Source organism: Mus caroli, unplaced genomic scaffold (genome assembly GCF_978045245.1).
Source record: "Mus caroli unplaced genomic scaffold, Mus_caroli_1 scaffold_5, whole genome shotgun sequence".
Lineage (NCBI taxonomy): Eukaryota > Metazoa > Chordata > Mammalia > Rodentia > Muridae > Mus > Mus caroli.
This window is the reverse complement of record NW_028227260.1, coordinates 152,426,202-152,570,380: the sequence shown is the minus strand read 5'-3', so window position 1 is coordinate 152,570,380 and position 144,179 is coordinate 152,426,202. Positions and strand designations below refer to the sequence as shown.

At 40.6% G+C, this 144,179-nt stretch overlaps 2 protein-coding genes, 1 long non-coding RNA gene and 1 pseudogene across 7 annotated transcripts; 2 read left to right on the top strand and 2 right to left on the bottom strand.

Annotated features, from left to right (window-relative positions):
- Positions 1-30,362: 30,362 nt before the first annotated feature.
- On the top strand, positions 30,363-142,365 carry LOC115030072 (uncharacterized). Of its 3 annotated transcripts, XR_015047203.1 has the most exons (10): positions 96,604-96,728; positions 97,712-97,840; positions 100,182-100,277; positions 109,646-109,907; positions 111,338-111,463; positions 119,553-119,748; positions 138,619-138,842; positions 139,751-139,853; positions 140,304-140,411; positions 140,864-142,365. It is a non-coding gene; the product is annotated as an uncharacterized LOC115030072 (long non-coding RNA). The 3 variants fall into 3 exon arrangements; XR_003835671.2 differs by lacking the exons at positions 96,604-96,728; positions 97,712-97,840; positions 109,646-109,907 and adding an exon at positions 30,363-30,691; XR_015047204.1 differs by lacking the exons at positions 96,604-96,728; positions 97,712-97,840; positions 109,646-109,907; positions 138,619-138,842 and adding an exon at positions 30,363-30,691.
- Ezhip (EZH inhibitory protein) lies at positions 39,389-41,137 on the top strand. Of its 2 annotated transcripts, XM_021154026.2 has the most exons (2): positions 39,389-39,560; positions 39,933-41,137. In XM_021154026.2, exons 1-2 carry the CDS (start codon positions 39,389-39,391, stop codon positions 41,135-41,137), a joined length of 1,377 nt encoding a protein of 458 aa, XP_021009685.1. The 2 variants fall into 2 exon arrangements, with proteins under 2 accessions (XP_021009685.1, XP_021009684.1); XM_021154025.2 differs by having other exon boundaries at positions 39,389-41,137.
- LOC110287203 (large ribosomal subunit protein eL19 pseudogene) lies at positions 49,710-50,346 on the bottom strand (annotated as a pseudogene).
- Nudt11 (nudix hydrolase 11) lies at positions 61,396-68,436 on the bottom strand. Of its 2 annotated transcripts, XM_021153742.3 has the most exons (2): positions 67,758-68,436; positions 61,396-63,106 (listed from the first exon to the last, which is right to left on the bottom strand). In XM_021153742.3, coding segments are annotated over exons 1-2 (495 nt in total). In that variant the 5' UTR covers positions 68,252-68,436; the 3' UTR covers positions 61,396-63,105. The 2 variants fall into 2 exon arrangements, with proteins under 2 accessions (XP_021009401.2, XP_085694430.1); XM_085838304.1 differs by lacking the exon at positions 61,396-63,106 and having other exon boundaries at positions 67,757-68,436.
- Positions 142,366-144,179: the final 1,814 nt, after the last annotated feature.

Sequence of the window (144,179 nt, the reverse complement as noted above, 5' to 3'; positions counted from 1 at the left end):
AATAGGTTACTTTATTCTTTGGAAATAAATCTAAATTTCCTAAAATTCTATGTCTAGAAAAATTATCTTTCAAAGGGGGTGTAATACATGTATTTTAATGTGAATAAAAACTGAGGGAACTAGTTATCTGTTATGTTCAGAATAGAATTGGTAATGGTTGGGGGGGGGGTTGTTTCAAGACAGGGTTTCTCTGTGTAGCCAGGAATGTCCTGGAACTCACTCTGTAGACCAGGCTGACCTCAAACTCATAGAGATCTGCTTGTGTCTGCATCCCAAGCTGATAGTCAAGACATGTGCCACCTATGCCTGGTGATAAGTAGAATTTCTAAATAGAGAAAAAAATAATGTATCTCAGAAATTTGGATTGCATAAAAAAGATTGTAACTATAGACAGGAAATCAAATTAGGATTTTTATCTTTCTTAAGCTTAAGTGTTCTAATAGGCAACTTTGTTTAAGGTAATAACAATACATTGATTTATTATAATAGTTATTATGAAATGAAGGACTAAAGTGCCATAAAAGGATAAAAGGACAAATTGGTGGTATTCTCAGATACCTGTACTAATCCATAAAGTTGGAAAGATTATGTGAAAATATATTTATATTAGCTGTAAAAATAGCAGTACTAGGAAAGCCATGAGAAAAACATTTTAAAAGAAATACATTTCATATGGGAGAAAAGAAAAAAATATGATTATGTATAATCGAACAAGTACGGTGGGTGGGAAAACATTTGTAAATGATATGCACCAAAGAAGCATATCAATAATCTTTTAAAATGTGTCATTGTATATTAAAATAAACTTAGGAAATCATTAACTTCCAGCATGACAGCATGAGAAAAAATGCAGACCTGCTTACAAAGGAAACTGGTAAACATTAAAAAAACAACAACAAACACCTGTACATAAGAACAGCACTCAATGGTCTCAGAAAAGGAGAGAGAGAGAGAGAGAGAGAGAGAGAGAGAGAGAGAGAGAGAGAGAGAGAGAGAGTAAAGCAATAATAATTAGAGAAGAAGAGGTCATGAACTTGAGATTTGAGATTTGAGAGGAAGTGGGGAGGATGCAGGATGAGTTGGAGGGAATAGAGGAAGGGGTGGAAATGATGTAAACACAGTCTTTATGTGAGTGGGTAGAGGAGCAATCTCATAGAAGCAAAGGGGAGGGGAAGAGGGAGGATGAGATGGAGGGGTTGAGGTAACCAGGAAAGGGGATATCATAAAACATTTAAAAATAAAAATTAAAAAAACTCTCTAAGAATGTCCCTAGAGTCATACATAAAATGATGGGAAATTTTTATTGAAAGATATATGAAAATTCAGTAATGAAAGGCAGAGTCTGTGGTGTTTGAACTAAGATGGCTCCTTCCATGGCCACTACTTAGGTAAAGCCTTAAAGAGCTCCTAGCCCCAAGTTGGAGGGCACTTTTATTTCTTTTTAAATTTATTTTTATTTTTTATTAGATATTTTCTTCATTTACATTTCAAATGCTATTCACAAAGCCCTCTATACCCTCCCCCCACCCTGCTCCCCAACTCACCCACTCCCGCTTCCTGGCCCTGGCATTCCCCTATACTGGGGCATATGATCTTTGCAATACTAAGGGCCTCTCCTTCCATTGATGACTGACTAGACCATCCTCTGCTACATATGCAGCTAGAGACACGAGGTTTGGGGGTACTGTTTAGTTCGTATCGTTGTTCCTCCTATAGGGTTGCAGACCCCTTTAGGTCCTTGGGTACTCTCTCTAGCTCCTCATTAGGGGCCCTGTGTTCCATCCAATAGATGACTGTGGGCATCCACTTCTATATTGGCTAGGAATTGGCATAGACTCACAAGAGAGAGCTATGTCAGGGTCCTGTCAGAAAAATCTAATGAGCAACAAATATTGGCAACTTTTCTTCCCACCCATCAACTGTTCCTGAAGTTAAAGTTCACAGCAATTACAATTTTGCGGAAAGAATCCATTTTCTTTCTGAGCATCATTGACTTGGGCAATGGAGGCTGTTCTTGAAGTACAGGAGTGGAGATCTCACTCTAATTAGCACTTGAGCCTAAGTCAGTTCTTCTCTGCTCATGAAAACTTTTGCAGCGGTATGGAAAAAGCAGCACTGGATAAAGCCTCCTTATCCCCTTTCTATACTACACTTACATATTATATACTGATTGTTGCAGGGTATACGGATCCAGATCCAGGAACAGTAACATTAAAATACCAAGAGAGGTAAGAAAGGAAACTAGATACAATTTAAAAAGGTTATAGTCAATCATCCCCACTCTATTGAACACATCTAAAAAGCTGAACTATTTTCAAATAGAATAAACACACACACACACACACACACACACACACAAGACATAGTAAAGATATAGAAAGCCACAGAGAAAGAGTAATTCTTGAAAGCAGCAGGAGAAAAAAATCTGACTTGTTATTTCTACACACAGCTTAGTAAGATTTACTCTTGACTTTCCAGAAGTAACAATGAAAGCAATCAACCAACCAACCAACCAACCAACCAACCAATAGGCTGACATATTCAAAGTACTCAGTCCAAAATTAAAGAAAAAACATTCTTTGAAACTAGAATCATGTGCAAATCAAAGCAACATTTTTAATTTTTTTTATTCCTTACATTCATTACATCCAGACTGCTGGTTCTCCTCCCTCCTTTTTTCTTGCTCCCTCCCTCCCTCCATGTCCTCTTTTCCCTAGATCCACTCCTCCTTTTCCCTTCAGAAAAAGGCAGGCCACCCAGGGATACCAACCAAACACAGCATAACATGCTACAATAAGACTACACACACCCTCATATTAAGGCTGGATAAGGCAACCCAGTAGGAAAAAAGACCGCCAAGTGCAGGGTAAAGAGTCAGAGATACCACCCACTCCCATCCCACAAGAACACCAAGTGACACAACCATAACACATATGCAGAGGACCTAGCTCAGACCCTTACAGGGTTCATGATTATCATCAAAGCAACATTTTTAGTGATATCAAAATAAAAACCATTAACAGATCAACACAAACTGAGAACTTTGTACTAGAAAAATTAAAAAGTAGATCTCAAAATGAAACCATATGATCATTCAAATCTATTAGAATAAACAAGGTGCATCTGGATGGTGTCTAAGTTAATGTGCCAAACTGACTGGCATATTAAGTGCCTAGATAAAGGTTGTTTCCGGGTGTGTCTGTAAGAATATTTCTAGCTGATCTTAGTACTCAAACTGACAGAGAATTCAACAGCTTTCCCTCCTCCCTGTGAGCTGGTATTATCAGGTATGTCCAGAGACTGAACAAAAACTGATGGATAATTTATTTTCTTTGCCTGTCTGCTGAACTAGTTCACTTGCTGTTTACTGGTGCCTACACCCCTGACCTTTCAGTTTTCAGAACACCAGTTTCCATGGGGCACCTGCTTACAGAGGGCAGATGGTGGAATGTCTTGTCCTTCATAATACCATGAGCCAATTCCTCTTAATAACTTACAAATATCTTCTGTGTGCTCCACTTCTCTGGATAAACCTAAAAAATAAAGATCTGAGGACAAATTGTGGTTCTAGACAAACAATGCTAAAGGCAAGTTTTCTGAATTAGTGTGCAGGTACTCATAATCTTATGTTGGGAGCACAGAATGAAGGTTCTTGTGACTCCAGGCGTCCAGAGAAACCAGGAGTGTTAATCACATAGGGTTGTCCCCTTAAAGGAATGGTGGTAAAACCCGTTCTTTTATCCAAAAGGCTAGAAAGTAGAGTTGATAAATAGCATGGTGGTTTGTATTATCCTTGGGGCCATGACATATCAAGCTCCTACAACCAGGACCAGAGGCAGTAGTAATGTAGGTGACCCTTATACTCAGTGGCTCCTCAAGATCCCACAACCAGGGATATATATATATATATATATATATATATATATATATATATGTGTGTGTGTGTGTGTGTATAATCACACTTACATTATCTGTATAGCTAGAGGCTCCCCCAAGCTGTACCAGGACCAGAGGTGGATAATAAGATAATAGTGCCAATTAACTTTATACTATCTGTATGAACCAGACCCGGCTAGATCCTTCCCGAGGCCCTTAAGCAATTGCAGACAGCCTACCTCTAGAACCCATCTGCATAGAAGAAATGACATGTGCCCTTTGAATTTCGATGAAAGTGTGCTTTCTGTGCACCTGGAATTGTACTTTACTGGTAAACTTTCCCCCCAAAACTTTACTGTGTTTGAATTTTTTGGGAATAAACCATAGTGCATCAGATCTTCCACCATAGTGCATCAGATCCTCCAAAGTCTTGATCCAGTTCAACAAGTTCAACAAAGTCAGCCTGAACTGAGTTTTCATTCTCACCTCTTCACAATTTGTTTCACTGCTGGCCCCAGCTACCTGCAAGGCCCCCCTAATTATGAAATTTAAACATTTAAACATTAAAAATTTAAACTCTAGACTGTGGGAATGACAATACTCCTGGTTCATGGCATAACTTGACAAAAGAAATTATATTTGTTTACTTTTTGTTGTTGTGATAAAAAAAAATGACCAAAAGCAACTTCATGTGGTGGTGGTGGTGGGGAAGAATGTAGTTTTGGCTTATGGTTCTGGAAGAGTCCCTCATGACTGGGGAAGCATGATAGGAGAAGGCTGAAACAGAAAGCTAAAATTGCATACCATCAACAGCAAACACAGAGCAGAGAGAGCAAACCCGAGGTAGGGAGAGGTTACAAACTCCCAAAGATCACCTCCAGTGACATATTTCCTCCAGCAAGTCTATAATCCTGAAAATCCCATAAGGTCTTCTAACAGTGCCACCTACAGTGGGTCAAGTGCTCAAATATCTGAGCCTATGTGGGAGATTTCTCACCCAAACTACTACATTCTACTTCTTGGCTCACATGGGCTCATAGCCATCTCAGATGTAGTTAGTCAACTCCAAAAGACTACATAGCCTGTCACAGTCTCAGCATTGTTGAGAAGTCCAGTCTCTTCTGAGACTCAAGGTAATCTCTAACTCTAAGCCCCTGTAAAATCAAAAGCAAACTTTATACTATCACTATGAAATGGCACAAAATGTACACCCCATTCCAAACCAGAGGAATGAAAACAGACTGAGGAAATACTGGAACAGAGAAGACAAATATCAAATATTGGATCTAGCAGGGCAAATATCAAATCTTGCGGCTCCATAACTGGTGTCTGCAACTTCAGTTCCCAAAGGCTTTAATGGCTCAGTGTCTTCATCTCTGTTGCCTGTAATATACAATGTTTTCTTGAACTGATTCCACTCCCTGTATCAAGTTCCCCTTGGTAGATGTTTCATAGGTCTTACATCTTTAAATATCTTGGCTCTACATCCAACTCAAGTTACACACATAAACCTCTGTGCTATGAACTCTCAGGGTCCGTGGCCTCTATGTCCCTTCTCATAGTGACACTGTTGCAAGCTGCTGGGGCTTCAGCATCTCTCTGAAGCCACACAGGAAGAATGTATAACCCCTTCACTCTTATTCTTTTGTGTCTCCAAATCCAATGCCACATGAACAATACTGCCAAGTTCATCTGCCAGCTTAGGATGGACTCTGATTGTATTGAACCATATTAGTTGCAGCTTTTGTATGTTGAAACAATCGCTTTCTTGGAGTAATAGATCCCTTGGATATGTTAGAAGTTTGGGTGGAAGCTTGCCCTGGTGGCACCCTTTTCATTGTTCCAGTGCAAAGAAGGAAGCCTCTCATTTAAGCCTCTAACTTCCTGAACAGTTAAAGCCTCTCTTTTTTTCATATGCCTCATCTGTAACATTAAGCTTCTTAATGCTTGTCTTCTCTCTAGACTGTACATTCTGTATTTATTTCTGCTCTTTTTCACTATAGACCTGCATAAGTATGAATAATAACCATGCCACAGACTCAACATTATGCAATCTTGAAATTTCCATCAGCTGTGGGGAGAATTGTGAAAAAAGATATCAACAGTGGGGTATTGCAGGAAATATTTTTTAAAAAATGAACCTGCCAACTCTCAGCGGGACAAGGCCACGCTCCCGTGCTCCTGCTGCCGCCTACAACTCTCCCCTGCGCCAGGTGATCTCACTGGCTCAGTCTTTCGCCCGACAACTTGCCAGTCCTGCGAGGCCACATAGCTCCCATCGGGCCATCTCTTGGACGTTCCTGAGTTCCTCTCACTTTCATGCAACTTCCCACACACCCCTGGTTAGCCATCTCAACACCTAATTACCCAGCAGAATCATGACTCTTAATGCTTAGCCAATCAGATTTATGTATCAATAATAACGCACTTTACAAGATGCCAATACAATAATTTCAGAGCCAAATGATAATGATAAAGCTTTAACCCAATTATTCTAACCTTTTGATAACACCTTGTCAGCCTCCATTCTGGGTCTCCTTCTCCTCCTCAGACCTCTCTCCCTGTCTCCTCAACTCCTTGCTCTGCCTCCCTTCTGTCCAATCACAAGCCTCCCACTGCCCTAATGTGATTGGACAGGGAAAATCCTGCAACAGTGGAGGACGAACAAGGAAGGCATGGTCATGCCTGCACACAATCTTAGCACTCAGAAGCCCAGGGAATGATTGTGAATTCAAACCAGCCTGTGCTGTATAGAAAAGCTAGATCTCAATAATGCACCACCACAACAAACAAGAGTGAGGGAAAATGGTGACAAATACAAATGTCTGGATCACATGAATTTAGGGACACACACTCAGGTGGTACAGGTATTGCATTTAATGTAGACTTAGTAGGGTAAGGGGTCTCACTGTTTACTTGCTTGTCTGGAACAGGGATCAAAAAGTGGCTTACAAGAAAACTGGGAACAACGGGCCTGTCTTGGATCATTATAGAGAAAAAGATAGAAAGACATAGGGAAGTTGATGTATAAATGTCATTTCTTACCTAGCCACGTGTACTGGGATGGTCAGAAAACATACTTTCTCTAAAACTGTGAGAATTTGTGAGAAACCCCAAGGTATTCGCATTAGTTACCTTGGTATGGCTGAGAGGGAATACCTGACAGAAACATCCCATTTCAGCTTACACTTTAAGAGGCTCTGAGTTTACCATGGTAGACAAGGTGTGCTGGAGCAGCTCAGTTCATAACTGTGGACATTTCACATGGTGGCAGACAAGGAAGCAAGATGGGGCTAGAACCAGCTATAGCTTTCTGAGGCCTGCCCCTAATGGCCTATTTCCAGACGTTAGGCCCCTCCTTCTAAAGGTTCCTTGCTCAAAATAGACATGCTTGCTAAGGAAAAACATTCAGAACATGATCCTCTGAAGAATGATCAGATACTAATTGTAATAGAATCCTTAAAGAACACTAATATCTTTCTTGTTTTCTATAAGCCAGATATTACAGTGGAAACTGCAGCTAGTCAATTAGAAAATATAAATAGATGAAGGTCATGGGGTCTCCGAATAGGAGCTTCAGGGAAACGTACTCAGCTTTCAAAAATATATGGTAAGTGTGATGGTGTTTATATACTTGGCCCAGGGACTGGCACTTTTAGAAGATGTGGCCCTGTTGGAGTAGGTATGGCCTTGTTGGAGTAGATGTGGCACTGTGGTGTGGGCTTTAAGACCCTAATCCTAGCTGCCTGGAAGCCAGTATTTTCCTAGCAACCTTCAGATGCAGAACTCTCAGTTCCTCCTGCACCATGCCTGCCTGGATGCTGCCATGCTTCCTGCCTTGATGATAATGGACTGAACCTGTGAACCTGTAAGCCAGCCCCTAATTAAATGTTGTCCTTATAAGAGTTGCCTTGGTCATGGTGTCTCTTCACAGCAGTATATCCCTAAGACAGTAAGCAAGGCCACTGTAATGGACAGCAGAATCAAAGCAGCAATTACAATGGTTAAATGTACACAAAGTTCGATGTTGGCTATATCACCTGGCATTTTTAATATTATTTGATTTTGGAATCTAATTACTATGAGGTCTGGTAAGCACTTGGATAAAAGAGCACCTTTTAATATCAGGTGCTGACATCTTTCACAGAAACATCTGTACATGAATGCTCATAGAAGCAATGTATACAATAGGGGAAATATAGAAACAGCCAATATGTTTACTGACCGATGAATACATGAACTAAATGTGATATATCCATAGAACAGGATGGTATTTTAAAATAAAAAGAGAGTTTCAAAGTCCTTCATTATCTACACATTGTTCAGTTGTGGGTCTCTGTGTTTCCATCTACCACAAGAGGAAGTTTCTCTGATTACGGCTGAGTGAGGCAGTGATCTATGATTATAGCAGAATGTCCTCAGGACTCATTTTTACTGCTATGTTCTACTATCAGAAAAGTAGTATTTTGTTTTCTTCTGGGCCCACAGGCTGTCTAGTCTTAGGTTCTTGACTTCCTGAGCAATGTCAGACATGGGTTCCATCTCATGGAGTGAGCCTTGAATCCAACCACAGAGTGGTTGCTTACTCCCTTGACTTTTGTGCCACTATTGTGCCAGTGCATCACGAATGCAGGTTAGCATGGTTTATCATAGGTGAGTTGGTGGTTACTCTTTTCCTTTGGAAGTGTGCAGAGTATCTTCCCATACCACAAATACTAGTCAGAAGGAGTAAAGGCTCAGTCTTAAATGAGATGTCTTTATCGTCAAACCTCTCCACTCAGGGTTCAGGGAACTATGCAGAAGAGGAAAAATGCAAGAACCAGGGCAAGTATATGACACCAAAGAAGCAGTGTCTTACAGACACAAGAAGACTGGTATATACATGAACTCATAGAAATTGTGGTAGCATACTCAAGCCTAAGCCAGATAGGGTCCCAGTGCTGATAGAAGTATACCCAAGGTTCCATCCCTATCCTAGAAGCTATCTCCAATTCACAACTGTTCTCAAAAGAAAGATTAACTTTCTCCAATATAGTCTCTTAGTATACAAATCACACTTAAGGGAATTCCCCAAACCTAGCAGTAGAAGGACAATACAAAAATGAACTCAACAGTATTGGGGGTGGCAGTCTCATAATGTTTTGTCTGGGTTTATTTTATTTTATTTTTGCCTTACATATTATATATTGTTTTCTGATTTCATGTTTTTATGGATGTTTTGTGTTTCTCTGTCCATCCGTCTAGCTGTCTGAGAATGTGTGTGTATGAATGTTTTTCTTGTCCTTTTTAAAACATTCGAGTTTGTTTACCTGTTTGAGAGAGAGAGAAAGAGAGAGAGAGAGAGAGAGAGAGAGAGAGAGAGAGAGAGAGAGAGAGAGAGAGAGAGAGAGAGAGAGAGAGAGAGAAATAAGGCATGGAGATGGGTGAGTGGGAAGAACCTGGAAGAAGCTGGAGGTTGAGAAACTGAAATGAGAAAATATTGCTTGAAAAAGTCTTATTTTCAGTTAAAAATAAATGAAATAAAATGGACCACTGATATGTGCAATAACACAGACTTTGAGACATTATACAAAGTGAAAGAAGCTAGCTACTAATGGCAACATTTTGAATGATTCCATTCACATAAATGGACTAAAATACATATAAAATTAGAGCTTTTAAGCAGCTAAGTAATTATGGATGATTGTCAGGATGACAGATAACTGGGATGTATATAGAACTTCTTTTACAGAATATGTAAGTGTTCTAAGTTAATTACAGTGATGAAAGTAAACACCTGGGCTGGAGAGATGGCTCAGTGGGTAAGAGCACCCGACTGCTCTTCCAAAGGTCCGGAGTTCAAATCCCAGCAACCACATGGTGGCTCACAACCATCCGTAACGAGATCTGACTCCCTTTTCTGGATTGTGTGAAGACAACTACAGTGTACTTACATATAATAAATAAATAAACCTTTAAAAAAAAGAGAAAGTAAACACCTATTAGAATGGTAAGAGCATCTATACACCTCAAATGGATGGGATGATGATAAGTTCTTTTAAAAGATAATTTTATATTGTGTTCTATAAATCTATCTACAATTTAAAGGGTGTGGGTAGGTTAAAAACAAAGTGATAGAAATATTAACCAATGGGACAGGATGGATAACCCAGAAATAGGAGTGCAGCTAAATAACTAAAATTCTCCAAGAAAAATTTCCATATAGACACACCAATTTGTGCAACTAGCTGTTTGCACACAAACTGTTGTTCACTAGCTGTTGTTCACAAAGGCTAGGCAAACCAAGTAATATGCTTGGTTTAGCATCCTAACAGGAAGATACACAGAAGGCAAGAAGGAAGGAGTTGGCAATAGCAGCCCCTCGGTTAGTTGGGGAGAGAAAAGGAATTAAGTTCAGGCCTTAGAACTGAAAAACAGCATCAGATCCCCAATGTTGTAATCCACTGGCAAACAGAGCCTGTAACTTATGCCTCCAACCTGTACCTACAGACTGAGCATCTAGAACTGCACTAACTATTCAGACAAGTGACTGGCTCTATGAACCTTCAGCAAAAGAACAGGGAGTATGACTCCACCTGCTTGAGATCCAGTCCCAGGCAAAATCCAAAAGCCCCAGGTGTAGAGACAAGAACACACAGAGGGAGTTTCTAGACCTGTTTGGTATTAGAGTAGACTCAAGTTTTGGCTGCTTTATTTCTAGTTCTGGAGTGAGTGAGAAACTCAACTACTCTCCATATTGTCTAGGTTCCTATGGCCATGAGATTAAACTTTAACCCCATGTATTACTGGTCTTGATCTCCAAAAAATTGCTTCCATTATTCATCCACAACCCTCTGGCAGTATAACTCTCCTTAGTCTAGTGCTTAGAGGAATCTCCAGCCTGTCTCAGCACCAGGCAGAATCCTGTGGAGCACTATTCAAGGCCTTGATTCTATGAAGTGCTAATTTGGTCTCAGCATGCTAAAGGGTGATGTAGCACAGCAGCAGAGTTCATGCCTTCCATGCAAAATTCCTGAGTTTAGTTCCCAGTGGGAAAGTGAGATGGAAAGTGAGTGGGAAAGTAAGAAGAAAGAGAATGGAAAATAAATTCAAAGAACTTTAAGGGAGCCACACCCCTCACTTAATGATAAAAATAAGGTGCTGTTATACACTGAGGCAAGAATAGGCAGTATGTGAGCCACCCACCAGGCAGCATACATGAGCTGGTCTGAGGCTTCCAAGACATGTACAGCAGAGGACTGCTTTGTTTTGGCCTCAGTGAGAGAAGATGCACTTGACCCTCAAGAGACTTGAGTCCCCAGGGAGGCCTGGTGAGGAGGGCCACATCTTCTTGGAGATAAGGGGAGAAGAAAAGGGATGAGGAACTATGAGAGGGTGGACCAGGGGGGGCAATGACTGGACTGTAAAAAAATATTAATATATATTATATACATACACACATAATAGCCACTATGGATGAACTCTTACATGGAGTTTTCTGGGGCTCACTGACTACCATGCTTAGTAAATCCCAGGCCAGTGAGAGACTGTGTGTGGAAAAACAACTTGTGGATAGTTTCTAAGGAACAAGACCCAAAGTTGATTTCTGGCTTTTACTTACACATGCACTTGTACACACACACACACACACACACACACACACACACACACACACACACCAAATGAAAAGTTAGAGAAATCTAAAACCTTGTGTATTTCTAGTGGAAATATCAAATGGTGAAGCTACTATAGAAAATAGCAAGGTGAAGAATTAACTGGAGATTAGTCAGTGGAGCTCTATGTAAGTGTATTTTCCTAACATATATGACAAGCAGTAGTATAAATATTGTTGAGGAGAGAGCTAGGAAAGATAGAAAAGATAAATTCAAAAAGTACAATGTTGCAGTTATACAGAATGAGTAAGTGTAAAAATTCAATGCTCACCCTGGTAACCATAACTAGTCATGTGGCATTGTATGATGGATATTTATTGAGAGTAGATATTTGGTACTCCTTTTAAATTATTTTTTAGAAAGGTAAGTTTTTAAAAGTTTTATTCATTTATTATGTACACAGTGTACTGCCTGCATATATGCCAGAACAGGTGCCACATCTCATTTCAGATGGTTGTGAGCCACCATGTAGTTGCTAGGAGTTGAATTCAAGTTCTCTGGAAGAGCAGTTAGTGCTCTCAGTCTCTGAGAGAGAGAGAGAGAGAGAGAGAGAGAGAGAGAGAGAGAGAGAGAGAGAAAGACAGAGAGAGACAGAGAGACAGAGAGAGAGACACACACAGAGAGAGACAGACAGAGACAGACAGAGAGACAAAGAAGAAAGAGAGAGAAGGGAAGAAAGGAAGGATGGGAGAATGGAAAGAAGGAAGAGATGGATGAAGGGAGGGAGGGAGAAAGGAAGAGAGGAAAAGAGAAAGGGAGGAAAGGAAGGAGGGGAAAAGGGAGGGAAGAAGGAACTCAGGCAGGCACACAGGTAGACCTACTGTATTGTATTCTTACTAAAAATAAAAAAAATAAATCAGGTTTTAGAAAAGTGTTTTTACATCTATGTTCATAGAACCATTACAGTAGCCATGAGATGGAAGCAAACCAAGGTGCCTTTTGATATAGGAACAGATAAATAAAAGTAATTGTATAGATAACAATTAGGAATTATTCAACCTCTATCGGGATAGAAACCTTGACACATGTTACAACTCAGATAAATTCTTGTGATCCATCTTCCCAAGGAAATGAACCAATCACAGAAAAATAGATCGTATGTAACTCCACTTATATGAGCTACCTATATTAGTCAAGTTTATAGAAACAAAATAGAATGGTATTTTTCAGAGGCTTGGTGTCAGAGGGCATGGAGTATCAACAGATATATAAAGTTTTAATTTGCAAGATAAAAAAGAGCTGGCTGCATAGCAATGAAAACACAATTAATACTCCTGAATACTTAAAAATGTTTAAATTGGAGATCTCAGGGATAGACTATTTGTTAAATATATAGAAGCCAAAATATAAGCAAATAAAATAAAAAGAATGTGAGAAAGAGGAAAGATGTTTAAGATGGCATTTTAACATTACATTTATTTTATCAATATTTAAAACAAGGTGGAATTTGTAATGATTAGATATTTCTGGCTCTTGTATCAGACTCAATGTTTAAACCTAGATGATCATATTATCAGGCAGAAATCCAATTACTATTAAGAAAACTGTAATTCCATATATTATCTGAAGCAATAACATTTATTATTTTATATTTTCTAGCAAATAACAAATGTAAAGAATTATAAATATGTTGGTTGACAAAATGTGTATCTGAACTATGATAATAGCTAATGTTCAAAATATGTCTGATTGAAGTAGTAACTAATCTTTACTGAAAGTAGTGTCAAGCAAGTTGACAGATTTGCCTGGAAACACATCATTTTAGATCTGGTTTATGCCATAAAATGGATGACAAAGGCTGTATTAGCAAAGTATTGGGGCTGGAGAGATGGCTCAGTGGTTTATAACATTGGCTATGCTTCCAAAGCATTCAAGTTTTATTTCCAGTGGTGGTTCATAACTGTATTTACCTTCAGTTCTAGGTGACTGGGCACACTCTGCCAGCCTCCACATGTACTGGGTATACAAGTGGTACATGGACATACATGCAAGCAAAACACACAAAATAAAAGCAAAACATTATGTTAGTTCAGAGGATGGCACCAGAATAGGCCAGACGATATGCACCATGAATGTTGTGGAACCCTGTGGTGAAGGAGGCATTTCAATGCTACAGCCATTCTATATTCAGCAGCTACGTTCTGCAGGGAAGATGGAGCAACGTGGAAAGTCTATGTCCCCTGAATTCAGAGAGGTGAAAAGAAACTGATTTACAGGAGCCTCTTTCAAAATGGTATTGTAGCAGCATCTCAAAGAGCATACTGTCTTACCATGTTTTTGGAGGAATACATGGCATTCCTACATTTTGCGGGGCAAACTGGTTGAACCTTGCTTATATAGTGCATATACAACTTTGTCAGTGTTCCAGAGCAGAGGAGATATACTGGATGCTGGGAATGAGCTGATTTTGACATGTTCACTGGAGTCTTATTTCATTATGTTTTAATTACCCAGTTGTTTTTGCTTCAAGTCCCAGATTGCTACCAGGCAGTTAAAAATACAGCGGACTCCTCAAGAGTCCACTCCTTTTACCCTACACAATATTGTCTTGTACAGGGGTAAATGTACTGTCATTGCAACTGAACAATATTATTTAAATAGAGAGATCAAAATTTAAACTTGCTTTTCACTGGTAGTTCCAATTTCAATGTGAAATAAAGTAGGAACTCATTTTAATAAGTTAACGCATCCATAGGAGATTCCTTTTACACTTAACACACTGCATACTTAATGGAGTTTAATCATCTTTAATGACAAACTTTCACAAAATTTCTTTAACATAAGAAGTTTTTTCTTATTAATAGCACATATGGGAGAATTACTATATAACTTGATAATGTTGATGAGATTTCTTATTTCTAAGAGAGAGAAAAACTGAGACAGGTGAGAGACTGCTAGAGAAAATAAGATTTTCCATTGTAAACAGAGTAACAGAATATCTTTCAAAAGTGGCTGTGGATATAGCTAGAATTTGGGACTCTTTTGGTAAGTGAAAAGGTGGCTATTTGAACTAGTCTGTGAAGAGTTCAATACACCTGTACCCTCAAAACTCACTTAATCCTAGTAAGGTTTTCAGAGGCTATCAGGATTAGATCATCAAGTGTGTTAGGCCATTCAGAAGTGACGAGGACTAGTCATTATGGCAGAGCTCCCATTATTGGATCCTATGACCATGTAAGGAAAAAGGCCAGAAGACATTTCCATTCTCTTAGTCTCAATTTCCTTCAGTCCCCCTCTCCTCCCTCCCTCTCTCCATCCCTCTCCTTCTCTCTAGTCTCATTTATACAATGCCCCATGTTTCCTTAGGACTATATCAGCAAAAGAAAGAGCCAGCTCAACTTATATCTCCAAAATTAAGTCAAAACCAATTTTTCTTCCTTAATAATTTACTCAGTCTATAGACTTGTGTTATTAGCAACATAAACCAGATTGCGTACTCTCAAAATCTATGACTTCTCATTTCTAAAATTGTAGAAAATAATGCTATTTACTTTGGGGGTTAAATTTTATATATTTGTCTATATGTGTGGGAACATTTAGTGATTGGTATATCATAAATGCTCAGTAAATCAAAGTATTTCTGGACCACAGGTTTTTTTATGTCTTATTTTTATTAAAATTACCCCAAACTGTATCAGCAGCATAGGAACTGCTAAGCTATGCCTCCTAGGTGCCTAGATCATCACCTCGTCCTGAGAGTTAAATGTCACGTTAACTTCAGGAAAACAGAACATTTCAAAAAGCTCTTTATGTTGGTTAGGGACTAAATTAATCTAATATGACTAATGACCTTATAAGAAGAGGAGATTCTGAATACTCACTGATAAGTGGATATAGGCCAAAAAGTACAGAATACCTAGGATACAACTTACAGACTGACAGTAAGAGGTGTAACAAGTAGAAAGGCCTCAGTCCCACTTAGAAGGGAGAAGAAAATAATCACAGGAGGCAGAGGGAGGAAGAGATCTGGGTGAGAGAGGGAAGGGGAAGAGGAAAGGGGAACAGAATCAAAGTATATGGGGGACTTGAGAGAAACCCAGAGGGCCAAGAGAATGAATGGAAATAAGCAACCCCGGGGGATGGGAGTGGGGCGACTCCCTAGAAAGTACCAGAGATCTGGAATCTCAGGACTCATTGGGGGTGACCTTAGCCAAAATGCTTAACATTAGGGGGAGGAAACTTAAAGGGTCCATCTCCAGTGGATAGACAGGGCCTCAAAGGAGGGACAGGGTTACTAACCCACAGTCAAAATTTCTGACCCAGAATTGTTCCTGTCTAAAAGAACTGTAGGGACAAAAATGGAGAAGAGACAAAGGAAAGGCAGTCCAATGACTAGCCCAATGACTAACCTCCATCTCATAGAGGGGGCACCAAAGCTTGACACTATTACTGATGCTATGATGTGCTTACAGACAGGACATGGCATGGCTGTCTTCTGAGAAGCCCTACCAGCAGCTGACAGAGGCAGACGCAGATACTTACACCCACCTATTGGATTGAAGTCAGGGACCCCTATGGTTGAATTAGGGGAAAAACTTAAGAAGTTGAAATGAAGAGTGACCCTATGGGAAGACCAGCAGACTCAACTAACCCAGACCCCAGGGAGCTCCTAGAGACTGAGCCACCAGCCAGAGCATACAAGAGCCAGTCTGGGGCCCCTGGCACATACAGAGAAGAGGTCTGTCTGGTCTGGCCTTAGAGGGAGCAGATGCTCTTAATCCTTGAGAGACTTGATGCCACAGGGAAGGGGGAGGCCTGATGGGGGAAGCACTCTTTCAGAGGCAAGGAGGAATGTGGGAGAGGGGACTAAGGGCAGGCAACTGTTGAAATGTAAATAAATAATAAAAAAACTCAAAGTATATTACACAAAGAAAAAGAGAGATACCAAAGATGGTTCATGCCCATAGGAAAAGTGAGAATACAGAAGAGTACCTAAAACTCAAGCAGAGAGTCCACAGAAAAATTCAATCCTGCCAATACCTCAATTTTGGAATTTCATATTCTACAATCTCTGAGCCGTTAAATTTCTGATGTTTATGTAACCTGTTTGTAATGTTTTGTTATGGTAGTGCTAGCTCACACACTGTATTTCTGTCTTTCTAGAATGACAGCAGAGAATATGCCCAACTCATCAAACTTCAAGGTACATAGTCTAGTCTGTAGTAGGTTTATAATCAATATGGATTCACTATACCAATGAAATAGAGTTGGAGAAGGGCTACCCTTTATTGACATCTGCATTTGGCAGAAAACTAGATGATGGGGGTTGTGAGCTAAGAGAAAGGGGATGTGGATTCAGATGACATGAATTTGATTTAGACACAGCTTCATTGCAAAGGGTCCTAGCCTTTTCTTTGGAGTGAGCTGACTCACTGAGCAGCCTGGGATCAGACTGCCTGATTCATATCAGTTTCATTATTAGCTTCCACTGTGACCATGGAAACAGCTTTTCATAGCTTTCTCATGATTCATTCTCTTTACCTACCACTGAAATAATGATGGCTGTCCCATCTTAGAGCATGTAAAATTAAGTGAGACAACGCGAACAAGGCTCATCTGAACTCACAGAGACTAACACAGCATGCACAGGGCCTGCATGAGTTTGCACTACAGTCCTTTGTGCTTATATTTTGGCTTCCGAGTTAGTGTTTCTATGGGATTCCTGAGTATGTGAACAAGTGTGTCTCTGATTCTTGTGCCTTGTCTTGGGCTCTGTGTCTTATTAAACTTCATTGTGATCACTTTTGTTTTACTTTTATATTTTACTTTGTTATGTTTTTTAAATTGAATGAATGAGTAAATGAATGAATAAATGAATGAAAACCTAGACACTAGGGTAAAGGTTAATAGCTGAACTGTCACTTAGGACTGCTAGGAGAGGCAAACTCAATTTTCTCAAATGGTGTGACACTGTATATCATTCACTCTAAGGTAAGACCAACATATAATGGACTCCACAGTTTTTGTTTGTAGTTACAGTCTGATGGTGTTCTGTTTTGTTTTGTTTTGTTTTCCTGTTTGGGTGTTGTTTTATTTTGTTTATTTTGGGGGATTTTGTATTGGGATCTTCTAAAAGAAAGAACCTAAAGTTGGATAGGTAGGAAAGGTAGAAGGTCTGGAAGGACTTGAGGGGGAGGAAGAATATGATCAAAATATATTTAAAACTTAGATAACAAACAATAGTTAGGTAAAACAATAACACATTTAAATACTTACAGATGTACGTGGCCCAGAAAAAAAAAAAACAGTCCACAAAATGTTAACACTTAGAAGATATCTCAGTATTACTGAATGAAGTATAGAAACTAAAATCTTTGGTGATTATTATTAACCTATGGCCAATTGTGGCATGTAAATTAATATATTCATTATAGAAATCAGTGTAGATAGTCTTCAAAAGATTAGAAGTAGAACCATCATATGACTCAGCAACTTTATTGAGTATATATACAAAGGAATTTAAATAAGTATATTAAAGAGACATCTGCACTTATATGCTTATTTTAATAGTATTTACAGTAGTTGAAATATGGTCTCCAGCAAGACACAAATGAATGAATGGATGGATTTTAAAATGTGGAATACATATATATATATATATATATATATATATATATATATATTCAATGTATATGCAATATTATGCCACTAAGAGTGGAGTCACCTCATTTGCAGCAACATGTATGGAGCTAGAAGACACTATGTTAAGTGAAATTAAGCAAGCATAAGAAACAATTTATGTTGTTAGAATAGTTGATCACAGGGGCTGAGGAGGCTCTTCTGTTGGTGAAGTCCTTTTATTACAAGTATGAAGACCTGAATTTGATCTCCAGAACCACATAAAAGAGTCTGGTGTGGTGTCACACTCCTGTAATCCCAGAAATGGGGAAGTGGAGATAGACAGAGCCTTGGGGCAAAGATAGCCATGTTCAGACATCTTAATGGCCTCCTGTGTGAACATCAGGCCAATGTATCAACAAAAGCTGGATAGAACAACACCCAAAGTTCTCTTCTGACCTACACACATGGATACATATGCCCATGTACGCAAACATGATGGCGAAGTAGAGAGTAGAAGTGTAGATATTAGAGGCTATGAAGTACAATGCCCCTTCCTAGTGGGATGGATACACAGAACTCAGATAATGCAGAGCTAAATACAGAGGTTGGGAAGTGGTTCTAATGTTCCACAGCATAGAGACTTAACAGTAGTCTATAACAATTAATTATTCATTTCAATAAAACTAGAAAATCTATAGACTGTCAACACATAGACTAATTTTAATACCATGATTTGATTGTGATATGTTGTATAATTTCCAAATTATAATTCCATAACTTATAAATAAGTACAAATATTATCAATTAAAAACTAAAAGTTGTAGCTGGAGATGTAGCTCAGTTGTTAGGGTATGCATGTGGAATATGATGTGCTTACAGACAGGAACCTGGCATGGCTGTCTTCTGAGAAGCCCTACCAGCAGCTGACTGAGGCAATATTCTGCCATGCAGGAAGCCCGAGATTCAGTCCTCAGCACCACATAAACCAGGCTTGGTGGTACACACTTATAGTCCTAGAACTAGGGAGTATAAAAGTATAAAATACACTTGTAGTCATTGCACAAAATGAAATAATATAATAATAAATAATATAATGATCACAGGACTGTCCCATATCTCTGTAACTAATCAAATGTATAGATTGTGAGTCATTACAATTTAGCTTCCTGGCTCCATATAAAAGGAAGCACCTTAGAATTTAAAGTCAATTTAGCATTTTGTGTTAATTTTTATAGATAAACCTCTGAAAGTGGCTGAATTTTCCTAATGTGTGTGTGTGTGTGTGTGTGTGTGTATGTGTGGTGGGTGAATATGTAAACAGGTGTGCGAGATATAAGTGGAGACTTGAGGAGGATGTTGTATATCCTTCATGATCACTCAGTTCATCTTATCATCTTGCTCCCTTGAGACATGTTCTGTCACTGAAGCTGGATCTTACTGTTTTGGGGCTAGATTGGTAGTCAGCAAGCCCCAGAGGCTCCTCTGTCTCTTTGCTGACCCAGTACAGTGGTTGTAGGCATGTGTGACCTCATCTAGCTTGGGATCTGAATGGAGGTCTTCATGCTTTCTCAGCAAGTGCTCTTTCCCACTGAGCCATCTCTTCAGTCCCCAAATTTCCTTCTTTTAAAATTATCCTGGAGTGCCTCATGTTTGCCTTGCATGTATCCCATCTCAAAACACTACATTGCCTCTGGATTTCTTTCTGGCTCTGAGAGGTGTAACTACTGATATAAGAATGCCTGTAGCATTTCACAATCTATGAAATGCAAATACTAGGATGAGTAATTGCAAAGAGTTTGATGATATCTCTCATTTGAAGAATAATTCAATTGTGGGGTAATATGAAATTTCTCATTTTGTTTTGCTGTTAATCAAAAGCCAAAATCTACTAAATAAAAGCATTTAGCATTCTGAAAACTAAAGTTTTCTAAAGACAAATATCTCATAGTTCTGCATAATATGTAGTCTTTATAATTTCAAAGTTCTCTGTATCTTCTTTGGCTGGGAATGAGAAAAATCATTCCTATTATCCAAGCTTTCATTTTTGCCCATTTTTCTTATTTATGAATCATAAAGGTGCTAAAGAATGCATGATTATACAGAGTCCTATAGAGTCATTCATATCATATGAAGTAAACTGGCAAAGTCTATCTGAATCTATGTACTTTAGAGGCTAGAGGTCTTAATGAAGAGGAGAGGAATAACAAGAGACAAAATATGTCTCACACACACACACACACACACACACACACACGGACGGACGCACAAACGTGTCCATATCCTCCAGTACCCACCCCATGGGATCAAGTGTCCTTCTGAAAGGCAGAACAGGAAGAACTATCATGCCACTCAGAATGGCTGGGCAGAACATGCCAAAGTTTTCTTCTGACCTGCACATACACACATACAGACACATGAACACACATACAGAAAGTTAATCACAAAATGGGGAGTATATTAGAGGCTATGAAGTGCCCCTTCATAGTGGATAGATTGAACTCTGTCCACCTTTACAAGATTAATTTCATCTTAGTGCCTGGAAAGACCAAAACAATACTAATTAACAGTCCTGTAGGTAGATATCAGATATCTAAATGAATCCATGGGGCTCAGTTCTTTTCAGAGATTTTAGGAGAGACTCTCCCATTTTTTTGAAAAATTTAGCTTCTAGAGATTTTGCAAATTCTTCACCTTCAAAGCAACCTCTTCTTTTAATTGTTATACTTCCTTTTTATCACTGACCTATGTGCAATACTTTAATAAGACACTTCTGATTATATTATGCCTATCTGGATAACAGAAGACAGTGCTGCCATGTTAAGATAATTGATTTAATCACATATGCAAAGTTCCTTTGAAAATATTCCCACTGGGTCAGGTAGTGAAAGTACATGTCTTTAGTCCCAGAAGGCAGAAGGCAGAGGCAGGCAGATCTCTATGAGTTTGTGGCCAGTCTGGTCTACAGAGCAAATTCCTGGATAGCCAGAGTAACACAGAGAAAGCCTGTCTTCCGTGTTCCCATTAAGTCTCAGGCAGGCTGAGATCAGGCTTCTCTTGATTTCATCTACTTACAAACAAAACATGATTTGTGGGACTGGTGTACAATGTGGAAAAGGGAGATTACTTAAATGTGATGGGAGAGCGGATCAGTCTGGATTGCATCTGAATGAAGTGGGCCATTCCTATCCATATATTTAAAAATCCTGCCCTGCCCATAAGCAGACTACAAAGGAACAAAATCTCAGAGATTCTCCCTTATGGGTGTGAAGTCCTACTATCTCCTTTCTAGGTATCCACCCCCCCCCCATTTTAAATAGTCTTACTCATCACATCTAGGTTAGACATGATATCTTCTAGGAAAGCTTTGCTACACCCCAACCCAAGTCCTGGCTCAATGGCCTACTCATTGTTCTAACAAAAGCCTCTCTTTCCCTTGTCATACTCCTAATTTCTGCTTCTTAAATCTTAAAAGCATTGCAAAATTATGGTATTTCAGCACATTTATATAATCTTACATTATCTACTTACTTTTTTTTTTTACCAGATAATTTTTTTTAACTCTCTCCAAATGTTGACCATTTCCTCTGTGGTAAAATAATAGTCAAATATCAATTCAGTTTTTAATTTTTGCTGAGCCACTTAGAGTCAATTCCCATGTTTTAATTTGGACACCCACCCCCAATCCCTGTGAATGAACTAAAGGCTCTATGTTAAAAGCTTGGTACTCAATTGGTGACTATAATAAATGGTGATTGAATCATGAGGAGGGTGCTAACTCTATCGATGGATTAATGCATTGATGAATTGAAAGCTAAATATACTACTAGGAGGCAGGCCCTGGTTGAAGGGTATTGCTCACTGGAGGTATATGCACTTGAAATGCTGGACACCAGACACTTAACCTATCTGCTTCTACTTCCTGGACCCCAGTTGGCTAAGCATTTCTGTTCCACTATGCTCTTTCCACCAAGATGCTATGCTACCAATTTCCAGATACTTTTTTTTTTCCGTTCTTTTTCTTATTAGGTATTTTCTTCATTTACATTAAAAATGCTATCCCTTTTCCTAGTTTCCTCTCCGAAAATCCCCTATACCCTTCCTTCCCCCTCCCCCTGTTCCCCAACCTACCCACTCCTGCTTCCTGGTCCTGGCATTCCCCAATACTGGGGCATAGAATCTTCGCAAGACCAAGGACCTCTGTTCCCATTGATGGCCAACTGGGCCATTCTCTGCTACATATGTAGCTAGAGACACGAGCTCTGGGGAGTACTGATTAGTTCATATTGTTGTTCCACCTATAGGGCTGCAGATCTCTTCAGCTCTAGCTCCTTCATTGGGGACCCTGTGTTCCATTCAATAGATGACTGTGAGCATCCACTTCTGTATTTGCCAGGCACTGGCATAGCCTCACAGAAGACAGCTATATCAGGGTCCTGTCAGCAAAATCTTGTTGGCATATGCAATAGTTTCTGGGTGGACTCCAGACAACCAAATAACTCTATTAAAAATGGGGTACAGAGCTAAACAAAGAATTCTCAACTGAGGAATACTGAATGGCTGAGAAGCACCTGAAAAAATGTTCAACATCCTTAATCATCATGGAAATGCAAATCAAAACAACCCTGAGATTCCATCTCACACCAGTTAGAATAGCTAAGATCAAAAATTCGGGTGGCAGCAGATGTTGGTGAGGATGTGGAGAAAGAGAAACACTCCTCCATTGCTGGTGGGATTGAAAGCTGGTAAAACCACTCTGGATATCAGTTTATCGGTTCCTCAGAAAATTGGACATAGTACTACTAGAAGATCCAGCAATACCTCTCTTGGGCATATACCCAGAAGATGTTCCAACTTGTAATAAGGACACATGCTCCACTATATTCATAGCAGCCTTATTTATAATAACCAGAAGCTGGAAAGAAACCAGATGTCCCTCAACAGAGGAATGGATACAGAAAATGTGGTACTTTTACACAATGGAGTACTAATCAGCAATTAAAAACAATGAATTTATGAAATTCTTAGGCAAATGGATGTATCTGAAGGATATCACCCTGTGTGCGGTAACCCAATCACATAAGAACTCACACAGTATGTACGCATTGATAAGTGGATATTAGCCCAGAAACTTAGAATACCGAAGATACAATTTGCAAAACACATGAAATTCAAGAAGAAGGAAGACCAATGTGTGGATACTTTGATCCTTCTTAGAATGGGGAGCAAAATATCCATGGAAGGAGTTATAGAGACAATGTTCGGAGCAGAGCCTGAAATTTATACAATTCATAACCATACAAGAAACAAAATCAACCAAAGGTTAAGAGAAACCAAAAATCAGTAACCTTAAGTTTCTGCTTTCAGAAAACTAAAGGAAGAATAAAAATAAACCTAGACAATGAAATTTAAAACAAGCAATGCTGGAAAAGTGAAAATTGTTAAAGTTCACAAAACATTCAGTAAAACTGATAAATCCCTAATGAAGCCAAAAGATAAAAAAATAAACAAAATAATAAAACCCACGAAAATAGATGCCAATTACTAATTTCAGAAACTAAGCATGGGCTATCACTAATCCAGAGGGTGTGGCATTGTTAAAAATAGAGCATTAGATAAGAAACAAATATAGTCAGCTGATCTTTCACACACAAAAATCAAGGTATCTAAGTAAAGAAAGCACAGGATTAAAAAAAATTTGAGCTGAACCAATTCAACATTTACACTAAAAAAGAATCTATACACATAGCCTAAAAACTTTTCCCGAAGTAATTGAAAATATATCAGAATTAAATGTATACTAAACTAATATAAAATTTCTGGTAGTATCATTGTCATATAATAAGAGTAGACTTCACTTTATAAGAAACTAGAAGCAATGCCAAGATTCCTCTGTTGAACACCTTTTAATGCTGTTTATACCTTTTAGCAAGCTAAGATAAACTATATGACACTAAATATTCTAGCAGCAGGATATGGGATAATAGAGATCTGCTCTAAAATGTTCACAGTCTAATTATCAGAAGCTTTTCACCTTATTTTTTAAGGCAGATACCATACAGAACAACAAAAGAATTTAGCAGAGTCATCCACACCATGCTTGTTTTGCAGCTACCAAAGATGCAAGATTTAAAGGGTTACAGATGGAGTCTTGCATCCATTTCTGGGCAACATGACACAGAGTACAAGTTCCTGAAAAGAGGCCATAAGAGGCCACCTTGAGATTGGGAAGGTGAAGGCTATGTTGTAAAGAAGATCCCAGGATATTGGAGGTGTCAGGGCAATGGGACATCCATTTAGTAAAGCTGCAGGCATAAAGTGAAGTCTACTCAAGAGGCTATGTGTGCCACAGGTGGCAGAAGAGGGGAAGTGGGTCCACACAAACCTTTTGGAATACAGACAATTCTATTATGATCCTGAGCCACCAGACATGGATCTGAAAAATCTAGCATTTGCTCTATTCCTTATTATGCCCCCAATCCCTCCCTTTGGGGATAGAAATGTTTATTCTGTTCTATTGTATGACAGGGACATATAACTTGCTTTTTCATTCTTGTAAGAGTTAAAGAGCTCACCTTGAATCTCAGTTGAGAATTGGTGAGACTTGAACTTCTTTCTTTTATAAATTTTATGACATTTTTTGTGCATGTGTATATGTCCACATGCCAAAGTATGTGAGTTAAGGTCAAAGAACAGCTCGTGGGAGTGACTTCTCTCCTTCTGTTCTGTGGGTCCTGGGGTTCAAATTCAGCTTTTCAGGCTTGGAAACAGGTGTCTTTCGCCACTAATCCATCTCATCAGCCCCAGGCTTTAGACTTAATAAATGTTAGAGGTATTAAAAACTATGGAGATTTTGGAAGTTGAACTGAATGCATTTTGTAGCATGAGATGGCCATGAGTCTATAGGGACAAGGGTGGAAGTTTATGGCTATAAAGTAATGGTTTGAGTGTCAAGTTGGCAAAGAGTTGAGTATGATTGTTAATAATAGTCATCAACTTGAAAGAATATACAATCACAAGTCTCTATGAATGCCTGTGACACATTATCAAAATTAGTTTTGCCTCTGGCCATGCCTATGAGGGATTTTTTTTTTTTTGATTAGGTTAACTGAGGTGGGAAGACTTGAGTACTGTGGGGATACCAATCCATGGGCTAGGGTCTGAGACTGAAAAAATCAAGAGAAAGGGAGCTGATCACGGGCAGTCATCTGGCTCTGCTTACTGACTGCTGATTCAATGAAACCAGCTGCCTGAAACTCTTGCTGCCATTATGTCCCAGTCATGACCTATCCTGGGTCGATGAGCACAAAGAACATTCCTTTACATTGCTTTTGTCAGGGTACAAAAGACAAGTAATAGAAGGTTTGAAAGGTAGGCGAAATCCCTGCTGGCATGCCACATGACATTGTATACTTAACACAGCACTCAAGGCAACTTATAGTAACATCTCTCACATCATTTTTCTCATTGATTTTTCAATTTGAAACGCTGTATATTGGTATTTCCTTTTCTATCATATACTCTTACTTGGAAGTTCTGAGCCACTGTTCAAAATTTCTTTTTTGTCTGAACTACCTCCCCAATCCTTTCCTATATATATCTTCTATTTATGCATTAACAGATAGCTGGAGGAGCAACATTCACCACACTATAATACAATTTTTCCTGGGTGTGTTTGTGTCTACCACTCTATTGTGTGGATTTAGAGTGCAAGAGCTTTATTTCTGATGTTTTCTCTAGTTCATTGTGTGGTAGGTGTTTAATAAATATCTGCTCAATGTACAGTGTCAGTGAGGTGTAACCAGAGAGTGTGAGTACAAGTGGGGGGAAAGGAACGACAAGTTAAAATTAAAGTGATTTTCTTTTTTTAATTACAAAATATAGCAAAACAAAATATAGTAAGAAACAACCCAAAACTATTACATCAAAGTTGGATAGGACATACCAACAAAAGAAAAGCAGCCCAAGAGAAGGCACAAGAATCAGAGACCCACTAATTCATAAACTCAGGAATCCCATAAAAACACTAAACTGGAAGCCTCAACATACACACAGAGGACCTGTTCCAGACCCCAGAGGTCCTGTGTATGTTGTCTCCACATGAGCTTTGCTCATATTGATTTAGAGGACTTTGCTTTCTTGGTCCTCCACTCTTTCTGGCTCTTATACTTTTAAATCAAGGCAATTGTCAATCCACACATTCTTTGATTTGAGTCTGTACTACCAGCTTCATAGCTTAGGGTCCTGGATAAAAACCTTTCTGAGCCTCTCCACACACCATGTACCAAGTTGTTTCACAGGGTCAGACAGCCTGGTTCACATAAACTTCATAACTAACCTTCAGTGTATCCATGGCAAATGCCTGACCCTTTTGTACTTCGATGTCCTCATATGGAAGATAAGTTTAGTAGTAATTCTTCCCTGACATAAAATTTTGTTATGATTAAATGGGGTAAAATTTAAGGCTATATATGAAAAACCTAAACCAGGGGAAATCTGAATGTAATTCCTCTAAAGTAGGGAATAAGATTAGTTATCCAGTCTTTCTAATTGTGGGGTTTTGTTTTTTGTTTTTTGGTTTTTGGTTTTTGGTTTTGTTTTGTTTTGTTTTGTTTTTTTTTGACAGAGTTTCTCTGTATAATCTTGGGTGTCCTGGAATTTGCTCTGTAAACCAGGTTGGCCTAGAACTCAAAAAAAAAAGAAGAGTTTAAAACAAAGTACAAAGAAATTGAACATGATGCTAGAAGGTGGAAGATTTTCCAATGTGCCAGAGGATAGTCTATTTAATTCATATTGCTTGAAAAACTTGATATGCACATTTAGAAGAAACTAAGTACCTGACCTTCAGCCTATACAAAAGTCAATTTAATATACATGAAAACTCTTAATGTAAGGCCAATAACTTTGAAACTACTGTTGGAAAACATTGGAAATCCTTCAAAAGATTCGAATTGGCAAAGACTTTATGACTAGTTTTCTAATGGCTCAGGAAAATACCAATAATTAATTAATTAATTAAGACATTTCATTTATACATCAAATTAAAAAGCTTTCACACATTCCTAGAATGAGAAATGTCCATTGGAGTTGTTGATCAAGGTAGTTCAAGAGACTCCCCAAACTTTTATAGGTTATTGTTTTTGCCCTTGGTTGCTTCCCAAAGGTTGAAGGTGAGTCTCTACTGCCAAAGAGCTCAAACTTTGGACACCAAACTCAGACGAATAGAGTTAGATCTAACTTGAAAGCTCTCTTTTTGTGGCATAACTATCATAGTACTAGAAGATACTATGCAAGATGCCAAGAAAAAGAAGCAGTCAGTAGCCCCATCCATTTGTGATGTCCATGAACCACAACAATGACCAACATGGCAAGATATCTCTAAAGGTGCAATATTGGTATGATTAGTGTTAAGACACATTTTACAGGAGGAAAATCATGCCTAGTACTATAAACCTAGCCAACTACTCAAAGCTGTGAAGTTATGGATCATATTTAACACACACATACACACATACACACACACACACACACACACACACATCAAACTACTCCCACTATTTTACTAGACAAACATAATTCCTAACTTCATTCTGAAACGTATCCTTATACCAACCAATAGTGTAATTCTCACCTTCACATCAAAACTTCTTTTTGCAGCAAAAAGAAAACCATTACAGAAAACCACAACTATTCATACTGTGAGACCAGAGGAAGCCTGCCCCTCCCCCAGATACATCTACAACACAACACAACACAACATTTGTACCTAAGGCCCACATAGTAACATAGCAGAAAAGGGAAATGGAAATATCCTAAGAGCCACAGACCAAAAACCAAAAACCAAAAACCAAAAACCAAAAACCAAAAACCAAAAACCAAAAACCAAAAACCAAAAACCAAAACCCTTCTGTGAGACTGAGTTGTCTAGAAATGACAGGAAAGCTATACCATGCTAGCTGAACAGATGGCTGCCTGAATGATGACAATACCAATACACATGCTGACAAGGAAGGGCGAAATTTCAAGGGGTCCCACTCCTAGACAAAATCTACACGTAAATAATGATTGCTAAGAGAATGAGAATTAGTTTCTCGCAGGGATGAGCTCCCTAATTGGTTATCCAGCACAAAGTACTGAAATGAAGCAACACCACAGAAGCAACACCACATAGAATTAGCAGGTTGTATGTATGTGTGTATTTATGTATGCATGCAAGTATGTAAAACAAGAAAAAGAGGGAATGAATTTGAGAGGGCGGGGAGCATAGGAGATGTTGGAGGGAGGGGAACATGGAAGACCTTGCAGGGAGTAAAAGAATGGAAGAAGTGATGTAATTAGATTCTAATTAAAATTAAACAAATGTGAATATAAAAAACACTCAATATTTAATGCCTTGCGTAAAAATAAATAAGTACACTTGTTTAAAAATACCTTTTCACAGATAAGGAAATAACTGAATGAAAAGGTATTTTATAGAATGGGAGAAAAATTTTGTCAGCTGTTCAAGGGATAAGGGATTAATATCTGGAATATATTAAAAACTATAAAAACAAATAAACAAAAATCTCTAAAGAAATGAATGACACAATGGAAAAATGGACAGATGAACTCTATACAAATAAAACATATTTATGTATATGTATATGCATAAAACTATGTGAACCAGCTATCTTACAATAGAAGCATCTGCCTATCCATGCTTTCTATACAATTATTCATATGGGTCAAGTTATGGAACCAGTCTAGGTGGTCACCGATGAATGAATGGACAAAACATGACTTATAGTGCCTTACTATTTAGCCATATAGAAAATGAATTCATATCTTTGCAGGAAAATGGATGGTATTTTAGATAATCATATTCAGTGGTATAAGCCACACTCAGAAATAGTTTCTCCCAATTACAGAACCTATATTAAAAAGAAAAGGCGTGACAGTAGAACGGGGTTTATTTGGAAAGAAGTCAGCCAATGTGAGAAGGCAGAAAATATGAGAGGATTACAGGGAATGCATATCATTAAAATATGTTATATCACACATAAATCTCACAATAAAATCATATTTTATATAATTAATACATTCTAAAATGTGTTTGGAAGAAGAAAACCAACATTGTTATCATTAAATGTTGAAATGACAGAATTAAAAATGTAAACCTCAAAACTGAAATTCTTGGTTACAAAGAAGTCTCCACACTAACAAGGAATCAGTTCTCTAGGGTCTTTCGGCTTTGTTTTTTCTTTGTTTGATTTGTTTTGCGGTCTATACCTACTCTATCCTAGCCTGAAGTCTTTTGGAGGTGTGGAAGGTGCATCTACTTTGCATTTGCACTAGACTAATTAAATTTAAATTTTTCACCTTAACTGAGGGGAAACATTTGAGGAAAAGATTCTACTTAAGTTAGCTTTTCTTCACCCAGCATCCAGAACATTTCGTAAATTTTAGCATATAAGAAAACTAAAAGTAAATCCAAATAAAATGTTTTAAGATTACCAAACCTTAGTGAAAGTATTTCAGAATACATGAAATAAATCCAGTTCCTTTTGTATTAAATATTTTAAATATATTTTCGTATTTATTCTCTACTATATTGAAATAGAATAGTATTTTTCTCCTTTTCCATATTTATTTATATACAATCATATACATATACAATTATTCAGAACTAAAGGCACAGGTTTTCGATACCAACACAAAAGTTTATCAGGACTAAAATTTAGAAAAGGGGGGGGGGGTGGCTGCAGATACACTGCACCAACACGTCGCACTAGCCAGTGTCACTTTAACAGTAAGTAAAGCACCTTGGCCTCTTTTGCAACAAGTGACTGGTCTTTGCACTTCGAAGAAGCAAAGAAGTAAGCTAGTAAGTTGTTAAGACTTGAGCTTCCCATTCTTTCTCCCCTCAACAGGGTCAAGACTCTTAACTTTGGCTTTTATGGCCAGAGGGGTTGCGGGTGGGGGTGGGGACAAGAGTGAGGCAGAATAAAGAACACAGCCACAACCACAACCAAAACCAAACCGCACAGCCAAGGAAGAATCGCTGCTCTCTCCCCGCCCCCTACCCCCAGCTACCTTGAATCTGGCCCCACAAGAGCACAGCAACCTGGGGTCCATGGTGAGGTCTGGAGTCTTTTGGAAGCTGCTGAGGCAAAGCCCTTTTGCAGAGGAAAAAAAAAAAAAAAAAAAAAAAGGCCAGGGGCGCGAATGCACAGCTCCTTGCGCCGCCTGCCTTTACCAATGACCTAGCCCGTGCACTCAGCGCAAGCGCTGGGAGGCGCTCGGGCAGCGCGGGGCCTAGGCCCTAAAGGCTCCTAAACCAAGCTCCTGCGGAAAGCTCCATGTCCAGGGTTGTAGAGGGGCGCTGCGACTGAGGCGCGGCGCAGGGTTGGGGGCTGTGCCCCTGCAGCCTCCCCAGTGCAGGATTACAGCTGCGGATTCTGCAGGAAGGGGCAGCGCCTGCGCCTGCACTTCGCAGCCTCCGCCCTCCTTGCTCCACTTGGTGAGGGGAGCATCACCGCTCACAAGCTAGATTCCGCAGCAGGTGCACTGGGTCTGATTCCCTTTACTGCTCTGCTCTGCCTGGACCACAAGACATTTTCCTGAAGGTAAAGTCCACGGACAAGTGGCCTCACTCTCCCGCTCATCCACTTTTGTTTTGCGATTCTGCACATTCAATATTTGTATGGTCAATGTTTTGTCTTTTGAAGTGGTTTACCCTTGCAAACTCAGTTCTTTGATGCGGTTTTTTTTGTTTGTTTTTGTTTTTAAAAAGCTGTTTGTCACGTTTGTCCGTCGTCTCCTAAGAAGGCAGCGCTTGTGTGCTTGCGTGCGCGTGCGTAGATTTTCAACTTCTTTACTCGAAGGAGCTGAAATCAGAAGTGGCCATTTTTATAGTATGGTACACTCAGTATAAGTCTGTGATTTAAAATACATAATAAAGAGCTGAGAAACAGGGTGTGAGGGGTTTAAAGGAGTTGCAGAGATTGTGAGAAGGTTGTAAATTTAGAAGCAAATGATTTTTATTTAAACATTCTTGCTCCTCTTTAGTTTTTAAAATCATGTAAGTAATTTTGAAAAAGTATTGCGATTTCAGTAGAAATAATCTGTAAAAGTTTCACACAGGAAATATGTACAAATAATAATATCATGGGCAGGTTATGTCAGAAACATAAAGTGAAATTTTTCCTTTCTATAAAGTCAAAGTTTGATGGATAACAATTAAACTTACAACTATGTCAACTTCATTGGGTTTGGTTTACTAAGTACTTATGATTTCAATCTATAGTTGTGGGCATATTCTCAGATCACATGATACAATTCACACAATGAAATTGTGCATGTATATGTATATCTACATACATAAATGTGTGTCTATGTGTTAACAGGATGGTTAAGAAAAGGTTAAAGAGCTTACAGAGTCCAAAAGAGGCAATATTGAAGGTATACACAGTGAGCTTTATTAATAAAAGGTATGGAAAAGTGTCTTTAGGTGCCAGGTACAAAATTTTAGGAACAAATGACATGATAGTGTATTGTTGTAGGCACAGAATTGTCAGATTCCAGTGACAGGCCTGTTTGAATGTCAATTTCAGGAGAAACTGAGCTTCAGCTAGAGGCTTGGTCCTTTGTTATGGCAGTTTTCCTGGCTGGAACCCATGGCCAGTGACCAAGTGATAGGTCAGTGTATGTGCCATAATCTTGCCTTGGGATGCTCCTTCTCCCATAGACAAGGTGAATGAATTACATTATTTGTCGGTCATGTGTGTTTGATAAGGTCTGTAGCCTGGTGTTGTTCATATGGTTTTGCGATACCTGTCTGTCCATGTTTCCATGATTTGATTTAATAAGTTCACAGGTGGTTGTAGCTTACTTGTGTACAAATAAGTTATTTATCAGACTGTACCTTATAATTTGTAAATATTGTTTACTTGCATAAAGGAGAAAAAGAGTCATCCTGCTTTGACATTTGAACTCAAAGTTGAGGAAACGATTGTGTTATAAAGTAAAATGCCCCAGGGCAAGGTACAGCTTGGAAGTTATTGTTCAATACAATTGGGAGTGACTTAGCCCAGGGTACCACTGCTTTCCACAACTCAGGGTACTCTTTAAACAATTAAATACGTGTTTCAATATATGTAGTTAACGCCTTTCATTTGCTGATGTTAATCAGTATTTGGAAGTCGATCTTTACTCTAATCTCATCATATTTGCACGTTAATTGACTTAGTAATGTGGAAATTGTGTCTTGCTAAATTTGGAGAAAACAATGCAAAGGAATGAACTGCACTACTTTTCCCAAGGGGGGGGGGAACAGGGCTGAAAAGACTGTTACTTGCTGAAAGTCAGGTGTTAAGAGTTAGAATTAAGAGTCTTCTAAGCCCATCTGATTGAGCTCTAAATTATGCACTCTCTACTTGTCTCCCACTGCATGTTTTTAGGTAGCCACATCTTTATCAGAAAATGGTGTTACTGTTTCACTAAGATTAGAAATCTAAACTACTGGTGATAATTCAAGGAGAATTGAATACAATCATCCACATCTTTTAGGAGAATCATTCATGCACTCCTAAATGAGTAAAATAATGATTTGGAAATTAGAAGTGGAAATTTAAATTTCCAAATTTATGTAATAATTAGTCTAAACAATCAATCTTTTCAGTTCATACACACACTTGTGCACACACACACACACACACACACACACACACAGAGAGAGAGAGAGAGAGAGAGAGAGAGAGAGACAGAGATCTCCATGGATTAATCTGATTTATTAACATGGGTTTTCTGTTTTGTAAAACTGAGTGAAATTCAACAGTAGGTATAACTCTGTCATATCCTAGTCTTTTTCTACTCATGCGAACATAGTATAATATTAGGAAATATATTAATTTATTCATTGTAGCTATAATTTGAAGGGGAGCATATGATTAATATTTAATGGATTTAACCAGATTGTTAAATTTTCTGAATTAGTAGTTCTCGTATTCTTGGTCTGTCTTTTACCACCATAATACACAATTTTGTGTCTGAAATTCTCAGGAGCGAATGTTTCAAAAACTTTATTCTGTGTTAATCATGTAAGATCCACAACAAAGTCAGAAATGATACTTCTGAATCTAACAAAACAGTAATTCTGCGATGAAACATAACTATCATTTTAATATAGATTCATGACAATTGAGGTCAAGGTTTATGTAGAAATGATTCATGAAATGTTTGCTTTTCAAAGCATCTTTGATTTTAGATGTGCCTAGTATTAGGTTCCAAGTCAAGTATATTTTTGTCAATTCTTCTTTTCTTTCATAGTTTATTTTTATTTTTCTGGTACCTTTTTGCGTTCATTTAAGGATAACGTTCAAATAGGGGCATGTATAATTATAAGGCTCAAGTTAATGACATTTTACAAAACTGAATATATGCATGTAATAACCACCTAAGCAATGATTTAAGACACTTTTGACAACTCAGGAAACCATGTTATTTCTTTATTAGCTATTACTCATAAAAGTGAACATCTATTATGACCTATGTTAGTATAAATTTGTTTTGGCTGTTTTTGTACTATAGACAATTTTTTTGTAACTTATGAATAATTTTATGTGTGGTTTAATTTGCTCACTACTAATGTTTTGAAATCTGTCCATTTTGTTACATGTAAAGATATTTTATACCACAGTTTGTGCATTAAATTATTGATGGATATTTGAATTGCCACTTGTGACTATTTCCAACAATGCCACTGTGAAGACTATACATGTCTGTCATATATAGACTTTGTGTGGTGAGCAGAATTCTACAACTGTCCTGTGTGACCCTTGTCTTTGTTGTCATCTCCTACTGAGCACAATCTTTGTATAGGCTAAGAGGTCTCTCTTGTGATTATGTTAGGCTTATGGTGAAAAAGGGAGATTTTGTAAATGTAAATAAAGTCACAAACCAGTTGCCTTTACAGGAAGGATATAATTTGAGTGGGGGCAGAACTAATCAAGTGAAATCTTAACCTAGCCAGTGCAGGCACTTAAAAAGGTGGTCAAAGCTTTAGAACTAGGCTGGAGAAAAGGCTGGAGGCTTTTATGGAGATAATAGAGAAAGCCTAAATCATCTCGGAAAATCCCTTAATTGTCTTGGGCAGAAAGTTGACATTAGCTTTGTATTTTTGAGCTCCTTCCTGCCCTCCCATTCATTCTCATATTAAACCACAATTCTTATAGATAATATGTCATTGTTGTGTGCTATAATATTAGGCAAGGTAACCTATCATTTTAGTTTCACTCATGCACAATTCATGAAGCTCTATATTCCAGAAGTTGTACTGGATGGATGATAAGCAGGACTCAGATATGTGTGGTGCAATTGGGATGAGTTTTGGAATAGAAGTGACAGTGTAAGAGAATGTTGGATGGTGTAAACAGCTTTTATATGTGAAACAACCTGGATTCTGGGATCCTGAAGACAGATTGATAGGGAGAATTCCAAGATGGCCCCTAAGGATCTTGTGCCACCCTCTCTTGTCAAATAAGAAGAGTCTGTGATATATAATATGATGAGAAGTTTTATGTGTGAGAAAGGAGATTTTCCACAAATATATCTAGGTTCCATCAGTGGTCATTCATTTAAGGAGGTTATTCTGAGTAGACCAGGACTAAGAAGGTGAGATTTTAAATTGAACTGTGCTCATCATGAAAGACTGTATCTATAGGAAGAAATATGGAGAGGAGGTGTTGTGGGAAGGAACTGCATGAGGTCTCTAGGATATATGACTAGAACCAAATTCTGTCCCCAAACTCATTAAACTTAGAAATGTGTTCCTTCTCATAGAAGTGACACTTGGGTGACTGATTCCACCCTGTCACTGCATAGACCACCCATCATGGCCAGTATAGATCTTTGAACTTTCAGTACTGCGAACTAATAAGTGGCCACTGTATTAAGTCATTCCATTTGTGGCTGTTACATAAAAGAACAAACACACATTGAATCACTGGGTTATAGAAAATGCATAAGTTCTACTTAAATACATACTGCCAAACAGTTTTTCAAGTTGAGGTACCAGCTTACATCCTCAAAAGTTCTTTATAGCCTCTTTCACTCTTGAGGATGGAAGATTTTTTGTTTTCCAATTTGTAGCAAAAGTTTGGAGCAGAATTTTATTTATAAGTCCACTGAACGTCGTATCTTGTGAATTACCTATTGAAATTATTGTGGTAATGTTTAATTGCATTCTTCTTGATTTGTTGTTTATGGTGTGTGCTTAGTCAATGGTTTCCTTAATTATTAATGATTTTGTGTCCTATATAATGTTTCAGATATAAGCTTTATATTGTGGAATTGATTTTTCGTGTATGACTCTTGTTAGATAACACATTTATGTCTATGGCTTCATGACCAATTAGTCCAGCCCTGATTACATTCATTTTTGCCTGCCGTTCCATCCTAGGCATTGCTCTGCTGGTTTTGCTGTGGGTTGATCCCTTAGGTGTTACTTGTTTGTGAATTCTTTATTCTTTGTTGCTCAATCTGTTTTTGTGTGAATAAAGATATCCATATCTTTATTCCTATAAAAATAAACTATTTGTATACACAAATAAGAGTAAAAGTCACTCAAATTTCTTATTCTGAATGACTTCGCCTGATATTGAATTTCTGTTAAAAATGTATATTTTATAATCAGTTCCCCAATTTCCACTGATAAATAATCCCTTGCCATTTTCATTGTGTGTCATTCCGTTGTGCTTTGTATATAATTCTGGTGAGAATTTTGCTTTGAATTATATAATATCATTTTACTTATTATCAGCTAATTAAACTGTGGATGATGGGCAGCTCCATATTGAGTTGTTTAACTGAATTGTGGGGGGTCTGGAAAATTTTGGCAGCATAGAGTACTCCACATTAACAAAAAATTCAATATCAAATGCATAATGAGTGTGATAGGGGTTTGGGACAGAGTTCACCTGCCTCAAACTGCATTTTGGACTTGGTTCAAAACACAGCAGGTATGTACTTTTGCATCACATAGTGGTCTTACTGGTACCTGGAACACATCAGCTCAGATTGGTGCTCATTATGGATTACAATACTCTAATGACACAAAGATTTTTTTTTTGCTCTTACAGAATCATTACAGTTTAATTATTTAAAAGGTTAAACGTTTAATATTTTTATAATTATGTCTCAGTGTATCTAATATTAGCTTCTCTTTAGATTATTTAGTTAGAATGTTTGATTTTTTAAATTACCTTTGAGTTTCATAAAATGTACTTGGCTTATTTAGTTTAGAATGTTTGATTTTTAAAATTACCTTTTGAGTTCTGGCTTGAGTTTCATAAGATGTACTTAGAACTTCATAAAATATACTTGTATGATTTAGTTATGACGTTTGAATTTTAAAATTATCTTTTGAGTTTCTGACTTGAAATTCATAAAATGTACTTGGAATTTGCTTAGAATTGCAACAGAATTTCTAATAATTTCTCAAATAGCTCTAAACCTACTCCAAACATTTTCAATTATCACAAATTTATGCTTCATTTTTATATAAAGCAGCATTCTAGTCATTGACAATTAGAAAGTATTGATAAACTCTGAAAATATTTGAAGATGTTCTATGTTCCGAAATATCAAATATTCAGTGAAGATTTGATTCTTTATGCAAAAATAAATAGGGCTATCCATCCTGTTAGTATGAAAGTTTACAATCATCATTAGTAAGTGACATGATTTTATGTAACTAGAGAACTATTTAAAAATAAATTTATGATTTATTATTAGCGGGAACCATGAACAGAAAAAGTTTGCAGAAGCTCTGTTCTAACCCACAGTTAGCCATGCTGCACCTTGGATTAATGGCAGTTTGCTTTAATCTCTTTCAAGAATGATACAGTGATTTCTGTTCAAGAATCTTGTGAGATTTTATTATTTTGTACTTGATACTTAGTAGTGGTACAGGAAATGGCATTTTAATTTTTTCTTTATGTTATTTCTGATCTTAGTATAGAGAAATATAATTCAGTTTTATAATATTGATTTTATAGGTCATGACTATATTAAATTAATTTATTCTAATATTTGATATGTGCAGGCTTTACATTTTATACAAATACTTTCTCTTTTAAAGTTGGATAATCTTGTTCCAAAAAGACCTGATAAATGTATGTTGTAGGCAGTATTCTACTGCTGTGAAGAGACACCATGACCACGAGAATTCTTTTAAAGGAAAGCATTTATTTGGGGCTTGTGTATAATTTCAGAGATTTAGTCCATTGTTAGAATGGTGGCAAGCATGCAGGCAGATGTACTGATGCAGAAGTAGCTAAGAGTTCTACATCTGAATCCACAGGCAGCAAGAAGAAAGAGACGCTAGGCCTCACTAAAAGCCCACCCACTGTCAGAGACACACTTCTTCTAAAAAGGATCAGGCAACAAGCCCACAGGCAGCACCTGCACGTGCATGTGTGTGAGTGTGTGTGTGTGTGTGTGCAGACACACACACACACACACACACACACTTCCACATATATGGACTATCATTGTCTGCTATTTTAAAATCTGTACTAAATGATTCCAGGTCCCAACCGGTCCTATTTTGATTTACTATTTTAATGTTTCACTTGACACTATATTTCCCTCGTTTTTCAGATGCAGTATTTTTCTTTCATGTATTAGGTACTTTCTGCTCCATTCTGGTTTTGTCCATTATATTCAGTTGTCCAGATCAGAAGGTTTGAGTATGCATTTCCTTCCCCATTTCATTCTAGTGTGTACCCAGTTTCAATTTCATTGCATTCTGCTCTCTGTTTCAAATCCATTTGCCATTCCACCTTATTAGACACACTAAACACCATTCTATTCTATTTTTGTGTCCAAGTCCAGTTGCTAATCCATTCTTTTAAGTGTCCCATTTGTTTCTGCTAAAATTATAAATGAGCATAGACTTATACCAAGAATTTCTTCCTCAGGATTTATTCACAATAAAGACATATTTGAGTATATGAGCAACTTTTAGTGAGTGTGGTGATGTATATCTCACACTGATATGAAAAAATAGAGAGAGCATACATATTGGTCAGTACAAAAATTTTGAAAACATGTTTCCTCCCTAAATACTTCATTGTTGGACAGAGTCTCATGCAGCCCAGGGTGCTCTTCAAAGTGAAAGCCTCCTCTCACCCTTCCCTAGTACAACAATCACCAGGGTGAGACACCACACCCAGATCTTTGTCATCATATATTCATTGACATGGAAAATGTATTTTCTGGAAAGCCCCCAAAGAATTTACAAACAATACTTATGCATGAATAATTCTATTTTCATAAAACTAAGAAATATGTATAAATGGCCAGTCTACAAAGATATAATTGATGTTTCCCAGTATTAGATTGTAGGCATGAGAAAATTTTGGTGCTGGTTTTGGTATATTTATTTTTCTGTTTCGGGTTACGAAAAACAACAGTCCTGGTGTAGTAATTTAAAATGTGTATAAATATTAAACTTTAAAATCCATGTGGAGAAAAAAAAAACTAGAAGAGGATTTCAAGTCAGTTAATTCATCAGAATCTTAGACGGTCTGACCTGTACCTTGGTGCAAGACAAAGAAAAGCATCTTACAGGAAAATTGTAAAACTCGGCCCGGTGTTTGGGACCTGATATTCCTTGCCGAACATTTTAAATCCAAGACAATGTACTTCACCATTGCCTTTGAAATCCTTTATCTCTCAGCAAACTTAAACTCTACCAGACTCTTTACCTGGGTCACCTGGTTACTTAAAGGGGAGCAGTAAGGTCATACATGGCTTAGGAGATGGAACTTACTGGTTGGCATGTGGTAAGTCTCTAAAGTGATTCCCGGACCAATCACAAAACGTCAAAACTCAGTTAGGATGTTGCAGGTAATTCCTGTAGATGTTCCGACTTAGGTCAGGGTGGAAGGATTGTGAAATTCAGACTATTGACCTTGGGAAGTGATGGGGGTGGGTGCAGGTGCGGTGGGAATGGCAGAACACACCAGAAACCACTAGAAGTTTTCCTGGCCTCCTCTGGCCCAGCAGGACGCATTGCCAGGTGGAGGGAGGTCCAGCTGGAAAACTCTAGGAAGTTGGCGAGAGTAGCAACAGATTACTCAGAGCTGACCAATCAGAGGCCAGAATTTGGCCAATCCCAGCCACTCTCCCATTTTATCAGGCCAGTCCTATGCGCTCCTCCATTGTGTGTAGTCCCTACCCAGCATCCTCGCTGGCTCTCGGGAAGCCATTTGAGCGTGCAAAGCTGAGCGAAGCGTTTCTCCGGACGCTGTTGGACCGACATGGCCAGCTCTTCGTCTCCAGAGAGGGAGCTGGAGACCCTCAGAGACACTGACGAGTCCGAAGGTGAAGCCCCGGGGTCTTCGGGGCCCAGAGGCCGAGGTGCAGGCAGCGCGCTGCATCTCCGGAGCCTCGAAGCCGAAATGGCAGCGGCCTGTGTCACCTCCATGGCTGGTGAGGACCTGGGGACATTTTCTGAGCCTGAGAGTCAGCATGGCAACCCTGAGGGTGGCGGTGGCCCAGACCTAGAACTTGGACGTGCTAGGCCCATGATGAGAAGCCAGAGTGAGTTTGGCCTGGCCCTGAAAGATGGCGGGAAAGCTGACCAAGGCGACCAAGGCAGGAAAGGCGGGAAAGGCAGCAGCGGCTCCCCGCCTCACACCAAGAGCAGTAGAAAGAGGAAGCAGCCCAACCCCAACCGGAGCCTAACGGCCCAACGTGCAGCCGGGCCTCTGCTTCCCAGAGCTGGAGCATCTCCTGCTACGCCCCAGCCAAAGTCTTCTCTGAGCCCTAGGCCTGACCGCAGCCACCATTTTGATCTTCCAGTGGGGAACCTAGAAGCCCCGGGGCCTACCCTCAGGAGCTCCACCGCACGGGGCTCGGGGTCTACTCCAGTCCCCAAGGCCCTCCGCTGTGCCGAGTCCAGCCATGCCGGGAGTGACCAGTCCAGCTCTGCTGGCCGAGAACTGCGTCAACAGGCCAGTCCACAGGCTCCCGATGATGGTGGTGGTGGTGGTGGTCCGGACCCCAGAGGCAGTGGGACCCCCGAAGGCTGGGTCCTCCGTTCCCGAGTTGTACCTTTCGGTCGTAGGAGCAGTGCATCGGAGGTCAGCCCCGAAGCCCAGAGCACAGGCTGGAATTTACGTCCTCGTCCTCGGAGCAGTGCATCAGCGGTCAGCCCCGAAGCTCGCCCGGAAGCCCAGAGCGCAGGCAGGAATTTACGTCCTCGTCCTCGGAGCAGTGCATCAGTGGTCAGCCCCGAATCTCGCTCAGAAGCCCAGAGCGCAGGCTGGAATTTACGTCCTCGTCCTCGGAGCAGTGCATCAGTGGTCAGCCCCGAAGCTCGCTCAGAAACCCAGAGTGCAGGCTGGAATTTACGTCCTCGGGCCACTCCACGAGTTCCTGTTGCTCCCAGCAGTACCACGAGGTCCAGTTCTGATAGAGGCAGCAGCCGTGCCACACGGAGCCGAAGCCGAAGCCGCAGCTGCAGTACACCCAGGCTCGGCTCTGACCATCGACAGAGCCATAAAATAAAGATGAGGCTGAAGCTGGAAGTGGAACCAGAGCCGGAATCAGAGGCAGAGCAAGAAGAGCAAGAGCTGGAGCCAGAACCTGGCCCTAGCAGCCCACCACAAGCGAGCCGTTCCTCCTCTAGGCTTACAGTCCCAGGGAGATCCTCCCTAGCAGCCGAAGACTCTCCTCCAAGGCGCCCAGTTCGTATGCGAGCCTCTTCCCCTTCTCCTCCTGGTAGGCTCTATCCTTTGCCCAAGCAGTATTTTGAAGGTTCCCGTTCTCCCTCCTCATCTTCCAGTGAGTCCCCCAGTGTTTCAAGTTCCCATTCTCCCCTCAATAAGTCACCAGATCCAAGCTCCTCACCTCCATTAAGCTCTCTCTCTGGTCCTAATCCCTTTTTGCTGGCCTTGATAGCTGACCTGAATAACCTTGATTCTTCCTCTCCCAGAGTGCCAGGGGAAGAAATAGAGGCAGCCCCTCACACTCATGAAGAGGAAGATAAGAAGTATAGGGGATGACCCGTACTCCCATACTTTGCCCTTGCTGTAATTCATTGTGAGGGTTCTCCCAGATGCAGAAAAGGAATTGGCACTTATCCCCTGTTGGTTGTATGATCTGTGAGGTTTCTAGGGGTTCTACCTATTCACCAGTAGTCTGGGAAGTTTTGAAGTTACCTGTTTCCCTCACCCCAAGTATCTAGCACTTATAAGGACTTTGGTTCCATTCAGTACCCCCTTTTATCTTTCAAACAGCCTGCATTGTTTGTTGTTGGGTTTGGGTGGGGTTTTTATTCCAAGTTGCTCTTCTGTAATTAAGTATTTTAATAAAGTAAGTTTTATTTTAAAATTTTAATCTCTTTATTGTGGTACAATTACTTTTAGGATTTTGTTTGGAGAATTAAGAAGTACCAGTATCATGCTAGCTGACTTTTTGCAAGGAATGAGGGGAAAATATCCCACTGTCTGAGATGGAGCTCTGCCCAACAAGTTACTACTTAAGACCACCTGTATAGCTTCTTAGCCATAGGTGATTTGTAAACTTAGATAAAAACCTATGAAGAGTCAGAAAAGGGGGAGGGTAGCATGATCTCAAATGGGAAGGGAAAAAATGGAAAGTGGGGAGGCCGGGAAGAAGACGGAGGGGGAGGAGGGGAGGAAAGGATAGCTAAGGTCCAGTGCCTGAAGATAGGGGATTTCATTTCTATAGTAAAACGGTATTTATATGTTGGAAGTGGGTAGGGAGAGGAGGAAAAAGGTGAGTGGGCTTTGGGAGCTCTGGGATGAGGCTCAGTCATAGGACTAAGGTACTGCTAGTCATCAAGTATGTGAGCATGTGTTGATTAAAACTACCATTATGAAAAATCTTGGTACGTATGAGAGGCAGACATTTGGAGAGAAATGCATGAATAGTGTTTTCTTAATCATTGAAATTGTGTGGTATTTGGTGGTTTACGGTTTTCACTTTGATGATAGAACTACTATAACAGTAATTAGCAGCTCAAAAACTTGAGCTGGAAGCATAGGAGATTAAAGATACAGTAAAAAAAAATGTAAATAAAAGCAGAAAAATCCTCCCCTGCCCCATCTCATTACTCTTCTCTCTTTTTTTTCTGGTATATGACCCATTACAAGAATAAACCCTAGCTAGTCCTGACCCTTTATGTTTTAGAAAGTAACTCTTTTGGTTTGTTTGTTGAGACAGGGATTCTCTGTGTAGCCCTGGCTGTCCTGGAACTCACTCTGTAGATCAGGCTGGCCTCGAACTCAGAAATCCGCCTGCCTCTGCCTCCCGAGTGCTGGGATTAAAGGCATGCGCCACCGCTGCCCTGCTAGCAAGTTATTCTTAAGAAGCACTGTTAGTACTCTAGGTCCTAATGCTCTGCCACTTTTGAAGAAACAGTTTCACATGTCCTCATTCCCTCAGGCTGCTTCCAGGGATTTCAGATTTCTGGTCTCAGTCCTTCCAAAGGTACATGTGATGCACGGAACACACACACACACACCCTCATGTTTAGGCCTCCCAAAATAGTCATGCAGATAGCTTTTGTAACAAAGGGCAGATAAAGCTTTAATATATAGGCTGAGGCATTCTCAGGGTTGGGTGTGAGACATCTCATGGAAAAATGGAAAGAGGAAATTGAGAAAACATGGGTCAGGACATTTATTTGTACTTTTCTATAGACCAAAAAGGTTAGTGTCTTGCCAATGTGTACAGAAACTTGTACCTTCAAACCAAGAATTTTGAGAATTCTACTTCGGTTGTGCTGTTACTCCAGCACCTGTAGTGTCTGTTTAACTTCTCTTGTACTTGACTAGTATGGAAAACTCAAAGCCTTTCCAGGTTCAGCTGTTAATTGCCAATGGTAGGCTAATTTGTGTTTCTCCCCTTATCCTTTCAGAAGCTGTTCCAATATAGCTGCCTCTCAGTAGGCACAGGTAATTGATTCCAGGAACCCAACTGGCAAAAACAAAATCAAAACCAAAAAACAAACAAAAACTCCATAAATGCTCAAGTAATTTTAACAAGTGAAATAGTAACCAATTATTGTGCTTGGAGTCCTGGCTACTCAAGAGGAAACTGAAGGGGATTGCTTGGGCCCTGGAGTTTGAGGTCAGCTTGGGCACCAGAAGGAGACCATAATCCTAGAAGAGGGAAAGAGCATACAAAATTTATATTAAACCTGTGTATATCTCCCACACTTAAATATTCTCTAAGTTACTTAAAATTCTAAATTCAGTGCTAAGTAAGAAGGTACAAATATTGTTTGGGGAATAAGGGAAATGCTCTCATATTTTTTACAGATACATTATGTTTTGATAATGTAGTTGGTTGGATCTGTGAGTGCAGATCCCACAGGCACAGAGTGTTGACAGTTTATCTTTCCCTCTAGCATAGATACTGATATCATACACATAATGTGATGGGTAATACTTTTTTCTTTTCATATGCACCTGAATCCTTAGCTACTAAGTGGTATCTTATAGCCTAGATTTGTTGAAAATATCTGTGCACTAGTTAGGTTTTGTTTTTTGTTTTTTTTTTTTTTTTCTTGTTTTTTTTTTTTTTTTTTTAATATCAGCTTGACACAACTGAGAAGAGATAACACAGCTGAGAAGATGCCTCCATAAGACTGGCCTTCAGTGGCCTATAGGACATTTTTTTTTAAAGACAGGGTTTCTCTATATAGCCCTGGCTGTCCTGGAACTCACTTTGTAGACCAGGCTGGCCTCGAACTCAGAAATCCACCTGCCTCTGCCTCTCAAGTGCTGGGATTAAAGGCGTGAGCCATCACGCCTGGCCAGGACATTTTCTTGATTAATGATTTATGTAAGAAGGCTCAGCTCACTGTTGTGGGTTGGGGTGAGGGTGTACCACCCCTCAGCAATAAGCTTTGCTCCATAGCTTCTGCTCTGACTTCCTTTGATGATGGATCTGTGGTAACCCAAATTACCACCCCCACAGTTGTTTTGTGTCATGGGGTTTTATCACAGCAATAGAAAACCCATAATAACATGCTGTAGTGGCTATTCCTGGTTGTCAACTTGACTATATTTGGAATGAACTACACTCCAGAATTGGAAGGCTCACCAGTGACCCTTATCTGGAGGCTTGGAGATCCTTATCTGGATCTTGGTATGGAGATCTTGAGCCATAGTGGCTATGGATTCCAGAAGATTAAATCTCCGAGTTTAAAGAGATTTAATCTGGGCTACACGTTTCATCTGGGATTAAAGGTGTGGTGGAACACACCTTTAATCTGGGCTCCACCTTCTGCTGGAGACAATATAAGGACATTGGAAGAAGGGAGTCTAGCTCTTGCTCCTTCACCTGTTTGCTGTGTGAGACTGAGTAACTGCTAGATCCTTGGACTTCCATTCACAGCTGCGACTGAACCATTGTTGGGAATTGGGCTGCCGACTGTAAGTCATCAATAAATTCTTTTACTATATAGAGACTACCCATAAGTTCTGTGACTCTAGAGAACCCTGACTAATACACATGCATTATGCTTTGTTCTCTGTATTTGTTTTGTTTTTATGTGGACTTGGGGCTAGAGGCAGAGGTTGAGGAATCAGGGAGTCCTTAGAGCCACAGCTGCCACCAATTTCTCTACTCCCAAGTGTCCTTACTTCTTGAACAATGTGCCGGATGATACCAACAGTATGTGTAGTCAGGCTGTTTATATTTCTATAAATAATGTGGATTCCATTATCTTCACTAATGGAATAATGTAGAGAAAGGTAATACTTAGATTTAAACATGAGAATAAAAACTCACTAGATATATGTGCTATAAAATCTTTAAAACAACTAAAACAAATAACAGAGGACATAGGAGTTTTGTTGTTTTTATTTGTTTGTTTGTTTTCAGATAGTGTCTTATAGCCCAGGTTGTCTTCGAATTTGGTATGTAGGCAAAACTGGTCTTCAGCTGAGCTTCCTGCCTCCATCTGCAGAGTACAAGACAATAGGCATGTGACAGCAATATCTACTTTCTATGGTGCTTGGTCAACTCAAACTTCATATGGAAAGTTTAAAAATCCAGGACAACAACATTAATTCAAAGTCACATGTGAAAATAATTTTAACATGTTATAATTTATTATAGAGAGACTATTAAAATATCTATGCCAGAAAATGTCTAGAAAGGAGCAACAATTGGGACTGCAAGATGACTTGGCTGGTAAAGGCACTTGCTTCCAAGCTTGAATACCTGAACTTGATCCATGGGATGCACATGGTAAATGGAGAAAACTGAATTCAGCAGATTGCCCACCCACACACATACATGCACACACAGATAAATAAATAGGATTAAAAATGTAGGAGAATGTGGCTATACTTAGTTCTGGTGCTGTAGCTGTAGCTTTCTTTTGTGTCCCTGCCTTTTCAGGATGGTCAGTCTTCAGAAATAGCTATGACCTGGGAAAGGGGACTTAAATGGTCCATCTCAAACTCCTGTCCCACTCACAAGTGGACACAGCTTTCACCTCAACACTTCTGTTGGAGAAATTATCAGGAATATCTGTAAGACATTGTAGTCTTTCTCTGAAGGTTGCTCACCAGTCAGTCATCTATAATGTATAGGGCTGCTTTTATGAATATGTAGCCTGTGCAGTCATATAGGTCTCCACTTACTATGAGGTCATATTGCCATGAAATTCCTAACGATGTTTAAACAAATGGTCCTACAAAAATGTTTCCCCTTCTGAACAAGTTACCATGTATTCAAGGGTGGCTTCAAACTCTATTTATAGCTTAGGATAAACTTGAACTCCTGATGATCCTCCTGCCTCCACCTTCTGAGGGTTGGAACTACAGGCATTTGCCACCAATACTGGGTTGGAGATTTTATTTTTCTCTGGACTTCACAAATTATGTGGTCAATGCTAATACCGTAGTTTGTAGTTTAAAAAAACAATCACCAGAACCCCAAGAAGTAGAAGAAAGTGGGCAGGAATAAAAAATAAAAATGGCATTATACAAGTGAATGCCGAATGACACAAACTATGTGGAGTACTGAGGTCAGACAGACCTGGGGTTGAAAGGTAGCCAGCTTTCTGCCTTGCTGTGTGACCTTGAGTGAGTTTCACAATCCTTCCTCTTCTTCCCTGGTTCTCCTTGACCCCTCTTTTTTTTTGGTCTCCAATTGAGTCAGTAATAGTATCTGCTCACAATCAAGTTATGTAGGAGAATTCTATCCTAATCCTAGCCATCAACTCTGGCTATGGTTCATGTATTTCTTCTGTTTCCAGAGACCCTTGATTTTAACCACATCAGAGCCCTCATTTAAACCATTTGTAAATATCTTTCTATGGACCTACCTAACTACTGAAGTACAAGAATTTTGCCGCTTCAAGATTGATTGGGGATTTATTTTTTCTGTGTCCTCAGATCCCATAAAGAGTTATTTATTGAAACAATGTACTTGCTTACCAAAATAAAATGCACAAATGCTTTTCAAAATTAGTTTTTGAGGGGCATATGAACAAGCTTTTCACCTACAGAAAAAAAAGGCAGAGGAAAAAGACCTGTATCTTGTACCTGATTCATTTTTTAGAATCAACAAGAACCAGTGTTGGAACTAGGTTGTGGCTCAGTTGGTAAGTTCTTGTCTAGCATACATAAGTTTCAGGGTTCTATCCCCAGAACTTTGTAAACCTGGTATGGTGGCACATTCCTGGAGGTGGAAATAGGAGGATCAGAAGTTCAAAGTTATCCTTGACTACATAGTGAATTTAAGGTCAGCAGTGATTCTTTTCAGACTGTAAATTGTCCCAGCAGACTCTGTCCTATCCATAGCTTTTTACTTTACTTTGAGAGAGAAGGATGACTGTAGCCCCTGAGTGGACCCCAAAGTTGCACCATCTGTTAGGTACCACCCATTCAGCACATACTAAACACTAACTCCAGAGTAGAAGCGGAGCCACCCTGTAAGTTTATTGGTCTGAACTGAGGCCATAGGGGCACATGGACATATTAAAATCCTATCAGGAAAAGTAAGACCAAGAATTTATTGGACATTGATGATCAAGGAAAGTGTGTAATTCTTTCATATGGACCTACTAAGGACACCTAACAGTGCAATGACATGGCCCTGTACCAACTTGTTATCTGACAGCCTGTGTGTGCATCAGGGACAGAGGATTTTCTAGCTGTTCCTATTGCTTCTGCTTGGCTTGGTCTACTGCTAGTGACACTGCTTCCTTAACTGCTCATGTGTCCACCTATTTGTCCCTCTAGACCTAGGTCCAATCTACCATTTCCTATTCCTGCCCCATTGCCTTATCCAGACCCACTTCCAACTATCACTTAGTAACTGAACTCAGCAGCTTCTCACACCTGATTCCAGCGGTTCAACAGCAGCAGCTTTCCCCCATCCCAGCACTGGTCTAGTTCCTTGTCTTACCTATGCAGACTTTTTCTCAGTCTACTTCTGAAACCTCTTGAACCTTTATTGTGTGGCCTGTAATATGTAATATTAGTAATTAAGTTAGGAATTAAAAAAAAAAGACCCAGAGCGACCTAGACCATGATTCCAAGGTGGGCAGAGTATAAGGCAAAATGCTGTCATGGAAACTGCTGTGCTTTGTGGATTTGTTGTGATTCGGTACACCCTGACCTTGTAGAAAGACAAATGTGTTCCTGTTCATCTTTGTTTCTAGTGTAATTTACTCATGACACTGGGCTACACGAAAGCCAGTCTCTTCAAACAAACAAGCACAACTGTGTTCATTATATTTTCACTTCATAATACAGTTGGGACCTTTGGTACTTTGGTACTCTTGTTACCCATTTAGTCTCAGATACTGCCTTAAACATGATGTCACAGATTTCTAAACACATTATTACTGATGCTTTGTTTAGTGTTTGTGAGAAGCCAGCTAATTATATCACTTTATTTTATAAGCAAGAGGTTTAAAATAATTATCTGTCTTTTAATACTACTACAGGGTGTGTGTGTGTGTGTGTGTGCTTGCAGATCAGAGATCAAATTTGGGTATCATTCTAGATCTCTCCACCTTGCTTTCTGACACAGGGATAAACACAGGGACCTGCAGCTCTCCAATTGTACTAGGCCAGCTGTCTGGGGAAAGCAATTAACAGACTGAGCTATCATCCATTCCTTTTAAAACTTAAGAAATTTAAATTTTTCCTTCAATATATTTTGATAATATTCTTTTGCCTCTCTCAACTCCTCCAGGTTCCTCCCTACCTCCCTAACACCATGTTCATTCTGGTTATTTCCCCAAGAAAGAGGGGGAGCAAGGAGAGAGAACAGAAAAGGAAAAAGAAAAGAAAATGGAAATAAACCCTAAAAAAAAATAAGACAAAAAAATGCTAGAACAAGGTGAGCAATTAATGCACGTCGTCCTGGGCAGAAGGCCTATCCTGGAGTGTGCTTGACATACCCAGTAACACTCCATTGAAGAAAACCGGTTTCCCCTGTGCCAGCAGGTAACAATTGCAAATAGCTTCTTGGTTAGTGGTGGTACCCCAGACCCACTTCTTCTTCTCCATGCTGGGACTCTGATCTGCCTTGAGTCGATGCAAGTCTTGTGGATGCTGTCACAGTCTCTGAGTTCAGATGTACATCAGGCCTGTTGTGTCTGCTGGACACTGTTTTCCTTGGAGGCATTTGCCATTGCCTGTCGTTCTTACAGTATTCTATCTCCTCTTCTGAATACATCCTAAGCCTTGAGGCTCCAGAGAGGTTTCATAAAGATGCTCTATTTAGGGCTGGGTTTTCCAGAATCTCATACTCTGTGCAGTTGTGTGTCTTTGTGTTAATTCACATTATCGAAAGCCAACCCCAGTATGGGTGACAGGTCACAAAATCTGGGAATCTGGAGCATACTGCACAGCCTGCAGTCAACTGAACAGGTTGTTCTTTCCAGGAGCCTGGGTTGGTCTAAACTTCTTCCAGGCAACTTGTCTGGTTCATAGTTTTGTTTGTTTGCAGTTCAGTTTCCATTCATCTGAGAGGGTCTCTTAGCTTCTGTTGTTTACTCTGATAGGGAGTGACCTAAATAGGGAGTGGCCTAGTGATTCTGGTCATGTTCTGGGTCTTGTTGAAGTTATTTTGAGTGTTTTATCGTCATGCTTAAAGAGCCTCCCTGAAGGATAGAATATTTTAATCAGAGGAAATGTGTTGTGTGTGTGTGTGTCTGTCTGTCTGTCTGCCCCTGTGTGTGTGTTCCTTTCATATATGCATTGGGGTGTGTGTGCCTGTAGAGGCCAGAAGAGAATGTTAGATCCCCTGAGAAGGGAGTGGGTGCTTCCACCTAAACTGGATCCTGTGGAAGAGCGGCAACTACTTTTAACCTGTGATTCATCTCTCCAGACCCTTGACATCATTTAAAAATCTATGGAATGTTTCCTCTGTCATTTGGCTAGGTGTTTATCAGTTTTTCCTTACAGAGATATTTTTAGTTTCATTGATTGTTTTAGTGTTTAACTGTAACAATATTCACTGTAAGCTTGTTTATTCATACACTTATTGCATTTTATTTCATTGATTATTTTTCGTGATCTTTATTCCTTTTTTTTTAAGGCTTGTTTTATTTTAATGACTGATCCACATGAGGCCGGCCAGGCCGCTATGTACAGACATGAGGGAAGCTTTATTTCTTGGTCTCCTCCTCCTTGGACAGAGTCTTGATGATCTGTTCCTTCTTGGCCTGGAGGCGCTCCTCCCGGAGCTTTCGTGCTTCCTTGGTCTTAGACCTGTGAGCCTCAGCCTGGTCAGCCAGGAGCTTCTTGCGGGCCTTGTCTGCCTTCAGCTTGTGGATGTGCTCCATGAGGATGCGCTTGTTTTTGAACACATTCCCTTTGACCTTCAGGTACAGGCTGTGGTACATATGGCGGTCAATCTTCTTGGATTCCCGGTATCTCCTGAGAAGTCAGCGAAGGATCCTTATCCTTCTCATCCAGGTCACCTTCTCTGGCATCCGAGCATTGGCAGTGCCCTTCCTCTTCCCTATGCCCATATGCCTGCCCTTCCGTCGGGCCAGGGTGTTTTTCCAGCAACGAGCCCGGGAATGGACAGTCACAGGCTTGCGGATGATCAGCCCATCTTTGATCAGCTTCCTGATCTGCTGACGGGAGTTGGCATTGGTGATTTCATTGGTCTCACTGGGATCCAACCAGACCTTTTTCCTGCAGCGGAGGACACTAGAGGCAAGCCTCTTCTGTAGCCTGAGCATACTCATGACTGTGGCCGCAGCAGCAAAAGGCCTGATCTTTATTCTTTAATCTGCTTTATTTATATGCATTGTCTGTTTTATAGTTTTGTATCCTAAGGGAGAAACCAAGATGATCAAGTTCTGGTTTTGTTCCCTCTGAATGTTTATTGTGTTAAAAATGTTTCAAATTTTCTTTTCTTTTTTTTTTTTTAAATAAGACCTTAGTATATTACCCCTTTTGGCCTAAAACTCACAATGTAGGCCAGACTGGTCTTGAACACTTACCTGATCCTCCTGAGGTAGCTTCCAAAATACTGGGATTACAGTCCCTCATCCCTATACTTGGTCTCATTTGATTTCATTCTAAACTCAATGATTGCTTAGAATTGTGTTGTTCAAGGAACTATGAGACTTATATATACTACACATATAAGAATGTATTATCTAACCAGTTGTGGTGGCACACAGCTTTAATTCCAGCACTCAGGAGACAGAGGCAGGTGGATCCCTGTAAGAAGGCCAGCCTGGTCTACAGAGCAAGTTCCAGGGTTATACAAAGAAATCCTGTCTCAAAAATAGAAAATAAATAAAAAGAACATGTTATCTAAACTCATTGTTTTTATAATAATTTTCATTTAGTCTTTGAAAGTTTCATACATTAATACGAAATACCTTTTGGCAGTAAAGACAAAATTTTACAAATTTCAGGTCACACTCCACCACAGAGGGAAGTTGGAGAAAGAAAATAGAGGCAGGAACTGGAACAGAAGCCATAGAAGTGTGCTGTTTGTGGGCTTGTTCCTAATGTCTTGTTTAGCTGCTTTCTGAAAGAATCCAGGACCACCAGCCAGGGAGGCACCACCCACAATGGGCTGGACTCTACTTCCATCAATCATCAATCAAGAAAATGCCCCAGAGACTAGCCAATCCTATCGAGGCATTTTCTCTATCAAAATTCCCTCTTCCCAGATGACTCTACCTTGTGTCAAGTTGACTTAAAAGTAGCCAGCACACTTCTCCAAGCATGGTTCAGTGTAATAGTAACTCTTATTTGCCTGATGTAATTGTCATGTCCAAGGCTTACTGCCTCCATCTGCTAACATAGGCCTAGTCCTAGTAGCTTCCAGACTCTGTACAATCTAAACTAGGCCACAATGTTTTCAGCCTCTGAGACTTGCTGCTGAATAAGCTCACCCTTTCTAGTACTTTCTGATTTCTGGCTAGCTAGTTCAACTCAGATACTCTGGCTCAAACTCCTCTCTAAACTGACTCAGTCTGGCTTCTCTGGATTTCTCCCGAGTTGCTCTGCTTGGCCTCAAACTAACTCTGGGAATCTGTGCTAATCTTCTGGCTCCTTCTCATTCTCCGATTCATTCTGTCCTCACCTGTGTCTAGCTTGCTCTCTGTTCTCTGCCTGCAACCTATCTCTGTACAACTGCCCTGGTAAAACTGTCTCCTTCTTCTCTGCACTGCTCCTTAGGTAGCTTACCTTTCCTCTCTCATGAGAGTTGGACTTACTCTATTCTGGCAAGTATTTCACTGATTTATCACTTTGACACTCAATTAGACATCGTTTTCAAATATGGTATTTTCTTGTGCCAGTGTTTGGAGCACGTGTTTGAGATTGTAATGCGTTCTTGGTTAATTGTTTCCTTCTTTTTCTCATCTTATTAAGTGTGACTTGAAGTTTATTTTGTCAGAAATTAGGATAGCAACATCATCTTGCTTCCTGGTTCCATTTGCTCTGAATGTATTTTCCGTAGTTTTGCTCAAATATGCTGCGTGTCTTTGAAGCTAAAAATGAGCTTCCTATAGACAACACACAGGACCCTGTTTCTTAATCCATTTGTCTAACCTCTTTTTGGATTGGGAGTTGAGGCCATTATTATTTAAAGTTATTAAAAGATGTGTATTGATTGTTGTCATCTTCTTTCTTTTTTTAATCTGTTTGTGTTCTTAGTCCTATTTTGTTTTCAGTAATTATAACTTCTTGGCTATGTTTATTCCTCTCTTCAATCCAAAATATTGCTTCCAGTCTTCTCTGAAGGGCTGGTTTAGTGGACAAGAATTCTTTTAGCTTGTTCGTATAATGGAACATTTTTTTCTTTCTCCTTTCACCATGGCAACTACTGCTGTGCAAAGTAGTCTGCATTAGCATCTTTGATGTTTTAGAATTTGGAGTGCATTACTCTATCTCTTCTGATTTTTACAGATTTCACTGAAAAGTCACCTGTATTCTGGTGGATTTGCCTTCATATGTTGCTGTGAGTTTTCACTTCCAGCTTGTAATAACCTTTCCTCAATCTATATATTTGGTGTTTTAACTATATAACTATATTACTTGGGAGGGGGTTCTTTTCTAGTCCCACCTAGTTGGTGTTCTTTGTGTTTCCTATATAGGCACTGAATGTGTCTTTCCTTAGACTGGGGACATTTTCTTCCTATTTCTTATTAAATGATTAACTTGTTGACAGTCTATGCCTTTGATCCTTCCTCTGTGCCTACAGTTCACAGATTTGGTGATTTATGGTGTCCCAAAGTTCTTGAATATTTTGAGTATTAAAAGATGTATTTGACTATGTGGTCCAGCCCTCTACTTTATTGCCAAGCTCTGATATTCCCTGTTCTAATTGATCTGTTCTACTGTCAAGGCCCCTGACTTTTTCAATTGGGTTACTGAATTTTCTGATTCTGTATTCAACTCAGCCATAATTTTCTTCAGTTTTTCTCTTCTTTGGATTCATTTGTTTTTCAAATGCTAAACTGACTTTATCTGCTGTGTCCATGCATGGCTCCAATAATGAACCTGTCTCAAATGATGAAAAAAATGAAGAGAAGACATACAGATGGAAACATGGACAGAAATGGCAGATTCAGATGCTTTGGGCCCTCAGAGCATCCACAATACTCTGGAATTATATAGAGTTGAACAAAGAGAGAGGATTATTGCATATATCTGAACAAGGAGTTGGAGTTATTACAGACAGATAAACAAGGAGACAGGCTTATTATATACAGCTGGTCTATGGAGACAGGTTTAGCCAATCTCAGTAGGAGCAGTCTCTATAGGGGAAGAAAGCTATGGTGGACATTTTCTGCACACACTGCCAACTCTCACCCAGCTCCCCAAGGAAGGCTTTGCCATCCCTCTGAACCTGAGGCTATTAGGAACTAACATCATGCATTAACTCAGGACTTCACTAACTCAAAAGAGATTTCTCAACTCCCTATATCTTCCTCTTCCTTATTTCTTAGATGTGCAAGGCAGATCTTCACACTTAGTTCAGGGGCAGTTCACTACAGTGTTCCATACTGCACTATGAGGATGGTAAGAAGAATGATCCTAACTGCCACTGTACCTAAGGAAAGCAAAAGAAATGATTTTAGCCCATTTAAAGGAGTAAAGCCTTGAAGCTCATTAGGGAAAGGCAATTTTGCAATATTATTAGCAGGCAACCCCAATCTGATCTTAAGCTTTTTTTTTGTCCTGAGGTGCCAACATAATTGGGCCACATCCAGGCTATCATTATTGTGGGAACAACCCCCCAGGAGGTAGCTCCCAATTAATTCCCAATTATCCTGTCTAAATCACAGGCCTGGAGTTGGCCCTGAATAGTTAAGCTGAGTTCACTGGAACTCCCCCCCAAAACAGAGGGAATCATTAGTACAGACAGGTATTGAAGGATGTAATCAAAGTACTGGATGTACAATCATTGGCCCAATAGGCTTCTCCTCTGAATTGACCTTACCTGCATGGATACAATTACTAGGTATGAAACCTTTAAAGCCACTGAAAATTTCCCTTTGCCTCTGCTTGGCACGTAAGTCCATCTATGCTTCAGAGCCAAGTATGACACTCAGGTCACAGTCATGGTACTTAGATAGCACATGCCTAGATAACTGGTCCCAGAGCCAATGAGGTTGCTGTTGTCTCAGCATCTGCTAGCTTTCACCATGGGCCTCTCTTGTTGTGGTCTCCTATAAGTCAGCCTGCCACTTTGGTCCACTCCACTGTCCGGAGCCAGCCTGCTGTTTGCTTGTCTTTTGCCAAATGCAAAAGAAAAACAGTTAAATCAAGACAAATAAGAGAATGTATTCAAGTTCCTCAGCCCCGTATCAATTTCTCAGTTTCTCTTCTATTATTTTCCCAAGTAGCCAAATTTATCTTCCCTGCTCCCTGGAAATTAAGAGGATGCCTCAAAACTGATGAATCACAATGCTTCTACTTCACTTCCCAGGTTTCCTAAAATCTCCCTCAAAGCATCAATGTATAACTAGCTATCTATAGATTTTATTTATCCCCAAACTTTCTTTCAAAGTGCTAATATGTATCTGCCTATCTTCAGTTTTTCATTTATCCCAAAACTTGCTTCCAAAACACTGAACTATAACAACTTATCTCTAGATTTTTTTATCTCAAAAAATCTCTTTTAAAGTACTAACATAAAACTATGGATCTCCAGCCTATTTGTAAACAGATAAATGCCTATCTAGATTTTCCTTGTTGCCGATCTCTAGGTTCTACTTCTTAATATATACCTGCCTATTTATATATATTCTGTGTGTCCCAATATTTTACACCCACTGCTTTGAATTACTCCATCTGTTCCTTTATTTGTTCCTTTACAGAGTTTCCCCCTGTAGGGATATCACTTTCCACATCCATGCAGAGCTCCAGGATGCCAGTGGTGGATCTGAGTGGGCTGAGAGAGAGAATGAAGGAAAGACAGATGAGAAGAAATGCTTGAATTGGGTGGTCTTGGATCTCTGATGGAGAAACTGCAGCACCCTAAAATACTCAACATGTTTATTATATAGAGTTGAATAGAGAGTTGGAGTTATTTCAGGCATCTGAACAAGGAAGTAGAGTTATTACATACAAACAAATAATCTCCCTCTGAGCCTTGTAAGGGTTGGAGACTGCCATTTCCCCATGGGTCAGGGGCTTTTTAGTCCCTTCGTGTGTGTACTCATGGCTTTCTCCATCCTTGCACTCATCATTTTCTTCAGCCATATTTATTGATGGTGCTGTCATTGATTTCTACTCATTTATTCACATTCTCTTTAAGTTCATATAGGTGTTCGTGTTCACTATGAACTCTGGATTCTTTGAGTGTGTTTATAATTTTTTTTTTAATTCTATGTCTCTTGGTGCTTAGTGGTTAAAATGAGATGTTCTTTCAGAGGAGTAGGGCTCAATGCTTAGATCACATATGACAGCTTGTAACCATCCATAATATCCATTCCAGGGGACCTGATGCCATCTTCTGATCTTTGCAGGTCCCAGGTATGTATGATACACAAATAAACAGACAAAACACTCATACACATCAAAATAAAAATAACTGAAAAAAACATTAAATCTGCATCCTGTATCCATCTATGTAATTCATATTGGAGAACATTTCTGTGGACCTACCAGTTTTTGTGGTGGACATAATTTCCTGGCTGGCCTTTTATACTGTTTTGTGGGTTTTTGATGGTCCTGGCCATGTAGACCATATGTTTGATATGAGATCCCAGTCTGCTACTGTTAATGATAATCTGGTTCTCTTTTTGTCATTGCCCAAACTTGGTTGATTTCAGATCAAGTAGGAAGAGTTTATACATAATCCCTTCAGATGTTTAACTTTGACCATAAAGACAGGTTGTTTCCAACTCAGTAGTAATCAAGAAGGCACAAAAATGCCAGCTGGGTCTGGGCATGGAAGAGCATGGAGGTAGATGTGTCTACCCAGCTGAGGGTAGAGTTGAAAGGTGACAAGGAGCAAGAGAGCTGGGATGGATTCACAGATAGAATGTGCAAGTGGGATTCCTGGATGGGCTAGGACACTAGGGGTGCTGCCAGGCAGGAGCTAGCCCAGAATTCAGTGAGAGTGTGCTTATGTGGGTGCCACTTCCAGCTTGTCCTGGGCATGGAGGAGTTGTGCAGAGGAGAGGAGAGATAGCTCTGGGTTAGGATATGGGTGTCTCCTGCAGAGAGTGTAGGGGTAGTACCCTTTTCTCTTCTTAAATGTCAATGTGACAGAATTGATCCCTGGAGTTGAGGCTGGTTTCAAACTTCCTCCCCTGCCTTGACCCTCTGGCATACCTGGATTATAGATATATACTGCCACACCTGCTTGCATCCCTTCGGTTTCTGTTCACATACTTTAATTGTAGGCACAACAAAGCAATTCCTTTTTGTAAAAAGATCATACTCTGCCTGGCTTCCCAAACATCAAATCTTTTCCTCCTTATCTCTGGAGTTCCATTTTACTACTTCTGGCTGAATCTTACTTCCTGTTTAGTTGCCAAGTTTCATGGCATTTTCTCTGAGAAGGATAGTGTTCCCTCCTAGGAGCTGAGCCTGCAGAGCTGAGTGAAGCATCATATGGGTTGAATATACCTGGAGATAATAAAATTTCTGACCCAGTGTTGCGAGTGGTTTTCTGAAACTGTAAAATTAGGGGCCTTAGATAATTCGAATGGCTTTCTATTTATGTGTCTAATGCTTTGTAGAGAAAACACAAAGAATTCACAAGTCTCTATTTGAAACTCAATGGAGGCTCTTTCTTCACCTATCAGCCATACTAGTGTTTGAGCGAGAAATAGATGAAGTTACTTGTAAATAGTCTTGGAAAGCAGAATGTTCTTGAGAAAGGATTCCTTCAGGGTATATTAGATAATTTGTATTCTTTTAAATATAAATTTTATTGTATGTATTCAATGCATACAGCATAGTGTTATGGGATACAAATAGATAATAAAGTACTTTAGAGAAAGAAGTGAATATATTCACCAACTCATATGTTTTCTGATTTTAAAAACTGGGAGCCAAAGCAGTTGGTTTTGGTTTTGTGATAGAACAGCAATAGCGTTCTTCATATCTGGTACTCACTTCTATTTCTGCTCCTTACTGCGAATGACGTGTTTGACTTAATCATGTTCAGCCTCAGTTTTTATGGGATCTTTTCTATCAAGCGCCACCTGATTTTTAAGATAGAATAGTTTATGTGGAGAAGTAATTCCAATTGCCCTGATTTGATCATTACATGCTGGATTTCTGTATCACTATACTACACTGCATTCCATTAAGATGTACAGTAATTTCAGGTTAATAAATATTTGCGAGTAATTTTTAAAATGTGCACAAGGTATCATGGGGACATAATGGAGCCACCTACTCAGAATGGCTTTTGCAGTCTTCCATGTTTTCTTTATATTACCCAAGAAATGGAGCTTAAGTTTGACAGAATAGACTAAAAGAAACTTTCTTTCTTTTTCTTCTTTTTAAACCAACTCTGGCCAGAGCCCCTATCTATCCCTTCAGCACTGGGCCCAAATAGGTCTAAATTCCCAGAAATTCTGGCATGCTTCTTCATATTGCCATGTAGATCTGGCCAGACAGTATTTCATCAGTCTTTTTATACAGTGGATGTTAGAGGAGCTTTTAATCTCTTTTCCCCTCCTTAGAAAATTTTAAATGGACTTTATATTTTTAGAACAAGCCTTTTAATTCACATAAAAATAAAGACAGCAATACAAAGGTCCCATCCACTTTACCCTATCTTACATTGGTGTGACACATTTATTATAATTAACCTTCATTAATTATTTTTATTATTTAAAACAATTTTTGTTTTATGTTTTAAAAATTGTTTTAAAACGACGTTTTTATTAATTAAAATGCTTTTTAATTTAAATAGGATGTTTTCCTCCCCCAAGTCCTTTCCAATCCACTCCCCTCCATATTCCCCAACTTTAAGTTCTTTCTCAAAAACAAAAAAAAGCCCAATATAAAAAAACCCCAAACCAAGAAAACACACCCAAAAGAAAAACAAAACAAAACAAAACAAAAACCCTACCAAGCCGTAACCAAATAAAAACACACACAAAAACTGCAGCGTCCATCATATGTTGGTCAGCTTCTCCTGAAGATGAGGCCTGCCCTGGTTAGTATACCCAGTCTCACTCTATTGGAGAAAACTGATTTTCCCTCTCTCATCAGGAATAAAGGACAGCTCTGTTGTTAACCTTTACCCTAGTCGCTAGGTTTTCCTTCCTTCCTTCCTTCCTTCCTTCCTTCCTTCCTTCCTTCCTTCCTTCCTTCCTTCCTTCCTTCCTTCCAATATATATATAACATAATACTAGATAAAACAAAAACTAACCCATCAGATTTAGACAAGACAAACCAACAGAAGGAGAAGAGCCCCAAGAGAAGGTACAAGAATCAGAGACCTACTCATTCACACACTCAGTAATGCCATAAAAACACTAAATTGGAAGCTATCATATATACATAATATATATTGTGTAGACCCATGCAGAATCTATGCTTGCTGCTTCAGTTGGAGGAACTTTTGCTAGCCATTTGAAGTCAGCTTGTATTGGACAAACAAATTCAAGCCTGGATCTTGAAAGAGCCCGACCTATCCTTCCAGTATATATTTTATATATTGTAAGTGTAAGCTATATGTTTCTTAAATCTCTCTCTCTCTCTCTCTCTCTCTCTCTCTCTCTCTCTCTCTCTCTCTCTCTCTCTCTCTCTCTCCTTATTTGACTTCCTTGGCACTGTGGAATATAGGGTAGTTCTGTGTTAGGGTACCAGGTCCCTTGGAACTGAAGTTACCGACAGTGGTAAGCAGTCATATGGATGCTGGGAATTGAACCTGGGTCCTCTGGAAGAGCAGCCTAGTACTGAGACATCTGCTGAGGCATCTCTCTAGCTCCTGTCCCACTTGTATGCTTTTTTGAAGTTTGGTTATCTATGTCAAGAAGGATAATGTGTACATTATACTCATTTTTTATTTTCAGAATTTTATGAAGATTAATTAGAACATGGTATTTTCAAAGAAAATTGTTGGGCTGGAGAGATGGCTGAGCAGTTAAGAGGACTTGCTGTTCTTGCTAAGGACTTGGGTTGGGTCCCAAACACCTATATGGGAGCTTACGAGCATTCTTAACTCCAGTTCCAGGGGATTTGGTGACATAATACACTGCCTGCAAATGCACACAAACATGTCAGTGCGTGCATGCTCACGCAAACACACAAACGCACACAGTGTTTGAACTCTCTCTCTCTCTCTCTCTCTCACACACACACACACACACACACACACACATTTTTTAAATGAAGTGATGTCCCATCCACACTTGAGCTTATGTCCCTTGCTCACTCACATACTGCATACTGCGTGGACTAAGGTCCTTTCTTATGTCCCTGCTCACCTCCATACTGCATACTGGGTGGACTAAGGTCCTTTCTTATGTCCCTGCTCACATGCATACTGTGTGGACTAAGGTCCTTTCATATATCCCTGCTCACTCACATACTGCATAGTAGGTGGACTAAAGTCCTTTCTTATTCCTCTGCTCACATTCTGCACACTGGTTGGACTAAGGTCCTTTCTTATGTCCCCTGCTCTCTCACATACTGCATACTTGGTGGATTAAGGTCCTTACATATGTCCCCTACTCACGTACAGCATACTGTGTGGACTAGGATACTTTCGAGGTCCCCTGCTCACTTACATACTTCATAATGGGTGGACTAAGGTCCTTTCTTATGTCCCCTGCTCAGTCACATGCTGCATACTCTGTGGATTAAGATCCATTCTTTTGTCCCCTGCTCACTCACATACTGCATACTGTGTGGACTAAGGTCCTTTCTTATGTCCCTACTTATATATTGCATAGTGCGAGGACTAAGACACTTTCCTATCTCCAGTGCTCACTCCAATAATGCATACTGGGTTACTTTCTTATGTCCCTGCTCACTCACATACTGCATAGTGGGTGGACTAATGTCCTTTCTTATGCACCTGATCACATACTGCATACAGGGGTGCACTAAGGTCCTTTCTTAAGTCCCCTGCTCTTTCACATACTGTATACACGGTGGATTAAGATCCTTACATATTTCCCCTACTCACATACTGCATACTGCGTGGACTAAGATTATTTCGAGGTCCCCTGCTCACTTACATACAGCATAATGGGTGGACTAAGATCCTTTCTTATGTCCCTGCTAACTCACATACTGCATACTGTGTGGACTAAAGTGCTTTCTTATATCCCTGCTCACATACTGCATACTGGGTGGACTAAGATCCTTTCTTATGTCCCTGCTAACTCACATACTGCATACTGTGTGGACTAAAGTGCTTTCTTATATCCCTGCTCACATACTGCATACTGGGTGGACTAAGATCCTTTCTTATATCCCTGCTCACTCAAATACTGGAAACTGGGTAGACTAAGGTCCTATCTTATGTCTCTGCTCATTCACATACTGCATACTTGGTGGACTAAAATCCTTTCTTATGTCCCCTGCTCATTCATATACTGCATACTTGGAGGACAATGGTCATTTCTTATGTCCCCTGCTCACATACTGCATACTGGGTGGACTAACGTCCTTTCTTATGTCCCCTGCTCCCTCTCATACTACATACTGCGTGGACTAAGATCCCTTCTATATCCCTTGCTCACTCACATAATGCATACTGTTTTGACTAAGGTCCTTTCTTTTGTCCTGCTCAGTCACATACTGCATACTGGGTGGACCAAAGTCCTTTCTTATGTCCGTGTTCATTAAATATTGCATAATGGGTAGATTAATGTCCTTTCTTATTTCCCTGCTCACACACATACTGCATACTGTGTGGTCTAAGGTCCTTTCTTATGTCTCTGCTCACTCACATACTGCATACTGTGTGGACTAAGGTCCTTTCTATGTCCCCTGATCACTCACATACTGCATACTGTGTGGATTAAGGTCCTTTCTTATGTCCCTGCTCACTCACATACTGCATACTGGGTGGACTAAGGTCCTTTCTTATGTCCCCTGCTCACTCACACATTGCATACTTTATGGACTAAGATCCTTTTGCACATGTTATTTGGAGGCTTTCCAAGAAAAAAATCTTCTTGGAAAGAAAGGCACGGTTAGTAACAGGTTTAGCTTAAGAAGATAAGGTACCTTTTTAGAAGAACAGCCTTATGTTTCTGAGATGTGAATTCTTATTCTGACCAGCCATCCATACTTAGATTCTAAAAGGGAGAGTTGGCCTCCAAGTAACCTCTAAGGAATACAGTTTTACAATTTTTATTATGGAAAATTTCAAACATATACAAAAGTATAGAGAATAATGAATTCTCAAACATCTATCACACAGCTTCAACAATTATCAAGTCAGAGTCAGTCTTTTTCATCTATGTACAATTGTATACCACCCTGATTATATTGAAGCAAATAACAGTAGCATCTCTGTAAATTTTCAGTACAGTTTTCTAAAAGATAAGAGTTTCTTTAGAAAGCACATCCACACAGTACATGTCACAAATAGAAACTGCAGCAAATAAGAATGTGTGGTTTTATTTTAACGTCTGTAAGATATGGGGACACAATACATTTCACTGGTACCATGAGGAAGGGCGTTAACACTAAGTTGGAGTTCAAGCCTTTCCAAATCTAATGGTTTATAATGAACAAGCGAGACACAGCCACCAGCCATATCAGAACCTCTTTGGAACCCTTAGGATGAGCTGAGTAAGAGTGTTGACATCACACACCCTGTGACAAAACTCTGAAATGTCCTTGTCCTTGGCATAAAGTTATTCTTCTGGAAAGAGTCAAACTGAGCTTCCTCATTTAAATTCTTTATTTTGCATTCCCCTTTACAGCAGTCTCTTTCCCTGAAGCCTTTCTAAGGGACACCAATTTAGCACTCACTCTCCTCTGCATAAGCATGCAGAGAGCTTGTGGTACTGAGGAGCCAGCCAGACCATTGTACTAGGAAAGGGATGAGAACCACAGCCAACTGAAAAAGTGAGAGAGGTAAAAGACACTTAAGCAACTAAATGGCACAATTAGCTCTGAAAACTGCTTCAGTAGCAGTTTTTTTTTTTTTCGTGCTCATCATCAAATAATACAGAATATTGAATCTGTAAACAACAACATCAACAACAACAAAAACAACCCCAGAATTTTCTGCAAGGAAATGTTAAGGTGACATTTCAGAAGTGGAGCACTGCAAAAAAATTAAATGTATTATTCTTTGTATATTAATTTAAAATTTATTTTTTATAAAAACTCACAATAATAGGTTTTCATTGTAATGTGTTACAATTACCTTTATACCAAGTGATACTTTTTGAATAAAATTTTAAGCAAATTAGCAACAGTACAAAAACACTAAAGTTGTTAGGTGAAGGACTAATTCTATAAAATGTTACCCTAAATGATGACATAATATTAAAACTGTGCCAGCCATTGTGTGGTATGACATATAAATGAATACTAACTCTTGTTCTGGAACATCTCAAACTGTCCTGAAATGTTTCTGCAACACCGAATACACATGAGCTACACACATGGTGCTTAGACAGCGGATACTCTACTAGCACCAGATTGGGAGGGAAATGTTTAGCCACAAAGAGATTACAAAATACTAATAGAATCAAAGACCTCCAGTGATGCCAACCATATTTCAAGTAGTGTCTTGGATGCAGAATATGCAGAGTAAGGAAAAATAGTCATTGCTCTCAAAGGTGTAATGAAGAAAGCAGACACATCAGAAAAGCACAACAAAAGGCTATAGGTGCTGAATTAAGTCCGTTCACACACAATAGTACAACAACCAGAGCAAAAAACGTTGGTAAGATAGACAGAGGAGTGTTCCAAGATGTAGAAGGAAAACCAGAATGAGCGGTCTCCTTGGGAACCTTAATGGTGCTCCGGTGAACTTGACAATACCACTGGATACTGGGTTCACATCAATGATGATTTCAGTGTGATCTTGAGCATGCCTCGGTTCATCTGGAAAAAGAAACAAACATACATTTAACAAGTATATATTTACAATTCTTGCAATGGACAGACTAAGTGCACCTGTCACTTGGTCTTTAGAAAGCCCTCGCAGGCTCTAAGGCAAGTGCAATGTAGGCATAAGCACATGCATGCACACAAACACCTTCCTATAAAAATTATGAAACCAGTGTTTATCAAATGGAAAGTAACAATGAAAATACAGAAAAAAATGATAAATTCTACTGTTAAGACTAGAGATAATTCAGGCTGATAGCCACATAGTAAATAAACTGTTAACTGCTACACAGAAGTAAGTGTCTTAATCTAGTTAAAAAAGAGTATCTCATTGAGAGATATTTATGCAATATCTATGTGCATTATCTACAACAACGGATTTCACAGAAAACCTGTGTGCAGGGATGATTTGGTAACTTGGAAGAAATTACAATGTAAGAACTAACACCAGGGCAGTATCCTTTACCTCCTGGTCTCTCATAAAAACGTCGTGTGGCCATACTGAATTCTCATAGTTCTGCCTGCTCAAAAATGTTTAAACATGTTCAGTACAGTGTAGTTCCTTGAGAGGGATACCAGGAAAATATTAAGCCTGAAGATACAAATTCTGGCCAGGGAAAATTCTCTTCTTATAGAAACCTTTGTAAATGAACCCATACTGCTCAATGATAAACCTTTTATATCAATCCTCTAAAATCAATCTGTACAAAGTAATAAAGCAAAGGTATTATAAAAGTACATTTCCTATTTCTAGTTTGTTTCTTTAAAGTACAGAAAAGGTTGTCTGTTTCCAGTATACATACAAACTAATATTAACATAAACCTATATTAACATGTTTCCATTTTGTACATCTGGAAGAACAAAATATTCTATCCTGGAGTTGTGGGTGGAGCTCAGTGGCCTGCTACATGATCAGCATGCATGAAGATCTGGGGAAAAACATTCCTGGTTACCAAGAGAACACTTCAAGAAATGGGAAATAAATTTCTAATTTGTGTCTGCAAATTATCTGTTGGGAATATTCCTTCCTTTTCCTCAAAGATGGATGTAAAATTTGGCTGTATATTTCAGTATACATATAAATAGTATGTAAAATGACTTAGCACTCTCACAAGGAAAAAATACCCAGTTTCGAAACAGGTTTTGGAAGACTGACTGGTAGAAATTAATATATTATCCCTGGAAACCTGTTCACATCTGGGACTATTGACAAAACCTTAAAGATAAAAATCATTTCCTAGGAGTTTGTAATTCCTCTGACATGTCTATGTTTCACAGAACACTAAAAAGTTTTCAATGATGTCGAAACCCAAGCCTAAAGAAACCTAGTAATTTTTAAAGGGGGGAAAGTCACAGTATATTTTTAGGCAAACAATTCTTAATAATGAATTATGAATACATTTTGATTATGCAAAATATATAATTTAAAAATGCAAGAAGAGGACCTGCAAGATGGCCCAGTGGGTAAGGTACTTGCTGCCAACCACTGACTACATGAGTTCTGTTCCTGGGACCCACCTGGTGAAAGAAGACACCACCACTCCCTCACATAGTTCTCTGACCTCCACAGCTATACAAGGGCATTCTCACACCCACCCAAACACATACACATGCATGTATATATATATATATATATATATATATATATATATATATATATATGCATGAGGGCTATTTATGCATATATATGCACATGCATACCCACACATACATACAAATAAAATTTAATTTTAAAGGTTGATGCATTGCTGACTCTAGTGATACCAAGTACAAGCAAAGCTTCCAATGCATTTCTAAGGCTTTTATAAAAAGAAATATCCAGAAACCCAAATCCATTTTATATGCTAGATCCATGGAGAACTTAAGGTTAACTGACATGAAATCACAGAATCTATTAGAAACTTTTTAACTAGCAAATGACATTTTGATTAGAATTAAAAATAAGTGCTTCAAATTAGTCATATAATTTTTCCTTTGATGAGAGATCAAGATATATTTTGGAAATTAGGCTTTATGTTTTAAATGTGCAAGAAATTTTTTTCTTAAAGGTAAACCACATTTCTTTAGAAAAATGCAAGGACCCCACTTTTAGAAGCTTAAAGCAGTATGAATTTTTAAATAACTCCAGCCCAATGGAGAAAAACATTTGAATACTCTGAATATTAAGTTGCACAATAAGGCAGTAAGAACCGGGATACATACAGTTCAAAACCAAAATTATCTCTGGTATTAAAAGACAGAAGAAGAATCCCAGTATTGTGATAAGGAGTTAGAAATAGAGTGTGAATTTCAGGAGCTGGATATTGATGTACTTCATGTGTTCCTGAAATACCAATTGATTCACACATTGATATGTATATGAACTAAATGAAAACCATCTTTTTATAAAGATGATGCTCAAAGTTTTAGCAGTAGTTATGTTTTAAAAATAATTTTGAGAGCAATGAACTGGGACTCTCTTTATTAAACACCCTTCCTCGAGGCTCAGGGATCTATGGGGAAGCGGACTCAATGGAAAGATTGTAGAGTCAGAAGTGGTATATGATCCTAGGAAACAGCATCCTCTGGACACATCAGGGTTGATGTGCACATGTGCTCACAGAGCCTGTGACAGTTAGTATAAGGCCTGCACGAATCTGAGCCAGGAAAAGAATCTCAGCATGGAGAAGGGGAAGGGAGTAGAAAGTCCCAGCCCTAACCATGAAGCTCTTTGCAATAGGTACTTTCTGGGACAGAGAAAATCCTGTGTCTCTAAAGGAGTTACACTGTCTACCAACTCAACTCCTGGGTAGGTCTCTTGTTCAGGGAACAGGTGACAAACACAAAACAGACTCCATGTTATTTTGTGTGCTTTTATCTTGCTGTGATTTGCTGTCTTTTTGTGGGTTTTGTTTGTTTTCTTGGTTTTGTTTTTAAGCAAGAAGGAACACAAATCTGAGTGTGGGTAAGGATGAGGAGGACTGGGGACAGGGCAAAGTGTATGATCAAAATACATTCTATGAATTGTTTTCTGTTTGCAAAATAATAAAAAGTAAATAGCTCCAACTCAAGTGAGGTTAGTTCTTTTACATGGTTATTAATTCCCCAAGTACATTCATCATTCTCATCTATGATGTTTCTTGAAAACACTCAAATATGGAGTGATCTTTCCAGTCTTAAAACAGTCTTTTAAAAGGCTTTCTAGATACCTAAATAGGCATGGCAGGAGAACCTGATCAGAGCTTTAGAAGAGAATGTGGAATGACTTACAAGTGACTCCTTATTTGAAACAAGTATCAAGGTAAGAACAAGAACAGTAGAGCAACCAAAAGGTTTGTGGTAAAGAATGAAATGTTTACTCTGGGTCTATGAGATAAGTGGTCCCCATGTCTTCACAGTTGGAGAACAGCTGAGCAGCAAGAATATAAACTCATTCATGATTTAAATAGCTACAAATATGCGATCACATTAAAGATTCCCACTCCCGTGGTAACTGACAGGGAATTTAACCTGGGACATCAGTAAATTCAAGTATAAATTACTTTCCTTCAAAATGGACATACAGGGAGAAAAACTATCATTTTTAATGAGTATCCAGAAGTGTGCTGGTCATTGGAAGCTGCTGGATGCACAGGCTAAAACAACAGAATAACCACAATTATCCTGAAAATAAGTAACTACTTAGCAATTCTCTAGAAATATCCATTCTACCAGTTTGTAAATTGTATAGGGCGTTTTAAGTCAGCAATAAAAAAATCCTCAGCTGTAATTTTTTTCTTGAAAATTAAAATGGTTTTTGGTCATATAAAAAAAAAAACCCCACGAAGTTCCTTCTCTGGGCCTGTTTGATGGCATTTTGGATGCTAAAAGTACTGTCTACAAAAAGGAAACTGTGTAAAGCACCAGTTGTTCTTTTTCTTCATTTATTTTCAAACAAATCATCTGAGTCAAAGTCTACCAAGAATGGGCCACTGCCAAGAAGCAAGGCTGTGAAGAGGAAAACAAGAGAGAGAGAGAGAGAGAGAGAGAGAGAGAGAGAGAGAGAGAGAGAGAGAGAGAGAGAGAGAGCAGGAACCAAAAAAAGAAGTCCCCCTCCCACGGTGCGCGGGCCCTTCACCAGTGGATAAAACTAAAGGTCCCTTCACTAGGAAACAAACCAGAAGAAGCCCTACAAAAAAATTGCGCACGCACACTATGCACAAACACATGTAAAGGCTGTTTAACGGGGGAAAAACCCATCCAAACAAAAATATTACAGAGCAGACTGGCGCAAGAGTACACACCAATGCACAGGTGAACACACACACACACACACACACACACACACACACACTAAAACGCACACCCTGCGAGAAGAGCAGAGCAAGCAGCTAAGGCACCTTTCACAAAATCCCATGCAGCTGTGGCTGACCGCAAGATTTTTACAGTGTCACCAAGAAGCGATTGGAAAAGCATCTGAAAAACGTGCAAATTGTCTGCAAACAGCGCCTGGCAACCGAGACAGTTTGCAAGCGTGATTCAGAGGTCTGCCTGCCAAGGAAACAAAAGAAGCCTCCCTCCTGCCCGTGCAGGCGGGCGCACAGGGCAGGAGAGGTGCTCCCCTGGCAAGCAGGAGGCAAGTGCGGGGAGGCGACAGGCAGGAGTCCGGGCGGGAGCGGTACATACTAGGGCTCGCTCTCTGGCGGGGACGGGGCGGCCGAGTTCCCATTAGTAGGGGAGCCGCCCAGCTTCAGTTTCTCCAGGTACTCGGCGTGCACGGGCTTGTGGCACTGCAGGACCTTGATGGCATCTTCGATCTTGAACCACTCGCGCTTCCTGCCGATGCTGACCGAGTCTTCCCAATCCTCCAGCAGCTCGGTGACGGTGAGCACGAACACGTAGGTCCGGTGCTTGCGGTCCTGGTTCTGCTCGAAGACGCCCAGCAAGCGGCCCAACTTCCCCTTGACTCCCGCCTCCTCATACACCTCGCGCACCGCCGCGCCGTCCGGCTCCTCCTCGGGCTCCATGCCCCCTCCCGGCACGATCCAGCGGTCGGGGTAGCGGCTGCTGCTCACCAGCAGCACCTCGTCCTCGCGCTCGCTGCGGAAGCACAGGCACGCGGCGCGCTTCTTGAAGCCCTCGGGGTCGTAGGTCCGCGTCTGGTTCGGCTTGCACTTCATCCTCCCCGACGCCGCCTCCGCCGCCGCCGCCTCTGAGGTCGCTTGCAGCTGCCTAGGGAGCGGGCCGCTGCCGCCGCGCAGCCGAGGAGCTCCCGCGGGCAGGGAGAGGGCCCGGCGAGGCTGGAGGAGAGGAGAGGAGAGCGGAGTGGAGCGAAGCGGAGTCTGTGCCGAGCCGGCGGAGACGAGGCGGGGGCGGGCGGGCGGGCGGGCGGGCGGGGGCGGGGGCGAGCCGGCGCGTCAGTCAGTCCGCGGGGCGGGCAGCACCGGCCGGGCGCGCCGAGGGTCGCGAGCCCGCCGCCTGATTGGAGGCGCCGCTTCCGCCGCCCGGAGCCGGGAGCCCAGAGCCCGCGCCTCCGCACAGCCCCGGAGTGGACCGTGCGCGGCCCCCGCCCTCCGGATCGCCGCGATCTCGCGCGCGCTCGCCCGCTCTGCCGCCGCCGCCACCACTGCCGCCGCCGCCGCCGTTGCTGCTGCGCCAGGGGTTGAGCGAGGTGAGGCGCGTGCGCGCGCGTGGCCGGGACCGCGTGCGCGCGCGCGGCGGAGGGCGAGGGGCGGGGGCGCGGAGGCGGGGGTCTCCCGACTCCCGCAAAGCGCGACGCCGCCGGCCCACTGCGCAGGCGCCCCGCACCGCTGGCACTGGGAAGCTTCTTGCTGCCAGTGCGCTGGGGAGGTGCATACAACTGTGACTTGGCTGCACAGGGTCTTCACCACGTGTGGGTCTCAGCCAGACCTGGAGGCAGAGGGGGCCAGGCCCTCCCTGAGAATCGCCTAAGCAGAGGGGTCGAGGCCCGCGCCTCACACTCAGCTCCCATCATGAACTGCACTGCCTTATTTATAGGCAGAAGGCCTGGTGTCCCCAGAATGACCAATGAGAGTCTTGCCAGAAGAATCTTTGCTGAGTCACATGCAGCTCGCCTTCTTCAACAGGTTCCCTTCTGCATTTGTCGACCATGTTGGTTCAGCCCTTGCCTTAAACACTTGCACATGACCCCTGTTCTCGGTTTGCACAGTTTGCAGTCAGTGAACCCCGGACTTCTTGTTAAGACCCTCATTTCAACCTCCTTGCAAGCAGTTTCTGGGGCAGCACCCACTGAATTCTTGGATCCCATGTCAAGAGCCTCCATCCTCACATCCTGTGCCCCTTTCTGGCCTCATACAAATGAGCATCTAGGGATTTAGGATTTGGGTGATTCTTGAAAATAAACGTGTGTGTGTGTGTGTGTGTGTGTGTCTGTGTATAGGTGTCGGTGTTGTACCTCTGAACAGGTGATTTTTGCAAGTGTGTGTGCACCTAACTATTCGTGGGCATGTGAGTGTGTGTGGACATGGACCTCTGAATAGGTGTAGGTCCAAGGTGGGCAAAGGTATCTCCCTCCATTGCTTCCATTACTCTCCCACCAGTATGATTTCAGAGACAGGTTTTCTAAGATGTGTCTGTACTAGACCAGAAAGCACCAGGAATTCATAGTGTGTTTTCTAGTCTCCCTAGCGCTGGGATTGCAGCCTGACTTTTTAGCCAGTGGTGGGGATCAGATCTCAGGAGCTGATGCTTGAGCCTCAAACACTTTAAGCAGTGAGCCATTGCCCTGGCCCAGCGCTTTGCATCTGGGGATTGCAAAGGTCCTTGTACTTTGCTCACATGACCTCTTGATGGGAAGCAGGATACCAGGGTCTAAAGTAAACACAAAATTTTCACCACAGCGAGTTATTTTCTCTGAGCTTTCTCTCCTTCCTCCATTAGACTTGTAAAACTCTGAGGGCCCAAAAGTCTCCCCCAACACGTCTTTGGCAAGCCTGCGCTAACTTGAAACCACCTTGCCCTGGATACAGTAATTTTGGCTGTTTTTACAGAGATGCAGTCTGCTGTGGTTTAGCTTGATGATATTCACAGCTGTCTTCTTGGGGAAAAGAGTTCACTTTGGTAAGGATTACTGATGTCATGGAAAGATAATTTCCATTTTCGTGTACTTCTGTGCAGTCTAGTCTCTTTTTTGTAGTTTTTTGTTTTTTTTAATTGTTTTCTTTATTTACATTCCAAATGTTGCCCCCCTTCCTAGTACCCCCTCCAAAGAATTCTTCACCCCCTTCTCCCACTCCTTTGCCTCTGAGAGAATATACTCACCCACCCACCACACCTCCTCCCATCCTCCTTCCCTGGGGCATCAAGTCTCTACAGGATCAGGCTCATCCTCTCCCACTGAGGTTAGACAAGGAAGTCCTCTCCTAGATATGTGCTGGGGCCGTGGACCAGGCTGTCTGTGCTCTTTGGTTGGTGACTTAGACTCTGGGAGCTCCCAGGGGTCCATGTTAGTTGACACTGTTGTTCTTCCTATGGGGTTGCCATCCCTTTCAGCTCCTTCAATCCATTCTCTAACTCGTCCATAGGGGTCAACAACTTGGTCCAATGGTTGGGTATAAGTATCTGCATCTGTCTCAGTCAGCTCCTGCTAGAGCCTCTTAGAGGAAAGTCTAATCTCTAGGCTCCTGTGTGCAAGCATTAGAGTGTCAAACATAGCATCAGCAATAGTGGAGGAATTTGGTGACCGCCCATGGGATGAAACCCAAGGTGGGCTGGTCACTGAACAGCCTTTCCTTCAGTCTCTGCTCCACTTTTGTCCATGCATTTGTTGTAGTCAGGAACAATTCTGGGTCAAAAAATTTGAAGGTGGGCTGGTGACCCCATTCCTCCACCGGGTCCTGAGTATATACTGGAAGTGGACTCTTCAGGTTCTATTGCCCCACTGTTGGGCATTTCAACTAAGGTCACCCTGTTGAGTCGTGGGAGCATTTTATATCCCAGGTCTCTGGGACATTCTAGAGTGTCTCGCCACCTCCCACCCCAGCAGCTGATATTTCCAGTACTTCTCCTGGCCCTCTGGGCTTCTCTTCTGTCTTCCCTGACACACTCACCTGATCCTGACCCCCCTTTCCCCTCCCCATCCCTCCCAGACACTTCCTTCCCTCTGCCACATGTGGTTAATTTGTTCCCCCTTCTAAATGGGATTGAAGCACCCTCACGTGGGCCTTCCTTACTGTTAAATTTCATACAGACAGTGGGCTGAATCATGGGTATTCTGTACATTTTGGCTGATATCCACTTACCAGTGACTGAATACCATGCATGTCCTTTTAGATTTGGGTTACTTCATTCAGGATGATATTTTCCAGTTCCATTCATTTGCTTGCAAATTTCATGATATCCTCCTTTTTAATAGGTGTATAGTATTCCATTGTGTAAATGAACCACAATGTCTATATCCATTCTTCGGTTGAGCGGCATCTGTATTGTTTCCAGGATCTGGCTATTATGAACAAGGCTGCTATGAAGATAGTAGAGCAGGCTTCTTTGTGGTATGGTAGAGCGTCTTTGGGTATATGCCCAGGACTGGTATAGCTGGGTCTTCAGATAGAATTATTTCCAATTTTCTTAGTCAGGAACAGATTGAATTCCAGAGTGGCTGGTAGTACCAGTTTGCAATCCACCAGCAATGGAGGAGTTTTCCTTTTTCTCCACATTCTCACTAGCATGTGCAGTCACCAGAGTTTTTGATCTTAGCAATTCTGATTGGCATAAGGTGGAATCTCGGCTCAATTTGATTTGCATTTCCCAGAACTCTGTGGAAGTTGAACATTTCTTTAAGCACTTCTTAGACATCTGAGATTCCTCTGTTAAGAATTCTGGTTTGACTGAAGGAAAGCCATCCAGAGATTGCCCCACCTAGGGATCCATCCCACATAGAGTTATCAAACTCAGACACTAGTGTGGATGCCAACAAGTGCTTGCTGACAAGAGGCCTGATGTAGCTGTCTCCTGAGAGGCTCTGCCAGTGCCTGACAGATAAGGAATTTGGTGCTCTCAACCATTCAATGGACTGAGCACAGGGTCCCCAATGAAGGAGCTAGAGTAAGGAGTGAAGGAGCTGAAGGGGTGTGTAGCCCCATAGGAGGAACAGCAATATGAACCAACCAGTACCCCCAGAGCTCGCAGGGACTCAACCACCAACCAAAGAATACACATGGCTCCAGCTGCATATGTAGCAGAGGATGGACTAGTCAGACATCAATGGGAGGAGAGGTCCTTGGTCCTGTGAATGCTCTATGCCCCAGTGTAGGGGAATGCCCAGACAGGGAAGCAGGAGACGGTGGGTTGGTGAGCAGGGGGAGAGGGGATGGAATAGGCGGTTTTGGAGGGGGGAAACAATTAAAGAGGATAACATTTGAAATGTAAATAAAAAATATCATATATATATATAATATATATATATATATATATCATCTTGTATTGCCAAATTTAATAACAAAAAGAATCTTCTGTTTTCCTCTGTACCCCATTTTTCAATTAGTAGGTTATTTGTTGTTTTGGAGTCTAGCTTCTTGAGTTCTTTACTTATTTTGAATATTAGCCCCATTATCAGATATAGGGTTAGTAAAGTTTTTTTTTCCCAATTTGTAGGTTTAATTTCGATCTATTGACAGTGTCCTATACCTTACAGAAGCTTTTCAGTTTCATGAGGTCCTATTTATCAATTGTTGATCTTAGAGCCCGAGCCATTGGTGTTCTATTTAGGAAACTTTCTCCTGTGCCAGTGCATTCAAGGGTATCCACTAATTTCTCTTCTATCAGGTTCAGTATATCTGGTTTCATGTTGAGGTCTTTGATCTACTTGGACTTGATGTGTGTATAAGGTGGTATATAAAGATCAGTTTGCATTCTTCTACAAGCAGGTTGTAGTGTGACAACCACCAGGATTTACTGAAAGACATAGAGGCAGGAAGATCACGAGTTCAAGGGCAATCTGAAATAAACATCTATATATTTTTTCTCTCTCTCTCATTATTATTATTCTTTAATCTGTTTTTACAGTCCAGTTGTTATGCCCCTACCAGTCAACTCTCTGACAGTTCCTCATCCCATTCCTCCTCCCCCATCTCCACGAGGATGTCCTCCGGACTCCACAAGACCTCCCCTCTCCCTAGGAGTGATACTCAAGTATCTCAAGGATTAGGCTCTTCTCTCAATGAGGCAAGACCAGGCAGTCCTCTGCTGTATATGTGTTGGGGGCCTTGAACCAGCAACTGTATGCTGCCTGGTTGGTTGTTCACTGTCTGACAGGTCTCAGGGGTCCAGATTAGTTGAGACTGCTGATCATCCTATGGGGTCTCCTTCCTCCTCTGCTTCTTCCAGCCTTTCCCTAATTCAACCCCCAGGGGTCAGCAGCTTCTATCCACTGGTTGGCCATAAGTATCTGCATCTGACTCTTTCAGCTGCTTGTTGGGCTTCTCAGAGGGCAGCTATGCTAGACTCCTGTCTGTAAGCACACCATAGCATCAGTAATAGTGTCAGGCCTTGGGACTTCCCCTTGAGCTGGATCCAAATTTGGGCCTGTCACTGGACCTCCTTTCCCTCAGGCTCTTATATATTTTGTCCCCGCAGTTCTTTCAGACAGGAACAATTCTGGGTCAGAGTCTTTGACTGTGGGATGCCAACCATCCCTCTACTTGATGCCCCGTCTTTCTACAAGTTCCCTCTCTACACAGCTAGGCATTTCATCTAAGTTTTCTTCCTCTGAGTCCTGATCATCTCTTACCTTCCAGGTCTCTGATACATTCTATAGGGCCCTTCCACCTCCTACCTCCCAAGGTTGCCTATTAGGATTCTTTCTGCTGGCCCTCATGGCTTCAGTCCTGGTTACCCACACCCAGTACCTGATCATATTCCCCTCTTTTCCTCCCTGTTCTCTTTTTTAAAAGCCTCCAAGTTCCTAGATGGTTCCCAGCAATAACACCTTGACAGCTCAGTGCACAATTTGAAAGGCTAGTTACCCTAACTCCAGTGACTGGTCCTGGTGCACTCTTGTCTGTATGATGGCGGGAAGTGTAAGGCTCAGTGCTAGCCTGAAACATACTTTTTCTTCCTCTGAGCCAACAAGGTCCCTGAAACCTAGTGTCTACCATTGACTGGAAAGACATCCACTGAAAGAAACATTGTGAACAAAGTTCCATGGATCCCAAAGGATCATTGTGATCTTTCTTCTTGAGTCTGTGAAATGCCTAAATTAAGATTGTTTAACCCTGGTGAAGCTCTCTCCCCGCTCCTGTGTGTGTGTGTGTGTGTGTGTGTGTGTGTGTGTGTGTTATTTGTCACCAGGGAAGATAGGATTGTCTGCCTTTCACCAAACATCCATATTCCACTCTTGCTTTCCCTCAGGGATGGCAGTGGATTTATAGTGGATCTCCAGTAGGTAATTCAGCAAATGCTTCCCCAGGGATGCAATGACTAGAAGACAAAAGACCCCAGCATTCCTTATGTGGATTCCCATTGTATTACCGTCTATATTCAGAGACTCTTCTGTGCCTTTATGAATGATGTGATAGTTTGTAGACTGGAAACAATTTCTAGTATTAAACAAACTGAGTGAAAAGCCACATTTTACCAACAAACATCATAAACCTGAGACTAATCTTTAGAGACGGTGCTCATCATCCATGCTGCAATAGGCATTGCATTTATCTTCTTCTGTACAATCTTTTAAAAATCCCTTGGAAGCAGAGAGCATCTATTGCATATGGGCAAGGATAACATTAAGATTCACAGCTATGCAGCTTTTCAGTATCTAGCAGTTGTTACATAGGCACATGAGATCAAATTCTAGGGTTCATAGAATGGACTGCCCAGCTCAGGGAGTCTCCTTGAGCTTCCCCCAGCTCCTGTCTCTGTGCCTTCCCTTGTTCTGGCTGCTTGGCTCCTCAGCTCACTCAGGAATTCCAGTCCTCAGCCTCTCAGAATCCCCTTGGATTAAACATTATCTCCAATCCCATTGTTCAAAGGCTACCAAAGTCTACACTGAGTCCCACTGTGTTACAGAAAGAAGACAATCCCCTGAACAGTCAAAGAGATGGAATACTTGCTCTATACATCTTGAGCAAGAAGCTATATCAGCATAGTTAGTTTACCAAAAGGTATATTTTATTGTGCTGAGAGTCACTATGCAAGACTCATAGCATAAATTCTAACTTTGGTCCTAAGCTATTTTTCCCAAGGCTCCTCAGCTGCATGATGTATCTTAGCTGAAGGTCAGGTCCAGTCTCTAAGAGCAGTCTTTGATTTGAGGGTCAGGAGCCTGGGGGAGACTCTCCAGCAACAGGAGAGCTGAAAGTGGCATCTCTCCAGATGTGCACAGTTGAGGATGACTCTTGGTCTTAGCTTATATACTGTCCAGTTAATACAGAGTTCTAGGACTGTATTTGGCTTATTGAGTTATGACTCTGGTTTCTGATTATCAGGTACAGCCTTGAGTGTAGCAAGATTCCAGACTAAGGTATTTTTCTTCTCAAAAATGCATTTTTGTTTGCTGTACTCATTAAAATGTCCTACCTGCATTTGAGGGGCACAGGTCCTTGTTTCAAGGTTGGTTTCTGTGTCCCACATAAGGTCAGGGTATCATCTCTTCCCTAAATCCCTCACAAGCACCATCAGCATATATCCTATTTATCAAGCACCCTGCTGCCAAGGCTTGGGTGCAATGAACCCTCCAGCACCCTCAGAAGCCACCAGGCTTGTGATTGCTAGCAGCTGTTTCACAAGAGTGAAATCTCATTTGATAACCAGGATGTTAAGATAAATAATGTCAGAGGTTAAAACATATGGGGACCTGTCTCTTGTGAGGCTATGGCAGTGCCTGACAAATACAGAAGTGGATGCTCACAGTCATCTATAAGATGGAATACAGAAGCTAGAAAGAGCACCCAAGGATCTGAAGGGGTCTGCAACCGTATAGGTGGAACAACAATATGAACTAACCAGTACCCCCAGAGCTCATGTCTCTAGCTGCATATGTAGCAGAAGATGACCTAGTCGGCCATCAGTGGGAAGAGAGGCCCCTTTCTATTGCAAACTTTATATGCCCCAGTACAGGAGAATGCCAGGACCAAGAAGTGGGAGTGGGTGGGAGCAGGGCGGGGGGGGGGGAGTGTATAGGGAACTTTCGGGATAGCATTTGAAATATAGATACAGAAAATATCCAAGAAAATCTGAAGGTCTTTAAAAAAAACATATGGGCAATGTATCTGTCTTAATACCTCAGAAAGTTTTGTGTAGCAACAACAACAGTAACCTGCTCTGGAGTGCTCTGTCCTACATTCCAAAGGCAGCTTGATCCAGCATTGTCTTCTGGGAATTTCAGCCTGGATGGAGAAACAGCATTTAACTGGTCTCCTCTCTATCTTTTGGGTTATTTAAAACACAGGAAAAGGCATGGTCACCATTCTTATTCTCACTTTTCCAAAATACCATAACTACTAGGGAGAAAGGTCATAAACCATCCTGTACTTCCACCAAAGGTTTTAGTGATCAGCCCCCATCCCAGAAGGACACACTGATTTTAGGACTTCAAGAGCCATTCTATTCTTTATAGGTTCCTAATTTTATAGGAAACCACCTTCCTTTCAGTTCCTCATATTAATTTGTTTAACTGTTTTGTTTTGTTTTTTATTATTTCCAGGATGGGAACATATGTCCTAGCTTACGTGTGGGAATCAGATAGTAACTATTGGATGGGTCCAAGGGATCAAGCTCAGGGGATCAGACTTGGTGGCCTTTAGCACGGATTCAGCTCACCAGCCCGTTTTCCTTTTAATTGTGGCATGAGAAGCTGCACAGTTCTTTACTTGTGGTCTGACCATGGGCCAGATGTTTTTCACATTTCACTGACAACTTTGTAGGATCCCTGTGATCTCCATTCCATGTTCCTAGATTATTAAGCGAAAGCTAGGGAGATTGCTAGGAGCACATCCTTCTAACCACAGAGCGTGAAGTCCCAGGGCTGGGACTAAGGTGAGGACTCTGACAATCCATTGCATAGACTTTTCATCAAATCTGTACAATCTGTTCTTCTTTCTCAGACTTATACAGCATGGTTGGGTTGGGGGTCATGTGTACATCATTTTGTATGGAGAACAGAAGACAACCTCTTGCTTACCCTGGGATGTTATACACATTTTATTTTATTTCATTTTATTTTATTTTATCTTACCTTATTTTTGACACTGGGTCTCTTATTGGTCTGGAACTTGTAAGTAAACATGGATGTCCCCAAATCTCCTTCTCCCTGGCGTGCATCGAGACCTCAACTATGTTCCTGTAGACGTGGCTTTTTTTTTTTTTTTTAACAAAACTTACAGGGATTGAACTCGCATCCTTATAGTTGCATGCCAAGCACTTTATTGACTAAGGTACCATCCTGGCTCCACAGAATTCCATGTTGATATTGGAAACAACTCGTCTGTGCTTGCATGCCATGAATATAATCTTTTGATTTCCAAACAAGTTGAAACAATGGGCTATGATACTTATTAAGGATACTTATTTGTTTATTTTTACTCAGACAATGTATATTTTTCCATTAAGGTGCTATATTCATAAAAAAAATGAGGTTGATATACTGGAAAAGACATATATGAGTACATATGTTGACTACAGCATTGAAAATTGGACCTCTGATTATATTGTGCTAATGGCTGCAGGTATACTAGATGCTTGTGCCCATGGACCACTGCCCCAGACTTCTCAGTCCTCTTAATGCCTGTGCCCATGGACCTCTGCCCCAGACTTCTCAGTCCTCCAACTCCTATTGACTTCCTATTGAGTTTGCATGGCAGATGATGTCACCTATGATTTGTAGATGAGCATGTTGGAAATTATGTTTCAGTATGAAGTATGTTGATTTTCCAGACCTGCTGGGAAAGCCTACCATATTTCATGTAGAGTGCTTGATAGAGAAGATGCCAAGGTCCTAGTCCATAACCAGTTTGTCGTAAAAGAAACAAAGAGAAGGGAAAGCCTGATTCATAAATGTGCACAAAGTACCTTGGCTATTCCAAGAGGACAAAGAAAGAGAAAACACAGAAAAGCAAGGAGCTCAGAGCAGGAGGAGGAGCAGTGGGTCCCTCTGAATGTGAATCAGCATGCCTGCAGTAGAGAATCCTATGATTTTGGTGGTCATAGGCTTGACTCCATACTACTCCACACTGTTGTAGCTGTTAATGTAATCTATTTCAGAAGTTTGTACGTGAGTTCTGTATGGACATCATGTGCATCATTTCCTGCTGTGCTGACCCCATTCATCCTGTACAGCCCCCTCTCTAATGCCTGTCTTCCTCTTCATGTTCTTCTTCTATTATGATTATTAACTGATATATATATATATATATATATATGCCCACATGTATACATCCATCCATCTATCCATACCTGTTTTATACAAATACAGATTGATGAGTCTATTTTCTACTGCTTAGAGGTTTATGTCTTCAGAGTAGACCACCAAGAGTTATATGACCTACCAGTTGTCCTCAGGTGTGCAAAAGACTTAGTCTTCAGCTCTCAGCAATGGTTATGCTGCTGAAGTTCTTCCCTGTCGCTCTTCATTGAAGGGTAGCACTTGTGAGACTGCCTACAGCCATGTTGGCTGGACAAGTGACAGGGTCATTGTGCTGGCCCCTTTTCAGGTAATCATATTGTTAAGGCTACATTGGACCAGCTCCCCTGTCATATGCAGTAGGCTGTGCCTCCCAGAAGACAGAGTAGTCCTCCAGCTCTTATGGTCTTTCCCAGCTTTCCTCTGCAGTGTGCCCTGAGTCTTCATGGGAGAGTTGCATTCTAGATGGCTTAATTGTGGCTGTGTATACCACAGTCATTTGTTCTCTGCTTTTTGAAGAGTTATGAATTTCTGAATGGTCTCCCTCTGGTGAAAATTAACCTTCTTTGATGAGGGGGAGGAGTGGCACTTTTTACTACTGAGTTTTAGGGATCAGCATTTCTTATGCATTTAGAAAAGATACAGGTTTAGCAAACTGGCAGTAATAGGTTCTACTCTAGTTTCCATGACCACCAGTCAAAGGTACTGGGGACAAAACAGGCATTCATTCCCTCCTTTGCACCTTGTCTTTACGTCCAACTCGAGAGCTATTGATTACATCAAGAAGATAAGTCCACTATTGCATCTTTTGGGATATCTTGCCATGTTGGCTATTGCTCTGATCTGTAAATGTTATAGCTAGATAGGAGTATTGATAGATTTTTGTCCCCAGGAAGATTGAATAGCTCATTCCAGTTCTGTGACAGCTAGCCCTCAAAGAGGGGGCTTCCTGGTTAGACACAGTTCAGCGTCTGAAATCTGGGGAAGCTTCAACAACTCTTTTAGTTTAAAGTCCTGTGAGACAAATAAAGACAATGGCAACAACTTTTAGTAGCCTTGGGGCTTTTTTCAACCCCATAATCAGTAACTAGAAGGGAAGTTTGCTTTGCCTGACACTCAGGTTTCTGATAGATAGTCTATTGTTCTCCATAGGAGCATTTTCACTCTAATTGAATTAACTTTCTAAAAACTTTATATTCATATGAGTATGTATATACTTACACACATATATCTTACACATACATTTACATGATATTTTATTTCATCTTGTATTTTTGAATTAATATCTAGCTTTCATTTTAATGAACTATAAAATAAAGTTACTATAGCATTTTCAAACATCCCAAGTGTTATTGATACCTTCCCCACCTCTCTTTCTCTGTCACTGAGGGAAGATAGTGTGGGAAATCAAGGCAGATGCATGAACCAATGCAGAGGCCACTGGGGAACACTATTTCCTGGCTTGCTACCTCATAGTTTGCTCAGCCTGCTTCCTTATAGAACACAAGATAACTTACAAAGGAATGGTACCCTCCAGAATGAGGTGGGCCCTTCCACATCAATCACTAATTAAGAAAATTCCCTTCAAGTAAGGATGCATGAGTTTCACTGGGAAGGGGGAAATTGAATGATTCTGGAAGGCAGATGGAGGGAGGGAAGTGGAGGGGCTGGTTCTGGGAGGGTGTGGAGAGGGGCAGGGGGATGGCCAGATGGCCATGAGTATGAATGGAAAACTGGAACTGACTGGTGGTTGTTGGGCATCTCCTGGAAGACACAGAGACCTGAGATAAGGGAGGCACCCAAGAATCATTGGGGCTGTCCCTGGATTTGATTCACAACATTGGAGATATGGAGCTTGTGGAGGCTACATCCTGAGGTCATGCAGGAATCCCGATGGAGTGATAGGGACATGAACACATTCACAAAATTTTCAACCCAAACATCCAGTCTACAAGAAATGCATTTATTGGGGATAAGGCACAGACGGAGGGAGCAGCCAACCAATAACTGGACCAAGTTGAGACTTATCCTGTGGGCAAGCACAAATCCTTGACACTATTAAGGATACTTTGTTATGCTTGCAGACAGGAGTCTGAGAGACATCACAGAGCAGCTGACCCAGACATATACAGACACCCACAGTCAAAGTGGATGGAGCTCGGGGACACTTATAGAAAAATAGGAGGAAGGATTGTAGGCTCCGAAGGGGCTATAAACTCCACAGGAAGCTCAGCAGAGGCCAATAACCTGGACCCTTGGGGCTCTCAGGGATTGAACTACCAACCAGAGATCGTTCATGGGTGGGACCTAGGCCTCCCTGCTCAGATGTAGCAGAAGTGCAGCTTGGTCTTCATGTTGGTCCCAGACAACTGGAACAGGGTGGCTATCTGAAAAACCCATTGCCTGTATGTAAGTTTGTTCTTCTAGATGGACTGCCTTGTCTAGCCTCAGTGTGAGAGGGTGTGCCTCTCCTTGTGGAGACTTGATGTACCAGACTAACCTAATGGTGCATTTTCTCTGTTGTGATACTCTTTACTTAGGTGGCACTAGCTGTGTTGAATGTAGAGGATCTAGGCCCCTAGACAGTAGTGGCAGATGTGCAGTTTGGTCTCCCCCTAACAATTAGAGCAGGAAATGTCTCTGACTCTGTTTACTCCCATTGGATCTCCTTTCCCTACCTGGACTGACAGGTTGGGCCTCAGTGGGCAAGGATGCACTTTGTCCTGCTGGGACTTCATGTCCCAGGTTGAAGTGGTACCTAAGGGTCAGCTTCCCCTTCTCTGAGGCCAAGAGGAGTGGGTAATGGGGGAGAGATTTGTAAAGGAAGGACTGGGAGGAGAAAAGGGAGACAGGATGTAATAGGGCAATAAGGTGAATAAATAAATTAATAAAAGGATTAAAAATAAGTAAACAAATACCGTGGACAATGTCCAACATTTATACACTTATCAGTTGAAGCATAGTTAAGTCATTTTGAGGACTCTGACTAGATCAGCAATGAAAGTCACTTAGCAAGCATGTGTGGGGTAGCACATCCAGGCATTTGGGCATGTGCCATGGAGAGGCACAACTGGGTTTTGTGGTAGGACATGTAGCTTTAGCAGAATCCTTCACACTGGTTTCCAGAGTGGCTACACCAGTTTGCACTCCTAACAGCAATGAAGGAGAACTCTCATTTCCCCACAGCATTTCTACACAGTGGCTTTCTTAAACTGAGCCATTCCGAGTGAGCTAAGAATAAAAGCGCACGGTAGGTTTAGTTGGCATTTCTCTAGTTGATAAGGATATTGAAAGTGTTTTAAATTATTTCTGGCCATTATTTGTTAAGGGTACCCTGTTCAGATCTTTAGCCTATTCTGTAACTGTGACATTTGCTTTTCTAATTCCTATATCTTGAAGTTGTTTGTCTATTAAGGACATTAAATAAGGATTTTCTACTAGTCAGTGGGCTTCTTCTTCATTCCATTGTTTCTGTATCTGTACAGCATCTTTTGATCTTTATTCGGTCCTCATTGTCAGTTGTTGGCCTTTATTCCTGGGCAACCAGGGTTCCATCCAGACAGTCTTTTCCTACACCCATACCTTGTACGGCACCTCCTACGCTCCTCCATCACTTCAGGTTTCACTTTCAGGACCTTCATACATTTGGAGTTAGTTTTAGTGCAGAGTCTAATCTCATTGTAGAAGATGCCGGGAGAGTTCCTCCACATAAGCCAATGAGTGTAATAATTAGTAGACTGAAGAGAAAATTTACATGATCATCTCAATAGACACAAAAAAGGGCCTTTCACAAAATTCAATATATCTTCATGGGAAGGACACAAGAAGATGAAAAGAATTCTCATGGGCACAGCAAAAACAACAGTGGACCTCTGTAGCATCCCAGGACATGGTGGTCTTTGGAGGACATCCATCCAGAAAGTTCCCTGTTCCTCATCTAGGACCAGACAATACATAATCCACCATCAACCTCAGCCCCCTCTCTCTCCCTCTCTAGTCACTGCAATCAATGCAGTCACATCTCCAGTTCCACCTCTCCCCCACAGTGCATGTGCTGCATGCATGGCTCAGCTCCTCCATTCCTCCCATGTCACTTGTCACCATTGCTTTTTTGCAGTGGCACCCTTCAGAGTAGGTCTACTGCGCATGTGCAAGCTTATGTTAGTGTGTGTGCCAAGCCTACCATGCTGGCCTAGTTGACTTCCTGGCCCCACAGAGCATATGATCTTTTTAAATACAAGCTGTGTTCTGTTTTGAAGGATCCTATGAAAAGAATTTTAGTCGATATTGCTAAGGCATATTGGCTTACACTATGCTTTGTTGTTGTTGTTGTTGTTGTTGTGTCTTTAGAGGGTTCTGTGGTTAGAGTAATATGGCTCCCTGGAAGGCATGTGTAAGTGCTGATTTGGTCCCAGTTTTGAAATATTTCAAAAGTTGGTTGTAGATCTTTAATCTCTGTTAGAATTCGGCTGTGAATCTATCTGGGCCAGGACATTAATTAGGTAGAAGGATTTTTAAAATTGTTTCAATATCCTCTTTGTTTAAAATGTTCATCTTCTCATAGTTTAACTTTCCTGGTTCACATGAATGTACTAATTCATCCATTTCTTTTAGATTTTCTTACTTAATGAACCACATGTTTTTAAGTATTGCCTTTCAATACTCTGAATTTCCTTGGAGTTTGTTTAAGTGGTTCCCTGTTCATCTGTTCGCTTTATCTTTTTCTTTCATTTGGTGAGTTGGAAAATAAATGTCAATCTTAACTTATCTTAATTTATGTTTGCAAAAAAACAAACCAAAACAAAAGAACAATCAAAAAACAAACAGAAAATAAACAAATACAACAGCTTTTAGATTTGTTGGTTCTTTGAATTACTTTGTTTCTATTTCTTTAATTTCTTCTCCAATTTCTGTTATTTCTCACCATCTACTTGACTTCTGTCTGGTTTGTTCTTGATCTTTCAAAATCTTGAGTTGCCTCATTTGGCCAGTTATTTGTCCTCATTCTGACGTTTTTTTAATATAGGAGTTTAGACCTAATTATATTGCTCATGGAAGTATATTTAATATGTATCTGAGATGTTCTTGTGTTCTTTTGTTTTTATTTAATTCAAAGATTCTTTCCATCTTTTTTTTTTTTTTTATGTTTGAAGGTTGTTTAATCTCTGTGGGCTTGTTTGTGCCAAAGTACTGGGAATTCCTGTGGCCCTCATTTTAGGTTCCATTCCAGGGTAGGCACATAGGATGCGTTGAGTTATTTCAATTTTTTAACTGGGTTAAGGTTTATTTTCTATTCGAGGATGTGGTCTGTTTTAGGAGGATTTCCAGAGGTGTTGTATATGTGTATAGTCTTTGGCATATTGTAATATGCACACAGATATCTCTCAAGCTCATTAGATGTATGATGTCCATTATTTCTGATATTTTTCTTTTTCTTGTCCACAAAGCCAGTATACTGGAGAACATGTGGTAATGACATCTTCAGGATTTGGTGCGTTGAAGATGCTGTTTTGACTGTTCATATTGTTTTTACTTCTAAGATATGACTTCAGCATGTCCACATCTTTCTTGATGTGGTTGATGTGAGAGTCTGGCCCAGTTCAGGCAGGGCCAGTACAACAACTGTTTAAGCAAAACTAGTAATAGGGCATTTGGAGATGGTACAGATGGGCTTTGTCTTAGTCAGGGTTTCTATTCCTGCGCAAACATCATGACCAAGAAGCAAGTTGGAGAGGAAAGGGTTTATTTGGCTTACACTTCCATGCTGCTGTTCATCACCAAAGGAAGTCAGGACTGGAACTCAAGCAGGTCAGGAAGCAGGAGCTGAGCAGAGGCCACGGAGGGATGTTCTTTACTGGCTTGCCTCTCCTGGCTTACTCAGCCTACTCTCTTATAGAACCCAAGACTACCAGCCCAGGGATGGTCCCACCCACAAGGGGCCTTTCCCCCTTGATCACTAATTGAGAAAATGCCTTACAGTTGGATCTCATGGAGGCATTTCCTCAACTGAAGCTCCTTTCTCTGTGATAACTCCAGCTGTGTCAAGTTGACACAAAAATAGCCAGTACAGGCTTGTTTGTGGAAAACTCGCTAAGGAAACTCAGCCAGAAGCTACCCATCTAGTGTAGCCTGACAACGTAGACCTACTGTGGGCTGGCTGGTTCCCTTGGGAGTCACCAGGTAAAGCCTGTGCAGGCAGTGCTGGTCTAGCACAAGGCATAGGAGTATGTGAATAGCATGGGGAGGCTTTTAGACATTCATGTTCTCTACCTAAACAATTAAGGAGGTGAATTAGCAGATGCATCCATTCATTGGTTCCTCCTGTTGTATTTTTTTATCATCTGCTTCAGTCCCTTATTTGAAAAGAATAAGTGAGTTTCATGAGTACTGCCAAATGCAAGATTTTTGAAAGGAAAAGATTGTAGGAAAGTCTGACTTGACCCTAAAAGTCTTTCAGTCACTCATTGGGGTAGGAACACACCTGACTCCATGATAGAAGTGCCACTCAGGCTGGAAAACTCACCATATAGACAGCATCACCTGCCAGAAATGAAAACAGAGCTAGTCCACAGTTCTGGGAAATTCCCTAAATGTACTAGCCTTGCTTTTTGCCTTCTTTACTTCTACACTTGAGTAACTGCTTTTGTTAACTGATGGATGTCAATCCTGAACATGGTTTGTGTGCTTAAACGCTCACCCTAAGAAAGGCTCAGTTCTACACTGGGGTGCCAAACAATTATTGTAGTCATTGGCCAGTGATACAAAGTTTCTATTGGTTTAAATCTATGTCTGAATAGTCTTCTCTGGTGATACCCCACATTTCTGGAGGTTCCATGGACATCCCAGAGACATATGGGATCCAAAAGCTCTGGAGACTAAAGAAGAGTGCAGTGGTCAGGGGACTCCTAGGGGTACCTGAGATGGTCCAGGTCCCCAGGGCTCTCTTTAATCACTCTCTGCCTAATGCTTCAGAGGGTTCTGACACCTTCACCACACATTGAAACAAATTATAATGTTCCATGAGCCGTCACATCCAGAGCACAGTGTGGTTAAGGTATGTAATTTTGAATAGATAGAAGAGGTCAGATACAGCTGCTGATCCAGTCTCTGAGATCCATAAGAGGTCACTGGATCCTTCTCTCTGTTTAGGTGCATGAATGTATGGTGGTCAGCCATGGATATTTTTACTCTGTGTGTGTGTGTTTCTGTCAGTTTTGTTTTCCTGTATTGGCCTTGTTTTCCTGCTTTCTCTTGTGTATGACCTTACTCCAATCCACCTTAAGACCTGTGTCCTCTTCTGTTGGGGACCAAAATCCTTTGGGCTCTGCCAGGTCACTCTGAGAAACTGCAAAATCCTCCACCTGTCCCAATCCAGGAGAAGGAACCCTACCAGTTTTGTTGCTTGACTGCTGGTCAGGGTCTGGGTTGGTCAGTGTATGGAATGTACTGGGTGAGGGAAATTGTTCTCCACTTCTGAGCATTCCCTGAGCTCCAATCCATGCCTGTCTAAGCAGCTCCAGGCAGGAGAAAAGTTCGAAGGAAATAAAGTTCTATTCCATTCTCTTTCTTGATTCATACCACTTTTTTTTTTAGATCATATTTTTTTCAAAAACAATTTTTATTAGATATTTTCTTCATTTACATTTCAAATGCTATCCTGAAAGTCCCATATACCCCCTCTCTGCTATCCAACCCACCCACGCCCACTTCCTTGCCCTGGCATTCCCCTGTACTGGGGCATATAATCTTTGCAAGAACAAGGGCCTCTCTTCCCATTGATGGTTGACTAGGCCATCTTCTGCTACATATGCAGCTAGAGACACAGCTCAGGGGGTACTGGTTAGTTCATATTTTTGTTCCTCCTATAGGGTTGCAGACCCCTTCATCTCCTTGGGTACTTTGTCTAACAACTCCATTGGGGGCCCTGTGTTCCATCCTATAGAGGACTGTGAGCATCCACTTCTGCATTTGCCAGGCACTGACATAGCCTCGCAGGAGACAGCTATATCAGGATCCTGTCAGCAAAATCTTGCTGGCATATGCGATAGTGTCTGGGCTACCAAGCTTATGGGATAGATGCCCGGGTGGGACAGTCTCGGGATAGTCCATCCTTTCTTCTTAGCTCCAAACTTTGTCTCTGTAACTCCTTTCATGAGTATTGTGTTCCCCATTCTAAGGAGGAACAAAGTATCCACAATGTGGTCTTCCTTCTTCTTGAGTTTCATGTGCTTTGTAAATTGTATCTTGGGTAGTCTAAGTTTCTGGACTAATGTCCACTTATCAGTGAGTGCATATCATGTGAGTTCTTTTGTAATTGGGTTACCTCACTCAGGATGATATCTTCCAGATCCATCCATTTGCCTAAGAATTTCATAAATTCATTGCTTTTAATAGCTGAGTAGTACACCATTGTGTAATTGTACCACATTTTCTGTATCCATTCTTCTGTTGAGGGACATCTGGGTTCTTTCCAGCTTCTGGCTATTATAAATAAGGCTGCTATGAACATAGTGGAGCATGTGTCCTTATTACAAGTTGAAACATCTTCTGGGTATGTGCCCAAGAGAGGTATTGCTGGATCCTCTGGTAGTACGATGTCCAATTTTCTGAGGAACCGCCAGACTGATTTCCAGAGTGGTTGTACAAGCTTGCAATCCCACCAACAATGGAGGAGTGTTCTTCTTTCTCCACATCCTCGCCAGCATCTGCTGTCACCTGAATTTTTTATCTTAGCCATATGGCTGGTGTGAGTTGAAATCTCTGGGTTGTTTTGATTTGCATTTCCCTGATAATTAAGGATGTTGAACATTTTTTCAGGTGCTTCTCATGCATTTGGTATTCCTCAGTTGTGAATTCTTAATGATCTGTAAAACCCACCATTCTCTTAAAAGTCTTTATAATATCCCTGGACTGGTAGGGTACCATGGGGTTCAACAGACCACAGCCAGTTACTGTAGCCTAGATAGAACTTTATCCAGCACTGATCAAGAAGACTTTAAACAACTTTCACTAGAACCTTTCTTTTAAAGATTTAAAGACAGCTACTGAAAAGATTTCCTTTGTCACCTGTGATGGTTTGTACATGCTTCAGCCAGGGACTGGCACTATTAGGAGTTGTGGCCCAGTTGGAGTAGGGGTGGCCTAGTTGGAGTAGGTATGACACTATGGGTGTGGGCTATAATTTTAGTCCTGGAAGTGTGTATTCTGCTAGCAGCCTTCAGGTGAAGATGTAGAACTCTCTGATCCTTCTGTACCATGTCTGCCTGGATGGTACCATGTTCCCACCTTGATGATAACGGACTGAACCTCTGAACCTGTAAGCCAGCCCCAATTATACATTGTCCTTTGTAAGACTTACATTGGTCATGGTGTCTGTTCACAGCAGTAAAACCCTAACTAAGTCATCACCCATTCAGCCAAAGATATTAAAATTTTTATATATATTTTTTTAATTTTAAAGGAAATGTAGGTCCCAGTTGCTGGAGTTAGGTTAAAGGATGCTTAAGGACATAGAACAATTGAGACAAGATCTTGTGCTTAAACTGAAAGCCCCCATCTCTTATGATGATAAGATTTTTGGTTTCTTACCCACTGTCAGAAGAAGCCAACCCCCAGGACTAGCCTACGACCAGGCTCTATACTTATTCCACTTCTTCAGCCCAGAATAAACAAGGCCCAGTGACCCTGACAACAAAAGGGGGAAATTGCTGTCCTCCATATTGGGTGGTTAAAGAGACAGACATCAGGGAGCCTTGGCTGTCACACAGGAACATACTTCTCCTGCCTATGAGGAAACACGGGGCCTTCCATTCCCATGAGTCTCGTTCATTCAGAGAAACAGATGTACATGGTTTTGGAAAGATGTACTCTTTATCCTCTCATTGGCAGAGGTGAGTCAACCCATCTTTGCTTTCAAATGGACAGACACAGGGGGAATTTACAGCAGGAGACACACCAAGATAAGGTTGCCCCAGGATTTCAGAATGCAACCCCTCTGCCCTTCCTTTGAGGTTTCTTGGGAACATAGAATATAAAAGGGCCACTGAGGGACTGCTGCAGGAGCTACACACCATGGGCTACCGAATATCAGGTAAGAAAGGCAGCTTAAAATATCAGAGCTTTGGGGCTGGTGAGATGGCTCAGTGGGTAAGAGCACCCGACTGCTCTTCCAAAGGTCCAGAGTTCAAATCCCAGCAACCACATGGTGGCTCACAACCATCTGTACCGAGATCTGGCGTCCTCTCCTGGAGTGTCTGAAGACAGCTACAGTATACTTACATATAATAAATAAATAAATCTTTAAAAAAAATATCAGGAGGGAAGCAGAAACCAGCCTGAGTAGGGCCACAGGCCTCACCCGGCCGGATCAGCGCCAGGGTAGCGGGAGCGCAGGGTTGCCTGACACCCGCCAGCTACCCACGACCCCCGCCGCAGGATTTTGGGACTGCTGGTGAGTGGAACACAGCTTCTGCTCCAGTCCAATCACGCGGGACCTGAGACTGCTCTGGTTGGGGAGAGAGAAATCCGGCCCACACAGGGCCACAAGCCTCTTCCGGTCAGAAAAGCACCTGAGCAGCTGGGGCGCAGGGTCTGCTGACACTCGCCAACTGCCCACAACACCCGCCACAGGATCTTAAGACCTCTGGTGAGGGGAGCACAGCTTCTGCTCCAATCCAATTGCGCGGGACCTGAGACTGCATTAGTTAGGGAAGCAGAAACCGGCCTGAGTAGGACCACAGGCCTCATCCAGCCGGATCAGCACCAGGGTAGCGGGAGCGCAGGGTTGCCTGACACCCGCCAGCTACCCACAACCCCCGCCGCAGGATTTTGGGACTGCTGGTGAGTGGAACACAGCTTCTGCTCCAATCCAATTGCGCGGGACCTGAGACTGCATTAGTTAGGGAAGCAGAAACCGGCCTGAGTAGGGCCACAGGCCTCACCCGGCCGGATCAGCGCCAGGGTAGCGGGAGCACAGGGTTGCCTGACACCCGCCAGCTACCCACGACCCCCGCCGCAGGATTTTGGGACTGCTGGTGAGTGGAACACAGCTTCTGCTCCAGTCCAATCACGCGGGACCTGAGACTGCTCTGGTTGGGGAGAGAGAAATCCGGCCCACACAGGGCCACAAGCCTCTTCCGGTCAGAAAAGCACCTGAGCAGCTGGGGCGCAGGGTCTGCTGACACTCGCCAACTGCCCACAACACCCGCCACAGGATCTTAAGACTTCTGGTGAGGGGAGCACAGCTTCTGCTCCAATCCAATTGCGCGGGACCTGAGACTGCATTAGTTAGGGAAGCAGAAACCAGCCTGAGTAGGGCCACAGGCCTCACCCGGCCGGATCAGCGCCAGGGTAGCGGGAGCGCAGGGTTGCCTGACACCCGCCAGCTACCCACGACCCCCGCCGCAGGATTTTGGGACTGCTGGTGAGTGGAACACAGCTTCTGCTCCAATCTTTAAATAGTGACAACGATAACAACTAACCCCAGAGATTACCAGATGGCGAAAGGTAAACGTAATAATCTTACTAACAGAAACCAAGACCAGTCACCATCATCAGAACCCAGCACCCCCACTTCACCCAGTCCAGGGCACCCCAACACACCGGAAAAGCTAGACACGGATTTAAAAGCATATCTCCTGATGATGATAGAGGACTTCAAGAAGGACGTTAATAACACACTTAAAGAAATGCAGGAGAACACTGCTAAAAAGGAAGAAGACAATAAAGAGAAAGCACAAAAATCCCTTAAAGAATTGCAGGAGAACACTGCTAAAGAGTTACAAATCCTTAAAGAAAAACATGATAACATAATCAAACAGGTAGAAGTCCTTACAGAAAAACAGGAAAACACATCCAAACAGATGATGGAAATGAACAAAACCATACTAGACCTAAAAAGGGAAGTAGACACAATAAAGAAAACCCAAAATGAGGCAACACTGGAGATAGAAACCCTAGGAAAGAAATCTGGAACCATAGATGCAAGCATCAGCAACAGAATACAAGAGATGGAAGAGAGAATCTCAGGTGCAGAAGATTCCATAGAGAACATCGGCACAACAATCAAGGAAAATGGAAAATGCAAAAAGATCCTAACTCAAAACATCCAAGAAATACAGGACATAATGAGAAGACCAAACCTACGGATAATAGGAGTGGATGAGAATGAAGATTTTCAACTCAAAGGACCAGCAAACATCTTCAACAAAATTATAGAAGAAAACTTCCCAAATCTAAAGAAAGAGATGCCCATGAACATACAAGAAGCCTACAGAACTCCAAATAGACTGGATCAGAAAAGAAATACCTCCCGACACATAATAATCAGAGCAACAAATGCTCTAAATAAAGATAGAATACTAAAAGCAGTAAGAGAAAAAGGCCAAGTAACATATAAAGGCAAGCCTATCAGAATTACACCAGATTTTTCACCAGAGACTATGAAAGCCAGAAGATCCTGGACAGATGTTATACAGACACTAAAAGAACACAAACTCCAGCCCAGGCTACTATACCCAGCCAAACTCTCAATTAACATAGATGGAGAAACCAAAGTATTCCACGACAAAACCAAATTCACACATTATCTCTCCACGAATCCAGCCCTTCAAAGGATAATAACAGAAAAAAACCAATACAAGGACAGGAACCACGCCCTAGAATCAACAAGAAGGTAATCCCTCAACAAACCTAAAAGAAGACAGCCACAAGAACAAAATGCCAACTTTAACATCAAAAATAACAGGAAACACCAATTTCTTTTCCTTAATATCTCTTAATATCAATGGACTCAACTCCCCGATAAAAAGACATAGACTAACAAACTGGCTACACAAACAAGACCCAACATTTTGCTGCTTACAGGAAACTCATCTCAGAGAAAAGGATAGACACTACCTCAGAATGAAAGGCTGGAAAACAATTCTCCAAGCAAATGGCATGAAGAAACAAGCTGGAGTAGCCATTCTAATATCTGATAAGATTGACTTCCAACCCAAAGTCATTAAAAAAGACAGGGAGGGACACTTCATACTCATCAAAGGTAAAATCCTCCAAGAGGAACTATCAATCCTGAATATCTATGCTCCAAATACAAAGGCAGCCACATTCATTAAAGAAACTTTAGTAAATCTCAAAGCACACATTGCACCTCATACAATAATAGTGGGAGACTTCAACACACCACTTTCACCAATGGACAGATCATGGAAACAGAAACTAAACAGGGACACAGTGAAACTAAGAGAAATTATGAATCAAATGGATCTGGCAGATATCTACAGAACATTCTATCCTAAAACAAAAGGATATACCTTCTTCTCAGCACCTCATGGTACCTTCTCCAAAATTGACCACATAATTGGTCACAAAACAGGCCTCAACAGATATAAAAATATTGAAATTGTCCCATGCATCCTATCAGATCACCATGGACTAAGGCTGATCTTCAATAACAAAATAAATAATAGAAAGCCAACCTTCACATGGAAACTGAACAACACTCTTCTCAATGATACCTTGGTCAAGGAAGGAATAAAGAAAGAAATTAAGGACTTTTTAGAGTTCAATGAAAATGAAGCCACAACATACCCAAACTTATGGGACGCAATGAAAGCATTTTTAAGAGGAAAACTCATAGCTCTGAGTGCCTCCAAAAGGAAACAGGAGAGAGCACACATTAGCAGCTTGACAACACACCTAAAAGCACTAGAACAAAAGGAAGCAAATTCACCCAAGAGGAGTAGACGGCAGGAAATAATCAAACTCAGGGGTGAAATCAACCAAGTGGAAACAAGAAAAACTATTCAAAGAATCAACCAATCAAGGAGCTGGTTCTTTGAGAAAATCAACAAGATAGATAAACCCTTAGCCAGACTCACTAGAGGGCGCAGGGAAAGCATCCTAATTAACAAAATCAGAAATGAAAAAGGAGACATAACAACAGATCCTGAAGACATCCAAAACACCATCAGATCCTTCTACCAAAGGCTATACTCAACAAAACTGGAGAACCTGGATGAAATGGACAAGTTCCTAGACAGATATCAGGTACCAAAGTTGAATCAAGATCAGGTTAATGATCTAAACAGCCCTATATCCCCCAAAGAAATAGAAGCAGTCATTAATAGTCTCCCAACTAAAAAAAGCCCAGGACCAGATGGGTTTAGTGCAGAGTTCTATCAGACCTTCAAAGAAGATCTAATCCCAGTTCTTCACAAACTATTCCACAAAATAGAAACAGAAGGTACTCTACCCAACTCATTCTATGAAGCCACAATTACTCTGATACCTAAACCACAAAAAGACCCAACAAAGATAGAAAACTTCAGACCAATATCCCTTATGAATATTGATGCAAAAATCCTCAATAAAGTTCTTGCTAACCGAATCCAAGAACACATCAAAACAATCATCCATCCTGACCAAGTAGGTTTCATCCCAGGGATGCAGGGATGGTTCAATATACGGAAATCCATCAACGTAATCCAGTATATAAACAATCTCAAAGATAAAAACCACATGGTCATCTCCTTAGATGCGGAAAAAGCATTTGACAAGATCCAACACCCATTCATGATAAAAGTCTTGGAAAGATCAGGAATTCAAGGCCCATACCTAAACATGATAAAAGCAATCTACAGCAAACCAGTAGCCAACATCAAAGTAAATGGTGAGAAGCTTGAAGCAATCCCTCTAAAATCAGGGACTAGACAAGGCTGTCCACTTTCTCCATACCTATTCAACATTGTACTTGAAGTCCTAGCCAGAGCAATTCGACAACAAAAGGAGATCAAAGGGATACAAATTGGAAAAGAGGAAGTCAAAATATCACTTTTTGCAGATGATATGATAGTATATATAAGTGACCCTAAAAATTCCACCAGAGAACTCCTAAGCCTGATAAACAGCTTCGGTGAAGTAGCTGGATATAAAATTAACTCAAACAAATCAATGGCCTTTCTCTACACAAAGAATAAACAGGCTGAGAAAGAAATTAGGGAAACAACACCCTTCTCAATAGTCACAAATAATATAAAATATCTTGGCGTGACTCTAACTAAGGAAGTGAAAGATCTGTATAATAAAAACTTCAAGTCTCTGAAGAAAGAAATTATAGAAGATCTCAGAAGATGGAAAGATCTCCCATGCTCATGGATTGGCAGGATCAACATTGTAAAAATGGCTATCTTGCCAAAAGCAATCTACAGATTCAATGCAATCCCCATCAAAATTCCAAATCAATTCTTCAACGAATTAGAAAGAGCAATCTGCAAATTCATCTGGAATAACAAAAAACCTAGGATAGCAAAAACTCTTCCCAAGGATAAAAGAACCTCTGGTGGAATCACCATGCCGGACCTAAAGCTTTACTACAGAGCAATTGTGATAAAAACTGCATGGTACTGGTATAGTGACAGACAAATAGACCAATGGAATAGAATTGAAGACCCAGAAATGAACCCACACACCTATGGTCACTTGATCTTCGACAAGGGAGCTAAAAACATCCAGTGGAAGAAAGACAGCATTTTCAACAAATGGTGCTGGCACAACTGGTTGTTAACATGTAGAAGAATGCGAATCGATCCATTCCTATCTCCTTGTACTAAGGTCAAGTCTAAGTGGATCAAGGAACTTCACATAAAACCAGAGACACTGAAACTTATAGAGGAGAAAGTGGGGAAAAGCCTTGAAGATACGGGCACAGGGGAAAAATTCCTGAATAGAACAGTAATGGCTTGTGCTGTAAGATCGAGAATTGACAAGTGGGACCTCATGAAACTACAAAGCTTCTGCAAGGCTAAAGACACCATCAATAAGACAAAAAAACCACCAACAGATTGGGAAAGGATCTTCACCTATCCTAAGTCAGATAAGGGACTAATATCCAATATATATAAAGAACTCAAGAAGGTGGACTCCAGAAAGTCAAATAACCCCATTAAAAAATGGGGCTCAGAACTGAACAAAGAATTCTCACCTGAGGAATACCGAATGGCAGAGAAGCACCTGAAAAAATGTTCAACATCCTTAATCATCAGGGAAATGCAAATCAAAACAACCCTGAGATTCCACCTCACACCAGTCAGAATGGCTAAGATCAAAAATTCAGGTGACAGCAGATGCTGGCGAGGATGTGGAGAAAGAGGAACACTCCTCCATTGTTGGTGGGATTGCAAGCTTGTACAACCACTCTGGAAATCAGTCTGGCGGTTCCTCAGAAAATTGGACATAGTACTACCGGAGGATCCAGCAATACCTCTCCTGGGCATATATCCAGAAGATGTCCCAACCGGTAAAAAGGACACATGCTCCACTATGTTCATAGCAGCCCTATTTATAATAGCCAGAAGCTGGAAAGAACCCAGATGTCCCTCAACAGAGGAATGGATACAGAAATTATGGTACATTTACACAATGGAGTACTACTCAGCTATTAAAAAGAATGAATTTATGAAATTCCTAGCCAAATGGATGGACCTGGAGGGCATCATCTTGAGTGAAGTAACACAATCACAAAAGAACTCACACAATATGTATTCATTGATAAGTGGATATTAGCCCAAAACTTAGGATACCCAAGATATAAGATACAATTTGCTAAACGCATGAAACTCAAGAAGAATGAAGACCAAAGTGTGGACACTGTGCCCCTTCTTAGAATTGGGAACAAAACACCCAGGGAAGGAGCTACAGAGACAAAGTTCGTAGCTGTGATGAAAGGAAGGACCATTTAGAGACTGCCGTATCCAGGGATCCGTCCCATAATCAGCTTCTAAACGCTGACACCATTGCATACACTAGCAAGATTTTGCTGAAAGGACCCAAATATAGCTGTCTCTTGTGAGACGATGCCGGGGCCTAGCAAACACAGGAGTGGATGTTCACAGTCAGCTATTGGATGTATCACAGGGCTCCCAATGGAGAAGCTAGAGAAAGTACCCAAGGAGCTAAAGGGATCTGCAACCCTATTGTTGGAACAACATGATGTACTAACCGGAACCCTGGAGCTCTTGTCTCTAGCTGCATATGTATCGAAAGATGGCCTAGCCGGCCATCAATGGAAAGAGAGGCCCATTGGACTTGCAAACTTTATATGCCCCAATATAGGGGAATGCCAGGGCCAAAAGAATGGGAATGGGTGGGTAGGGAAGTGGGGGGCGCTATGGGGGACTTTTGGGATAGTATTGGAAATGTAATTGAGGAAATTATGTAATAAAAAAAAAAAATAAAATAAAATGAGATAGCTTTAAAAAAAAAAAAATATCAGAGCTTACATATCTAGGCTACCAGCTGAGGGGAGGAAAAAAAAAACTGTCTCAGAGTAGGATTGTTGCCATCCTTCAGATTCCAACTCCAAAGACTAAAGACAGGTTCAAGTTTTCTAAGGTACAGCTGGATATTTCTGCCTGTAGTGATGCTGAGATAGACCAGCAAACCTGTGTGACACTAGCCCATAATCTCAACTGAGACTAAACTCAGGAGGTTTAACCTAAACATTGGGGGCATGAAAATGTCCTGTGACATACCTGTCCAAACAGTTGTACCCTGTGGCCACTGGTCAGCCCATCTGTCTAAGATCTGTTGTGGCTACAGCTAGTCTAATGAAAGAAAGCAAACAAGTCAACTCTGGGGTCAGGATCATTTACTTCCAGGACCCCATGACAGAATAGGTGCTGTGTGCTAAGGAGGACTAGAATCCTGACTGTTTCATGACTGTGTGACACAGTACCATTCCTCCTCCTGGCCCACCCTCAAGTAGGGTTGAGAGATCCACCTCTATCAGTTCAGCCACCCTCTTGCGTGATGATACAGTTGCATATCCATGACTGTCAGGAGAAGAAAGATGAAACCAGGTATCTGGGAGCTTCAGTAGTTACTATAATGAAATCTGTTTGGGCCCAAGCCAGGTACTTCTCCACAGAGAGCAGAAGTGATAGATCTGGCCCAGGCTGTCAGATGTAGAGAAGGAAAGTCCACCACAAAATACACAGTCTGTCAGCCCACATGGTTTTACTACCAGGCATGTCCACAGTATGATCTATATAGAAAGAGGACTTCTCACTGCTGGGACAAAGGCCATTAAAAATTCTTGGCCCTCCTAGAGGCTATTTGGCTTCACTACAAACTTCTCTCCTCCATTGCCAGGCTGCTGACCTGGCTGCCTGACAAACAGTCCTCAGACCAGCGGGACCTATTGATATTCTGATGACATTTCACAAACATGGTACTGCCTGAGACTCCATGGTGAAGAAGAAATGGACAGCTCAAACCCTAAGGTTGGTGGAGGACAGCAGAGGGAAGGATCATTTCCCCAGAAGCAACTAACTGACAGGACTCTGGGACCTGAAGTTCACCAGGCTTCTCATCCAGGGTCCACAAAACTTTCTGAGTTTCCCAGACCAAGGTGTGTTACACCTAGGCTGCACAGCCTAGTGAAGTATAACTCAGCTAGATGCCAGTTTTGTGCAAAAGTAAATTCAAAACAGAGAGCCCTTTCCCAAGAAACCGTCAGAATGAGAGAAAGATACCCCGATGAATTCTGGGAAAACTCACTTTACCAAGATCAAGCGTTTTCTGAGAGAATAAAAGTATTTGCTAGCTTTTAATAGATACCTTTTTTTTCTGGATGGAAAGAAGTATTCCCCTACTAGGCCTGAAAATGCTCACATTGTAGCTAAGAAGCTCCTCCAGGACCTGGTGTCCTGATTTGGCCTCCCACTAGCAATGAAGTCTGACAATGGCCCAGCTTTCATAGTGAAAACCTCTCAATTAATAGCTAAGGCTTCAGACATAGATTGAAACTTTCATTGTTCTTATAGACCTCAGAGTTTTGGCCAGGTAAGAAGAATAAATAGGACATTTAAAAAGAAAAAAACTAACAAAATTCTCATTAGAGTCCAGAGAAGGATGGGTAGGCCTCCTTCCTTTGCTTTGCTTTGAGCTTACTGTATCTTGTACAGGAAAGGATTTATCCCCTTAAAGATTATGCTTGCAAGACACCCCCCCACACACACACTGCTTCCCAGGCTCAGAGACCAGCAGTTGGCAGAACTCTAACCATTCCTTTTTCAAGTCACCATAGACCCCCAGTCCTCCAATACAGGCTATTCATTAGAGTATCTGAGAGATCCAGCTGGCCTCTGAGTTCAGCACAGCTTCCCCATGTTTGAGTCCATTAATACTGTTTGGTGCATTCAGACAGTAACCAAAACAGCACGGAAACCAACTTGGGAAGGTACCTATAAGTGATTCTCTCCAGTCCCAAGGCTATGAAGACAGCTGGCATTACAGCATGGATCCTGATCACACCCAGGCCAAGAAATTGGAAAGCCACAGATGATGCTGGCCAAATGGAATGTCTCTGGACTGTGGACCCACTGAAATTAAGGTGCCATTGGCCCCAGGGCCCTTCCACTTTCTGCCCCTCTTACTTTTTCCAACCAGTATATTGGGTATGAATACAGGATCATGGTCTAACTCCTTCCACCCTCAGGCCTGGACTGGAAACTGGGGAAGATAGACACAAGGAACACGTTAGCTACTGCGACCCCTACTTGCTGATGCCCACTTTAAATGCCTGGTTGTATGGAGAGAAAAAAAAATAGATAAGAGGATTTGTGTTTTAAGTGAGGAGTACAATGTTGCTGAGTGCCTTGCCTATGGATTCCCTAGTTGTCAGAAACAAGGAAGTTTCCATTGCAGCAATTAGGTTTAGAACTGAAGCTTCCTAAAATTTTCCTTTCAAAGAGTCTGGCCTTCAGGACAGAGAAAAAAACCTGGGAATCAGACTCTATGCCACAGGAAATTACCCTGGAGATAAGAGTCAATCATTCCCAGCCAGCAATCAGCCAGGATTGCTGCTTATGCCTAAACATTCAGCCCCACTCTACACAGGGACAGTAACAAATTTTTCTGCAACTACAAGAAAAATTAATTTCAACATGGGGGTTTAAACAGTGCAGGGTTGTTTTCTGGGTCCCAAAGTCTGATGTTGGCCATGGATCTCTTGAGTTCTTAGGTTAGGTTCACCCAGAGATGAGGCCAAGTTGGGATCTTACCTGAGACTCAAACATTGGCTTCCAAACCTCTCACAGGATGGACAGAAGTCAGTTTCTTCTTTAGAAGGCCATTATGAAGTTCCTCACTCCAATCTTAGTGTTTCTTAGATCCGAGACTAATCCTACCACTGTACCCCCCTTTTTGGCTGCTCTCAGAGATAATTACATAAAAGACATTCATGGAGATAAATAATGTATTGTCACACAATCCAAATGTTATGCTAGCACAACCTGTGATTGTGAAATCAAATGCTGTCATAACCACAGTGTACACTATACTCCAAACTCCAAGTCTGCTCCATGATGGTGTCTCTATGTCTCTCATGGTCGACTCAGTGGTGGAAAACCCTACCTTCTTTTCTTCCCAAAGCTCATGGAGCCTCTTTACTCTGTCAGTGCAGGGATCAGCCTTGCCCAGTCTGTTAAGGATGTGTTCCCAGGTCTCTCCACTCCAACATTGTTTGCCCTTGGACACTGAAACATCCTGATTTACATTTAAAAAAATAGTTCCCCTTTTGTAATTTAGTAATTTGTAACTTAAGCTGCTTCATGGTGTTTTACTTTTCAAAATCATTCTCTTTTGTAATAATGGAATGGTATTTTGTGGTATTTTGAAAACTGAAGCCTTTAGTTCCATGTTCTTTTTTTAATTTTTTCCTTTGGTAGCTACACTAAAAAAATCTTATTTTCCTTGAATAAAAATAGTTTTAACTCTTTCTTTTTGTTGTGGACAATTTTAGTTATCAACTTGACTACCTATGGAATCAAGTATAATCCAACCAGCTGAGTAAGCTGGAAAAGGGTTTTTCTTGATTGGATCATTTGAGGTGAGAAGGTCCTCTCTAATTCTGGAAAATTTGAACTCAGGACACCCACCCTCAATCTGGGACACACCTTCTGGTGGTAGTCCTCATCAAAGGACATAGAAGAAGGAAGAGTTTACTTTTTGCCTATTTGCCCTTTTCAGATTATTATTATTATTATTGTAAATTTATAGCTCACTTAAAATACTCTTAGTGAAATTAAAACTTTATCATTGTTGAGGCATGCTGTTAAAATAGTATTTAAAAATGATAACATGAATTTTAGGTAGCAGTATCCATATAAATCAACAGTAGAGCAATTTACCCCTAAAGAAGAAGAAAAAAAGTGGAGTAAAGATTTATAAAATAACAATAAATTATCAGACCACCAAAAGGTCATTCTTTTAAAATACAAATAAAACAACTGACTTCTAACCATTAAAGTGACTTGGTAGAAATAAATTACCAATCCTGGACTTATGAGTATTTAGAATTATTGAGCTTCTCTTGGGGAATCTTGTGGAAGAGTGTGAGGAGAGGAGGACTGAGGGATCTAGATGGGTCAAGAGCACCACAAGATGACCTACAGAGTCAACTAACTTGGACCCTTGGGGCCTCACAGAGACTTAAGCACCAACCAAAGAACATACAGAAGTTGGATCTAGCCCCCTACCCCACATTTGTAGCAGATGTGCATCTTGTTCTTCTTATGAGTCTTTCACATGTGATGGATGAGTTTCCAAAGCAAGATTAACAAAGTATGTCATTTCATCACTTCTGTTCCCTTTCTTTACTTCATCCTTCTGGGATTTCTTACTTACCTCAACATTGGTGATTTTGAACAGCTTTCATTTTTTCCTCTTGGCAGTGCTTAGATTGTACAACATGGCATCGTCCTCCAGGCTGCAACCATGAGTTTTCCCAGTCAAGTTGTACAGATGTCTGATCATGTTAAGCAAAATGAGTAAGTCTCACCTCTACTTATGCCTTTTATCTCACACACTTCAAAGAAACTTTGACCTGAGCATTGAGATAATGTATTTCTGAGACACATGAGTGGGACAAGCCTGTGGGTCTCTGTGCAGGTGATGACTAGTATTAAAAAGGTTAAAATAAATATAAATAATGTGTTATTTAAAAATATTTATTTATTTACACTCCATATTTTATTCCCACCCCCTTGTCCACCCTCTGACTGTTCCACACCCCATACCTCCTCCCTGTACCCCTGTCTCTACAAGGATGTCCCCATCCCCCACCCCACCTGACCTCTAAACTCCTTGGGACCTACAGTCTCTTGAGGGTTAGGTGCATCTTCTCTGATTGAACCCAGACGCAGCAGTCCTCTGCTATATATGTGTCAGTAGCCTCATATCAGCTGGTATATGCTATCTGTTTGGTGGTCCAGTGTTTGAGAGATCCTGGGCATCCAGGTTAATTGAGACTGCTGGTCCTCCTACAGGGTCACCCTCCTCCTCAGCTTCTTACAGCATTCCCTAATTCAACCACAGGGGTCTGCAGCTTCTGTCCAATGGTTGGGTGCAAATATCTGCATCTGACTCTTTCAGCTGCTTGTTGAGTCTTCTGGATGGCAGTCATAATAGCCCCCTTTAATATATATATATATATATATATATATATATATATATATATATATACTTCAGATTTTATTCCCCACCCCGGTTCACACCTCCTCTGCACCCTGTCTCTATGTGGATATCACCACCCACCCCCACCTGACCTTTAAACTCCCTGGGGCCTCCAGTCTCTTAAGGGTTAGGTGCATCATTTCTGAATGAACATAGACCTGGCAGTTCTCTACTATATGTGCGTTGGGGGACTCATATCAGCTGGTGTATACTGCCTGGTTGGTGGTCCATTGTTTGAGAGATCTCAGGGGACCATATTTATTGAGATTGCTGGTCCTCTCTTTTGATGAGTGCTCCATAGCCTCAGTAATAGTGTCAGGCCTTGGGACCTCCCCTTGACCTGGATCCCACTTTTGGCCGGTCACTGGACCTTCTTTTTCTCAGGCGCATCTCCATTTCCATCCCTATAATTCTTTCAGACAGGAACAATTATGGGACAGAGGTATGACTGTGGGATGACAACCCCCTCCCTCACTTGATGGCCTGTCTTCCTATTGGAGGTGGGCTCTGTAAGTTCCCTCTCCTTACTGCCAGCCATTTTATCTAAGGTCCCTCCCTTTGAGACCTGAGATTCTCTACCTGCCAGCTCTCTGATGCATTCTGGGGAGTCCCCCCAATCGCCTATCCCCCACGCCCACCCCCAAGGTTACCTGTTTCAATTCTTTCTGCTGGCTATCAGGCCTTTAGTCCTTTTCCCTTCCCAATACCAGATCAGATTCCCCTCTTCCCCACCCCCTGTCCACTTTCCCTCCCAGGTCCCTCCCTACCTCCCCACTTGTTATTGCTTTCTTCTCTCTCCCAAGTGGAACTGAGGCATCCTCACTTGGGCACTTCAGCTTGTTGAGCTTTTTTAGTTCTGTGGACTGTATCTTGGGTATTCTGTACTTTTAAAAAAAAATAATATTCACTTTTTAGTGAGTACATACCATGCATGTCCTTTTGGGTCTGAGTTACTTCACTCAGGATGATATTTTCTAGTTCTAATCCATTTGCCTGCAAAACTCAGGACGTCCTCATTCTTTTTTTTTTTTTTTTTGATTTTTAATATTTTTATTACATATTTTCCTCAATTACATTTCCAATGCTATCCCAAAAGTCCCCCATAGCGCCCCCCACTTCCCTACCCACCCATTCCCATTCTTTTGGCCCTGGCATTCCCCTATATTGGGGCATATAAAGTTTGCAAGTCCAATGGGCCTCTCTTTCCATTGATGGCCGACTAGGCCATCTTTCGATACATATGCAGCTAGAGACAAGAGCTCCGGGGTTCTGGTTAGTACATCATGTTGTTCCAACAATAGGGTTGCAGATCCCTTTAGCTCCTTGGGTACTTTCTCTAGCTTCTCCATTGGGAGCCCTGTGATACATCCAATAGCTGACTGTGAACATCCACTCCTGTATTTGCTAGGCCCCAGCATCGTCTCACAAGAGACAGCTAAATTTGGGTCCTTTCAGCAAAATCTTGCTAGTGTATGCAATGGTGTCAGCGTTTAGAAGCTGATTATGGGATGGATCCCTGGATACGGCAGTCTCTAAATGGTCCATCCTTTCATCACAGCTACAAACTTTGTCTCTGTAACTCCTTCCCTGGGTGTTTTGTTCCCAATTCTAAGAAGGTGCACAGTGTCCACACTTTGGTCTTCATTCTTCTTGAGTTTCATGCGTTTAGCAAATTGTATCTTATATCTTGGGTATCCTAAGTTTTGGGCTAATATCCACTTATCAATGAATACATATTGTGTGAGTTCTTTTGTGATTGTGTTACTTCACTCAAGATGATGCCCTCCAGGTCCATCCATTTGGCTAGGAATTTCATAAATTCATTCTTTTTAATAGCTGAGTAGTACTCCATTGTGTAAATGTACCATAATTTCTGTATCCATTCCTCTGTTGAGGGACATCTGGGTTCTTTCCAGCTTCTGGCTATTATAAATAGGGCTGCTATGAACATAGTGGAGCATGTGTCCTTTTTACCGGTTGGGACATCTTCTGGATATATGCCCAGGAGAGGTATTGCTGGATCCTCCGGTAGTACTATGTCCAATTTTCTGAGGAACCGCCAGACTGATTTCCAGAGTGGTTGTACAAGCTTGCAATCCCACCAACAATGGAGGAGTGTTCCTCTTTCTCCACATCCTCGCCAGCATCTGCTGTCACCTGAATTTTTGATCTTAGCCATTCTGACTGGTGTGAGGTGGAATCTCAGGGTTGTTTTGATTTGCATTTCCCTGATGATTAAGGATGTTGAACATTTTTTCAGGTGCTTCTCTGCCATTCGGTATTCCTCAGGTGAGAATTCTTTGTTCAGTTCTGAGCCCCATTTTTTAATGGGGTTATTTGACTTTCTGGAGTCCACCTTCTTGAGTTCTTTATATATATTGGATATTAGTCCCTTATCTGATTTAGGATAGGTGAAGATCCTTTCCCAATCTGTTGGTGGTTTTTTTGTCTTATTGATGGTGTCTTTAGCCTTGCAGAAGCTTTGTAGTTTCATGAGGTCCCACTTGTCAAGTCTCGATCTTACAGCACAAGCCATTACTGTTCTATTCAGGAATTTTTCCCCTGTGCCCATATCTTCAAGGCTTTTCCCCACTTTCTCCTCTATAAGTTTCAGTGTCTCTGGTTTTATGTGAATTTCCTTGATCCACTTAGACTTGACCTTAGTACAAGGAGATAGGAATGGATCGATTCGCATTCTTCTACATGTTAACAACCAGTTGTGCCAGCACCATTTGTTGAAAATGCTGTCTTTCTTCCACTGGATGTTTTTAGCTCCCTTGTCGAAGATCAAGTGACCATAGGTGTGTGGGTTCATTTCTGGGTCTTCAATTCTATTCCATTGGTCTATTTGTCTGTCACTATACCAGTACCATGCAGTTTTTATCACAATTGCTCTGTAGTAGAGCTTTAGGTCCGGCATGGTGATTCCACCAGAGGTTCTTTTATCCTTGAGAAGAGTTTTTGCTATCCTAGGTTTTTTGTTATTCCAGATGAATTTGCAGATTGCACTTTCTAATTCGTTGAAGAATTGATTTGGAATTTTGATGGGGATTGCATTGAATCTGTAGATTGCTTTTGGCAAGATAGCCATTTTTACAATGTTGATCCTGCCAATCCATGAGCATGGGAGATCTTTCCATCTTCTGAGATCTTCTCTAATTTCTTTCTTCAGAGACTTGAAGTTTTTATTATACAGATCTTTCACTTCCTTAGTTAGAGTCACGCCAAGATATTTTATATTATTTGTGACTATTGAGAAGGGTGTTGTTTCCCTAATTTCTTTCTCAGCCTGTTTATTCTTTGTGTAGAGAAAGGCCATTGATTTGTTTGAGTTAATTTTATATCCAGCTACTTCACCGAAGCTGTTTATCAGGCTTAGGAGTTCTCTGGTGGAATTTTTAGGGTCACTTATATATACTATCATATCATCTGCAAAAAGTGATATTTTGACTTCATCTTTTCCAATTTGTATCACTTTGATCTCCTTTTGTTGTCGAATTGCTCTGGCTAGGACTTCAATTACAATGTTGAATAGGTATGGAGAAAGTGGACAGCCTTGTCTAGTCCCTGATTTTAGAGGGATTGCTTCAAGCTTCTCACCATTTACTTTGATGTTGGCTACTGGTTTGCTGTAGATTGCTTTTATCATGTTTAGGTATGGGCCTTGAATTCCTGATGTTTCCAAGACTTTTATCATGAATGGGTGTTGGATCTTGTCAAATGCTTTTTCCGCATCTAACGAGATGACCATGTGGTTTTTGTCTTTGAGTTTGTTTATATACTGGATTACGTTGATGGATTTCCGTATATTGAACCATCCCTGCATCCCTGGGATGAAACGTACTTGGTCAGGATGGATGATTGTTTTGATGTGTTCTTGGATTCGGTTAGCAAGAACTTTATTGAGGATTTTTGCATCAATATTCATAAGGGATATTGGTCTGAAGTTTTCTATCTTTGTTGGGTCTTTTTGTGGTTTAGGTATCAGAGTAATTGTGGCTTCATAGAATGAGTTGGGTAGAGTACCTTCTGTTTCTATTTTGTGGAATAGTTTGTGAAGAACTGGGATTAGATCTTCTTTGAAGGTCTGATAGAACTCTGCACTAAACCCATCTGGTGTTGGGCTTTTTTTAGTTGGGAGACTATTAATGACTGCTTCTATTTCTTTGGGGGATATAGGGCTGTTTAGATCATTAACCTGATCTTGATTCAACTTTGGTACCTGGTATCTGTCTAGGAACTTCTCCATTTCATCCAGGTTCTCCAGTTTTGTTGAGTATAGCCTTTGGTAGAAGGATCTGATGGTGTTTTGGATGTCTTCAGGATCTGTTGTTACGTCTCCTTTTTCATTTCTGATTTTGTTAATTAGGATGTTTTCCCTGTGCCCTCTAGTGAGTCTGGCTAAGGGTTTATCTATCTTGTTGATTTTCTCAAAGAACCAGCTCCTTGATTGGTTGATTCTTTGAATAGTTTTTCTTGTTTCCACTTGGTTGATTTCGCCCCTGAGTTTGATTATTTCCTGCCGTCTACTCCTCTTGGGTGAATTTGCTTCCTTTTGTTCTAGTGCTTTTAGGTGTGTTGTCAAGCTGCTAATGTGTGCTCTCTCTAGTTTCCTTTTGGAGGCACTCAGAGCTATGAGTTTTCCTCTTAGAAATGCTTTCATTGCGTCCCATAAGTTTGGGTATGTGGTGGCTTCATTTTCATTGAACTCTAAAAAGTCCTTAATTTCTTTCTTTATTCCTTCCTTGACCAAGGTATCATTGAGAAGAGTGTTGTTCAGTTTCCACGTGAAGGTTGGCTTTCTATTATTTATTTTGTTATTGAAGATCAGCCTTAGTCCATGGTGATCTGATAGGATGCATGGGACAATTTCAATATTTTTGTATCTGTTGAGGCCTGCTTTGTGACCAATTATGTGGTCAATTTTGGAGAAGGTACCATGAGGTGCTGAGAAGAAGGTATATCCTTTTGTTTTAGGATAGAATGTTCTGTAGATATCTGCCAGATCCATTTGATTCATAATTTCTCTTAGTTTCACTGTGTCCCTGTTTAGTTTCTGTTTCCATGATCTGTCCATTGGTGAAAGTGGTGTGTTGAAGTCTCCCACTATTATTGTATGAGGTGCAATGTGTGCTTTGAGATTTACTAAGGTTTCTTTAATGAATGTGGCTGCCTTTGTATTTGGAGCATAGATATTCAGGATTGATAGTTCCTCTTGGAGGATTTTACCTTTGATGAGTATGAAGTGTCCCTCCCTGTCTTTTTTAATGACTTTGGGTTGGAAGTCAATCTTATCAGATATTAGAATGGCTACTCCAGCTTGTTTCTTCATGCCATTTGCTTGGAAAATTGTTTTCCAGCCTTTCATTCTGAGGTAGTGTCTATCCTTTTCTCTGAGATGAGTTTCCTGTAAACAGCAAAATGTTGGGTCTTGTTTGTGTAGCCAGTTTATTAGTCTATGTCTTTTTATCGGGGAGTTGAGTCCATTGATATTAAGAGATATTAAGGAAAAGTAATTGTTGTTTCTTGTTATTTTTGTTGTTAAAGTTGGCATTTTGTTCTTGTGGCTGTCTTCTTTTAGGTTTGTTGAGGGATTACCTTCTTGTTGTTTCTAGGGCGTGGTTCCTGTCCTTGTATTGGTTTTGTTCTGTTATTATCCTTTGAAGGGCTGGATTCGTGGAGAGATAATGTGTGAATTTGGTTTTGTCGTGGAATACTTTGGTTTCTCCATCTATGTTAATTGAGAGTTTGGCTGGGTATAGTAGCCTGGGCTGGAATTTGTGTTCTTTTAGTGTCTGTATAACATCCTTCCAGGATCTTCTGGCTTTCATAGTCTCTGGTGAAAAATCTGGTGTAATTCTGATAGGCTTGCCTTTATATGTTACTTGGCCTTTTTCTCTTACTGCTTTTAGTATTCTATCTTTATTTAGAGCATTTGTTGTTCTGATTATTATGTGTCGGGAGGAATTTCTTTTCTGGTCCAGTCTATTTGGAGTTCTGTAGGCTTCTTGTATGTTCATGGGCATCTCTTTCTTTAGATTTGGGAAGTTTTCTTCTATAATTTTGTTGAAGATGTTTGCTGGTCCTTTGAGTTGAAAATCTTCATTCTCATCCACTCCTATTATCCGTAGGTTTGGTCTTCTCATTGTGTCCTGGATTTCTTGGATGTTTTGAGTTAGGATCTTTTTGCATTTTACATTTTCCTTGATTGTTGTGCCGATGTTCTCTATGGAATCTTCTGCACCTGAGATTCTCTCTTCCATCTCTTGTATTCTGTTGCTGATGCTTGTATCTATGGTTCCAGATTTCTTTCCTAGGGTTTCTATCTCCAGTGTTGCCTCATTTTGGGTTTTCTTTATTGTGTCTACTTCCCTTTTTAGGTCTAGTATGGTTTTGTTCATTTCCATCATCTGTTTGGATGTGTTTTCCTGTTTTTCTGTAAGGACTTCTACCTGTTTGATTATGTTATCCTGTTTTTCTTTAAGGATTTGTAACTCTTTAGCAGTGTTCTCCTGCAATTCTTTAAGGGATTTTTGTGCTTCCTCTTTATTGTCTTCTGCCTGTTTAGCAGTGTTCTCTTGCATTTTTTTAAGTGTGTTATTAAAGTCCTTCTTGAAGTCCTCTATCATCATCAGGAGATATGCTTTTAAATCCGTGTCTAGCTTTTCCGGTGTGTTGGGGTGCCCTGGATTGGGCGAAGTGGGGGTGCTGGGTTCTGATGATGGTGAGTGGTCTTGGTTTCTGTTAGTAAGATTATTACGTTTACCTTTCGCCATCTGGTAATCTCTGGGGTTAGTTGTTATCGTTGTCACTGTTTAAAGATTGGAGCAGAAGCTGTGTTCCACTCACCAGCAGTCCCAAAATCCTGCGGCGGGGGTCGTGGGTAGCTGGCGGGTGTCAGGCAACCCTGCGCTCCCGCTACCCTGGCGCTGATCTGGCCGGATGAGGCCTGTGGCCCTACTCAGGCCGGTTTCTGCTTCCCTAACTAATGCAGTCTCAGGTCCCGCGCAATTGGATTGGAGCAGAAGCTGTGCTCCACTCACCAGAAGTCTTAAGATCCTGTGGCGGGTGTTGTGGGTAGCTGGCGAGTGTCAGCCGACCCTGCGCCCCAGCTGCCCCGGTGCTTTTCTGACCGGAAGAGGGTTGTGGCCCTATGTAGGCCGGATTTCTCTCTCCCCAGCCAGAGCAGTCTCAGGTCCCGCGTGATTGGACTGGAGCAGAAGCTGTGTTCCACTCCCCAGCAGTCCCAAAATCCTGCGGCGTGGGTCGTGGGTAGCTGGCGGGTGTCAGGCAACCCTGCGCTCCCGCTACCCCGGTGCTGATCCGGCCGGATGAGGCCTGTGGCCCTACCGACGTCCTCATTCTTAATAGCTGAGTAGTATTCCATAGTGTAAATGAACCACATTTTCTGTATCCATGCTTCCATTGTGGGACATTTGGGTTGTTTCCAGCTTCTGGCTATCACATAGTGGTAGGTAGCTTTATGTGCTTGTGGTTCTCTCCTTTTGGCTTTGTTTTTAGATGCTTAATATCTTGTCTTTTCTTTGGTGTAGATACCTTCCTTGTGTTGGAGTTTTCCTTCTAGGATCCTCTGTAGGGCTCGTTGGTAGATAGATACTGTTTGAATTTGGCTTTGTCCTGGAATATTTTGGTTTCTCCATCTATGTTGATTGAGCATTTTGCTAGGTATTGTAGCCTGGGCTGGCATTTTTGTTCTCTTAGAGTCTGCATGACCTCTGACCAGGCTCTTCTTACTTTCATAGTCTCTGTTAAGAAGTCTGGTGTGATTCTACTAGGTCTACCTTTGTATGTTACTTGGCCCCGTTCCCTTGCAGCTTTTAACATTCTTTCTTTGTTCTGTGCATTTACTGTTTTGATTATTATGTGACAAGAGGATTTCTTTTTCTGGTCCCATTTACTTGGTGTTCTATAGGCTTCTTATACCTTTATGGCCATCTCTTTCTTAGGTTGGGAAAGTTTTCTTCTACAATTTTGTTGAAGACATTTTCAGGTCCTTTGTTCTTCTCTATTCCAATTATTCTTAGATTTGGTCTTTTCATTGTGTCCTAAATTTCCTAGATATTTTGGGTTAGGAGGTTTTTTTTTTTTTTATGTTTTGAAGTTTCTTTGACAGTTGTGTCAATCTTTTTCATTATATCTTCTATACCTGAGATTCTCTCTTCTATCTCTTGTATTCTGTTGGTGATACTTACATCTGTAATTCCTGACCTCTTTCCTAGGTTTTCCTTTTCCAGGTTTGCCTCCATTCATGTTTTCTTTATCGTTTCTACTTCTTCTTTTAGGTATTGGACAGCTTTATTCAATTTCTTTGTCTGTTTGATTGTGTTTTCCTGTATTTCTCTAAGGGATCTATGTGTTTCCTCTTTAAGGGCTTCTACCTGTTTACCTGTATTTTCCTGTATTTCATTCAGTGAGTTATTTATATACTCCTTAAAGGACTCTACTATCTTCATGAGATAGGATTTTAGGTCAGCTTCCTCAGGTGTGCTGGCATATTAATGGCTTGCTGTGGTGAAAGAACTGGGTTCTGCTGATGCCCATGTATATAGGCTTCTGTTGCTTATGGTCTTGTGCTTGCATCTCACCATCTGGTTATCCTGCTGTTTGCTGGTCTGGGTGACTCTGTCTGAAGTCTGCCTCTTTTGTCCCTTGGTTGCTTCAGGTCTCCTGGTAGGCCTGTGGCCCTGGCTGTAGAAGACCACCTGTGGAACCTTCCAACTGAGGGCTCTTCAGAGTGACAGAGAAGCTGCTGATCTGTTGCCCTGGCTGTAGTAGATCTCCTGGGAGGCCTTCAGACTGTTAGATCTTCAGAGGAGCAGTCAAGCTGTTGTCCTGTGTGAAGATGTTCTCCACGGGGACCTATGGACTGTGGTTTCTGTTCCCCCATGTGCAGCAGCACTCCTGGGAGGCTTTCAGTCTGTTGGGTCAGTTGCCCTGCATGCCACAGAGCCTCCAGAAGGTCTTTAGACTGTGGTGTCTTTTGTCCAGTTGCCCTGTATACAGAGGAACTCCTGGGATGCCTTCAATCTGTGGTGTCTTCAGGGGAACAGACAAGCTGGTGATCAGTTGCCCAGCTGCTCTGAGTGCAGCAGATCTTCTGGGATGGCTCAGGATATGGTGTCTTCAGGGGACCAGATGAGATAGCAGTCTGCCCCCAGCAGAAAGGACAGGGCAGAGGAGAGTGGTATTTGGTGGGCAGGGGTTTTGGTGGGTGATGGATCCCAAGTCCACTGGCCTCCCAATGGGAGCTCTAGGACTTGGGGAGCTGGGTCTTACCAACTGCTCTGAGTGCAGAGAATCCTCTAGGATTTGCTGAATCATGATATGGTGTTTTCAGGGGAGCAGACCAGCTAGCAATCTACCCCAGCAGAAAGAACTAGGCAGAAGGGCAATAATTTGTTCTTATTGTTAAGAGTCTTTCTGATGGGCTTTTCCCCTGTACATAAGCAAAAATGGTGAGAGATGGGCTGATTCGATTCCTGAATTCAAAGCTAGTTTACTCTGCCTGCTGTTCTAGTTGCTTTGTGGAAAAAAAAAAAAAGAACACTATCAAGCAGCCAACTGAACCCCCCTTATAATACTGCTGCCCATTTTGAGAAGGCTTGGTTGTGGCCTGGCCAGCAACTGTTTCAAGTAGCTTTTGAGGACTTTGCCAGAAACCTTTTGCTTCATGTTTACTTGCTAAATATGGACTGTTGTAAACTGGTGCAAAAGAGACAATGGATGCTTGGTGTGAATGTAATCCTTTGTTGACTTGAAGGCTACTGTGATTGGTATAAACACTCCTTGTATAGCTACAGAAGCAGGTTGTTCAGCTCACTTAGTGAGCCAGCCAGGAGGCACCCTTCTGTACTGCCTCCCCTGGTTTGCAATGTCAGGCAAGGACAGCTTTTATAGAGTGGAATTGTGCTAGCTATTTTTGGTATTCATCATTAGTACAGTTGGCAATAGGAGGAAGAAGTGGACATGACATTGATAGCCACAGAAGAATCACCATGACACAAAAAGAAGGAACTAGGGAATGGGAAGAGACCTAGGGATACAGAATAGAAGACTTTAAATAGCCAAGGACTGAATGTGTTCCAAAAAGTTTCTTACAATAAAGCAAGTGCAAAGGGTCTCAGTTAACACTGGCCAGTATGAAGAGCTAGTGAATCCTGAAACCTAGACTCAGAAGCCACAATGCTATTCACTGTCAAGGGCTGACAAGTCCTGAGTTCCTAGACTACACAGGAGCTGTAACACTTGTAGGGAAAGCATCGTAGAATCTTAAGGACACAGAAGAGCTGGAAAACCATAGTGGACCATCTGCAGCTGCTCTTGTCTGTCTGCTTTTTCTGCTTTGTATTGACAGGTGACAAGGAATATAAACTCTGCCAGAGACCTGCTACTCTTCCTCTACCAATGATTGCCACCCCAGTAAAACAAAGGACCTCAACAGAGGATGGTTAACACTTCCATCATAATGTGAACAAAATTGGCAAGTGAAAGAATACATTTACATTTGCATTCTTCCTATATTTCTTCCTTCATTTAGTGATTTGTCTTCCTATCTTTCTAAAAATGTTTCCATAGCAGAATTTTTAAAGATCTATATTTCATTGTCATATATACATACACACACACACACACACACACACACACACACACACATGTGAGTAAAGTTGTTTGTGAAGTCTAGAAGAGGGTATCAGATCCCCTGGAGTGATATGTAGTTAAAGGTTTCTGTGAACCATCTGATATGGGTGCTGGGATCTGAACTCTGGTCCTCTGAAAGAGCAGAATATGCAAGTAACTCTAGCCCTCTGTAGTAGATTATCAAGATTAAGCATACTCCAATAAATATTTTCGAGTTTGTTTGGCTTGTTTGCATTTGCAGGTGTCTTGATTGATCCTGTCCTTCTAGAAGTATGTTTAAGCAGATATGAAATTAATAGTTAAGAATTTCTTTATTTTGTCATGCAGAAATGCATAATATATCCTTTGAGAGTACATGGTTTCCAACAAAAACACATTGCTATTCAGTTTGGTACAGTATTCTATTGGTATGCATGATGAATAATGACATATAGTCAAATTATCATTTTTCTGTCTAAAAGTTTTATATATTTCATTTCAGAAGTTTATGATGATCTTAGCATGTATCTCTTTTGATTTATCTATCAAAATATCATTCCACTTCTCGATTATCTGTATGTCTTGTATAAATTTGAGATATTTCAATTAATGACTCTCTCAAATATTCCATTTTACTTTCTTTCCCTCTCTTTCTGGAACTTAGAAGAGACATGTTATCTCCTATGAAACCCCTTCTATCTGTTTTATCTCTATTTTTCAAATTGAGCATTTCTATTCATCTTATGCAAACTCTGTCTTCTATCATGCTCATTCTACCAAGTTTTTACTTATTTCAATTAATATTAATTTTTCAGTTTTATAGTTTCATTTTGGTCTGCCAATATTGCCCAGTGGATAGGGAAACTTGCTGCCAAGCCTGATGAGCTAGGATCCATCTCCAGGACCCACATGCCAGGACCCACATGTTGAGAACCAATTCCTGAAAGATGTACTCTGACCTCTACAGGTATACTGTCACTTATACACACACACACACACACACCAACTAAATAAAGGTTAAAATGTTTAGCTTAGTCCTTTTTAATGAATTCCATTTATTTTATTTATTTTTACTCTAATTTTTTTAAAGATTTATTTATTTTTATTTTATGTATATGAATGTTTTGCCTGTATATATGTCTGTGCACCACATGCATGTCTTGTGCTCATAAAGGGGACTGGGTGGGGTTAAGAGTGGGAATGGTAACAGGAAGGATCAGGTGTGAGGAGGATAGAAGGAGAGGGAGTTGGGAGAGGCAACTGATTTGACAGGGGTATCTCTGAGATGAGCTAGAAACCTAGGGCAATGGAAACTCCTAAGTATCAGTGAAGGTGGCCCTACCTGAGACTCCTAGTGATGGGGATATGGAGCCTGCACCAGCCATCTCCTGTAACCAGGTAAGATTTCCAACGGAGGGATTGGGATACCAACCCAGCTACTAACATTCTACCTACAATTTGTCCTGCCTGAAAGATGTGCTAGGGTAAGTGTAAAAATTGTGGGAACAGTCAACCAATAACACGCCAGTTTGAGACCCATACCATGAGAAGGTCCCTGAGGGCCAGGAGCCAGAGGCTGGATAGCCCAGGGACCTATGATAGAACCAAACATGAGTAGCAAAAAATGTCACTGAAATGATCCCTAATGATATTCTGTATACTCATAAGATCAGTGCCTAGCATAACTGTTCTTTGAGAGGTTTCACCCTGCAAGTGATGAAAACAGATGTAGAAAGCCACAGCCAACCAAACATTATGCAGATCTGGGAAAATCCTGTAGAAGAGAGGGAAGAAAGATGGTAGAAGCCAGAGTGGTCAAGGACACCACAAGAAAACCAACAGAATCAACTACCTTGAACCCATAGGGGCTCACAGAGACTGATCTGCCAACCAGGGATCCTGCATGGGAGTGACCTAGAACCTCTGTACATATGTTACATTGTATAGCATGATCTTCCTATGGAACATCTAACAGTGGGGGGAAAAGCTATCTCTGAATCTCTTGCCTGACTTTGGAACCCTTTTCTCCTACTAGGTTGCCTTGTCTAGTCTTACTAGAAGAGGAGGTGCCCAGTCTTACTGAAACTTGATATGCAATGACTAGTTGATATCCATAGAGACTGGCCTTTTTCTGAAGAGAAATGCAGGAGGAATGGGAAGGGTGGGGAACTGGGAATCAAAGGGAAACTGCGGTTGGAATGTAAAATAAATAAAATTAAAATAATAATAAAAATACAAAAAAAAAAGAGGAGAGGGGCACCTCTGGCCAAATATGGTAGCACACAATTGTAACATCACTCAAGAAATTGAAGCAGAGAGATTGTGACTTTGGAGCCAGCATAGGGTAATAAATAAAACTTTGTTGCAAATTCTACCTAAAGGAAACAGAGAACTCAATAAAAGTAAACAATAAAGAGGGAGGAAAGGTACATTAGAAGGGCTAACAAGTAAATGCAAAAGATAGCAACAAAATAAATGTGAAAGCCTATGGGCCTGGGTACCAGAGGTTTTCCGTGGAGATCTCTGTCCAGGCCAGGTGCGAGGGTTCCAGTGAAGGGAAGCTAATGCAGGCAGGAAGACGAGGTCTCTGCCACGCCTTCAAGGTTGAACGAAAAACTGACTATCCAGTGAGGAGTGCAGCAGGACCTCGGGTGGCTCTTCGGGAGAGAAGATCTCTTCCCAAGTGTTACATACAGCTCTTGGAACAAAAGACTCAGAGGAAGGAATAGTTCTCGCATACCTTTAACTCCCTAATCCTGATTTATATACAGTTCTGGGGGTGATTCAGGGTTTGTCAGCAGGGACCTCTCATTGGCTTGGACTGAGAGTTTGGGGAAACCTTATTTGCATGTGGGAAGGCTTGGTGCTGTTCCTATGTGGCTGAAACCCATGCCTCTCCTGTGAGGGCTGTGGGGGTGGTAACTTCAACAGGAGCCAGGGGTCCAGGAGACATGAGGGAATGCCTTCTGTCCCATGTAGGTGGAAATTACCACTACCAGGACCTCAGCTCAACAGGAGACCAGGCTGTCTGTGCATAGCCCATTGCCCCACAAAAGCCTAGAAGAAGAATCAATAAGTTTCTGAAATTATGAGAAAAAGTACAGTGCAATAACTTTGAAGAATGAAGTTTCATGCAAAATCCTTAGCAATATATAGCTAAGTGAATCAAATATCACATGTAAGAAGGGTGTTTGAGCATTTACAGACATCTGGAGGCTAGAGATTTACAAGTGTCTTCTTCAGCCACTCTCATGCTAGAGAGACTCTCCTGTCTGTGCTTACACAGTGCTGGAACTATAGATACACCCTTCTTCTGTACCTGGCTTTTTTATATGAGTGCTGCGGGTCCTAACTCAGGTCACAACTGAGCTATCTCTTACTTTTCACACACACACACACACACATACATGCCATGGCAGACAATATATGGAGTTCAGAGGACAACTTTTAAGCACAACTCTCTTTCCACCAGGTAGGTCTAGGAATTAAACTCAGATTCAAGCACTTTTACCCACTATGCCTTTTTCCTCCATAAATGGATATTTAGGCAAATGGAAAGATTCTCCTAATTTTAGATAAGAATGTTCAATATCTTTAAAATGTCAAACCTCCCCAGATAGAATTTTAAATTTAAAACAATTCCAATAAAATTACGCACATACTTTTTTGTAATTTGAATTAAAATATAAATTGGTGGAAATAGACAAGTACTAATTTTATATGGAAAAATAAAAATTTTACAATCTCCCTGGAAACATGAAAATAAGAAAAGCAACAAAGTCCTAGCAGGTATAATGTAGATTACAGAGCCTCTATGATTAAAATAATACAAATATGGCTTAAAACTACCAGTAAGCATAGAATAGAATAAATACATAGAAAGAACTCTAAATGCATGATGAAAGTGTCAATTTATTGCACTGGAACAAAGATAACCTTTTATGTTGGAGTTTATGGCATATGCTGAAGTATATTACATTAGGCTGAGGCAGGAGGATCAAAAACTCAAGACTGAGCTACATAATAATTGAAGATATAAATAAAAATAAGCAAGCCTTTAAGACAATTGTTTGACAATGACATAGATATTTGTGAAAGAAACAGAGACACTATACATTTCAACAATGTTAAGTAGATCAGTAATCTAATTGCAACAAAATTGTTACAAAAGCTAATGGAGTTTCCTCTAACCTGATAGAGAAAAGGTTCTAAAACTGTTAGTCAAGAACCGGATGCAATGGAAAGGAAAATAAAAGATTTGAGAAATGTAACTATATAACTCTTCTCAAAAACATAATTTCTTGCTGAAAGGACCCAGATATAGCTGTCTCTTATGAGACTCTGCTGGGGCCTAGCAAACACAGAAGTGGATGCTCACAGTCAGCTATTGGATGGATCACAGGGCCCCCAATGGAGGAGCTAGAGAAACTATCCAAGGAGCTAAAGGGGTCTGCAACCCTATGGGTGGAACAGCATTATGAACTAACCAGTACCCCGGAGCTCTTGACTCTAGCTGCATATGTATCAAAAGATGGCCTAGTCGGCCATCACTGGAAAGAGAGGCCCATTGGACTTGCAAACTTTATATGCCCCAGTACAGGGGAACGCCAGGGCCAAAAAAATGGGAATGGGTGGGTAGGGTAGTACCCCCCCACCCCGGAGCTCGTGTCTCTAGCTGCATATGTAGCAGAAGATGACATAGTCAGCCATAATTGGAAAGAGGGGCCCATTGGACATGCAAACTTTATATGCCTCAGTACAGGGGAACGCCAGGGCCAAGAAGTAGGAGTGGGAGGGTGGGGGAGTGGGTGGGGGAGTGTGGGGGGGACTTTTGGGATAGCATTGGAAATGTAACTGAAATAAATACCTAATAAAAAATTTTTAAAAAACAAAAAACCATAATTTCTTCATGATGTAAAAAAGGAGAACAGCATAAGCAAATTTTAAAAAATGTAATGGCATGTCAGCTAAAAGTTAAATGCACTGGCTGCTTTTCCAGAGGACCTTTTCCAAAAGCATTCATATGGTGACTAGCAAATGGCTCTAATTCCAGTTCCTTAGAAGCCAATACCCTCTTCTGGCCTTTGTGGGCACAAGCACACATGTGGTACCTAGATATACACATAGGTAAAACATCAGTACACATGGAATAAATCCATAAATAGAAATTAAAATTTTGAGGACAAACTGGAAGGAAACATTCTCAGCATAAATAATGAACAAGAAGTTACTATTTTGAATATATACAGAATTCAAGGAGAGAAGAGAGATTTTTGTTTCTGAAATCACACTGTTAGTGTTTTTCAAATCAACAGTAAGATGTTGGCTCTGTTATTGTCAAATACAAACAGAACTTGTGGCTAGAGAGATGGCTCAGTGGTTAAGAGCAGTTGCTGCTCCTCCAGAGTCTGGTTCCCAGCATCACATGGCAGCTTACAACTACCTAGACACACACACACCGCCGCCCCAGGCTCCCACACTCAGATGCACATGCAAACACATGCACACACACACACACACACACACACACACACACACACACACACACATGTATATGCACACATGTGTGTAATTTTAAAAATAAAAGGAAACATTTAAAAACAGAACCAGTGCATTCTGTTTAACTCTTTCACAGTAGAGAATTGTATAGTATAGCTAAGTTTAATGAGTTACTTTTTAGTAGTATCCATGACTCTCATGTATTAACATATATGCATATATTAACACTCAGTGTGAATCAGTTACCATTGACTGCTTTAGGAGAAAAGAAGGAAGAAAGCACATCCCCTGAGAGGATGTACATATTTTAATGCATCTACCTGTCCATTTATCATCCATCTATCCATGTACCTATCTACCTACTTATCCTCATCATCTTTTCTTTTCCTCCCTCTTTATTCTTCTCCCCACTCCCTCCCTTTTACTTTCATTTGTGTTTCTGGTAGTCATCTCACAGTCACTTCATAGATGGCCCCTGTTAAATCCTGTGTTACCACTGCTGTAAACAGCAGTGACCTCCAGCAGATAATTATCAGTCTTCATCTCAGCTTCATGAAATCTCAGCAATTTGACACACAGTGACAAATTCCATCTGGTTAATTTGACACACAGTGACAAATTCCATCTGGTTAATTTTTTATTTCTTTTTGGGCCACTATTTGTCAGTTCCCCTTGACCGAAAAGGAAAGGAAAGGAGAACAGAAAAGAAGAAAAGAAAAGAAAAGAAAAGGAAAGGAAAGGAAAGGAAAGGAAAGGAAAGGAAAGGAAAGGAAAGGAAAGGAAAGGAAAGGAAAGGAAAGGAAAGGAAAGGAAAGGAAAGGAAAGAAAGGAAAAGAAAAAAAGAGTCATCAACCCCTTCTTTTCTTTTCTTTTTATTTCTTTCTTCCTTTGTTTCTTTCTTTCATCCTTTCTTCTTTCTTTTCTTTCTTTTCTTTCTTTTCTTTTTCCCCCTCTGCAAATCTTTGATGCACTGTAAATCCACTGAAAATATAAGTGAAGACATCTTTTGTATACCATGCTTCCCTTCTTCCTCCCCTCTCTGTGTTAGCTAGCTCCCAGTGATAGCCTGCCATGAGTTATGCTTGCTCACATACACCTTATGCAGCCACTTTCCAAAGTGACTCTGGGCCTGGCTCTGTGATCGTATTATATAGTGACATAACGTTGAGTAGTTTCTAAGTGCATCTCTTAAGAAAGCCTAGCAGCTTCTCATTTGGCAGCATGGGAGTGCTAGTTGCCTTCTAAGAAGTTCAGGTACCCCATTGTATAGTTGATGTGGGAAATTCACTTGGTAAGGGACAGTTTCAATTGAGTCTGGTTCTCCAGGTTACCCCTCCTAAGGACCCTGAAATTTACTGTAAGAGGCTCAGACTTTCCAGACTAGTTCAATCTTCAGATTACAATATCAAGTGAATTGAAAAAACAAACAATAAAACAGTGGGTGATTCAAAGCCATTATCTATTCATAATTTTGCCAATTCTGCTCCACCCTCACCCATACAAATATACATTTTTCTCTAAAAATTTCCTGTTCATTAGAGAAAAATATCTGTTCTATCTTGCTTCTATGGTCTAATTATGTGCATCCTAGTGGATGAGACTATGCCTTACAAAAGAGGTACAATGGAGCTGTTTCTTTCTTCTATCACACCAAGATGTACAAAGACGTTCTATTTATGAGGAATGAACCCTTATCAGACACTAAATCTTTTAAAAGAACAATTTAATTCTATTTCTCCCCTCCCTTTTCTCCATATTTGATGCTTTTGTCTTCAACTTCCCAACCTCTAAGACGTTAAGTAATGAATGTATACTGTTTATAAATGACTCAAAGTGTTTTTATTACAGCAGCATGTTTAGAGTAAGATGCTTTCCCTTACAAGGCCTTCTCATTCTATTCTCATCATACTCCACACATTTTGGGCTTTCACTGTGATAGACACATGCCCTAAAGGATGTGCCATCCTTACCCACAATTATCTCTCTCACAGTGTTACATGCAATTTTATGGTCCAACTGCATTATTAAGAACTGCCATCTGTCACAGATGTTTCTGTCATTGACATGGATTACATAGATATCTAGGACATCAAATTCTTTCACATATGGTGCTGTAATTTCATTTGAATTTGGAATATATATTGTAGAGGAGTAAGTGTTACACTGTGATTTTTTTCTCACAGTTGTCATATAAGTGTCTGTTTGCATTCCCATTTCCTTCATTCAGATGACTCTTTGTCCATGACTCACTATTCAAAGTTATATAGCTATTTTATGACCTATGGTGCTGAAGTGATATATGCTTTTCATTAATATTAAATGCATATATGTATATAATATATTGTGATAATATTCACCTCAGTTACCCTCTCTTATCTCATTCCCACCCCTGCTGATCACATTGTTCCTGATTAGTCTGCCTTCTAATTTCATTTTTTTTTCTGTCTGTGCAGGTCTTATGCCAGTGGTCCTGACTGGAACAGCATGCCATGTGCAGAAGACAGCATTTCAAAGCACTCCTCTCCATGTTCCTAATATCAAAGTCTGTCCACTCTTTCGTTCATAATGTTCCTCAGGTTTGGAGAAGCAATCTTGATGTCCTCTTTAGGGCTGAGAGCTCAAGTCACTTGCTTTCAGCACATCAACCAGGTATGAGTCTCTACATATACCATCCTCCAATATATATTTTTTTTAAAAAAAGAACTTTCTCTGGTCCAGGTTAAAAGCAACAATAATCCATGGATATAAACATAAATATTTAGAAGGCAATTTGATTACATGTCAAAAGCACATTACAGAGTCTACTTCTAACCCTTAGGCCCTGTACTGTATAAGCAATTGCTTCTGATTAATTTCCTATTGTTACTATATGGAATTTCCACAAACATATGGAATGTAGGGAGATTAAACTCCCTACATTTATTATCTTTCATTGCCAGATTTCAGTACTCACCCTGAGCTGCCCTTGCAACTCTGATTCAGTATAAGGGCTTGCCAGACTTCTCATGAAAAGTCTTGTCCAGAGCAGGAGAGATTTAAACATATGCTTTGATAATAGCCACGTTGAAATGAGTTCTCTCCTTTACTATGCCCACATTCCCTATAAATGCTATATGATCATACCATTTTCTAAGGCAGTATGAATATGACACAGAATAAATCTGACTTTACATAGATCTTACTCTGCTTTAAGCAACTCTGTTAACTACCATGTTGACATATTGAGTCAGGTGGGGATAAGGGCTAGAATGAAATGTTTCATTAAAGGAAAAGAGAATCTTGTGTGAAAGTTATTTTCGTTAAAGTAGAAGACAGGGGTGGTAGCGCACGCCTTTAATCCCAGCACTCAGGAAGCAGAGGCAGGCAGATTTCTGAGTTCAAGGCCAGCCTGGTCTACAAAGTGATTTCCAGGACAGCCAGGGCTATACAGAGAAACCCTGTCTTGAAAAAAAAAAAGTAGAAGATGGGGAAGAGGTAGAAATTAGAATATTTGGGGGCAGAATACTTAAGTGGGCTGGGAAACACACTGAAAACTTCAAGTGTTTGGATTCTAGTGTTTAGAAAAACAAATTGGGGTTTAGAAATGTCCAGGAACAGCAATGTTTTTCTGGCGTGTATCAATTACACATTAAAGAATGTGTAGTTCATTAGTTCTCCACCATAGGCAGAGGGGCAACAAAATGTTCCCCTGTCTCATTAAGGAATGAAAAAAGGGACTTCTGTTGGAGTAGTTTGACCAAGAGTGAGCACCAATTTAAATTTTCTACGTCTCTCCCTAAGTCTTTTGCCTGTGGCCCATGGCCTCTCTATGTTGCTTGTCTGTTATATGTATCTGATTGTCCCCTGTTGCCTGTTTCTAACAAAGGGCTTTGCTTTGGATGTATTGAACACTATAGGAAATACGGTATGGAGAAGAAATGAAGAATTCCTTTATTCAGGTCTACCCAGCATTCCTAATAAACAGGCACTCATAGTGGATTTGGGAATTGCAAAATAAATTCACATTCCTGCATCCTACTCAGAAGTTCCTGAAGCAAAAGCCATGAAAAACCCAAGTGTATAAGCCTTATCTTTGATGTTACAGGTTGTTTATGGCCTGGCCTCGGACAAGAAATAGAACAAACAACTGGAAATCTTGAACAGATTTTTTTTTAAACAGGGGAAGTATTTACTTTAGTGGTCTCAACTGACCCAGGACAGCACTCAGTATGAGCTCAACCTATAGCCACGAGTTGCTTCTAATATTTGTGTAATACTTGTTTTTTCTTAAAAGATTATATTCAATCTGTTTGCTACTTTCAGCCAATGAGTCCCACAACACACACATATCCACACATATACTATTATAGGTAAGAAGCATGAAATAGTACATAATTTAAGAGTAAACCTGTGCATTGGCTTAGGTCATTTTTTAAAAATCCCCTGCATAGTAAGATTGACTACATTGTTTCCTTACAGGCAAGTTAAACTTGAACAGGCTGAGTACACAGTAGAATTGCAGTTAACTATATAATCTTAAGTGACCTCATGGTATATCATTAACTTGCTTGCAAGGTCTACCAAAAGTTCAGTTTCTTCGAATGAAATAGATATTTCTAGAAAATGCACCATTACATTGCATCACTTACATGAATCTAATTCCTTGAGCTTGATGTCCCACGATGCCCTTGCCTCTCTTTATCTCTTCGTTGGTTATCTACTTCACTCGTCTAGAGAAGATAAAGACCATGAACAAGCAAAACCATGTCTCCATTCCTTCTCACAGTATTCCAAATTACTCATCAAGCATCCCTAGACACCTGGAAGTTTCAAAAAGCTGGCTCTTTTCTCCAAAGCTAGACAGCTTCTAAGCTCAGCTTTGAAACTCCTTCATTAATTAAGCATATCCTCAATTGGTATATCCAGACTTTCTGTTGTAAACAGGAGGATCTATGGAGCTGGAGAAAGCTAGCCATGTAAAGCAGGTGCAGACTAGGTAATAATTTCATTCTACATACATTATTGCATGTTCAGTGTGCTGTATATATTGTTAAAAAGCCTTATATGGATTTTGGGGGTTGAGCAATAATAACATTTAAATAAAACACCTACAATATTTGACATTATGTTAGTAGATGATTGCTATGTTATAAAAACCAAAGATAGGAAAACAGAGAAGAAAAATTGGAGGTGCTAATTGGATATAGGAATAACTTTTTAGAAGACAAATAAGAGATATGAATAAGCTGTATGGTTTTCAAGGAGTTATGTGTGGGGACCTTTCTGGCAGAAGTAATAGATAATGATATGTGTAATCCTTAGATACAAATGAAGAAAACTGCTGTCTGAGAACTGGGAGTATAGCCAGTGAACAAGCAGAAAGTCATAGGATGGGGGGCGGGGTGGACTAAAGGGAAAGACTGTAAAGCTTTGTAGGCCAGGGGGAGAGATTTCCTACAGATTGGTTATTTCCTACAGATGTTGGTTATTTTTAAAAGCCAATAGTGTTTTCCCTGCTGTCTCTCCCTGCCAATAACCTTGGTGGGGGTTGAGATTAAAATACTAACAACCTTTGCTAAAGGAAAGGGATTGGACTGAAAGGAAAACATGCTCTTACATTGGATGTCTGATGACAGCTTTAAGTACCATAGTGAAGAAAAGGCAAAAAGCCTCTTAGAGGACTTTAGCAACAGTTCTCTCCTGTTTACACACATAGAGTTCAAAGTTTCAGTAACCTGAGCTCGAGTAGCATGTCAGGCTCCATAATTCTAGTAACAGGATACATTTTTGGCACCATGTGTACTAGTAGCAAGATCTTACAATTTTCCTTCTAGAATACTTTTTTTTAACATCGAAATATAAGAAAACTCTTCCTCTGCATCTAGTAAAAAGTAACCTAGACCTTAAATGTTCCTCCTAGTTTATTTTCTGGAATAGACATTTATGATATGCTTACACTAAGGCTTGCATTATATGTTCATAAAATATTTGTTAAGATTTATCTTACTTTGTGTGTGTATGCGTGTGTATGTTTGCATGCGTGTTCATGTATGTGATTGCTAAGGAGACTAGAAAAGGGCATCAGCTCTCTTTGAGTTAGAATTCCAGTTCTGAGCTACCTGACCTGAGTGCTGTAGTCCAAATTCAGGTCCTCTGGAAGAACATCAAGTTCTCTTCATTGCTGAGATATCTCTGCATTCACTCCTTTAAATTTTTTAATATTTATAATGTTAATATCATATTATATATTACTGTTAGTAATGTATATTACTCTACATTATTTTAATATAGAGTATTAATAATAATTAATAATATAGAGTAGATTATCCGATGAATATCATGGCCATTTAGCTAAGAGAATCATGTTCTACAACACTAAGAAATACATTAAAATTTATCATATGACCCAAATATATATATCCTTAGCATATGCTTAAGGGACTTGACTTTCTACTCCATGGATACTTGCTAGACCATGTTCATCAATATTTTATATTCACAAAAGCTGGGAAATTCAAACAACCTAAATGTCTTTGAACTGACAAATATATAATAAAACTGTGCTAGTGTAGACCATGGAATACTATTCAGCTGTAAAGAAAAAAATGTAATCATGAACTTTGCAGGCATTTGCAGGACTGCAAATTGAGTGAACTGTTAATGTAGCTGTTTCCTCAGAGATTGAAAGATTCCATCCTTCAGGGAAGTTTCTTAATCAGGAGGAAAACAATTCAGAACAGCTTCAGGAAGTTCGTGAAACTGACCAGATTCAGTGGGTTCTTTTTGTCCTGGGGTAAACAATAAAGACTGCTGAGAGTCCCTCTCAGACAAATCAAGCTACAAATTAATTAACCTAAGACTAGACCTGCTGCCCGGAAGAAGCTGAAACCAGCCCAGCTGCCTGGAGTTTTAGAGCAGCGGAGTCACTTGGAAAGGAAAACCTCCAACCTGTTGAGCTGCTTACAGATTGTGCAGTGTGCTCCAGATTCCCATTTGTCCCCCACACTGAGGTGAGCTTTAGTGATGCAGTTGTCTTTGAGTCATTTCTGCTCCTGTAAGTAGCCAGACAACTATATTCCTATAAGTAACCCCAATAAAACTTATTGGTTCACCGAGTTGGACTTTGGTGATATCCACACTGTGGGTTGTCACAGGCTCCCTATCAAATCAATAGATGTGTATTGAATCTTCTCAGGAAAAAAATCATGTCACACAAAAGTAAACCAGACCCACAATGAGAAACACCACATGGTCTTTCTCATCTGAGGTTCCTAGCACCAAGTCTTCAAATGGCAGCATATAGCCTGAAATAACTGCAGAGACCAGGAAAATAAAAAGAGAGGATTGTGGCAATGGGGATAGAGAGGGCGAATAGTCAGGCACAAATCATCTGTAATGTTTGGGTATCTCTTTGGGACCACACTAGTCAACAGTTTCAAAAGAAGTAACATTTCTTGTCATTGGCCTTTTTATGTTTCCCTATGCTGTCTAGTATGGACATTGTCACCTCATTATAGAATTACTCCACTTACATTTTTAATATATAAATATAGGTATATATTTTAGGATGCCTGTATGGAAATATTTCCATGCAGTCTTTTCAAAAAGTCTTTAGTGATAATGATGCCTCCCCTTATTATATGCAGTCATTAAAGTTATTCTTGCCACACAATAACTTATCATATATATTCAAAAATCTATGTTACAAATGTCTAATATTTATGCACACCATTCCTTCAATGGAGTATAATTATCCCGAAAAATAAAACAGTTAACCACCACTCACACCAAAGCACACTGATACAGCAGAGTTTCATCTCAGATAAAGCCTTCTATCTTGGGAGAAGCTTATTAAGTCACACAATGTTCCAAAGGGAGCTGAAGCTGAAACATCCTGTACTGCAGGGAAGCTGGTTATGCTCGGCAAGTAAACAATCGCTTCAGGAAGGTCCTCCGCAATTGACGAGATTCACTTTGTCCTGGCAGGGTTGCTATTGCTGTGATGAAACAACATGACCTTGAGAAAGGAGTTGATTTGGCTGACACTTTCATATCACTGTTTATCATCGAAGGAACTCAAATAGGGCCGGAATCTGGGTGCAGGGCCTGATACAGAAGTCATGGAGGAGTGCTTCTTATTGGCTTGCCCCTCATGGCTTGCTCAGCCTGCTTTCTTTTTTATTTTTATTTTATTTTATTTTACTTATTCACTTTACATCCCACTCACTACACCCCTCTAGGTCACCCCTCCCACAATACTTCCCCCTCCCCTCTCCCCTCTCCCCTTCTCCTCTGAGTAAGTGGGGGACCCTCCCCCCACCCCCGGTTATTCCCCTAATCCTAGCACTTCAAGTCTCTGCAAGGCCAGGTGTTTCCTCTCCCACTGAGGCAACCCAGCTAGAATATATCTCACATACAGGCAACAGCTTTTGGGATAGCACCCATTTCAGTTGTTCAGGACCCACATGAAGGCCAAGCTACACATCTACATATGAGCGGGGAGGCCTTGGTCCAGCCCGTGTATGCTCTTTGGTTGGTGGTTCAGACTCTGAGAGCCACAAGGGTCCAGGTTAGTTGACTCCATTGGTCTTCCTTTGGAGTTCCTATCCCCTTTGGTGCCTGCCTCCTATTCTTCCATAAGAGTTTCTAGGCTCCATCCACTGTGAATGTCTGCATCTGTCTGAGTGAGCTGCTGGGTGGAGCCTCTCAGAGAACAGCCATGTCTGAAAGCATAGCAGATTATCATTAACAGTGTCAGGGATTGGTGCTTACCCATGGGATGGGTCTCAAGTAGGTCGTTCCCTCAGCCTCTGCTCCATCCCCTGTCTCTGCATTTCTTGTAGACAGGATCAATTTTGGGTTGAAAGTTTGTAGATTGGTTGGTGTCTCTGTTGCTTCACTGGGGTTCCTGTATGGCTACAGAAGATATCAGCCTACTTTCTTATAGAACCCAAGACCACAAGCCTAGGAATAGCACCACCCACAGTGGGTTGGGCCCTCCCGCATTGATCACTAATTGAAAAAATGTCCTACAAATGGATCTCATGGAGGTATTTCTCCTTTGAAATAACTCTAGCTTATGTCAAGTTGACATAAAAAAAGCCAGGACAGTCCCTCACTCTCCAAGCTGAGGTGTCTAGAAGAGACTTAGATCAGCCTAGCAGCAAGCAGAGACAAACTTAACTACGTAGAAGTGAAGACCAACTTCCTGAAGGGGGCACTATTAAACCTGTTTAGCCACCTTCAGGTGCTCCAGGGTTCCAAAGTTTGTGAGCTGTCACCCTTGCTGGCTTTGCACCATTTCTGCCTCTTTGAACAACCCCTATAAAACTTACTCATTCATCAAGATGGACTTCTGCGCTATTCTTACTTTGGTTTGCCATTGATTTCTTATCTGGGTGAGTAGATATTTTGTTCATGTCTACTTGAGAATGATGTCACACAGCACACACACTCCATAATTTGAGCACTCCTAGAAAGGATAATTGATTTCTTCATGAATACTCTGTAACTTGTTATCCTCACCTCAGAAATAATCTGCTTATTATATTTTGCTTCTCAATTGTTTATTTTCAACTAGCTTGTGTTTGAGCTTTAATAATTTCTTCATCAGGTTTTTCCTGCCACTGATGCCTTCCTTAATTTCATTCAGGGTATTTTTCAGATACATTATTTCCACGCAGGTTTTATTTGCATTTATTCTGTGGAAATTATGGAGTAGTGAATCATTCACTCTTCACTGCTTTCTTAAAGCATGTCAAGTTTCCCTAAAACTATTGCTATAAAATTTCATTAAAAATTTTGTTCAGGTTAGCTCTTTACTCTGATCATTAAGCAAAGCCATGATTTCTGGTGACCTCTTGGCACCCATTGGCATGCAATGGTACACACATTGAAAGTCTTGGTATTTATATATTTTTTAATTTTTTCTTTTTTTTTCTTTTTTTATTACATCTTTTCCTCAATTACATTTCCAATGCTATCCCAAAAGTCCCGCATACCTTCCTCCCTATTTCCCTACCCACCCATTCCCATTTTTTTGGCCCTGGCGTTCCCCTGTACGGGGGCATATAAAGTTTGCATGTCCAATGGGCCTCTCTTTCCAGTGATGGCCAACTAGGCAATCTTTTGATACATATGCAGCTAGAGTCAAGAGCTACAGGGTACTGGTTAGTTCATAATGTTGTTCCACCGATAGGGTTGCAGATCCCTTCAGCTCCTTCTGTACTTTCTCCAGCACCTCCATTGGGGGCCCTGTGATCCATTCACTAGCTGACTGTGAGCATCCACTTCTGTGTTTGCCAAGCCTCGGCATAGTATCACAAGAGACAGCTATATCTGGGTCTTTTCAGCAAAATCTTGCTAGTGAATGCAATGGTGTCAGCATTTGGATGCTGATCATGGGATGGATCTCTGGATATGGCAGTCTCTAGATGGTCCATCCTTTCGTCACAGCTCCAAACTTTGTCTCTGTAACTCCTTCCATGGGTATTTTGTTCCCAATTCTAAGGAGGGGCATAGTGTCCACACTTTGGTCTTCATTCTTCTTGAGTTTCATGCGTTTAGCAAATTGTATCTTGTATCTTGGGTATCCTAAGTTTTGGGCTAATATCCACTTATCAGTGAGTACATATTGTGTGAGTTCCTTTGTGATTGTGTTACCTCACTCAGGATGATGCCCTCCAGGTCCATCCATTTGCCCAAGAATTTCATAAATTCATTCTTTTTAATAGCTGAGTAGTACTCCATTGTGTAAATGTACCACATTTTCTGTATCCATTCCTCTGTTGAGGGGCATCTGGGTTCTTTTCAGATTCTGGCTATTATAAATAAGGCTGCTATGAATATAGTGGAGCATGTGTCCTTCTTACTGGTTGGGACATCTTCTGGATATATGCCCAGGAGAGGTATTGCTGGATCCTCCGGTAGTACTATGTCCAATTTTCTAAGGAACCACCAGACTGATTTCCAGAGTGGTTGTACAAGCTTAAAATCCCACCAACAATGGAGGAGTGTTCCTCTTTCTCCATATCCTGGTCAGCATCTGCTGTCACATGAATTTTTGATCTTAGCCATTCTGACTGGTGTGAGATGGAATCTCAGGGTTGTTTTCATTTGCATTTCCCTGATGATTAAGGATGTTGAACATTTTTTCAGGTGCTTCCCTGCCATTTGGTATTCCTCAGGTGAGAATTCTTTGTTCAGTTCTGAGCCCCATTTTTTAATGGGGTTATTTGATTTTCTGGAGTCCACCTTCTTGAGTTCTTTATATATATTGGATATTAGTCCGCTATCTGATTTAAGATAGGTAAAGATCCTTTCCCAATCTGTTGGTGGTCTTTTTGTCTTATTGAAGGTGTCTTTTGCCTTGCAGAGCTTTGCAGTTTCATGAGGTCCCATTTGTCAATTCTTGATCTTACAGCACAAGCCATTGCTGTTCTATTCAGGAATCTTTTCCCTGTGCCCATATCTTCAAGGCTTTTCCCCACTTTCTCCTCTATAAGTTTCAGTGTCTCTGGTTTTATGTGAAGTTCCTTGATCCACTTAGATTTGACCTTAGTACAAGGAGATAGGATAGGATTGGATTGATTCGCATTCTTCTACATGATAAGAACCAGTTGTGCCAGCACCATTTGTTGAAAATGCTGTCTTTCTTCCACTGGATGGTTTTAGCTCCCTTGTCGAAGATCAAGTGACCATAGGTGTGTGGGTTCATTTCTGGGTCTTCAATTCTATTCCATTGGTCTACTTGTCTGTCACTATACCAGTACCATGCAGTTTTTATCACAATTGCTCTGTAGTAAAGCTTTAGGTCAGGCATGGTGATTCCACCAGAGGTTCTTTTATCCTTGAGAAGAGTTTTTGCTATCCTAGGTTTTTGTTATTCCAGATGAAGTTGCAGATTGCTCTTTCTAATTCGTTGAAGAAGTGAGTTGGAATTTTGATGGGGGTTGCATTGAATGTGTAGATTGCTTTTGGCAAGATAGCCATTTTTACAATGTTGATCCTGCCAATCCATGAGCATGGGAGATCTTTCCATCTTCTGAGATCTTCTTTAATTTCTTTCTTCAGAGACTTGAAGTTCTTATCATACATATCTTTCACTTCCTTAGTTAGAGTCATGCCAAGATATTTTATATTATTTGTGACTATTGAGAAGGGTGTTGTTTCCCTAATTTCTTTCTCAGCCTGTTTATTCTTTGTGTAGAGAAAGGCCATTGATTTGTTTGAGTTAATTTTATATCCAGCTACTTCACCGAAGCTGTTTATCAGGCTTAGGAGTTCTCTGGTGGAATTTTTAGGGTCACTTATATATACTATCATATCATCTGCAAAAAGTGATATTTTGACTTCATCTTTTCCAATTTGTATCCCTTTGATCTCCTTTTGTTGTCGAACTGCTCTGGCTAGGACTTCCAGTACAATGTTGAATAGGTATGGAGAAAGTGGACAGCCTTGTCTAGTCCCTGATTTTAGAGGGATTGCTTCAAGCTTCTCACCATTTACTTTGATGTTGGCTACTGGTTTGCTGTAGATTGCTTTTATCATGTTTAGGTATGGGCCTTGAATTCCTGATGTTTCCAAGACTTTTATCATGAATGGGTGTTGGATCTTGTCAAATGCTTTTTCCGCATCTAACGAGATGACCATGTGGTTTTTGTCTTTGAGTTTGTTTATATACTGGATTACGTTGATAGATTTCCGTATATTGAACCATCCCTGCATCCCTGGGATGAAACGTACTTGGTCAGGATGGATGATTGTTTTGATGTGTTCTTGGATTCGGTTAGCAAGAACTTTATTGAGGATTTTTGCATCAATATTCATAAGGGATATTGGTCTGAAGTTTTCTATCTTTGTTGGGTCTTTTTGTGGTTTAGGTATCAGAGTAATTGTGGCTTCATAGAATGAGTTGGGTAGAGGTCCTTCTACTTCTATTTTGTGGAATAATTTGTGCAGAACTGGAATTAGATCTTCTTTCAAGGTTGGTAGAACTCTGCACTAAACCCATCGGGTCCTGGGCTTTTTTTGGCTGGGAGACTATTAATGACTGCTTCTATTTCTTTAGGGGATATGGGACTGTTTTAGCTCCTTAACTTGATCCTGTATAATTTTCGTACCTGGTATCTGTCCAGAAATTTGTCCATTTCGTCCAGGTTTTCAAGTTTTGTTGAGTATAGCCTTTTGTAGAAGGATCTGATGGTGTTTTGGATTTCTTCAGGATCTGTTGTTATGTCTCCCTTTTCATTTCTGATTTTGTTAATTAGGATGTTGTCCCTGTGCCCTCTAGTGAGTCTAGCTAAGGGTTTATCTGTCTTGTTGATTTTCTCAAAGAACGAACTCCTCCTTTGGTTAATTCTTTGAATAGTTCTTCTTGTTTCCACTTGGTTGATTTCACCCCTGAGTTTGATTATTTCCTGCCATCTACTCCTCTTGGGTGAATTTTCTTCCTTTTTTTCTACAGCTTTTAGATGTGTTGTCAAGCTGCTAGTGTGTGCTCTCTCTAGTTTCTTTTTGGAGGCACTCAGAGCTATGAGTTTCCCTCTTAGAAATGCTTTCATTGTGTCCCATAGGTTTGGGTAAGTTGTGGCTTCATTTTCATTAAACTGTAAAAAGTCTTTAATTTCTTTCTTTATTCCTTCCTTGTACAAGGTATCATTGATAAGAGTGTTATTTAGTTTCCACGTGAATGTTGGCTTTCTATTATTTATGTTGTTATTGAAGATCAGCCTTAGTCCATGGTGGTCTGATAGGATGCATGGGACAATTTCAATATTTTTGTATCTGTTGAGGCCTGTTTTGTGAACAATTATATGGTCAATTTTGGAGAAGGTCCTGAGATGTGCTGAGAAGAAAGTATATCCTTTTGTTTTAGGATAAAATGTTCTGTAGATATCTGTTAAGTCCATTTGTTTCATAACTTCTCTTAGTTTCCCTGTGTCCCTGTTTAGTTTCTGTTTCCAGGATCTGTCCATTGATGAAAGTGGTATGTTGAAGTCTCCCACTATTTTTGTGTGAGGTGCAATGTGTGCTTGAGCTTTACTAACATGTCTTTAATGAATGTGGCTACCCTTGCATTTCGGGCATAGATATTAAGAATTGAGAGTTCCTCTTGGAGGATTTTACCTTTGATGAGTATGAAGTGTCCCTCCTTGTCTTTTTTGATAACTTTGGGTTGGAAGTCGATTTTATTCGATATCAGAATGGCTATTCCACCTTGTTTCTTCAGACCATTTGATTGGAAAATTGTTTTCCAGCCTTTCACTCTGAGGTAGTGTCTGTCTTTTTCCCTGAGATGGGTTTCCTGTAAGCAGCAGAATGTTGGGTCCTGTTTGTGTAGCCAGTCAGTTAGTCTATGTCTTTTTATTGGGGAATTGAGTCCATTGATATTAAGAGATATTAAGGAAAAGTAATTGTTGCTTCCTTTTATTTTTGTTGTTAGAGTTGGCATTCTGTTCTTGTGGCAGTCTTCTTTTAGGTTCGTTGAGGGATTACTTTCTTACTTTTTCTAGGGCGTGATTTCCGTCCTTGTATTGTTTTTTTTCTGTTATTATCCGTTGAAGGGCTGGATTCGTGGAAAGATAATGTGTGAATTTGGTTTTGTCGTGGAATACTTTGGTTTCTCCATCTATGGTAATTGAGAGTTTAGCCGGGTATAGTAACCTGGGCTGGCATTTGTGTTCTCTTAGTGTCTGTATAACATCTGTCCAGGCTCTTCTGGCTTTCATAGTCTCTGGTGAAAAGTCTGGTGTAATTCTGATAGGCCTGCCTTTATATGTTACTTGACCTTTCTCCCTTACTGCTTTTAATATTCTATCTTTATTTAGTGCATTTGTTGTTCTGATTATTATGTGTCAGGAGGAATTTCTTTTCTGGTCCAGTCTATTTGGAGTTCTGTAGGCTTCTTGTATGATCATGGGCATCTCTTTCTTTAGGATTGGGAAGTTTTCTTCTATTATTTTGTTGAAGATATTTGCTGGCGCTTTAAGTTGAAAATCTTCATTCTCATCAACTCCTATTATCCGTAGGTTTGGTCTTCTCATTGTGTCCTGTGTTTCCTGGATGTTTTGAGTTAGGATCCTTTTGCATTTTGTATTTTCTTTGATTGTTGTGCCGATGTTCTCTATGGAATCTTCTGCACCTGAGATTCTCTCTTCCATCTCTTGTATTCTGTTGCTGATGCTTGCATCTATGGTTCCAGATTTCTTTCCTAGGGTTTCTATCTCCAGCGTTGCCTCACTTTGGGTTTTCTTTATTGTGTCTACTTCCCTTTTTAGGTCTTGTATGATTTTGTTCATTTCCATCACCTGTTTGGATGTGTTTTCCTGTTTTTCTTTAAGGACTTCTACCAGTTTGGTTGTGTTTTCCTGTTTTTCTTTAAGGACCTGTAACTCTTTAGCAGTGTTCTCCTGTATTTCTTTAAGTGAGTTATGAAAGTCCTTCTTGATGTCCTCTACCATCATCATGAGATATGCTTTTAAATCTGGGTCTAGATTTTCGGCTGTGTTGGGGTGCCCAGGAGTAGGTGGGGTGGGAGTGCTGCGTTCTGATGATGGTGAGTGGTCTTGATTTCTGTTAGTAGGATTCTTACGTTTGCCTTTCACCATCTGGTAATCTCTGAAACTAGCTGTTATAGTTGTCTCTGATTAGAGCTTGTTCCTCAGGAGACTCTGTTAGCCTCTAACAGCAGACCTGGGAAGCTGGCTCTCTCCTTAGTTTCAGTGGTCAGAGTATTCTCTGCAGGCAAACTCCATTCTTGCAGGGAAGGTGCCCAGATATCTGGTGTTTGAACCTACCTCCTGGCAGAAGTTGTGTTCCAATCACCAGAAGTCTTAGGATCCGGTGGGGAATCCTGTGTGGGTCCTTGAGGGTGTCCGGAGACTCCACTAGCAAGGCACCCTGGTGCTCAAGTGGACCGGAAGGAACTTGTGCCCCAGCAGAGGCCGGGTTGCCTGCTTCCCTAGTTAATGTAGTCTCAGGTTCCACACGATTGGATTGGAGCAGACACTGTGTTCCACTCACCAGAGGTCTTAGGATCGAGTGGGGAGTCCTGTGTGGGTCCTTGCGGGTGTCTGGAGACTCCACTGGCAAGGCACCCGAGTGCTCAAGTGGACAGGAAGGGACTTGTGCTCCAGCAGAGTCCGGGTTGCCTGCTTCCCTAGTTAATGCAGTCTCAGGTCCTGCTCAATTGGATTGGAGCAGAAGCTATGTTCCACTCACCAGAGGTCTTAGGGTCCCGTGGGGAATCCTGTGCGGGTCCTTGCAGGTGTCCGGAGACACCTCTGGCAAGGCACCCTGATACTCGAGTAGACCGGAAGGGACTTGTCAGTCTTGGTATTTATTCCGGTCTTCACAATTCACTTTGTGCCTGTCCTTCCCATAGTTTAATGAAGCTGCTTAATTTTTATATGTGTAGTCACGCCTGCTATTTCAGCACTGGATCATGTGCAAACCTGCTGTTACTGTTTGAACACTAAAGGTCTAGTTTTTACCAAACCTCAGCTAGCATTGCATTCAGAATGAACTGGGAGAGTACATAAGACTAGGCTAGTGTCTTCCTACAAGTCACATTCTATGGTGTAGCTATAGACATATTTTCTAGCTTGTTTTAATTCTCCTTGGCTCTGGGAAGAATGATTGTAGAAAAATTGGCTTCAGGTTCTTCAGCCAGGCTTGTGGACATCAATACCACAATTCTATGTCAAACTTTTATACTAATCATCCATGACTAGTGGATTGAACTAAAAGTCACACTGCTGCAGGCAGTCTACTACTGACATGGACTCATGACACAAGACTCATAACTAACACTACTGATGCTGCCTGAAATAGAATTCCAACACATGGGTTGGGACTGTGCATCTCTACTTGCCGGAAGGGATATTCTAGTGGCTCTCTCCATGGGCACTGAGCCTGAGATTAGGGATTGTTAGAGCCTGCTCAATTTTTTTGTTTGTTTTATCTGCCTTGCATTAAATTACAAAGTAAAAATCTTGCCTTGTTCCCATTGTATAACTGCAGTGAATATACTCTTGCACCATGCTACACTGCCTGAGCCTGATGTAATGTTAGTGAAGCCAAACCCCTTGCCATCAAGGGTAACACCTAACTGAATATCTCGTTCCCACACCTGCAAAGGCTCACACAACCTCATGGGTGCACAAAGGCAAATGCTACAGCTGCAGATGGTAGCTTTGTCTATGTTTTTGTCTTGGGGCTTGCCAACCATTTACCTGATGTGCGTCTTTGCTTCTTCAGCGTTCTCCTGTATGTACCAACCTGTATGACTCCACCTTATAGAGCACAAGTCATTTCTTGATGCCAAGGAAGGCCTAAAGACATCATCTACAATTTAGTGTGTAGAGCTATCAGTGCTTTTGAAGTTAGAACCCATCAGTCACAAGTATTAAGCTAAACAACCTAACAAATAGGGTCACAACTGTAGAAATGTGAGCAATTCTTGGGAGAGGTGCATGTTCCAAGTCTAGAAGTGACATGGGCCAAAATGTAAGACTGTTTCACCAAAGATTACTCTATCCAACAGATGCTAGGGCAAGTCTAAATTCCATTCCTTTGAGCTCTGGCCTGGATAGAGGTGCTTATTTTCTACCTAGATTTGAGTGACTTCCCAGTGGAACTCCAAGGCAAACTACTGTGTTAGCATTTTGCCTTTCTTTCCAGCAGGTAGAGTTTTGTTCCCAATTCTGCTGTACAAGGGTGAGAGAAGAGTAGTATAGCCACTCCCATGGCTACAAGGCTATGCAGTGTCTGCAGCTCTGTTTGTGGATACCAGCTTGATGTAGAGCTGTCAAGAACCAGCTTCCCTGTGGTGGACCTACTACTGGATTTCAAGTATAAAGTCTAGACTTAATTCCTTTCCCCAACCCTGGATGAGAGGTGTCTCTCCCAAAGTTACTTGGATTTGAGTGAGGAGTGACATGGGCAACTCTTTCTTTGCTGTCTTCAATGTGTCTTTTCTTATAATTATAATAAAACCAAGTACTATGGTTAGAAGTCCAAGCCCTAGAATCAGAAAATGAGGGTCACAGGAGGCTGGGAAATTAAAAAGTACTGAAGCAGATGTGACATTATTCATTACAAGTACACAGTCCACACATAGCCATATAGGTTGACACATAGAGGGAAATCTCAGGAAGCAAAGATATAAATGAGGTAAAAGCTGGCAAAGACAAAGACAAAGTTGAAGATGAAGATATTCAACTGTGACCCCAAGGACATATTTATATACAATTTTCACCTAAGAGACATTTTGCCAGGGGTTGGTTATCTAACAGAATACATCATTGCTTAATCATAGTTCCCAACTCAGACTTCCCTGGATGTCCAGTATATTTATCCATATCAGTGCCATGTTATATAAGTATTATTGGCCCTTATGGCCTTCTGTTTCCTTCATATGGTCCCTTTACTGACACTTCCATCGATAATACATTACAAATATATATAGACTAAACAAGATCATTATACATGACACATCCAACTCCTCAAGAGGTAATTACTGTTTTATAAGATTTATTTATTAATGTATTTTATGTATATGAATATTCTATCTGCATGACAGAAGAGGGTATCAAATCCGATTACTGATGGTTGTGAATCTCCATGATGTTGCTGGGAATTGAACTCAGAGCTCTAGAAGAGCAATCAATGCTCTTAGCCACTGAGTCAACTCTCCACCCCACAATTACTGTTTTATTGTTTACTGTTTCCTCCATACCAATTTTCTTCATATACACACACTTTCAGAAGTCTTTTTCTGGGAGTGTATTGTGTGTGGTGGCCATGAGAATGTGCTCCTGTAGAAATATAACCTCAGAGAGCATAATTGTCAAAACACTACAGCTATTTTGCTTGTAAATGCACTACTAGGTTGTGCTGAAGCCATCCCTATTGAAGGGCCAGTTGTAGCAGGGACCCATTCTTAGGGGGTGGGGGGGATGTCTGCATGAGAGACAATGGTCTTTTCTGACAGTCAACTTCCTATTAAAATTCCTCAAGGGCTCTGTAAAATATTTTATAGACTACAGAGAAATCTAATATATTTCCACTCAACCTCAATCTCAGGCAGGTTTCTTGGTCTTGTGGTGAATTTTTGGTTATATGACTTACTTTTTTAATCCTTGCATATTTATTCTTGTTTTGTATCTTTGTTTTATTATCTATTAAATTTGTTTAAGAATTTCATATATGGCACTATACTTACATCATTTTACCCTTCGTTCTCTAACTCTTGTGCCCTTACTCCCACTCAAAATAGTGTCATATCCTTTTTAATTAGTGTTGATATATGTAATATGCATATACAAATATAAAAATACCTGCTGGTTCCATTTAGTCTTGCTCTAGTGTACTTGGCCTTAGGAATTACCACTTGGGATTGGATAACCTATGAGGGGCTCATGCTTGAGTAAAACTGATTCTCTCCCTTGACACTCATTGACTGCCTGCAGATCTTTATCTAGGGGTGGGTCTTATGAAATTTTTCCCCTCTAGATTGGTCCTTGTGCTCACAGATAACTACTATGGCTCTTGGAATGTTAAACACACAGGGTTGTTCTTTCAAGGGAAGGGATTCATAACCTGCTATCTTCTCAGGATTCTGGGAGTGGACATTGCTAATAGCCTGGTGATTTGTATGGCTAAGGCCAAACCAGATTCTTTCCCTGGACCCTTTTGTGAACTTATGTGACTTTTCCTTAGTCAATCTATAGAACGTATCTTTATGGAAGGTGTCATACATACTTTATAAAGAGTTTTGATGTAGTCACATCTGTTCTTTATTTAGCTTACTTTGTTCCTCAAGATTTATGCATGCTTTATTATGCACTCAGGACTGAATTAATTATCACCAGGAAAGTTTTCACCAAATTGTGCTGTGCTAAAATATGCCTAAAATAAATGTCTCGGGGTCAAACTCCTAAAGTTTGAGCCAACATTGGCTATTTAGTTATGCTGAACCAAACTGCCTTCTTGCCTCCCTGGGCTCTTTATTCTGTTCCCATGGTGGTCAAAGAGACCTGCCCAAATGTTGTGGCAACCATACTGTTGAGATTTCATTAATGCAGCTTCCCTATCTAGAAGATGATATTGCTTTTAAATCTTCTGGCTCTTGCAATCTTTCTGCTACACTTTTTCAAGTTTGCTTTAGCCTTAGGTGTAGAGGTTGAATTCTAGATGTTTTGGTTGCAGTTGGGACCACACAGACATTTAGGCTCGACATTTTAATGACCAGTTGTGGGTCATTTTCACACTATTAATTTCCATGAGATATCTCTTGGCATACTTGCTATTGACATATAGAAAGGTTACCAATTTTTAAATATGATTTTATATTGCAACACTTTGCTGAAACCAGTAGTCTTTCTAGAGGTTTTCTTTGGGAATTTTTAAAATCTCTTTTGTATATCATCTTCTGCAAACAGGAATAATTTGACTTATTTTGCTATTTATATCTGTTTAATTTCCTGCTCTCGCTTATTGTTCTCATTAGTGCTTTAAGCATTATATTACAAAGAATCAGGGATAGTAGACTGTCTCATTCCTAATTTTAATGACATTGTTTTCAGTTTTTCTCCTTTTAGAATAATGGATGCTGTGGGTGTGTTACATATAGCCACTATCATGTGAGATATAACCCCCTCAGTACTACTTTCTCAAAGACTATTATTAAGAAGCATGTTGAGCCGGGCAGTGGTGGCGCACGCCTTTAATCCCAGCACTTGGGAGGCAAAGGCAAGCGGATCTGAGTTTGAGGCCAGCCTGGTTTACAGAGTGAGTTCCAGGAAGGCCAGGGCTACACAGAGAAGCCCTGTCTTGGAAAAGAAAAAAAGAAAAAATAAGAAGCATGTTGAATTTTGTCAAAGGCCTTTTCTATATTGATTGAGATAATCACATTGGTTTATGCACATGTATATGGTTTATTACATTTAAATGTACATATGTTGATTTATCCCTGAAACTCCAGTAATAAAGCCAGCTTGATCCTGGTGGATGATCTTTGTTATATATGCCTATATTCAATTATTTTCAAGTATTTTATCAAGGATTTTTGCATCTATGTTTATAAGTGATATTGGCCTGCAATTTTTTTTTTTTTGGTCTGTTTTGGTTTTGGCCTCACTGGGTTCTGCTTGGTTTTGGTATCAGAGTCACAGTGGTTTCCTAGAAGGTGACAGAACTGTTCTTTTTCTTTCTGTTTAAGTAATTTGAAAAATTGTAGTTCTTTGAATGTATATTTTTCTGTTATGACTCCATATGAACCTGGACTTTTATTGGTCAGAAGGTTCCTTATTTGCTCTGGGTCTGTTTAAGTTGTTGGTTTCCGCTTGGATTAAAATTGGTGGTTCAGATGAATTCGTACAAGTCTACATTTCAAACTTAATGGAGTTTAGAGTTTTTAAAAATTATTCCCTTATACTATTCTGAATTTCTTTGGTGTCTGTTGTAAAAGACCCCTACTCAACTCTAATTCTGTTATGTGAGTCTTCTCTTTCATTTGAACGTTAATTGTGCCAACAGAGTATCAGTTGTCTGAACATGGTCATGGCATGATGTAAAGTGAATACATAAAAAAATTAAGTTAAAAAACAACAAACATGGAATCACGTGCGAGGAGATTTCTGAGTGTTCGTGAGAAAACTCTAAGAAACGAAGACAAAAGTCTGGTGACCTGAGTTTCTTCAGAAACAAGGAATTGTTCTTGGATTATGCTTTTGTGCCCCTCTCAGGTGTAGCACAAAAGAGTGAGTTTACATCAGATTATTCATTCCGAATGGCTATTTTTATTTGTTTGTATTATTATTTATTTATATGGAAAAACATTTTGCTTTATGCTGCTTGTATCCATATGTTGTTTGTCCTTGTAATTGTACACATTACTCATGTGACTCCTCTTAACCCTCAGAATATAAATTGTCTGATGCTTTGAATAAAGCTGGCTATTGCATGAGACTTATTCTGCCTCCTTTATCAGCTCTGTTCTCCTGGGTTCTACAGCCTTTAGAGTAGTGACAATCAGTCTTGATTATTTTTTCAAAGAGCCACCTCTTATATTTGTTGATTTCTTCTATTACCTTTTTTGTTTCTCTTTTATTAATTTATGCTCGAATTTTTACTATTTCTTCTCATCCACTGGACTTGGGTTTAGTTTGTTCTTGTTTTTCCAAATTCTTATGTCATGTCATTAACTCATTTATTTATGCTCTTTCTTTTTTTAGTAGGCACTTAGAGCAATAAATGTTCCTTTTAGGATTGCTTTTATTGTACCCCAGAGGTTTTGCTATGTTGCATTTTCCTTTTTATTTAATTTGGGAGTTTTACATTTTCTTTCTTGATTTCCTCTTTGACCAATTTTTTTCATTCAATTTTTTAATATCCATAATTTTGTATCCTTACTAGAGATTGTTTATTTTTAAACTTTATTGATTTGTGGTCAGAAAGAATATACAAAGTTATTTCAATTTTTCTTTATTTGTTGAGCTTTGCTTTGTGTCCCAGGATACAATCTATTTTAGGGAAACTTCCATGGACTGCTGAGTAGAATAGATAGCCTTTAGCCTTTAGTGTTTGGTAGAATATTCTATAAATATCTGTTATGTCCATTTGATTTATGATGACATTTAATTCCAAATTTTCTCTGTTTTTTTTCTAGATGAACTATGAGGTATTGAAATCACTTCCTATTACTGAAATGGGAATAAATTTGTACCTTGACATCTAATACTTTGCTTTTTATGAAACTGGATGTATCAGAGGTTGGTACATACATGTTTAGGATTGTAATGTCTTCTTTGTTAATTGTTCTTTTGATCAAAGTGAAGTGTCATTCTATATCTCTTCTGAATAATTTTAGATTGACATTTATATTGTCATGTATTAGGATAGCAACAACTTTTTGTTTCTTGGTCCTATTTGCTTAGACTAATTTTTTTCATACTTCACTCTCAAGTAGCACCAATCCTTGAAGGTAAGATGAGGGTATTTTTTTCCAAGAAAACAAACAAACAAAAAAAACAATAAGTTTTCTTTGTTGATATATTCAACCATCCTCTGTATTTCTATTGGGGGAAATTAAGGCCATTAATATTTAAAGCTATTGTAAGGTGTGTGACAATTGCTGTCATTTTGCTCTTTAATTTTGCTATTTCTGTTCTTAGTTTTATTTTGTGTTTTGATAATTATAACTTCATTTGTTTTCTTTCCAGAGTCTCTTGAGTATGATTACCTATTTTCTCTCTAGTCCAAATATTGCTCCCAGTAGTCTCTGTAGTGCTGGATTGCTGGGTGTGAGTTCTTTCAGATCGGTTTACATGGTAAGTTGCTATTTTTTTCCTTAAACTATGGCAGATAGTTTTGCTGGGTAAAGTGGTCTGTATTGCCATCTGTAGTCTTTTAGAACTTGGAATCTATTATTCCCAGTCTGCTGGCTTTAAAACTTTCCATTGAGAACTCAGTACTTATTCTAATGGGTTTGCCTTCATGTGAGACTTGCGTTTTTTCTAGGAGGAAAAGAAGAAAGAGGCATCCCATGATTTGAAGTGAGTTAAGAAACTGTGGGGGAAAAGGGTGTCTGAGGAAGATTTAGACTAATCATGGAACTGAAACTCTGGACATGTTTGTGAGGGGTTTTCTACTTTAGGTTAATTGAACTGAGAAGACCCACCCTAAATAGGAGTGGTTCCATTCCATGGGCTGATGTTCCAGACTGAATAAAACAGAGAAAGGGAGCTGAGCACCAATATTTATCTCTATCTCCTGACTGCAGGTGCAAGATATCCAGCTATCTCAAGTTTCTGATTCCACATCCCCGCACCTTGATGGACTCTGACTGTGAGTCAAAATAAACCCTTCTTTCCTTAAGTTGATTTTGTTATGCATTTTGACACAGCAAAAGACACAAACCCAACACAAAATATTTCCTCTCAAATAGGCAATATATTTGTACTGAGATGCATTATTTTCTGAAAACAACAAAGAGCAAAACAGAACACACAACAGAGGATTGGAGAAGAGAGATTGACAGGCAAATTTATTCTAAACATGTTATATGAATGCATGGAATTTTCAAACAATAAAAAATAATTATTTGAAAAAAGAAAACAAGTGACAACTGCAGCCAAGGAACCATGTGTAAACTGATGCAGCCACTATATAAGTAACTATGTAGATTTCTCAAAACACTAGAACTTAAATGGCCATATGACCCAGTCATAGCATTCTTAGGTATATATGTCTAAGGGATTCAAAGAGATACTTGAACACCCACATTTAATGCTGCTTATTCATAATAGCTAGGCAATGGAATTAGCCTAGATGTCTATTAACAGACAAATGAGCCAAGAAAATATACTACAAGTATACACTGATTTTTTTAAAAATTAATTCATTCACTTTACATCCTGATCACAGGTGCCCTCCTTCCTCTCCTCCCAGTCCCTCCCTCTCACCTTCCCTCCCTTTAATGCCCCCCCTCTCTCCTCAGAGAACAGGAGGCCTCCCATGGATTCCATCCTGAGTGAGATAACCCAGATCCAGAGAGATAAACATAGTACGTGCTCAATTATAAGTGGAAATTAGCCACAAAGAAAGGATAATCATGCTATAATCCACAGACTAAAGCTAAATAACTTTGTAACTCCTTACATGGGTATTTTGTTCTCCATTCTAAAAAGTAACAAAGTATCCACACTTTGGTCTTCCTTCTTCTTGAGTTTCATGTATTTTGCAAATTGTATCTTGGATATTCTAAGTTTCTGGGCTATTATCCGCTTATCAGTGAGTGCATACCATGTGTGTTCTTTTGTAATTGGGTTACTTCACTCAGAATGATATCCAAGTTACAGAAACAAAGTTTGGAGCTAAGACAGAAGGAAAAATCATCCAGAGACTGCCTCACCTGGGGATCCATCCTATATACAACCACCAAACCCAGACACTATTGCATATGCCAGAAAGATTTTGCTGACAGGACACTGACATCGCTCTCTCTTGTGAGGCCATGCCAATGCCTAGCAAATACAGAAGTGGATGCTCTCAGTCATCTATTGGATGGAACACAGGGCCCCTAATGAAGGAGCTAGAGAAAGTACCCAAGGAGAGGAAGGGGTCTGCAACCCTATAGGAGGAACAACATGATGAACTAACCAGTACCCCCTCCCCCAGAGTTGTGTCTCTGGCTGCATATGTAGCAGAGGATGGCCTAGTCAGTCATCAATGGGAGGAGAGGCCCCTTGGTCTTGGGAAGATCATATGCCCCAGTACAGGGGAATGCCATGGCCAGGAAGTGGGAGTGGGTGGATTAGGGAGCAGGGTGGGGAGAGGGTATAGGGGGCTTTTGAAATGTAAATGAAGAAAATATCTAATTAAAAAAGAAAAAAGTTTCACATACAAAAGAGGAGGAGGAGGAGGAGAAGCAGCAAAACAAGAAGGACCTGAAGAAGGATGCTTGAATTTCACTGAGACAGGGAAATAAAATAAACATTGGGGATAGGTGGATGGAGGGGACTGGGTGAAAGAGGAGATGTGAAGGAAAACAAGAGGGATCAACTGTTGGGAGGACAGAGGAAAAGAGAACTAGAATCAGTGGAGGTGGAGGCATTTCTGGGACAAGCTAGAAAGCTAGGACAATGGAAACTCACAGGAGCCTATAGGGGTGACCCTAGGTAAGACTCCTAGAAATAGGTGATATGGAACTTGAAACAGCCACCTCCTGTAACTAGGTAAGACTTCCAACAGAGCAATGGGGACACCAACCCAGCAACCAAACCTTAGATCCACAATTTGTCCTGTCTACGCTGATATGTATGTATGTATATATATCTTCTTCTTTATTCTAGAGGTTTCTTCTGGAATATTTTTAAAAGAACTATATAGTATAAAAGAAAATTTTCAAATGGAAGAGTGAGATTCTCACATTGCTACTTTTCTGCATGATTCATATATTGTTCAAGAACTAACATAATGGAAATATGTACAGTTTACACTTTACTCTGTAGCCATTGTTGTTACAATTATAGTAAATCTTTGTTCTAAGCAAATAATATATATTTATGGTGAATCTTAATCTTTGGTAATTAATAAGTATCCTACATAACCAGTTTAAGATGAAACAATAAAATATTACTCAGAATATTTTTCTTTTTTCATAATAGTCAAAAATAAATAAAATATCTTGGTGTAACTCTAACCAAGCAAGTGAAAGACCTATATGACAAGAACTTCAAGTCTATGAAGAAAGAAACTGAAAAAGATACCAGAAGATGGAAAGATCTCCCATGCTCATGGGTTGGTAGGATTAACATAGGGAAAATGGCCATCTATAGATTTAATGCAAATTCTCATTAAAATTCTAACACAATTCTTTACAGACCTTGAGAGAACAATTCTCAGCTTCATATGGAAAAAAACAAAAGATCCAGGATAGCTAAAACAATCCTGTACAATAAAGAAACTTCTGGAGTTATCACTGTCCCTGACTTCAAGGTGTACTAGAGAGCAACACAAACAAAAGTCACATGGTTTTGATATAGAAACAGACAAGTTGATCGATGGAACCTGAAGACCCAAAAATAAACCCACGCACCCATGCACACTTGATTTTTGACTAAGAAGCCAAAACCATACTATGGAGAAGGGAGAGTATCTTCAACAAATGGTGCTAGTCTGGCTGTATGTCTTCATGTAGAAGAATGCAAACACATCCACATTTATTACCCTGCACTGAGAGACCAAATCTTTTGGGTTCAGACTCCATCTTTTTTTTTTAAGTATGCAGTATTATTTACTTTTATATTTCTTTGATAAAAACAAACAAATAAATCTTAAAAACAAGCTGAAGTAGCCATTTTAATATCAAATAAAATCAACTTTCAACTAAAAGGTATCCAAAATGATAAGGAAAGACAGTTCATACTCATCAAAGGAAAAAATCTACCAAGAACTCTCAATTCTGAACATCTATGCTCCAAATGCAAGGGCACCCACATTTATAAAAGAAACTTTACTGAGGAATACTGGCTGCACTTATTAAAGGATGTATTTACTTGCTTCTAGAGTGATGGAAGTCCATCACGATTGGGGGA

Bases quoted from the DNA above. Each gene is read 5' to 3' on its own strand.
- Ezhip (XM_021154025.2), top strand. From the start codon at position 39,389: ATGGCCAGCTCTTCGTCTCCAGAGAGGGAGCTGGAGACCCTCAGAGAC.
- Nudt11 (XM_021153742.3), bottom strand. From the start codon at position 68,251: ATGAAGTGCAAGCCGAACCAGACGCGGACCTACGACCCCGAGGGCTTC.